Below are 144179 nucleotides of genomic sequence, written 5' to 3'. Positions count from 1 at the left end.
AAATATTTTGAATATCGGGGTCCCTGGGTGGCGCAGCGGTTTAGCGCCTGCCTTTGGCCCAGGGCGCGATGGTGGAGACCCAGGATCGAATCCCACGTTGGGCTCCCGGTGCATGGAGCCTGCTTCTCCTTCTGCCCATGTCTCTGCCTCTCTCTCTCTCTCTCTCTGTGTGACTATCATAAATAAATAAAAATTAAAAAAAATATTTTGAATATCATTCCTGAATATACCAAAGATTTCTGGACATTTAATGTCTTCTAAAAATATTTCAAATCAACAGGGAAAAATATGGCTTCTAGAAACACCCACTTCAGTATTTAGAAGAAAGTAAAGTTGGTTCCTTCTCTCACTTGTCCTAGGGTTCATTACTGATAATTTAAAGATTAAATGTTAGAGAGGACATAAGATTACTAGAAGAAAGTAAGAATGACTTATTTTTATAATCTTGCAATGAGAAAGGATTTTTTCCTTTTCCTTTTCCTTTCTTTCTTTCTTCTTTCTTTCTTTCTTTCTTTCTTTCTTTCTTTCTTTCTTTCTTTCTTTCTTTCTTCTTTTTTTTTTTTTAGAGAGAGAGAGGGTGGGGAGGGGCAGAGAGAGAGGGAGACAGAATCCTAAGCAGGTTTCACACCCAGCATGGAGCCCAATGCAGGACTCAATCTCATAACATAACCCTGAGATCATGACCTGAACCAAAGTCAAGAGTCGGTCACTTAACTAACTGACTGAGCCACCCAGGCACCCCAAGAAAGGATTTCTAAGTGTGATAAAAAGCATAAAATTTGATAAATTTGACCACTTAAAAAACTAAAACGTTTTACATGGAAAAAAAAAGAACATTTTCATAAAAACATAGGGGCACCTGGGTAGCTCAGTGGTTGAGCATCTGCCTTCAGCTCAGGGATGATCCTGGGGTCCTGGGATCGAGTCCCACATCAGGCTCCCCACAGGGAGCCTGCTTCTCTCTCTGCCTATGTCTCTGCCTCTGTCTATGTCTCTCATGAATAAATAAATAAGAATCTTAAAAAAAAAGTCAAAAACATTGAAACACAGCAAAAACTTATTTACAACACATTTGACAGGTAAGGGGATAATTTCCCTTATATAAAAATCAATGAGAGCTCTTACCAATTAAGGTCTAATAATGAAAAAAAAGTATACAAAAAAGGTAGCAGGCCAGACTTGGTCCATGGATGATGTTTTGCCAACTCCTGCTATAAAACTTACACAAACACAAATAGAACAATAATGAGATTGGTTTGTCCATTAGATAATAACCAATGTTGGCTAGGGTGTGGGAAAATGGACATGCTTACATAGTTGTTAATGTAACTTTTTAGGAGGCAAATTTGTCAAGTCTATTAAAACTTTAAATATTTATACCTATTGGCAGACTCATTCCTAGCAACATCATTTGTAGCTTCATGAAATTGAAAACAACTCAAATATCTATTTATATGGGATCAATGAACCAAATAAGAGTACATTTATTAATTCAACAACATGTTGGCTGTCTGCCGGCTGGTGAAGCCTGCATTCTTGTGGGAGGGACGGCAGATCAAATGAGGGAGCAGAGAGCTACCCAAGGTTCGTGATAGACGCTTTAAGGAAAACAAACATGATAATGTTTTATAGCAAGGGTGGGCAAAATATGGCCCCCGGACCAGATCTGGCTGGCCAAATTTTTTGTCTCATTAGGAATATAGCCATGCCTGTTTGTCTGCACAATGGCAGAGTTGGGTCGTTTTCATAGAGCAAAGCCTGGAATATTTGCTATCTGCCCCTTTGCTGGAAAAACATGCTAACCCTTGTATTAGAGGGGAGTAACAGAGGACTCAAGAGAAATGAAAACACGTCCGTACAAACACTTGCTCACAAATGCTCAGAACAGCATTGTTTGGAAAAGCCCCAAAGTGAGAATAACACAAACACCCATCAACTACCAATGTGGGTCAATAAAATGTGGAGCTGCCTACTTGGTGTCCATGCAATATTCTTTACTGACTTAACCCTGAGTAGCACTGTGTCTGCCCCTAAAAGACATTTCTTGGCATCCCCTCCCTCCACCCCCATGCTAAGGGGGGAACCCCCAACATAGAGCCTAGCTCTGAGACCTACGTGAAAGTGTGCTGGGAATTTCTAGGAAAACTTTTTGTTTCTTCATCTAGATGACTACCTTTCTTCCTTGTGGCTTCCTTCTTTTTTGTTCTGCCTGGACAGAGGACAGAGGAGGCAAGAGATTGGATAGTCATTTTGCAACCATGACTCACCAAGCGGATGAAAGCCACATGCTAAGGCTAGGGGTATAGAATGAGGCCACCTGGGAGACTAGGGACACTGGAGAGCCACTGCACAGTCCTGGACTTTTTGCTTCTGCATGACATATGATAGAAGAAAAATGATCTGCATTTTATTCAGTCCTTGTAGTAGGATTACTACTTTGTGAAGCTAAATGTAATTCCTAATCGATGCAGCAAGTTAGAGAAACCAGAGAGAGAAGGGAAGGTCAGATAGCTAAGAGGAGAACTAGAGAGGGTAGCATCCCAAGGGCCAATGGACTAGAGTCTGCACCAAAGAGTGCCACTTGCTGCCAGTCGCCGAGTGGGCCAATGGCGGAGGGGGCTGGCTAAGGCCCAGCTGTGCCCAGAGCAGAGCCGGGAATGAGAACATGCAGCTGGCGGGGTGGCTCCCAGGGACTGGAGGAGCAATCCATGGAGTTGAGTAGGCCAAAGTCAAAGCATTTGTCAGGTTGTTGACGTAAATGTTGAAAGTGACTGGGATGATGGCAGCTCAGAGAGAAAGAATGAGAGTCTGGTGCCAAAGAGTTAAGTGAGGACTTTAGGAAAGGGTCCCGAAGAGCAAGACTGGGCATTGCATTTAAGAAGAGGAAGAGCCAGCATCCAGTCAGGGTTTTGCCAGCCAGTCTGGTCTCAGTAGTTTCACAGCAACTCAGTTTGTTTCTACGTATCGATCTATTGGCTAGAGGCTCAGAAATAGGCTCTCACTCTTAATAAATAGGTGGACCTAGAAAGCCAGGTGCCTACTGACTAACTCAGGGGCAAGCACGCCTTGCCTTTGACCATCAAGTGCAGAGTTTGGTCTGTGGCTCTTGGCCCCCTCTACCTGTATCCAGGTAGCTGGGAAACGGAACCCAGATTCAGAAGATCGATGAGCCCAGAACCAGAATAAAAGCATTCCTGCTTGAGTTCATGTGCTTTCCGCAAGAGTGGCAGTGCCAACGACCCCCTTTGGCTTCCCTTCATCTGGGCTGTGTGCGTGTCTCTCAGCTCTGGTCCCCAAGCCTTTCTTGGGTCACACAGAGCCATCACTGCTGCCTGGACTATGGTTTTCCTCATCCTGTGATCCGAGCAGGACACCCCTTGGTCACCTGGGTAGGTCTGATGCAGGTGTGTCCCTTGTCTTTTTGGCAACTAATTTAGAAGCCACCTGTAACTCAGTGGAGAGACTTCTGTGGTTAGTTATTCTTTTTTTTTTTTTTTTTTTAAGATTTTATTTACTTATTTGAGAGAAAGAGAGAGAGAGAGAGAGAACACAAATGGGGGAGGGGAGGGTCAGAGGCAGAAAGGGAAGCAGACTCCCTGGGAGCAGAGAGCCCTGATGTTAGGCTCGATCCCAGGAACCCGGGATCATGACCTCAGCCGAAGGCAGATACTTAACCGACTGAGCCCCTCAGGCACCCCTGTGGTTGGTTATTCTCGTCTGTCATGCATTGATTAGTACCATTTTCACGTTCAGGGAGTGGTAGTTATCCAGCCTCTTCCTCAAAATCGGCAGTGCAATACTTAGACCCCTGGGAACCGATGACAACTGTGGGTAGTTGTCACTTCAATTCTTTCCAAGTCGACATCATAACTTCAAATCACAGAATCAATACAATGCCTCATGGTGGCCACCTGTCTTTTTCAGAGACAAGCTATGAACTTCTAAGAGCCGGGAACCCTTCAGCTGAAGAACCAGCCCACCTGTGCTTGTGCTTGCTCCTTTTCACCTGGTGGACAATGTGTGTACTTTTTTGGCTCAGAAAATATGGCCACTAATGCATGGGATGACGTTTGTTCTAGATGTTTTCAAAGTAAGTAGAGAAATATTTGGAAAAGATGAGCAAGGTCTCAAGCACTATCCTTCTGTCCTTAGGCATAACCCTGCCAACTGCTCTGAGCTGGCCAAGCCCCCTCTGTGTGGCCCTACCTGGTCTGAGCACCTCTTTTTCAGACAATATGGCAGCAAGGCACCTGCTCAGGACAGTGGGGGTGTGGATATCTGGGTGCTTCCAGAGAAGGGCGATCTGAAAACAAGACCTGGGTTGCCATGGTAGCAGTCATCAGATTCCTGAAAGGAAGGCAAGCTTTTCCTTGGTATAAGAAGACTGTAAACACCATGGAGTTAGGATGGCTTATTTTGGGAGGAAATGGGATGTGCATGGAGCTTACCTCAATAGAGATGATGTGACACTGTCAGGAAAAAATGTGTAAGGGATTCTTTTTCTGGGCAAAAAGTCAGACCAAATGACATTTAAAGTCCCTTCAAACACCGAAGTGTGACCTGATATGATGGCAGTTTATAGGACTTGTACAAGAAGCTTGGCCAACATTTATGTGTGCGGATGACTTTGTATCCTAACCGTTAATTGTTAAAAATACTCCCAAATCTCATCTTGAAAGGAATAGAAAGAAAGTACTCATATTTGGTATTGAAAATCCACAGCTGCCTTGTTTTGTGCGTGCTAATGCAGAACAATAATCAAGGTATAGCAAGTGAAAACAAAGCAAAGACAGCAGTGTAAATAGTATACTTCCCCCCATTTTCAAATGACATATTTGTATATAAATATGTACATTTGTATATTCATGGAAATATGAAACATGGAAAATATATATATATTCATGGAAAATCTGATAATAGCAGTTGTATCTGAGGATGGGAACTGAGTGTCTGAGCATGAGAAAGAGAATCACTTTCCACTAGATATTTCTTTGTTTTTATGGGTGTTTCTTGTTTCTACATCTGTGTAATGTGCTTATATCATCTATCAAAACAATAATAATAAATCTTAGCTGTCTTACTGAGAGACCCCCATTAATGGCAAGTACTGGGTGGGGGGCTCTGGAAAGAGCAGCCTTTGTGGGGTGGGGGGTTCCCAGGGGGAAGAATGCTTGTATTTTAATCCAATGCCAACAGTGCCCAAGGTTAGAAATGGTTTGTGGTATGTTCCTTGTGGGACTAGATTAGTTTGAACTTGAACTCCCCCCAAATGAATCATAAAAATGAAAAAGGGTTTCATGACTGTTGATAAGTAAACAAATAGTATTACCTCGGGTTGTGAGCATTTTCACCTTATTTCTTGTACTCCTGGACGTGCAGGTCAGACACCCGGGCAGGATCTTCATTCCACCACCAGCCAGCGGTGTGACCTTGGGCAAGACATGCGTTGCCTCTAGCCTCCTAGAGAAGTAACAAGCATACGAATTCATTATCTAATTCATTCTGTCTGAGCCAGGGTGTGTGTGTGGAAAAACCACGCAGAGCAATAAAAACCAAAGGCTGGTCTTGGGAAATCAGAGAGCATATCAAGGAAACCACAGCCGAGTTGGGCTAAGCCTCGAGAGAATTACCATATCCTGTTTTCTGTCAGACTCTCGCCAGACTCTTCACCAGGTTCCAGTGAATCACCAAGTCTCTGTCCCAGGCTGCTCGAGGCACAGCTCCCTGCACAGATGGCGCTGAGAGCCGAGCAAGCCTCGTTAGATGGTAAATCTCTCCTCCGGCTTTAATCCCAGTAAGCATATGCTTAATTAGGAAGGGTGGGTTGGCCTTCCACAATGCAGATGATTGGAAATCAGTGCAGGGGATGGCTCACTCTCATTTTAAACACTCACTCACACACACACACTGAAAGATACACACATGGATAAGGTGTAACTAAATCAAGGAGGCCAGCTTTGTTAACCTTTGCATTTTTGTTGCATACCTAACTTCACAGAAACTAATTTTCACTGAAACACCGCCCTAGATTCTCTTCTGATCTCGTCTAATGTACAAACTCTTTAAAAATATTTCTTCCACTTTTTAATTTCCGAGGTAATGCGTGCTTTTGTAGAAAGGTGATTGTATTTCCAAGGCAATACAAGCGTTTTATAGGAAAAACATCAGAAAATGCAGACATGGGTCATCGAAAAAAAAAAAAAAAACTTGTGATAGGAAAAGAAAGAAGATAGCGTGTGAGCAGGGTGGCGAATTACTCAAGCTACACTTAGTTGTGTTAAGAGACTGATGTTTCGTTGTGGCTTAAAAATACTCTGATTTTCCTCACAAGTGCTGGATGGTGGGAGCCCTGAGGTTTGCCAGTGAGCAGTATTCCTGTGTCCTCTGGTTAAACATGTACTTTGGATTTACAAATTCAGATTTCTCAGAGGTCAGTTCCCCGCAAGATGTCCGCTGCTTGGGGATTGGAGTGATCTGTTACCTGAGCCTGGTCCTGCTGATGCGCACCTGCCCCACCTGGCCTCTTGGGATTCTGTGCTAGCAACCATTGCTCAGCCCACGAGCCAAGCAATTTAGCCCCACTTTGCTTCTTTGGTCCGTCAGCCCTGTTCCCACTAAGGCATTTGGCTTCCTGTGGATCCTTGGCTTGCAGCAAGCAGGCCGTGGAGAACAAAGAGCTTACAGTTTGCTAACTGCCCATCTGCCTGTCCCACCTCAGCGCCTCTCTGTGCTTGAAGGGGCCACAGGTGGGGATTCCCATACACTTTGCATCTGTAGAAGTGAGCTGCTGGCTCCGATGGCCTTGGGCTTCTCGAAACTCATTTGGAGGTTTCAGTGCCTGCCTGGCATGAGCGGAGAGAAAAACCAGTCTTTCTCCTGTGTTCTTCCCACCCGAGCAGAACAGGTCTGCCTTTGGGCTCTCTGCTGTCCCTGTAGCATACCCTCCCTGTCCCTCAAGCAGCAGATCTCAGAGTTTAGCCATCACAGGCAGAGGTAGACAATCCTCCTACAGTGGAAGAAACTGTATGCTCTGACCCTTCTTGGATTAGTTCTCTAATCTGGTTAAACAGGCGCTACAGGAATTTAGAAATCCTGTTTTTCCTGACAAAGTGTCTTTCAAGACCTTTTACTGGTATATATCCCTATTTTCCATATCAAAAGCAAATTATTAACTCCTCCTTTTTCTTACACTGAGCACTCCCTGGGCCCCTCCTGCCTCCTAGACCCCCACCTCCTCTCCTTCTGCTCCACCCAACACAGATGGGTTTCACAGGCCAATCAAAGTCGAACTCACAGGACAATGAGGCAAACAAGCATGTTAGTATACTTGGAAATATGACTCCAGTTACACGATTTTTAAAGTGTAATTTTTTTGGTGGCTAGTAAGATTGAACATTTAAAAAAACTTTAATATAATATTTCCTATAAAATAACTTTGGTCCTATAAAATGTTTTATGTAGACAGGTATATCATTCTTGTATTTCTCTTGTAATTTTCTACTTAGAAAATCTGTTCCAAGACCATTTAAAATATTCACTCATGTTTTTCAATCACTGAATTTTTTATGATTTTAGTTTTTCCTTTTGATACTTTGTGAACATACTTTGTTAACGTACTTTAGAATGTAGTATAAGGTGAAGATCTAACTTGACTCTTCCTAAGTTCCCAATTTTTCCAGAATCATTTGGTGAATATTCTAGAAACATAAATATTTATATTGCCGTATTTGGTGCAGATGCATTAGTTTATGCTTTTCATCACTAAACTTCTTTCAAATGGTAAGCATATACAGCCTCTTATACCCAAACGGGTGGTTCCCCTTCTGAGTAATCTCTTTAGAAGACTACATAATTATTTCAAGGATGCTTCCATTTCTGAAAAGTTCTTTGCTGATTTCCTTTGGAAATTGTTTTCAAAAACAGCTTGTGAGCCACATAGAAAACCAGTCTTATAACTTAATAATACTTTTTTTGGACTCAAAGTAGCATACTGCAGCTCGATTACCCACCTTATTTGCCAGATAATGTGGTTCCAAATTGTTCCTTCCTATATCCAGAGAGAAAATGCACTTTTGAAGCATTCTGAAGATGGAGAAAGTTATGCTGTGTTTGTTTTAGAACTAGCCTTATAGCTTTATAGTCGCATTTGATCAAGTTTGTGCGTGCATGTACGCAAATAAGGTTTAAGCTTCCTGCCCTGCCTATTTGTCTGTAACTATAAATTAAGTCCACTCTGACAAAGAGAAGCCTAAAGAAGGGTCATGTGCACTTGGGAAAGAAGATGGCCCATTAAAGATACTGACCTTTAATCTTACCCATTGGTCTTCTTCTCACTCCAGGAAGAGACTCATCAGACCTTGATCCTCCTAGAGTTAGATTCACCAATGGGGATAATAAGCCATTCTTGGAACAGGATGAGCTCTGTATAAACAGGATGAGCTCAGTAGCAAAGCCCATGGTTCCATTTAATTTTTTTCTAGGGCCTTACACATTTCTAAAAACATTGACTAGAGGAGAGAAATGCCAAAATTGATATCCCTCTGGATTTTATACATTTCCCAATTTTCTAATTGCTACAGCTACTGCCAACAAAACGCACTGAAAGAATGCCCCATGAGGAGAGGTCTCAGAACACACCACAGGATAGGATTGCAAATTTCAGTGATTACAAACAATTAAAGTGGGCAGCCAACATGTAATTTTCTTTTTAGGCATGGACATAGAATGAGAAACTACTTACTGGGTTGGAAAAGATAGAAACAGAGCTGTTTCCCTTTGTGTAAAAATCATACTTGATCAAGTTGAGATTAAAGCTAATGTGCTCTCCCCCAATTTGCTTTTAAAATTGAGGGATGTGGAAATTAGTGAAATTAAATTCACAGCTGCATTAGTTGCAAGTCACACACACAAAAAATCTATTTGATCCTGCATAAGCGAAAAAGAGGAATGTTTGGCTTGTGGGGAAAAAAAAAGAGTTGAACATCCAAACAATGAGAGAGGCAGGGATACAGTGGAGCCTCCAGGAACAATTGGAATCATAGCCCCAAATATGACCAGAACCATCTCCCTCTGTTCTGCATTTTGGCGTCTTTCCACACACTGATGTCATCCTGTCTCACTGCACACCAGCCTTCTCCGTGTGTCAGAGCCCGTGTCTGTCCTAAACTCCTGAATGTTATTATCTTTGCTACTGGAGAGACTGCTATCTTACTGTTTTTGGTCTGAGGTTTAAAAATCCTGCCACAGGGAGCCACTGCACAAAGCCAGGGCACCGTTCATACCATGAACTTTGTAGGTTGCAAAAATTTTCTCACAGATGGGCATGAAGTGTGTTGAGGAAGGGAGGCCTTTTCTAATTTCCACAAAGTTGCCATATGGGCCGGTGCAGGGGGCTGCGGGTAGGGTTCTGATTGGCACGAGTCAGGTCGGTCAACTGTGGCTGTAGGATTGAGGTCATTGAAGAATATGGCAACCCCTATGGGATCTTTATACGTGAAAAGGGAACAGTTTGTAGAAAAGGGGGTACAGTTCCATAAAGAAACGGATGTACTGGGGAAGTGATGCATTAATTCTCCACCACACTGCTAAAGCAGTTTCATGAGCCTGTTGTACATTTCCTTCTCCTTTGAAAAACTCCTTGTTTCTACTCTCCTTTGCTAAATTTAAACTCTGGTAGGTTAATGATGGAGGCTCCATGTGTTCCCGGAGCCAGGGAAAACACTACTTGTTAAAAGGATACATCCACTCATTTATTAGGTGGTTAGTCTGAGTATGGAACATTCTCATTGAATTGATTGACCTACTTTCTTTGGCCTCTGTGCGTTCCAAGCAAGGTTTGCTGGCCCATGTTCTTTCTCTTGGGAAGAGAGGCAGTTTAATGGACTTGGGCAGGCAGTGGAGTTCTAGTCTTGGCTTTAACTTAGCATGATACCTACCTTAGGTAATTAGGTAGCTTCCTTAGGATGGGTACTTCAACTCTCCGTGTCTCTATCTACTCTTCTGAAAAATGGGGTGAATCCTACGTGCTCAGATGTACCCCAGAAAGGTGTTGTAAAACCCAAAGAGCAAAATTAACAGATGCGAAAGTGTTGGTAACATAAAAAAACGCAACAATCTGTGTTAGAAAATTAAGATTGATCTTCAGGTATTATTTGGTAACATGATTCCCTTCATCAGTACAAGTAAGATCCCTAATCATAGATTTTTATGCTTTCATCAGTGTGGCTCTTGTCAGACAATTGTGATGTGGCCATTGTTACTTGGGAATTAAAAATTGTGAGTGGTTGAATTTGATAATCCTATATCACATCAAAGATGTTCGCCTGAGGAAAGAGAAATACTTTCTACTACCAAATCATATTGTTCCTGCTGTTATTCTGGACTTGAGTATCTTGACACATTTTCCAACCAAATTTCCCTTTGTCTTTTCTTCACCTTCCTTTATCATAACTCTACATCATTTTCTATTACTTAATCACATTAATATTATTTATGGTACTAGTTGTCCTTTACTAAATTCTACAGGTAATATTAATAACCACTTACTGAATATTGTGGATGTGTCCAACACTATGTTTAATTTTTATTCCAATCATTTCTTCTAATAACCTCATTTGATAAGTACTATTATTATCTCAATTTAACAAAGTAGAAAAAAAAAGGCATATTAGACAGGAAATGGTAGAGCTGGGTGTGTCTGATACCAAAGCATGTACTTGTCTGGCTAAGTAATAAAGTAAATTGTTGCTGGACCATTGCTAGCATCTCGCTTATTTAATTTAATTAATTAAGTTATTTATTTATTTTTAAAAGATTTTATTTATTTATTCATGAGAGACACAGAGAGAGAGAGAGAGACAGGCATAGACACAGGCAGAGGGAGAAGCAGGCTCCACGCAGGGAGCTCAACGTGGGACTCAATCCCGGGTCTCCAGGATCAGGCCATGGGCTGAAGGCGCTGCTAAACCGCTGAGCCAGCTAGGCTGCCCCCAATCTTGTTTCTTTAAAGGTAGGTTCTATGTCACTGTCTTTGTAATTTTTACAACTACCATTATGTTTTGCACATAGCAGACACTCAATATGGGCCAAGCATTTTGTTAATGTCTTCATAGATATTAACCAACAACTTGATTTTCATAACAAAACCCAGAGATATATATCTTACTATTATCTCAATTTTGTAGAATAAGAGCCTGGAGTTTAAGAAGATCAAAGTGACTTGGCCAAAGTGGCTCAGTCAAGCCAGGGGCCGCTGTCTTGAGCATCTACCCCTTTACTAGGTCCTTGCCCCACAGTACACACCTCTGGGACTCTGTCCTGGAATTCAGAATTGGTGAGGCCTGGTGTGCTGCCTGAGGATGCACCCATACCCCAAAGCTCAGGCCTGTGAGTGTTCTTGTATTCTTCCACAGAGCCTGTAAACCAACCTCCCAATCGGCAGGGTTTCTCAATAATCTATTGAATCAGATTTCTTAATACTATTATTTCAGTCTCCTATATTCTTTCTATTATTTTGTCTGATCAGTCTAGCAGTTTCTAAAACAGGCAGGTAATATTTCACACTATGATTACAGATTTGTTAATTTCTCCTTGTGAATGTATAAGGTTTTACTTTGTATATTTAAAGGCTGTGTGGTTAGATGATCATGATTAATATATATTCTTGTTAGATTGTTACTTTTATCATTGTGTGGTGTATTCTTATATAGGCCTCATGCCTTAAATTTTATTTTGTTTCATATCATTACTGCTGTCCTTATATTCTTTTGGATAGTATTCACATGGTATATTTTTTCCATACTTCTATTAACTTTTATTTCTTTTTTTTTTTTTTTTTTTAGATTTTATATATTTATTCATGAGAGACACACACACACACACACACAGAGAGAGAGAGAGAGAGAGAGAGAGAGGCAGAGACATAGGCAGAGGGAGAAGCAGGCTCCATGTAGGGAGCCCAACATGGGACTCGATCCCAGGACTCCAGGTTCATGCCCTGGGCTGAAGGCAGGCGCTAAACTGCTGAGCCACCCAGGGATCCCCATTATTAACTTTTCTATATGTATTTGTTTAGGTGTATCTTATAAATAGCAACATGTGGATAGATTTTTTTAATCCAATCTGATAATCTCTGCCTTTTAATTTGTAAATATAATCCTTTTCTATATAATAAAATTGTTGATATATTTGACCTTGCTTCCACCATCTTCTTTTGTGCCTTCTGTTTACTTTCTTCTTTGCTATTCTTCTTTGCTTTCTGTTTGCATTCCTTAGTTCTGTATATAGATAAAATTTTCTATTTTTAAGTCTATATTTTAGGAAGCTCTAGGTATTATTTTTATTCTTTAAAGCAGTTATTCTAATTATTTAATTTGGGGCAGCTGGGTGGCTTAATGGTTTGGCCCAGGGTGTGATCCTGGAGACCCAGGATTGAGTCCCACGTAGGCTCCCTGCATGGAATGGAGCCTGCTTCTCCCTCTGCCTGTGTCTCTGCTCCTCTCTCTCTCTCTGTGTGTCTCTCATGAATAAATAAACAAAATCTTAAAAAAAATGTTTAATTTGTACATATTTAACTAATTAGCCAATATTTCTATCCCTCTTTAAAGATGGTACAAACATGAATACACTTTACCTATTGAAAAATGTGTTCCCAATCTTCCTATTATTGTCTAGAATATCAATTTACTCTCCCTTTGTAAATATATATCATCATTTATTTTTATTTTTATTACAGCCAGATTTTTATTAAATTTATAAAAACATATCTTCTTGTTCTGTGCTCACAACTTTTTTCTGGTATTCTAAGCTTTGCTTCTCTTTCTTTCATTTTTTTCTTCCTTTTATTCATTTCTTCCTTAAATTAAAAAGTACACTTATTCTCTTTTAATGAGGATTTGTGGGTGGTAAATGCTTGGATTATGTGTGTGTGTCTATATTTTGCAGCTCTTGAATTGCAGTTTAGCTGGGTATAAAATTTGAGCTTGCCAAATATATTTTCTTGCATTTTGAAGCTATTATTCCATTGGTTTTTGGTGCATATTGTTGACAATAAGAAGCCTATTCTTAATCTAATTGTCATTTATTTTTAGGTGACCTTTTTTTCTAATAAGATTTTCTCTAAGACATGCCTGGATGGCTCAGTGGTTGAGCATCTACCTTCAGCTCAGGGCATGATCCTGGGGTCCTGGGATTGAGTCCTGCATTGGGCTCCACAGGGAGCCTGCTTCTCCCTCTGCCTGGGTCTCTGCCTCTCTCTCCGTGTCTCTCATGAATAAATAAATAAAATCTTTTTAAAAAATAAGATTTTCTCTAAAGTCTTTTTCTCTAAAAATACTTTTCCTTTATTTTTGATGTTCTGGAGTTCTTACTTGGTACTTGGTACTTTCAAATCAAGGACATGTAACAACCCTTAGTTCTGGTAAATTTTCAGCTACCACCTCTTCAATGATTGTCCTTCATTTCCTGTTTTCATCTGGAACTCTTTTTGACTCTATTGTTTTGCTTCTTAATGTATTCTCCATGTCTCTTCACTATTCTTTAAAATTTTGTGTTCTGGGTGAATTTTGTGATAACGTTATCTAACCCCCTAAGTTGCTCTTTAAAAGTACCCAGTGACCTATGAAGTTTTTATTTTTTATTTTATTTTTTTAAAGATTTTTAAAAAGATTTTTTATTTTTTATTTTATTTTTTTTTAAAGATTTATTTATTTATGATAGACATAGAGAGAGACAGAGGCAGAGACACAGGAGGAGGGAGAAGCAGGCCCACGCCGGGATCCTGCGTGGGACTCGATCCCGGGACCCAGGATTGGGCCCTGGGCCAAAGGCAGATGCTAAACCGCTGAGCCACCCAGGGATCCCCGCCTATGAAGTTTTTAATTACAAAATCTATTTTTCCTTCAAAATTTCTGATCAATTTCATTGTGTAAAGCTGTTCTTATTTCTACCTGTTCGTTTTTTTGTCTTTATTTTTATGAACCTGGTTTTAGCATACTAAACATACTTACATTTAAGTCTTTCCTTAGAATACCTCTACAATTTATTTCTAATGAAACAAATTTGCATTTTAAATTTGTGGTCATGATTACGGTCTTCTTAACCCTGGATTTCTTCAATGCAGTAATTTTAGTTTGTGAATTCATTTGAAGAGGGAAATTTGTTTCTACCTCTCTTCTCTATTTAGTTCATTTGTGAGTGCTTCCTATTAGTTTTCCCCACCTTCGCCCAGGTATTAGAGTTTAAAACCAGATCTTGTTTATGGATGGAATTTCTTGCTGTATGATGATATTGAGGATTTTCAGATTCTGTCGCTAGACCAGCGGACAGATTGTTCTAGTTTCTGCGTATGGGACTGCGTTTCTGTCTCCTACCTCCCCAGAATTCCTTTCTGCCTTTATAAAGGCTGAAAGCTCATACATTAGCCAAGAACAGTTTTCTTTTCCAGCTTCTCTTGGTGGTCAGGTAGGTATTTCTGGTTTCAATACTTCATCTCATGTGGAGCACACTTTGTCCCCATTATTCTACAGGAACTGACCTCCTAGTCATGGCTGTGCCTCTAGACCAGAAGCCCAGGAAGCCATGGCTTGAGCCCTGTTTACTTTTTGATGTTTTTATTTTGTTTCTGGGTCATGGAAATTTTTATTTTGTTTTTGAACCCAGTTGTGTTATTTTAGTTTTGTTTAGTCATCTATTACTGCCATATTTTAAAGAGGATGTTTCAGATTTGCCATCTCTGCCAGAAATTTTAACTCCATCATTCGACAGTGAAGAGGCAAAGGGATACTTCTCAGGTTGAATACTAGTATGTGTGCTTATTTATTTATGCTTTGCTTTATTCCCCAAACAATTTGAGGAGTTTTTATATAACACTTGTAGAACTGAAGGGTTTATTTTATTTTTATTTTATTTTATTTTATTTTATTTGAGAGAGAGAGAGAGAGAGAGAGAACAAGCACAAGGAGGAGGAGCAGCAAAGGGAGAGGGAGAAGCAGACTCCCCACTGAGCAGGGAGCCCAATGTGGGGCTCGACCCCAGGACCCTGGGATCATGCCCTGAGCTGAAGGCAGACACTTAACCAACTGAGCCATCCAGGTGCCCCTTTATATAACACTTGTAATTAAATAGTAAGGTATAAGTAAGTCATAAGGAAAATACAAATTAGAATAGAAATTAAGATTAGTAGGAAAACATATTCACAAATTCACATATGCAGATTATATGACACATCATGATTACAATCTTTCTGTACTCTCAGCTCTGAGCTTCCAGGTGACCAAAGTCACTTGGTCACCAAATAAACACAATTGATTACTTAGTTATTTCTTTTGACAAAGAAAACCTTGCCAGTTCTTTGAGAAAAGTGAAGATTTTTGGCCACAAACTCTAAAGTAAGTTTTCCCTGTGTGCATCATAGAGAAGTCACTGAGAGGTGAGTAGATATATCTTCAACAACTTTGCTACAACATAAATTAGCTAGGCTGACTTTTACAGAATCTCCCAATGAAATGCTAAGGCATAATGCCCACTCAACAAGCAAATGGCTGAGTTGAGACAAACTCAGGTACATGTTTTCCTCAGATATTCTTTAAACTGCACAAAACTTCCTTCCCTCTAGGCTTGAAAAGATCTCCATGTATGAACTTTGTATTAGATCCCTTTGGCCAGCATGAGGCAAGAGGTTAATTCCCTTAATTCCCTTCAATTATTTTATTGTTTTTACTGTCATAGAAAGTGATAGGAACTCGACTCAAACTAGCTTAATCAAAGTGAAATTAAAGATTTTACAAAAGTCTAATTGAAACCAACTGAATAATTGTAGAGAAGGCAGGGTAAATCTGACTATGGAGACAACTGTCTTTAGAGAATCACACACTGCCAGGATGTCTCTTTATTCTTCTCTCTCCTCTGCCTTTATGATGCCTTAAGTCCTTCGTTCTCTCTGTGGGGCAGTATAGGTGGCCATAGGCAGCTGTGGCCTTTCCATCTTGCACTCAAAGAGGAAAGAGAGTGTGCGTCTTTCATGGATTGAGTTATAACAATCTTCGGGAGGGATTGCTGGTGCGGTTTGAGTCATATGCCCACCGAGGACCTCTACTATTTGTTAAGCACTTACCATGTGCCAAGTTCTCTACTAGCATCTTTACGGAGATTACATCATTTAATATTCAGAATAATGCTATCAGAGAGGTAGAAGGCATATAAAAAATAATCATTTATGTAGGTCATTTTGCCCTCTTGGGTCCTTGATCACCTGCAGTGACTTACCCTCCACTGCACCAGTCATGTACACTAAAGTTTATCTTTACCTATAACTGCATAATCCTAATTTCAAGTGTCCCACTCTCCAATCACTACTTCAGGTACCCTTACTCCAACGTTCTTGGACTTCATTGGATCTTCCAATCCACTGATCATATCAACTTTCACTATCTTATCAACACTTCCTTTTCTTACTCTGCCGTCATATTCTTAAATCTCTCCTCAGCTTAAAAACTATGGTTCATCATCATCCTAATTTGGTTCTCTCAGAAACTGACCCTGACACAAGGATTTTAGTGTGAGTAGTTCATTTGGGAGGTGATCCCAGGAAGCATTGCTAAGAGTTTAAGAAAGTCATACAGGGAATAAAAGGAAGAGAATAAAGAGAATTTATTGAGCAGATATGCAGAATACTCCTCAGGGTTGTTGTCCCCTCAGGGGCAGAGAGATGAGGATATTCTATCCATCATTGGCTGAAGGTCATTCCTGGGGACACTGAGTTACTAGTACTTCTGGCATGCCTACAACACAGATCAACAGGAAGTCCTCAGAGGGAGAGTTGCAGGTGTTTGGTATAAAGGGCCAACATATTTATTATTATGGGGAGCACGGAGAGTGGGTAAGGCATTGGTGACCATTCTAGGCATCCTTTTGGATACACCTCTGCCCATATCTCCATCCACTGTATTCCCCTAGTAAAATCTCAATCCTGATGAAACCCAATCTCTTCCTGATATTAGCAGCTGTATGCGGTTGGACAAAAGCACACAAATGTGCTGAACCATCGCAGATTGAAAGGTCCACCAATATCAAGTTAATTCTTTTTTTTTATAATTTTAAAAAAATTTTTATTTATGATAGTCACAGAGAAAGAGAGAGAGAGAGAGAGAGAGAGAGAGAGGCAGAGACACAGAGGGAGAAGCAGGCTCCATGCACCGGGAGCCCGACGTGGGATTCGATCCCGGGTCTCCAGGATCGCGCCCTGGGCCAAAGGCAGGTGCCAAACCGCTGCGCCACCCAGGGATCCCATCAAGTTAATTCTTAATTAATTCCCTCTACTACCCTCCAAAACATTGATTTCAAACTTTCTCATCTCTGGTCAAACCCAAAACACTCCCTTTCTCCTCCTCACATTGGATTCTTCTTGTTTCTTATTTCACAAACAAAAGAGATGTTATCAGAAGACAGTTTCCATATGTTCCCTTCCATAGGAACTCACAGGTGGTTAGAGAAATACCTGCTGGTATCTACTCATACACTCTACCTTCTCTTCAGTTATAATAGGCCAGTATTTCCCAACTGTTTTTTCCCTTACCAACCCCCTTAAGAGGTCTTTTTGGATATATTTTTTACTAATTGCAATGAAATTTTATCCCCAGAGATATACTGCATATCTGTTCATATACTATAGGTATATGAGCTTTATACCTTAAAAGAATAAGAAACAATTTTCGTCCCCGTTGAGAGGTATGTATGTGCCACACATGAGCCATCCATGCTGCCACCTTAGGCTAAACCTTGCCTTGTGCACCGGGGCCCAGCCCCTCTCACCAGCTAAAAGGCATCATTCCCACCATTATGCTCTCTTTCCTCTGCCATTATTTCCCTTCTTCTACTAGATCATTTCCTTCAGCCTACAAAAATGTTATATGTTCTTATTATAATCTTCCCTTAGGGGTGCCTGGGTGGCTCAGTCAGTGAAGCATCTGCCTTTAGCCTGGGTCATGCTCCCAGGGTCCTGGGATCTAGCACTGCATTGGGCTCCCCACTTCACAGGGAGGTTGCTTTTCTTTCACTCTGTTCCTCCCCCTGCTGTGCTCTCTCTGTTTCTCTCTCTCTCTCTCTCTTTCTCTCTCTGTCAAATGAATAAATAAAATCTTAAAAAAAAATCCCCCTTAAATCTGTGTCTCTCTTCACCGGTGTGTCCCATTTCTCTGTTACCCCTTATAAAAACCTCAAAAGATGTGCCTATCTTTGAGGCTTTACTTCTCTCCCTTGTTCTCACTTCAACTCATTGTTATCAGGCTTTCATGGCCATGGCTTTACCAAACCCGTCATTGTCATTATATCAATGTTCTCTACCTTGCCATATCCAAAAGTCATTTCTCAGCCTGCTTGTCCTGACCTCTCAGCAGCAGTAGGCAGAGTGGATCATCCCCTCTTTCTTGAGACAATTGTCACCTTCTCCTGGCTTTCCTCCTACCATCTTATTCTGAGTGGCTAGATTCTCTTCCTCTTCCCTCCTTCTAAATAATGGAGTTGTCTTCCAGGTATGTTCCTATGGCTTTTTCTTTCCCCTTGGATGAGTTCAATTAGTTTTGTGTTTTAAACATCATTCTTCTTTGATGCTTGTCCCATCAAGGCATGGAGGTCTATTCTTTCCCCTTGAATCTTGGGCTCTGCAATTGCTTGACCAGTAGCACATAATGGAAATGGCATTGTGTCAATTTCCAGATGCAGGCCTTAGGACACCACTAGCTTCCACTTTCTCTCACTTAGGACACTCACCTTGAGAACGTTGAGTGGCCATGTATGCTGTCTGAGGCCTCTGGGTGTCTGGGCTGTGGGGAAGCAGGACTGCACGAACAGACCATGTGTAGGTGTGCTGGCCGACAGCCAGCATCACCCGCCAGAGTGAAGATGTCTCCAGACGATGCCAGCACGAGCTGAGTCAGCCCACTCTCCGACATTCAAGTTTCCTAGCAGAGACCCCAGACATCGCAGAGTAGAGACAACCCATCCCCACGGTGTCTTGCCCCAATTCCTGACACATAGAATCTGTAATTATTGTATGCCCTTGTGTTTTGACGTGGCTGGTTACACAACGGCGGTAACTGGAATAAGGCAGCATTGTAATTACTCCTTGACTGCTCTGCCCCTCTTCCAATTCCTTATTTTCACGTGACAACCCCCCCACCCTTGGGACAGTTGGATTAGTTGGCTAATCCAACTCTCCCCTTATTCTACCCCTGCAACATCACAGTCACATGTTGGAAATCTCACTTTACTCAGATAGGGCGGCACAATCCCCAATACATGCCCATGCCCCCCTCTCCCCACACTTTCCTTGCCCACTCTGCCCCTCTTTGCTATGCCTGAACTGTCTTGCCTGGCATGCTCCTGCCTCAGGACCTTTATTATATTCACTGTTTCCACCTCCTGAGAGCCTCCTTCCCCAGCAGGACATGGTGGGCTCCTTCACCGCCTGCAAGTCTTAGTTTTGATGTTACCATCTCAGTACGGACTTTTCTAACCAGCCTGCTAAAACCTGCAGTGGCCCTCCACCCCTGTTCTCCTCTCCTGTTTTATTTCTCTCCACCAAACGTAACACCCCATGATATTTGCTGCTCACTTTCCATATTTTCTATCCCCCCACCCTCCACCCCAGCTAAAATGCAAGCCCCGAGAGGATAGAGATTTTTTTTTTGAGCTTCATGTGCTATTTGCTGTTTTCCAGTATGTAGAACAGTGCTTGACACCTAGTGCATGCTTAGTAGATATTTTGGAATGACTCCCATTGGACCTGTCGAAACAGTACAATACCAACTCCCTGGCATTAGTAAGCCTGTCTCAGGCTTCCGTAACTTCTTGCTGGGAACAATTCCGCTCCCAGCCCCTCTGAGATGCGGTCCCTTGGCCACCCGGCACTCTTTCTGGACCCTCTGAGCAGCATTGCTTCTATATGTAGGCAAAAGCGCTCTGCTTCCGGCTGCAACTCTTGGCCTTCCCTCCATCCTCACCATGCTCCAGTTCCCTGTGCCCCACGATACAGCCCATCTTGGGAACTCACAGGGGCTTAGTTGGTGGGGGTGGAACCCTGGCCTGCACAGCAGTATGCCTGCCCTTGTGCTCCTCCCAGGTGCAGCAGTAGAACCAAGGCCTTACAGAAACACCCTCATTTCCCTGGTGGTCCACTAGCCCAGCCTCAGGTTCTTTCATAACCTTCCCCAGAGCTAAGGAGTGGAGATGCAAATGAGATTCTTGCCCCACTGAACTAGGAGGTTGCCTGAATATCTGCACTTGGTGGGTATTTCCTGGGTTATTATCTCAATTGGAAATGTCTACTGTAGCTTATTGATTTTAGGCAGGTTATTTCCCCTTCCTGGAGACTTTGTTGTTTATATGAAAGATTCCTTCTTTTGGGGGTCATTTGAAGATGAAGTGAGATATGAACTGTAGGAGCCTTGCATGGTGATGGCACTAATAATAAAGGTTCACTCCTTTCCCTCCCCTCTCACACCACCTCCCATATTCTCAGGTGAGCGGAAGTTCATGGAGAGAAGGAACCACACCTGCCACTTTATGTTCTCCACAGCCCACGGAACAGTACTTCGGACATAACGTTTAATAAATGCTTAGTTATTATACCCCCAGTGTTCCATCCTGAATTGGAGTAGAGGATACAAAGATTTCCAAAGAAAAAATATTTCAGAGACTCAGTTGAAGGTCTCTTGGTAGAGAACTCTTCAAAAAAAATTGTATGAATTATAATTGTGCTAATGGGAGAGGTTAGTGCTGATACCGTTTGAATTATTGTGTAATGCTTATTCCTCTAAAGAAATTGTTCCTTAATTATATAATATATATATATTATATATTTTCTTATATATCACTTGACTGGCCACTTCATGCCTGGAAGAAGCCAGCATTATGAGCCATTTTATAGCCTCAGATATCAGTGTGATCTCCTGTACACAGGAGGGCCTAAACACATTTATTAAAGAATAAAATAAAATAATTTTAGACATCACTGTTATGACAGATCAGTACCAAATCCGAAAAGTTTTGTTAAAAGAGAAACCTATTTGCTTCTAACAAGAAAATTAAAAAGTAGCAATCCATGAGTCCTTTTTCACACTGCACATTTTTCAATAAACTCTTGTGTCTGTTTTTTTTAGAGGGTCAAACACTCAGTGAATGTTTAATTTTGGTGAATTTTGAACCCTTCCCCTTCAGGCTATGGATCTTTTTTTTTTACCTGGCATTCAATGCCTTGAATGGTATGGCTTTTCTGCCTGGCTCAGTTTCATCTCCTTCGTCTCCCCCCTCCCCACACCCTCCCTTCCCTCTCTCCCATCCACACCTCCTCTTTTCATATCCGAGCCTTTGCAATTGCGTTTTCCTTTGCTTTCTGTATTTTCCAGATGGCTAACTCCTAGCTGTACCATCTTAGCTACAGTTGCTTCTTCTTCTGGAAAGTCTGCCCTGACCACAAGGACCAGGTGAGTGCCTCCCCAAAAGCTCTCTCTTCTAACACAGTAGAAGATTTTGCAGGGCAAAGAATTCTCTTCCTGCACAGTGCACATTCCCTAATACACAGTAGAGAGATTCCTCAGAACATATAACTATTTCGAATGAATGGAAAACCCGACTCCCTGGCACCTTTGAACAGAAGTCAGAAAATGTCACTGGAGAGATAATCATTTTATTATTTCATTAAAATATTTTATATATTGGCAGCCAATTCCAACAGCAGCAAAGTCTTACGTTTGCCAGCCCTTCAATATTCATTAATAACCCTTTGTCAAAAAAAAGAAAAAAAAGTCTGGCAGGATCTTGTAAACTGATAGGCAGCGTACTTAGAGCATCAGAATAGGGGAGGGCATTTTAGAACAGTTATTGTGACCTAGAAAGTGGCAGAGACACTTCCACATGAATGGTCATGACAGCATTATTCATAAGAGCCAAAAAGTGAAAACAACTCAAATGCCCATCAACAATGTGTGGATAAACAAAGTGGGGCATATGGACACAGGGAATATTATTTGGCTGTGAAAAGGAATGGAATCCTGAGACATACTACTGTGTGGATGAACTTTGAAAACAAGCAAAGTGAAAGAAGAGAATCACGAAAGGCCACGTACTATACAAGTCCATTTACATGAGATGTCCAGAATAGGCAAGTCTATAAAGGCAAGAAGGTAGATTGGTGGTTGCCTAGGGCTGAAGTAAGGGGAAGGATGAGGATTGAGTGCTAATGGTATGCTAGGATATGAGTATTCTAAAGCTAGATTGTAAAAAATAAATAAATAAATAAATAAATAAATAAATAAATAAATAAAGCTAGATTGTGATGGTGGTTATGTAGCTCTGTGAATAAACTAAAAACCACTGCATCATGTAGCTTAAATGGGTGAGTTACATGGCGTATGAATTATATCCCAATAACACTGTTTTTACACATTAGTAGAGAATATTTGTTGCAAAGTTATATCTCAGTAGGCTATGACTAATTTTTTTCTGTATTTATACTATTATAAATAGTATAATTTCTACTTGAGGCTTCTTGGTAAGTGAAAAACCAAATCTCTACAACTGAGGCCTTTGAAACCCTATGCTCATAAGCCAGGAATCCCGCTCATTGTTGACCAGGCAATGGGTCAGAAGTCACAATCACAAGATGCTGAAGATGCCAGTGAAGCAGGTGCTGTATAATGAGCTCAAGGGACACAGCTGCACAGGAAATAAGTGAAAAGATTATTCAAGGGGCGTCAGTTAACCGTCCAACTCTGGTTTTGGCTCAGGTCATGATCTAACGGTGGGGAGACTGAGCCCTGCGTGGGGCTCCATGGTGATGTGGAGTCTGCTTGAGACTCTTTCTCCTTCCCTCTCCCTCTGCCCCACTTCCTCACCTTATGTTTTCTTTCTTTCTCTCTCTCTCTGTCTCTCAAAAAAAAAAAAAAGATTATTCAAAGGACACAGCATAATTAAGAAGGAAATAGCAAAATTGTGTGTATAATGCAAAGCATAAACACATACCTGGAAACTGACAGCTGTAGAAATTATGATTGCTTTCATGTGGACTTCTTCCTGGCTAGCTGTCACCTCTGAGGAGTCTTCATTTCAGACACTGATGTGCTTGGTTTAATTGGAAGGAGTGCTAATCTGGGACTTAGGACACCCTATTCTGGTTTTGGCTTTGTCATTTATTCACCATTCAACAAACAGCTATTATAAGCCTTCTTCTGTATGCCAGGCATTGTAATTTAGCTTCATTGACCCGAAGTTCAAAGACACAGGCTCTACCTCAAGCATCTCATTTTTCAGAGAAAGACAATTCAAAAGTATAATAAGTGTTGTAACAGGAAGGAAAGGACCTATTCCCTCTCGAGTAAAGAAGAAGAGATGGGATGAGGAATAGGCTTGTCATTAATTGAAGTTGTTTCTTAGTTAATTGTTTGCTGTTGGACGAGCACGTCAGCATCTCGAGGAAAGGGGAGACTTTTTTGTCTTGTTTTTGAAGCCAGCTTTATTGAGACATAATTAACACACTGCACAAGGCATCCATTAGAGTACACAATTCAATAGTTTTTAGTATATTTAGATTTATACATTCATCATCCAATCTAATTTGAGAACATTTTTGCTCTCCCAGAAAGAAACCCCATACCCATTAGCAATCACTCCCCATCCTGCCCTCCTCCAATCCCAGACCTAGATAGCCCCTCTAGTCTACATTTTATAGGTTTGCCTATTCTGGGTGTTTCACATAAAAGGAATCATGCAGTATGGGCTCTCTGTGACAGACTCTTTTCGCTTTGCACAATGTTTTCAGGAGCCATCTATGTGGTAGCCTGAGAACTTCATTCCTTTCTTTTTAAAAAGGAACTTTTATTTATTTATTTATTTATTTATTTATTTATTTATTTATTTATTTATTTTGAAAAAGGAACTTTTTAAACTTAACTTTTTATCTCTACACCCAACATAGGGCTCAAACTCACAACCCCAAGATCAAGAGTCCCATGCTCTACCAACTGAGCCAGCCAGGCGCCCCTAGAACTTCATTCCTTTTCATGGCTGAATAATATCCCATTGTATGGACGTGCCACCGTTTGTCCATTCATCAGTTGAGGGGCATTTGAGTGGTTTCCACTTTTTTGGCTCTGATGAAAAATGCCACTGTAAACACTTGTGCACAAGTTTTTGAGGGGACATATGTTGCCATTCCTCACATATGTTGTATATCTAGGAGTGGAATTGCTGGGTCATATGCTTACAGTTTAATCTTTTGAAAACCTACTAGATTGTTCTCCACAGTGACTGCCCCATTTTATATTCTTCCCATCAATTTCTCTACATCTTGGTCAATGCTTGGTGGGTTTTTTTTTTTTTTCTTTTGGACCACTGGCATCCTTGTGGGTATGAAGTGGTCACCTTATTCATTTTTGTATCCCTAGTGCCTTGGAGAGAACCTGGCATAGGCAGATGCATAATTTATCTGTTGAGTGAATTTGAGAACATGGTGAATATATGCCATTTGGGGGCTCCCTAGCATCTGACCCACTTTTCTTTGGGGTAATCTAATGATTATTGGAGAGAAACAGATCCCAATTACAATATAGAAGTTAGGAAAAAAAAAAAAAAACTCAGCTCCTTGCTTCCCCAGCCCTGCCTGCAACTAGAACAAGAAACATATGCTAAGCTTAATAAGCCTAATAGATTTGACCCAGGCTTCAAAGAGGGAGCTGTAGTAATGCAAAGCAGGGTTGGTGCAGAATCCATTCTGATGGCAATAAATGGCACTGCAGTGACATCTGGTTCCAGGAGTCACAGAGCTGGTAATGCCAGTGGGAGGTGGTACCAGAGTCCATTGCCATTGAGCTGGAAGCGTGAGCTGAGGGATCCTGTGCTGAATGGTGGTGGCAGCAATGCCCCTTGACATGTTGTGCCATAATCTTGGCTGTGACCCTAGCTGCCATGACTTCCTTGTTCTTGCTTATCATCTGGTCTGCTTCTGCAGCCTTCTCAACTACTGTGTCAGCCCGCCAATATCCTTTCACAAGTGCCCTTTCTCTTAAGTTTGGTACAATGAATACCGGTGGGGGGGGGAGGGGGTGTCGGTGGATGGACAGAAGCTGCAACAGCTGAATGGTGCTTCATGGAAATAGTGCTGAAGTATATGAGTAGAGGCTCATCAGGTACAGTTGTACTCCAGGCAGAACCCAGAGCAAGCACAGTATAGGCACAGAGGAGGGAGCCAGCCTGGTGTCCTGCTGGGAGTTCAGTATGGCTGAGGTATGAGGAGCAAGGTGGGGGAGGGGTGAGGTGTAAAGCTAAAGAGACTAGCCTGGCACAGATCATGAAGGACCTTTCAGGCTATGCTAAGGAGTCTTGATTCTATCCTGAAAAAAAAAAAAAAAAAAAAAAAAAAAGAAAGAAAAGAAGAAAAGAAAACTACCAATTTAATCAAGATAGTGACATTATCAGATTTGCATTTGGAAAATATGCTATAAAGAAAGCAAATTTTGGCAGCAGGGAGGAGAATGAATTGGAAGGGAATGAGGCTAGAGACAGGAAGACCAGTTAAGGAGCTATAACAATAATTCCAAAGAAAGATGATGAAGTCAGAATCAAGGCAGTAAGCGTGGAATGGAGGCACTGATCTGAGATATATTAAGGAAGTAGAGCCAAGAGGAATTTTGCCCCCATTTCGATATATAAGAATTAAGCAAGAAGGATGATCACAGTGGCACCAAGTCTTCAGTTTTAAATAAGTCAGCAGATGGTGATGTCATTTATACATATATCCACTTATTCAACTAAAATTTGATTAGCAGTAATCATAGGGTACAATGCAGTGAATAAAACAGTCCTGGTCCTACCTTTACTGTAGTCCTCCCTTTGCTTTTTATCAGGTTCTGCTTATGTGTCTTCACAGATTTTCTAGGCCTCTTCTCTGTCTCAGCTGCCATGAGTGACTAAGTTAAGTCTCTTGTGATTTGACTGAGGCCAACCAGCCACATACCCACAGACTCTTCACCCCACTCTTGGACTCTAGGGCAGGGCACCTGGGTTTCCGAGTGGCTATCAAGGAATATGGACAACACAGTGGGAAGTATGGGAAAAAGTGAGCTCGCTATGGGTTAAACTTTGACCAATAGGAGACAGGAGACATGAAGATAAAATTCTTTCCTTTCTCAGATTGCTCCAAGACATGACTTTTCCTTTATTGTCTGTCTGGAGCTGTCCTGTGTGGTCAAGTGGTTGCACCTGTCAGGAGACTGGCTGTATCTTTTTGAGGCTTAGCATGAAGCAGTGTTTAGCAGAGGAATGCATGGAGGAATCCATCGTGCCTTGCTTTTTCTCTCCTGGTCACTGCCCTGGAATAATATCTCCTAAATAAAACATCAGCATCTTTGCATCAAACTCTATTTTCCAGGAAACTGGGCTAAAACACACTGCGAGAGGAAAACAGAAGATGATGGCTTCTGTTTTCATGTGCTGAGTTTGAGTGAACTTGAGTGAAAATTATCCATCTATTCAAAAATATTTATTGAGTGCCTCCATGTATGCTTACATTAGGGATAAGATGGTGAACAAAACAGACATGCCTGAATAGGGATACTGTGGTGAACAAAACAGACGTGTCCTGCTCTTATAGACCTTGCATTTAGTGGGAAGAAGTGACAAAATGATAAATCAGTACAGAAATAAATGGATGTAATTCCACATATTGAGAAGAGTTTTGAAGAGAAATTTAACACAGTGATATGATGGTGTGGCAGGTGTGCGTGTTTGAGGTGGGGGGTGTGTGCTAACCTAGAGTAGGTAGTCAAGGGAACAGAGAATAGGTGGAAGGGAAAGCCTTTTCCAGAATGAAGGGCAGGAAGTTGTAGGAAGGATAAATCGGGAGACAGACCCCCTCTTGTCCTAGGGGTTTGGTGTGGACAGGAAATTTGCCCTGATTTTCACTGTGAAATAGTTGGTCAGTGCACAGAGGGTGATGGGAATGAAAGAGTAGCAAAAGCCTGGGTGAGAGTGCAGATCAGGGACAGGGAAGAGAATTAGTGGGCAGTGTCAGAGCAGGAAAGGTAGATGCCATGTATAATTTCTGGCACTAAGTGGCCATAGGACTTTGGAGAAGCCTGGGACTTGGTTACTCGATCCAAGAATAAGGCACTGATTAGGCTCCATGATTGTATGAAGGCAAGGAAGAGCTGATAGGAAACTTCAATGTAGCTATATAATTGATTCCTTGAAATCCGCCATTGACGCCTTTAGGAACCAATAGCAGTTGGCTCTTTCCCACCATTAAAGATATTCTAGCCACTCATCAGCAAACTCAATTGTCAGACTCCTTCAGCAAAATGTCTTTTTCATAGCTGAGGACTGTTTACAGTAAGGAAAAACAACTGGGGCTCATTAATTCAATCATTAGGACACTGATTATGCATCTATTGTCTACTCTAGTCAGTTATGTTAAGTAAGCTCTTCATTCTTCATCAGAGTAATTATGCTAACATGCTTGAAATTTTCCAAGAGCATTATACCTTTATACACTAATCCTGCCTAGCAGCAGTCTGGCTTAGTCAATATTGTCACAGAGGCAATTATAATCAAGGCATAAGGCCCTGTTGTTGACATATGACTACCAGATTGTCCCTCTTTACAATAGAACTTTAAATAATTTGTACATTGTTCTTTCAGCGTTTAAACATGGGCCTTTGTCTATTTTTCCCCAAATACGTAGATCTCAAAATAATATTTAAGTGCCTTTATGGGTGTGCTCATTGCATTAAAATTATATTGTAATTTACCAAGCAATATTTGAGCAATCATTGCATTAGCTCTCCTGATAATCAGTTGATCCAATGAGTATTTATGCTATTAAATGTATAGATACATATAATACTAATTATCAGATGCCTGGACAATAGTAACACTATAACTTTAGTTTTCACTAAATATGTTTTTCTCAACCAACTTCTCAATTCCTTTCTCTCTTTAAATCTAAAAAACCCTAGTGCATATCTTCTTTTCTTGAGAGGTTTTGGCCATAAAATGAGAATTTCCCACCCTGCTTTTATGGTAGACCTATCACAGATACCAGCTAAATCCCAAATTTAATTCTTTGTTCTTATACATACTTTATTCTTGTCTCCAGCATTTCCCATCTGATGTTAAACATATTGTAATTTTTTTAAAAAGATTTTTTATTCATTTATTCATAGAGACACACACACACACACACACACAGGCAGAGACACAGGCAGAGACACAGGCAGAGGGAGAAGCAGGCTCCATGCAGAGAGCCTGACAGGAGATTCAATCCTGGGTCTCCAGGATCACGCCCTGGGCTGCAGGCAGCGCTAAACCGCTGCACCACTGGCGCTGCCCCATACTGTAATTTTTAATAAAAACTATGGGTGAATACAGACTGTGTGCCCAGAGGCAGGTGTACAGATCTTCAACATAAGTTTAAAACATGAAATTTCATTATATTGAGATAAAAATCCAGCTATTGGATTTCTTCATTATCATTTGCAACAAAAATAACCCCACACATTTATCCTTTACGATTTTTACTTAGGTTTTCTCATTGAATCAGTGTCCTTTTAGTTGCAAATAACTGGGTCTTTCTTTAAGATGCAGTAATGCTCATTGCAATTTGGTTCCATTGGGATGAGCAAATATAGAGACTGGATGCTGACAAACAAGATACCTGACACTTGTATGGAGGGCAACTGAATGGGTGGGGCAAACCTGTGTAGAACACCTGCAGACCCGAAACACATAGAGCTCGTTTCTGCTGTACAAATGCTGTATATCCCCTTTCTTTGATTACTTAGTATTTTTTATCTTAGAGTGTGGGAAGACAACTGAGAACAAGATGCTGTCCTCGTCCTTCAGGACTTTACAATCTAAATGGGGAGACAAAACATACACATAAGAAGTTAAACTGCTCAAGACTAAACTAACAGTTCAAGACATTAAAGTGAAGTCATGGTATGTAAATCATTGTGACCATGAGAGAAAATTCATAGGTGAGTGGTATACCCTTTGGGCTCGGGTAACCAGGAAGGGCTTTATAGATTTTTCGGAGAAGAGATAGGAGTTAAATCTTTAGAAAAATCGGTACAAGAATATATTTTCTACAGATTCAAACTGCAGAAGAATTAATGATGAAATTTAAGTTTTCTACTCATAGCTCCAAAACTTCCTAGAACAACCAGCATTACTATCTTTCCTATATATCTCTCCCATAAATTGATTCTGAATTAATTTTGCTTTATTTATTTATTCATGAAAGACACAGAGAGAGAGAGAGAGAGAGAGAGAGAGGGGGGGGGGGCAGAGACACAGGCAGAGGGAGAAGCAGGCTCCATGCAGGGAGCCCGACGTGGGACTCGATCCTGGGTTTCCAGGATCACACCCTGGGCCAACGGTGGTGCTAAACCGCTGAGCCACCCAGGCTGCCCCCTGAATTAATTTTGTTTTAAATGATTTGGAAACGTCAAGAGTTAAACCTGTTGTCTATCCACATAAAAATAAGACCCGCTTGATAGGATTTATGCAATAGGGACCTGTCTGTCTAGGTCTATCTTGAGGTACCCTAGTGGACTTCCAAGTTGATTGTCCCCACAGCAATCTCTGCTCCACCTGTCTTTAGTTTCTGTCTTGACCCACTTTGGTTTAGATGCATTTCTAGCAGAGGGACGCAGTAGGCATGCTCCCATTTCTAAGCCCGTTGGGGACATCGTTGAGGAGCAGGTTGTCCCTCTTCCCCTTTCCTCAATCCTAGAGATCCTGGAAAGCTTCCTAAATGGAAGAGTTAGGAAACCAAATTCTGACACCTTGGAGAGATGCTCTAATGTAGACGGGAAACATATTATCTACTGAATTAACCCAAAGCACCTAACACCCATATTGGGAGCAAATTCTTCTGGAATTCCAGCTAGTCCTGCTTTTGTTTCTATTCCTACTCACCCACCCAACATGGACACCCAAATGCACATCGTGGTCACAAAGGAGGAAATATTTGCGGGATCCACGGTAGCTTTTTATAAGCTATTTCATATTAAATCTGTTGGCTTATGTCAGCAGGAAGAAGGGCTAAAAACCAAAAACAGCCTTGCTATTTCTAAATTGAACCACCTTTGCCCTAGACTATTCTCCCTGGTGTCTCTGGGAAGCAGAAACAGAAATCTTAGGAGGTGGAACAGCTCCACCAATTGGCTTCCTGGTTCTCCTCCAGAAGTTTTTTTTTTTTTTTTTTAAGATTTATTTATTTATTTATTCATGAGAGACACACAGAGAGAGGCAGAGACATAGGCAGAGGAAGAAGCGGGTGTAGGACTTGATCCCAGATCCTGGGATCATGCCCTGCACTGAAGGCAGATGCTCAACCGCTGAGCCACCCAGGCGTCCCTAGAAGGTATTTTTTTTCAAAGGGGGTGAATATAGCGGGCTGTAAACTGACACTGGAAGAAAGCGCCCTGGACCAGGTGAACTTCTGAAGGATTTTTGCCGAGTAGGTTCATCTTGGCACAAACCCATGAAAGCAACAGAAGGGAAGAGATGATAATGATTATTGACTTTCACTTGAAAGCCCTATGCTGTTGGTGTTCATGTATTATTATTTAATCACCACAGGACTACATTTAAACAGCGTTATTGCAGGCGAGTTCCACTGGTCAAAGCTCACAGATGTGGAACGGAGCGGCATTCAAAACTACAATCTGCCTAACCCCAGGGCTTCCATATTTGAGGAGAGAGATGGCAGAAATGAAGGCGATTTTTGAGAGTAAGTCTGGAAAAGCTGTAAGACACCGAGAATGCCCAAGTATCTACCCAGGTCCATCTGAAGGTGCTGTCTTCCGGGAGGCTTTCGTTTCTGAAAAGAGAGAGTAAGCTTCAAGGCCTCTTGCTGTTTGAAACGGTCATCCGGTATTACCTGTTCCTAAGGACTGATGACGATGCGTGCTGGCCAGGGAGCCAAGAAAATGGTGTTTGTAGTGCTGGCTCTGGCACCGACAGCCTGCCCTAAGACCTAGGTCTCTCTTCATCTGTAGTCCTACGGTGCTCGCCGCCGAACATAGTAGATGCTTAGTAAGTAAATACTTGAACGTGATTAGTCGGGGTCCATGCTTCCGGCCGAGGCTTGGTGTCTGCAGGGTCAAAGCGACAAGGTTACGGCAGTGCGGATGCCCAGCCGCCCCCCCGGCTTTGGGCGGCTGGACGGCCTGGGCGGCCGGCAGCTTAGGGCCTCCGGGTCGGGGCCTGCGAACACCGCCTGGACGCCGGAGAAACGAGGAGGAAGGGAGGGCCAGAGAGCGGTGAGGAGCATCGTGTTAGGCTCCTAGCGTCTAGACCTGGCGAGGGCCTCTCGGAGCACGCGGCAGTCGCACCACCTTCCGCGAAGGCGGAACCACGTCCCGGCTCTTCAGAAACACCTGGCATCCCCCCGCCCGCCGCGGGGGCCCGGAGAAGAGCCCCGCCAGCGCCGGTTTGCGGCTCGGCCCCCGCCCCGTTCGGCTGCACGAGCGCCCCGCCCACTCACTCGGCGCGGTCGGCCCGTCCCCGGCTCGGCGCGTCCTCGAGGCGGCCCTCGGGCCTCCCCCGGGACGAGCACGTGTCCGCTCGCGGCGGGGTCCGGGCGGTGGGCTCGGCGGCGGCCCACGGGCCCCACCCAATGGCGCGGGCAGGACGGCGGGGCGGGGCCGGGGCCGGCAGCGCGGCAGGTCCCGCGCCTTCCCGCCGCGGAGCCGCCCGCGGCAGCGCGCCCCAGACGTCGCCAGCCGAGGCCGCGGGCGTGCCACCCCGCCTCGGCCCCGGCCGCCCGCCCGCCCGCCAGCCCGCCCGCCAGCCCGCCCGGCGGCCGCGCCTCGCCTCACGCTCTACGGGGGAGGCGGGACCAATCAGCGAGCGACGTCTCCCTTCCGATTCGAGGCCCCCGACGCGCGGCTCACACCCCGAGCACCGCGCGCGCTCATTGGCTGCGCGCGCCGCCGGTCCGGCCGGGAGGGCGGGGCGGCCGAAGGGAGCGGAGGTGGGGAGGTAGTGGCCCGCGAGTCTCCGAGCCCCGCTCGCGCCCCGGCCCTTCCCGGGCGCTCGGCCTCCCTCCTTCCCTCCTCCGCTCGCCCCGTCTTCCGTGCGCGCCGGGCGCTGCGCTCGGCCGGCGTGCCTCGCGCCCTAACGGGCGGCCGGGGGCGCCAATCAGCGGGCGGCAGGGTGCCAGCCCCGGGGCTGCGCCGGCGAATCGGCGGGGCTCGCGGCCCGGGGTGGGAGGCGGGTCTACCGCGCGGCCGCGGCGGCGGCGGAGCAGCTCCCAGCCAGCAGCCAGCGAGCGCCGAGCCAGCCGCCCGAAGGTGGGTGCGCCGCGCCGCGCCGCTGCGGCCGGCGGCGGAGGGCGCAGGGCGGAAGCGGAGGTGGGCCGGCGGGCGCGGCGGGGGAGGGCTCGGCCGTCCGGGCGGCCCGGGGCGGGGGGCGGGGGATGCGGGCGGGCTCGCGCCCGAGGGGAGGAGGGGCGGCGGCGCGGCGGCGGCGGGACGCGCGTCCCCACCCCCTCCCTCCCGCGGGCGGTGGCCGAGCCCGCGTCCCCTCCCCGCGCGCGGGGCCGCGGGCCGGGCACTGGCTGGGGGGCGGGGCGGGCCGGGCCGGGCCGGGCGGCCGCGGGAGTGTTTTCAGTTCCGCCTCCAGTCGCCCCTTCCCCTCTCCCCTCCCAGCCCCTCATCCCATTCGGAAGAGGAAGGAACAAAAGGTCCCGGACCCCCGGCTCTGACGGGGCGGGACCCGGAGCCCCGGTGCAGGTAAAGCGGCGGCGCCCGGCGGGCCCTCGGGGTAGGGGTGTGTTTGCGTCGGGCTCGGGTCTCGGCGAGGCTCGGCGCGTCGCACGGCCCTGGGGGCCGGGGTGTGGCGGGGTCGGGGCCGGGGGCGCGGGGGGCGCGGGGGGGCGCGGGGCCTGGGTCGGCGCCGGAGCTGCCCGGCCGTGGCCCGTCTCCCCTGCCGCGAACACGCTTCGTACTTTGTGGTTCTGATTTTCAAAGCCGGAGGGACCGAGCTCTTCTTGTTTCGGGAGTTGTTGGCAAGCCCTGGTAGGAGCGTGCGATACTTCGCTTCCACTTTTTTTTTTTTTTTTTGGTCCTGTAACCTTTGTTAACCATTCTAAACCCGGGGTTCGGAACTGCTCGCGTGTACTCTGCACCAGCAGGCACACGGCTGATCCTCCGTGGAGATCCTGCACTCACTTGTGAAAGTTGCCCTGGGAGTGGAGCCTGTTGGTTTTTATCACACGCCTTTTAGAAAGCACGCTAATTGATTTCACGTATTTCAAACTTGGTTTACACATTTGCAACCTTAATGGTTTTGTTCTCTCTTGGGGGATACTGTCCTTGGGGTTGGGTACTTTTGCCTTTTACTTACTTAACCTTTCTGTGGTTATGGTTTCCTTTTGATCCTAAACAAAAGAAAAAACAATACCTAGGTTGGTTTTGGTGTTCCTTCCTCTTGACCCCTTAAAAGCTAAATACCACCGGCTGGTTGTTCATTAAACCATTATTTTAAAAACCATCTCCGGGTGGAACGATTCTGGAAGTAGCATTTTCCGTGAAAACCGTGTCTTGTTTGTTACACTTTTAAGTGTCCTCAATTTTGCTGTCTTGAACTTCTAAAGTAACACATGTAAAGTAACTATTAATGAATAAATAAATGGTCACTGCAGACCTGCTTGGAGTTATTCCATTTTTCGAAAGTGCCCCCCCCCCCCCCAAATCTGAGTTAATTTACAGAATTTTTAATGATTCTGCAGTCTTATTAGTTCCTTTCCATTTTCCTTCTGAATTTTATGTGAATTGAACCTGTACCACTGATTGTAAGGAAGTTTTTCCTTGAGCAGAATAAGAAAACAAATTTGCTACCACTCTGAAAATACATTTGCTATTGTTCTACTTTTGATTTTGACTCCCTTTAAAAAGTTTTTCTTAGGTAGAAGTGTAAGTTAAATAGTTAAATGAAGTTTGAGGAGTTTTAATGTAAATAAAGAGATAAGGGAAGCAAATGTAACAGTTGGGAGAGATAACGTGAAACGGATTTCATAAATGTGTCCTAGTTTGAAGATTTTATTTTTTCATTTGCTTTGAAAAAAACCATACAGGATATTGGTGGAATTTTTCTGAATCAGACGGTCATTTACCAAACATTTACATTAAATTTAGAAAGTAACGCTGACTTTATTTTTAAGGTTCCTTAGTTTTTGCCATAAAACTAGTTACGGTAGTAAATAAGAATATTTTGAGTCCAGGTGCTCACTTAGTTCTCTTAAAGTTGAGTTTAAGGTAGTTCAGTGGCCAGTTTTTATAAATGTGATAGGAAACATCCATTTCTGGGCTTGTTTAGTAAGAAATCGCTCTTTGGGCTTCGCTTTTGTACTTTGTAGCTATGCCTTCTATAGTGCTTTCACATTGTAGGTGTTCAGCAAGAGTTAGGTTTTCGTGGCTGTAACTTCTTACCTGTGCCTAGGCATAAGTGATCAAATCTCTACACAGTCTGTAAGGTTCATGTAATAATAGTCTTGTAAGAAACCATGCAGGGTAATTTCCTGTTGTTTGTGGCTTGTCAGGCCCGGTATGTGTTTTAACTAAGTAGGGATTTGGGGATGGTTTTGTGTATTTCAGCAGTCCTTTCTCTTTAATAGGAACAAAGCTGGTTTCTACTTCAAGATGGCAAAAGGTCCCCTTTTCATTTTCCTACTGTAAATATTAGAATCATATTGCCATAATCTTGTTACTTCACGTTGGGGGGAGATATGTAAGTGAAAAACAGTTGAGCTGCATCATCCACTGATCAAAGACCCATTTTTATATTTAGCAAATATTTTCAGTTTGGGCTTTTATAAATGTCTGAAAGCTCCCCTTATTCTTGTTTGGTTTTTATTCTGTTGGTTTTGTGCTTTAGGGCTCCAAAGGCCTTGTTTTGTAGCAGCTTTTTATACAGGTGTTTTTGTAATGCATATAAAAGCTGTATTTAGTGCAGTCTGGCAGATGGGGGCTTATTCATGTTCTTGGGACAAGTCCCTTTTAAAGGATGGAGAGGGGCATGTCTTTTAGATCCCTTGTCTTCTGATGGGAGGAGAGGAACCATTTTTAAGCTTTTAGTTTTTGTAAGATGAAAGCTGTTTTCCACTAAGTATTGCAAGGGTATGTCAGAAATGAGAAGTCCAAAGATTTCAAAAGCAATTCAGGCGAGGTTCTACATTTATTCAACAAAATAACTTGTATATATTGAACAAGTAGCATTTATTCATTTATTCAACAAATAGTCTTTGCTCTGTGTCAGGCCCTGGACTCAGCAATAAAGGATCTAACAGGGAACAAGTATACCCCTGTTCCCGAATAGAATTGGAAAAGTGGAAACTCCTCCTATCTCCTGCCTGTCCTTCAGTCTTTGGAGTAAGAAAATCATGTTATTGTACAAATTGAGGGAGCTTGTGATGCATTACTGGCCAGTTCCTAAAGTATGCTTGCATTGCTTTCTGTCAAATGTGGAGGGCTTCAGGAGGGAAGATGTCAAGTGTTAATTTATAGCATCACTGGGAACAGTCTGTATTGGGGTGGGGGAGGGGAAGAGGGGAACTTGTCACTGTTTTTGTATAATCCATACAAACTGAGGACATGGCCAGTGTTTCAGAAACATACTTGTTGCTGAACAGATGAACACTTGTAGCTTGTAAGCTTAATCAGGCCTTAGTTTGATTATCCATTGCCCTTTAGTTGTAGAAACTGGCTGGAGAAAGAAAGCAAATCCGCATCAGACGGGTCCTACTGAAAGAATTGGAAATAAAATGCAAAGACACTCAACTGCATCGAGATTAAGGATTTGGCTTCAATCTCACGTAGTGGAGCAGCTGTGGGTTGTGGAGTCAGAGAAACCTAGGTAATGGTTAGTTTCCCAGTTACTATGTTTGGCAAATTGCTTAACTCATGAGCCTCGGTTTTCTGACTGAAAACAGAGGTAGTGACACCTGCCTCTTCCCCTTATTGCAAGGATTAAGTGTTGTGATTGAATACCTAGCACATTGCCTCAGATATCCAGGGTCCTCCTGGATGATCTCTTCCTGTCTTCTTGTGGCTTTCAGTTGTTTTCTTTCTAATCCCAGATGATTTCCCTACACTCTGATTCTTGACCTATTATAAAATGCATTTGAGAACTAGACACCAAGCAAAAAATGCCTGGGGCAGCCAGACTGTCTTAAGTCCACACCTAAAGTTACAGTCATTAGGAGAGCCATCGAGACCCTTCATCAAAACCTATTGGCATATATATATTTTAGATTTTTTTTTTTTTAATGCCCCAGATGTTTCTAACAAAGTTATCTAGCTTCTAAGCCACAGTAGATTAGAAAGAAGTAGGTTGTGGGTAATGTGGGAGGTTAAGGGGAATATAGTGGGGGGTTGGGTAGGAGGATGGGGAACTGTTAGCCTACTGTCTGTTGTAAGAAAAAACAGATAACAGCCTGGTGAGGATAATAGAGATAATCTACAAGACACAAACCAAATATTCAAAGCCTAACTAGCATGTCTGGGACCATTCAGTGCAGGACCAGACCTGAAAGCATAGTAATGAATGTTCATCAATTAGCTTAAACCATGTTTGGGAAAATCTTTTTAAGAGTGCAGTAATCTACATAATATACTTTAGATTGTCATTCGGGATGATTAACAAATGTTCCTAAAGGGGTAGAACATTGTGCTTTATCAGATGACTTATTTTATGAAAGATGCATAGTACCTGCTATGACCAAGATGGTATTCATTTGTTTTGCCATTTAGAGCAGCACCACGATTTCAGACTGAGAAGCCTATCATGTTAGGCCAGTAGTAAAGGTGATCTAAGTGGTGTAGAACCCCATGCCACCCCTTTTCTTCAGAGTAAGTCATTCTTTGTCAGTCTGCAGGGGTGTCATGTAAAACATTTCACTCCAGCTTTAAGACTGAGTGTGCTAGAGATTTCAAGGACCAAACAAGTGTGGATAGTTGGCTTGTCTGTTGAGGACTTCTTGCCTCTTATGTGTGACTTTGACCCGGTATTGGCCTTAATAATGTTTTTGGGTTATTCTCCCTCCTATCTCTGAGTTACTTTCTAAATCATCTACTCTATTAAATGCTTATTGGTGACATTGTAATTTTTTAAAGTTTTTTTTTTTTTTCCAACTAGTAGTACAAAAGTACTTCAGTCTTAAAAATGCAGTTTGAGGCTTATTGGTTGTCTCTGATCAATTTTGATTGTTACTCCAAATTGTTATAATTGTAATATATTCAATTAGGACATATTTCAGTGCTAATTCTAGATAGTCATATCAAGGATAGCTCTATTTCAGTTTCAATTTCAGTAATTTCATGTGGGGAGAATATAATTTTGCCAGGCTGGTTGGATTTAGACTGCTTCTGATTTGGCCAGATAGCCAGAAATATTAGGGTAATTCTGTGATTTACATACTTGCCCTTACATTCTACAGTGTAGAGGTTCCTCTTAGTGTCACTGAGCCACAGTAGTGGAACCAGTGCCTGGCCAGTAGACATATCTTTAGTTTGTGTTTGTAAGAAAACAGAAATCCTAAAGTCAGTGATTTTAATCCTGTTAAAAGTTGTGAGTTGATTGTGAAATGGCCACTAATTCTTCTAGGTTCAAAATCTGGAATTACTTTGGCCTCGAGACAAAAGCAGTAGAAAGTGAGTGTAGACGTTTGTTGCTAACTTTTCAGTTTGCATCTGAAAACCTTCATTTCCTCCAAACTAGTGTCCTACTAACTTTTTAGGGGAAGGGCATAGTTTCAGGCTTAATGTATTCAGTTAGTAAGGAAGAATAATCATCGGGGAAGCCACTGGAAGTCCATCAAGTTCATTACCTTGAGTCTTCCAATTCAAAAAAGACTAGATCTGAGGAAGTAACACGGGAAATCTGTGATCTTGTAATTCTCCTGTGCTTAAGGTAAAGTACATTTTCATACACTGCCTCGGCTCTTCCAAAAATTCTATAATAAGATAATGGTTAAGCTTTTTTAAATATTAAGGAAATGGCTCTATCTTAATCCCATCTTTCATTACAGAATATGGGGTGGTGGATCTGATTTGCAAAGTTCACAGACTAAACTCCTGATAAAGGCTACAATGGGAGCTGGGCCTATGAGCTTTCTCCCTTGATTTGAATGAACTATGGAAACTTTTTTGTTGACCAGAGATGTTCTATCTGTGGCAGTGAATGCAAATTTTCCATGTTTAGACCAACCTTTTACTTCCTAGACAGGTGGTTAGGGTGTAGTTCATGTAAACTGGCCAATTAAACTTTTATTTATAAAATGTTTTAAGTATCAGGAAGGTCCAGCTTTGGCCTGAGATTTGTACATTGATCATTTCTGCTCTAAACCCTTAGTTTTCAGACTGAAAGCACGGCACACACACCTGTGCACACAACGACAACCAGAAGGCTTTTGCAAAAAATAAAATAAATAAAAAATAAAACATGATGTAGAGTCTCAAAGCATAAGGGGAAAGGGCCGTTGCCTGCTTGCTTCTCCTCTTCCCCTGGAAACCTCTTGAAGCTCTGCTGAATATTAGATAGTGGAGAAAAACCTTGGTTGTAGACCCGAACTAACACGGTAGATACTAGCTAGCTACATGTGGTTTAGCACTTGAACTGTCACTACAGTAACTGAGGAAATAAATGTTAAATTTAATTTTAATAGAAAGTTCTATGGAACAACCACTACCCTGGACTTGGCTTTGATTGCACTTTCACGGCCTAAGGACTGTACCCACTTGACATGGCTGGAAGTGGCCGCCTGAGCAGAAGGTCAGCACAGCCTCTGGGATTTTGGATTGGAGGGCAGTTGGAATACTGAGTATTCATGCTGAGTTGAGGCAGGCCTGGGCCTGTGCGATCTCCTAATAATTAGATGCTTTTCTTCTTTTCTTTCTTTTTTTTTTTTTTTTTTTAATGATCTGGGAATGATAAACCAGCATGCAGTTTTATGTTTACAAGCTGATTATAGACACAGAGATTCCACACAACTCATTCAAGGTAAAGGGTACCAAAACCAGGTAGTCTCTTGACACAGCAGTCCCTATAAATGTGGACTTTCACTGAACTAATGACCTACTTTCAGGGTTAAATTCAAGCTCTCACATTAGGTTTTAACAGTCCATAAAATTGAACACACGAATGTTTTCTATTTGCTTTAGTTTTAAAGGCACCCATCATTCTCCATCCAGTGGGGCCACCTTAGGTTTCCAATGGCAGTGTCTTTGCTCTCTTGCTTAAAACTTTGGAAAAAAGCATAGTAACAATAGAATTGAGAAATCTGTTTTTCAATTAGTTTCCATGTATCTTTATTCTTTTTTAATGCTTTCTGTTATCCTCATTTTTTTGACTAAAACCATTGTGAAAATCCAGATCATTAGTGATTTGCTTTTTTCTATACCTGTGTAGTATATGTTTGAACATGTATTGCCAAAAATCCAATAGTGATTTTATTGCTATTTCTAGAAGGACCTGAGGTGTTCTTTGAGATAGTACCATCACACTTCAAGTGTTTTATGTTGAAGTATCTGACTTGATTTTCATTTGAAATAAAAAAAATCATATAGGTATTTGGGAAATATTTTGTATTTGCAGTTTGAAGATATTTGAAACCTACATTTGCTTTCTATATTTAATCACTTCCTTTGTTCTAGACTTGAACATCATGAAATGTTTTTTGCCACCCTTTCATATTCCATTTACTACCTCTGTTTCCGAAGTCACCAGTGAATTCTGAATAGCCCAGTTTAGCAGTCTTTTTTCAGTTATCATACTACTGTTTTCAGTGTTTGCCATTATTGACTATACTCTTCTTAACCTAGGTTTCTTAAAATCTCACAGACATGTTAAAATAGACATAGATTAGGCCCATTCCACCTGCTACACGTATTGAATAAAATGTAGGACTCTTTTTTTTTTTTTTCCCTCTTATGTATTTGGTTGATCCAGAGAGGGAAGGGGAAGAGGAAGGGAGAAGGAGAGGTAGAAAAATGTTCCTACATATGAAAAACTTGGAAATCAGTCTGTGTTAAGGAAAAACTGGCTTTGGGGAATTTAATAGATAACAGCCCAGTAGCTAGGGATGGAGTTGTAATGATAGGACTCTCGGAACTGTATGCTAAATGTGTGTGTGTTTGAATAAAAACTATTCCAATATCATTGAAACATCTGTGGCCTCTGGGAAAAACACGACTCAGACCTCCCTATGAAGGAACTAGAAAAACACTAGTCTTTATAGATGGACTTAATTTCACATGAAGGCCAAGCATGGTGAATAAAAGGAGACACCAGCTAGATGTAGAATGATGGGCTTTTAAAATAGGTAATCGATTATTGTCATTCAAAAGGCACAAAAGGATATATGGGGAAAAGTCTTTGCTGGCATGTTCCTTAGAACCCAGTTGCCTTTCCAAAGGCTAGTAGCATTACTAGGTTTTTGTGTAATGCTGCAGAAGTTCTGTGCATATATGAGCAACTTTGTGCATATGTTACCTTTTAGTACAGTCATATTTTACATAACAGTGCATTTGTAGATTATAGCATGTCAGTACATAGTAAGTATTCTTTTATTCTGGTTTTATAGTATTCTGTTGTATGGGCCTATAGTGTATTTTTTTTTTTTAAGATTTTATTCATTTATTCATAGAAAGAGAGGTGGAGACAGAGGCAGAGGGAGAAGCAGGCTCCCTGCAGGAAGCCCGATGCGGGACTCGATCCCAGACTCCAGGATCACGACCTGATTCAAAGGCAGGGCTCAGCCACTGAGCCACCCAGGTGTCCCCCTAGAATGTATTTGACCAGTCATTCATTGACGGACATGTGGGTTATTTCCAGTTTGTGATATTAAAAACAGTTGTCACAACAAGTAAGCTTTGTTTATTCATAATTCTGCACGTGCATGAGGTAGATTTCTAGAAGCAGGTTAAAGGATATCCACATTTGTATGTTTTGGGAATGTACTTTGTTCTTTTTTTTTTTTTTTTTTTTTTTTAAGTAGGTAGTACATACATGGTGCAAAATTCAAAAGGAACAAAATAGTATGAAATGTAATGAACGTAATGAAAAGTAAGTCTCTCTTAGATCTGCCTCCTGCTTCATAGTCCAGAAATGGAACCACTGTTAGTGAGCTGCTTTCCTGTGTATTCTTCTAGAGCTCGTCCAACATGTGGCCACTAGCCGCTTGTGGCCATTGAATACTTGAAATGTAGCTAGTCAGAACTGAGATGGCCTGCAAGTGTAAAATGCACAGGAGATTTATAACAGAACAAAAAATAGAATGTGTTTTGATTTTTAATGCTGATTGCACGTTGAAATAATATTTTGGATATAGTGGGGTAAATTAAATTATTTAAATGATTAACCTCACATTTTTACTTTAGTTTTTTAATATGGCTAGTAGAAAATGTACAGTTACATGTGTGGATAGCATCCTATTTCTGTTGGGCAGCACTGGCCTAACAAATTCCATGTGTATACAAACGTAGGAATATATGAGAATTTCTCTTCTCAGGCACTTTTTTTTTCCCCTTTTGCACTGTAGTCTGTGGGAGCAGAAATGTCTTGCTCAGATGATGGTTAAAAGAAATGTGTCAGGCGGTTCTTCACTGTCTTGTTTACTCCTAACCATTTGCCACAATAATTGTGGGTCTCATCAATGAAAGTCGTGTTTCCATTGACTTTTATGGTGTTTGTACACTTCGGAGAGAAGCCTGGCATTATTCTTGGCTCTGTGTTCTTGAACCTGCTCCAGTTTGCACTAATTGCCTCTACACCTAGGACACAGCAGTCATCCTGGCATTCCCCTTCATGGTCATCTTACCGAGTTCCTTCACTTTCTCCTTTGTTAGATCTCGTATTCTTTTGGCTCTCTCTCTCTTTTGGGTAAATATCTGGAGATGTTATATTCCTGAAAATACCTTTATTCTACCCTGGTTGGGTAATAGAATTATAGTTTGGAAGTAATTTTTTCCCCCTCCAGAATTATGAAGGCATTGATCTTTTGAACTTCACTTACAATGTTGCTCGTGAGAAAACCAAAGCTCTTCTGATTCTTCTCCAAGTGACCTGCTCTTTCTCCAAAGAGACTTAGGCTTTTCCTTTGTCTTCAGCATTCTGAAGTTTTACCCCCACCAGCCTGGATGTGGGTATGTTTTCTTCTGTTGTCCTGAGGTCTTGAGCCTTAATGGCCCTTTAGATCTGGAAACTTCCATCTTTCAGTTCAGGGGTTATTTTTTGAATTCTTTGACACTCTCCCTCCCTCACCCCAATCTCTGATGATTTTTTGAAGTCCTGTTTGGACATTGGACCTCCTGAATTGGTCCTCCAGTTTTCTTCACCTTTTTTTTTTTTTTTTTTTCTATTTTCCATCCTACTCTTTTTTTACCTTCTGGAAGATTTCCTCTACCTTACTTCCCAACCTTTCTGTTGGTTCTCCTCCCCCTTCTTCTGCTATCAAAAACTGCCCAGCTATCCAAGAACTCTTCTTTTATTCTTTGAATGTTTCTTTTGTAGAGCAAGCTGCTCTTGCTTCAGGGTTGCTCTCCCTTCTCCTGTTTTCTCTAGCTATGGTGATGATTCTTACGATGTTTTCTTTTCTCTGTAGGGTCTCAAACTTCTTGAGTTGCATTTTTGTTTTTGGCCATTTTTTCTCTCAGGTAATGAGAGTCATCCTTGATTACAAAAGTAAGGGTCCAGAAAGCTGCTTGGAAACTGAGTATGTGGGTGAGTCTTGTCTCCTTTCAGTTTCAGTGTAGAGTGATCTGTGATCTGTGTGGGCTGTTTGTTGGTAAACTCTCAGTATTAGTATCTGTGTGTCTTCCCTCCTGGGTTGGGTCAGGTACCCCTTAGAAGAGTCTTGATCTGACTAAATGGGTAAAGGTCTGGCTGCTAGTGTTTGGGAGCTAGAACTCAGTGGAGGAAGGGGTTGGGAGTCCGCATGTAGCATACCATTTACTCATTCTTTTACTCCGTCTCTTTTCCTAGTGGTTCCCAGACCATCTCCTAGTCTGGTGAGCCTGTTTTACTCTCTGCTGAGAATAAACATTTAGTCTTTTGGAGAGGGAGAGGAACAGGTACCCAGGGACATAGAGTTGGGAAGCAGATCTGAGGATGTTATTGCTTCTCAAATATCTTTCACTCAATCTTGCCTGTTTTCATCTCTTCCTCTCTCAGCCTTCAGTTTTTGCTGTAACTGGTGCTGTCTTTTACTTGACCCTTTGAGGATTTTGCTGTGAAATCAGGATGTTTCCCCACACCTCGCTTAGAGTTAGTGGTTCTCTAATCTGTTCACAGTGACTGCTCCATTCATTTCCCAGTTATCAAAATTTTGCTTGTTTTCTTTTTTATTCTTCTCTATCCTTATGAGATTGTCTTTTTTCTATTTCATTTATTATAGTTTTTAATAGGGTGTTGTTTTCACCTGCAGACTACTGACTAAAGTTTTCCATTAAAAATTTTTTTAAGGATCACCCTCTGAAAGAATTGGAATAGTGTGTATAACTTCAAAGTGGGATGAGGGAGTGGAAATGAAGAAATGTGATCATTCCAACAGAAGGCAGAAAAGAGACAAAAGAGCAGAGATGCTTAGGAATTAGAAAACACAGGGCAGCCCGGGTGGCTCAGCGGTTCAGCGCCTGCCTTCGGCTCAGGGCATGATCCTGGAGTCCCAGGATCAAGTCCCACGTCGGGCTCCCTGCATGGAGCCTGCTTCTCCCTCTGCCTGTGTCTCTGCCTCTCTCTCTCTCTCTCTCTCTCTCTTTCTCTCTCTCTCTGTGTCTCTCATGAATAAACAAATAAATCTTAAAAAAAAAAAAGCCCCAAAAACCACAAAATAAGATGATAGAAAATTAGCTAAAGTATTTTCATAAGCCCAATACATAATTTCAGGTAAAGCTTGCTGGTTAAAGGAGAATGAAACTTAAACAAAAACTCAATTAAATGCTTTTAGTAGTAGACACACCTAAAAGTATGATGACATAGTTTCAAAATAAAGAAATAAATACACAGTAGGCATAATCTGTGTCTTAATCCATCTTGGGCTGCCATAACAAAATTCCATAGACTTGGGGGACTTAAAAACAACAGAAATTTGTTTCACACAGTTCTAGAACCTGCGAAATCCAAGTTCAGGGCACCAGCAGATTTGGTGTCTGGTGAGGACCTGCTTCCTACTTCATAGATAGCTGTCTTTTTGCTGTCACCTCATGTGGAAGGGGGCAGGGGATTCCCTAGGGTCTCTTTTATAAGGGCACTAATCCCACTCATGAGGGAATGTTTATTAGTAAAGAGCTAAAAATTAATGAGCTAACTGTACAATGTAATGAGTTAGAAAAAGGAAGGAACTAAAGTTGAGAAACGGTAATGAAAAAGAGTGTTCTAATCGGATCAACTAAATGAAAAGTGCTAAGTTGAAAAGACTACGTTTGCCAAGATTGATAAAGGAAGAAAAAAGGACACAAATATATTAGAAATCACCAAAGGATATGACTACAGACAAATTGAGATATTAAAACAACTGAGAACAGTGTGAACATCATCTTTTTGCCTTATAAATTTGAAAACAGTGCACAAATTCTTGCAAAATAAATGACCAAAATTGGCTTAAGAATAAAGAAAACTGGGGATCCCTGGGTGGCTCAGCAGTTGAGCATCTGCCTTTGGCTTAGAGCATGATCCTGGGGTCCCGGGATCGAGTCCCACGTCGGGCTCCCAGCATGGAGCCTGATTCTCCCTCTGCCTATCTCTGCCTCTCTCTCTGTCTCTCTCATGAATAAATGAATAAAATCTAAAAAAAAAAAAAAGAATAAAGAAACCTGACAAGGTTATAATTTAAAGACTTAGGCACCTACCTCCTACAAAATAAAATTAAATAAAACCAAAAATCCAAATCCCAAGTGAAAACTCTAGGTGGGCAAGTTGTATAAAACATATGAAGAATAAAAAACAAAAAACCCCCAAAAACAAACATATGAAGAATCATTAATTCCAGTCTTATACAAAATGTTATAGGAAATAACAAAAAAATTGTTAGGCTACTGTAATCTAGATAGTCTGGGTGGAACAAGTGTAGTATGCAAAGGGAGATGAATAGGTCACAGCTCACTAATGAACGTGGCAATAGAAATTTTAGGTACAATGTTAGTATTTGCTTAAAAAATACCATGACTAATAAGGGTGTGTCTCAGGAATGTAAAGATGATTAAACATTAGAAAACCTGTAAATGAAATCAAAGGAGAAAAGCCGTATGATTATCTTGATGGTTGAAGGAGGAAAAAAGCATATGATTAAATTCTGTACTCATTCTTAGAAAACTAGGAGTATAAGAGAACTTGCTTAATTTGAGTAAAGGGTGCTGGTTAAAAAAACAAGACACAGAAGTGTACATATGGCATGATTCCAATTATATTAATTTCTAGAAATGGTAAAATTACTTTGCTAGAAATCCTATCAGTAACTGCCTGGGGTGTGGAAGGTAGATTGAAAAAGGACACAAAGAAACTTTCTGGGATGATGGTTATGTGGATGTATACATTTGTCAGAATTTATCAAGCTATACATTTAACAGCTGTGCGTTTTGTATGTAACCTATGCCTCAATAAAGTGGAGTTTTTTAAACAGTCACTATGTAAAAACCATGCATTTCTGTATGCCAGCAAGAAAATTTAAATTTAAAAAAGTTACCATTTAAAATGGCGACTCAAACTTTAAAATGCCTAGGCAAAAATAAAGTAGAAACATATGTGAGACCTTAATGGAGAAAATTTTAACACTTGTATAATTCAAATTATAAGAAGATACACATGTTTAGAAATGGAAGACACTATCATAAATATGTCAGTTTTCTTCCACTTATTTAAGTATCTGGTGTCATTCCAGTTAGAATCCCAGGAAGTGAAAGAGAATTCACTTGATCAGATATCAAGATCTACTCTTGTTTAGTAGTTAAGATGTGCTAGTATTTGCCTCAGATTCAGATTAATGGAAGAAAAAAAGAGCCTGGGGAAACATACAGCATTGTAATTATTAGGGAAGTTGTAATATATGGTACTGGTATATTTGTTTATCTTTGTTAGGGAGGGAAAGATCCCTGTCTCACACATTATATACAAAAATAAGTTACAAGGATGAAAAGTAAAACTTTAGACTTTATGACTTTTAAAAGATGACAGCATGGATTTTTTTTTTTTTAAAGATTTTATTTATTTATTCATGAGAGACAGAGAGAGAGAGGCAGACACACAGGCAGAGGGAGAAGCAGGCTCCATGCAGGGAACCTGACATGGGACTCGATCCTGGGTCTCCAGGATCACACCCTGGACTGAAGGTGGTGCCAAACCGCTGGGCCATCTGGGCTGCCTGACAACATGGATTTTTAAGATCTCAATGTACACATAATATTTAAAATATTGGTTAAGTATGACCTTATTAAAGTGAAATCTTAAGTATAAAAAGCCACCAAAAGTCACTTGACGGTGAAGATATGTGTAATTAACCAGACTTATCCAGGATATGTAAATGAACACTGTGAATTACGGAAAAGATGGTGAATATGAACAGATGATTCAAAGGAATAGAATCCTGAAAAGTCAATGAACATGAAAATATTCTCAAACTTAGTAGTCAGGGAAGTGCAAAACATCAGCAACCCTCTTTGTGTCACATCTATCCTTTTGGCAAAAGCTTGAGGGACCAAATAATGTCAAATATTGGCGATGTTGGACAAAGTAGGAACTCCTACTGCCCTAGTGGGAATGAATGACCATTGCTACAGCCAGGTTGACAGTATTTGGTAAAGTACCTGTGCCTGTTCTACTATGCAGCATTTCTCTTCCTGGGCAGATTTCCTCAGGCAGTGGCTTTCATATGTTTTTTATGACCCCGGTGGAAAAATACAGTTTACATGTGACAAACAAACACTGAATTAAAATTTTTAAAATAAATGCACTTTTGTTTTCTGCTGTATTCTGGCTTATTTTCTGTTCTTAATTTTTGTCTATTTTTTTCTTTTGCTCTTTGAAAGGTGTTTTTCAGAATCGACTAAGTTGGTTTCATGTTCACCAATGGTTCACAACCCTGAATTTAGAGAAATAGCAGAGAATAACCTACAGTACACGTCTGTTTTAATTGAGAATTAGGTTGCAGTGTACAATGTATTTCTTACTGCAGATACTCTTTTGATCAAGAAGTTTGAAAGTTTCTGCCCTTAAACAACTCTCATATACATATAAGAAGATACACTTCAGACTACTTATGGCAGCTTGTAAGAGTAGAGAATTGTAAACAATCTTTTTTTTAAAGATTTTATTGAGAGAGAGAGAGCACGAGTCAGGGGGAAGGGAGGTGGCAGAAGGGGAGGGAGTTGCAGATTCCCTGCTGAGCAGGGAGCCCAATGCAGGGTCAATCCCAGGACCCTAGGATCATGATATCATGACCTGAGCTAAAGGCAGACCTGAACTTAACTGACTGAACCACCCAGGCACCCCTGGAAACAATCTAAATAGGAATCAAAAGGAGAATGGGCAGTGAGCCGTAATAGTCACACAGTGGAATGCTGTATGGACAACAGAAATGCATGAACTAGAGTTCAAGATTCTATATTGTATCAGCGTGGATAGTTATGATAAAAAAGCAACATGAGCAGTATTAAAAGTTTCACAGAAATTTATAAAATGTGCTAAGATTTATGAATACAATATGTAGCAAACCCATTAAATGACGGGAGAATCAGTGATTATCTCTGAGAAGCAAGGAGAAGCAAGGAGGAAGTGAATGGGAGTGGAAAGGGTATATGTAGGGGACGTGAGCTAGATCCACTTATCATGTCTTATTTCTTATATCTGATCAAATACCATAGAATGCTAAGAATTGACAGAGCTGAGTGGGAGGCCCAAGGTTGCTTCCGTATTTCTTTGGTATGACTGAAATATTTAACTATGTAAGATGAGTAAGTAAACCCCCCAAGATACTTGGAAGAATAAGTTCAGCAAGGTGTGTGAGACCTTTCCAGAGAAAATGATACAACTTAAAGATGGATATTCAAAATAAGTAGAAACATCTCACTTTCGTAAATAGGGATGCTCAGTATTATAAATATGTTGGTTCTCCAGAAATTAATGTAAATTCATTGCACTTGTAATCAAAATCCTATGGAGTTTTGGTGGAACTTAATAAACTAAACTTAAGATCTAACATCAATTTGAGAAATAAGGAGAGGGAGACTCACCCTGCAGTTAATCAGCTTACTAGAAAGCAGGAGTAAGTAAAATCCTGTGATACTGGTATAGGTCTGAATAAGTACAATGAACAGAATACAAAGCCCACAATCTGACATTGGTTTATAGGGATTAGATATGTGACAGGAGCTGCATAAATTACTAGTGAGGAGATGAACTATATTTAGTACTTGGTGTGGACAAAGTAGGCCATCCTTCTAGGAGGTGTTTAGGACACTATTCCACCCCTTAACCAAAAACAAATCCTCATATTTTAGAAACCTAAATGTGAAAAGCAGAACTAAAACATCAACAAGAATACCTAGGGAGGAGTATCTATAACATCTGGATCCTCCTTCAAGCCTCAGATTACTCATGTGTACATACGGGAACCTACCCCCCAGTGGATGCTTGTGAGGATTGAGTTGATGTTTACCTGGACTCCGAGGCTAACCTGCTCTGTCACAGAGTAAGCACTCAAGCAGTGTTTTCTCCTGTGTTTGGGGGCAGACAGGGATTTCTTTAGAAAGAAGCGAAGTGCATCAGAAAAGATTATGTAAAGTATAAATCTGTGTACTCTAAAGGTATAAGAAAATGAGAAACTATTCTAAAGCTTTGGGAGATTTCTCAATACATATTCAGTGATAGGGTCTGTGTTAGAATAAGAACAAGAAACAAAGAACAGCAGGGCTGAAGACAACATGAATTGTAGGTTAAGAAAATATGTAGAGAATCCAATTTGTAGAACTATGTTATACAGTGATTAATAACTTGCAGGCTTTATTTGTGAGTTCAGGATAATCCGACCTCTTACTTAACTGAAACTTTCCAGTGAGTAATTTTTGAATCCCAATTTTACTGATCTGTCACTTGATAAGCTTTCTTATTGAGCTGTACAGATAAAGTCTTCCTATTCTAATGAATCCTACCTTGTATGTCTCACTTATTGCTGAAATTATGAACAGAATTAGTATTTGAACTTGTTTTTCAGTTCTTGCAGATGTTGAAAAAAAAATTCTAACTTCGGTACAGCCCTTACTGCCACACTGTGGAAGGAAATCTGTATATTCTGTAAATGACTCATTCATATTTCAATAACTTGATCATCAATCTAGTTTTCTTATTCCTTTTTTTTTTTTTTTTTTAGTTTTCTTATTCCATTTTATCTTTACTTTGGAGTATATTGACATGGATTCCTTGTAAAAGTCTAAATTCAGTCTATTAACATTTCAAGACTGTTGGTTAAATATGTCTTAGCTATTTAAAACGCTCAACTGGTTGAAATGTATTATCAGCATTACTGAAAAATATTTTACTGAATAATTTAGAAATTCTCCAGAAGATAATTAGCTAGGTGTCAGCCAGCCGTAGCTACAGAGACATGACAAGTTGAGACTGGTAACTTTCAGTGATTACATCGTTCCAGAGTGGTCATAAGTGCTGTTCTAAGACATGGGACACTGAGATCATGTGGTACGAGGCCATGAGGTCACTCAGATGACCCAAAGTAGGCTTAAAGTTTTCATGTGTTTATTTCCACGAAGAAAAAAAATTAAAGGTTTCATAGAAAACTTCCAGATCCCCAAGAATACCTCTGAACTCCTAAGAAACATTTCTCCTAACAGGTATCACAGAGAACCTAATAACTCAGATTGTTCCTACGACTGAAAATCCCTTTCAGTGTTGCTGATTATATGGAAGTTTAATTTTTACTCATTTTCTTAGGTCAAGTTCTCATACATGGATTAATTGAACCAAAGGGGTAGGCACTTTTGGAGAAATACTTGTTATATTTTGCTTGTTCTATCAGTTTTTCACAAGGAACAGGGATCCTGATGGGACCCACAGAGGGTTTTTGTTCTAAGGCTGAAATGGGTGTGGTGCTGGAACTGGACCTGGAGCGTCCTCAGAAACCAAGCCTGGAGACGGTCTGCCTCTGCTTTTCAGCAGGACTGGGTGCCTTGCTCGGGCACATTGTTACTTGTGTGCTGACTACCCTCACCCAAGCCTCTGTGGTCTTCTGCTCATGTGATGAACACGGTGACTTACATAAAGGCCTGTGTAATGCTGACACTGTAACAGCCTTCGGATTTGCTTCTCTTTCTCTTTTCCAGATAGTGATTGGTATACGACTACATGCTGTTCAGTCATGTTCCTTAGTGACAGTTGTGTTTGAATCCTCCTCTTCTCTAAAATGTCTATATCCAGTTGGTCAATAACAGGTGAATGGTCTCAAAAATAACTGAAGGAATACTATGGTCATTTGCTCTGACTTCTGTCTTTAGCTCTGTAATCTGAGCTTTGGCCCTACCACATTGCTTCCTTTTACCCCATATGGTAGCAATACCTAGGTTTTTTTTTTTTTTTTTTTTTTGTAACTCCTGAAATGTTACCTTCTAGAAGACATGCTGAGCTTTCCTCCCTCTCTCTTTTCAGGCTTCTGCTCTGGTGTCCCTTTTGTGACACCTCTCCCTTCTAAAGATTGAATTAATGTGCATGTTCTCTGTGCTCAGGTAAAACGGTGTCATGTGGTACTGAGGTTTCTACAGCTGGCTCCCCTTCAGCATGCTTTGTGGCAGAGTGGGATTGAGCAGAAGCCCAAGGTAGCCAGCTACACCTTTTGCTGCCTGGTAGTCCCAAACATCGACTTTGCTGGATTCTTACATGTGTGGGATGGAATTTTGTGTGTTTGCTTTATTTTTCAAGTTGTAGTTTATGTACTAGAGTGCTTATTTATTTGCATTATTACAGAGTCTGCGCTGTAGACAGCTTGACAGTGCTACTCCCAAGTTCCCCCTTGTTCTTTACTTACCCTGCACATCTCCAGCTCTGAGCGAACCTCACTTTCTCACCAGTTCTGCTGTATTGCTAAAGAAAGGCACATAATCCTGCTTATTGGCTCCTTTCAGATTTTTAGTGTCTAAAGCACAGCTGGGCTATCAAGAATGCCAGGGCAACATTGTGAGATAGAGCTCCAGGAGATGTCTCTTCAGAAGTGTATCTGTGGCCAAAATATATTGATGAAATTTGGCGTACTATATTGCCTCTTCTGGGAGACCCTTGGAACAGTCCTGAATTGAGGCTGGGGACTGTAACCTCATATCTGTTCTTCCCTTTTGACGGAATGGGTAAGATTATTTATTAGGTTGTGACTTCCCCCCCCCCTTTTTTTTTTCTAGCAAACTATACCAGGGCCTAAGTATCTTTAGTTGAGACCATTTTGAGAATGGTCTTTTGAGAATCCAAAGTTCTTTTTTTTTTTTTTTTTTTTTTTTGAGAATCCGAAGTTCTTTTTCGAGAATTATACTTCTGTTTCTTTTTCTCAGTAAATATAGCTTTATTACAACAACCTTACCACCATGCAGATTCCATGCAATTTTCCATGGAGACCATCATATCACCAGAGAATGTGCCTCTTTCTTTCCAGTCTTTATGCCTTTGTTTTTTCTCTTTCTTGCCTTCCTGTGCTGGTTAGAACATCCAATGCATTATTAAATAGAAGTGGCAACAGTGGACATCCTTGTCTTATTTCCAGTTATAAGGGAAGGGGATTTAATGTTTCATCATTACATATGTTTGCTAGCTCTAGGTTTTTCATAGATGTCCTTTTTCAGAGTAAAGAACTTCCTCTTTTCTATTTCCAGTTTGCTGAGACTTTTAAATCATAGATGGGTATTAAATTAACATTGTCAAATGCTTTCTTTTTTTCTGCTTTGGTTAAGAGAAATCATAAGGATTTTCTCCTTTATACTGTAAATGAGGTGCTTGATTTTTTTAAATGTCATATTAGTTTTGCTCCCAGGGATAAGCCCCACTTGGCCATGATATATTACCTTTTATATATATGTTACTGATTGTGACTTGCTGATACTTGTTACAGATTTTTCCACCTAGGAGGAGCAGATCTTTGCTTTGTGTTAGTGCAGGATCTTGGGTCCAAGCCACTTTTTTGCTCCTGTTCCAGGATCAGATAGCTTTTTCTTCTACTCATTCCTCAGCATCAGTGCATCCTTGCCTGAGACTGGTGGTGGCAGTGTCTCCTGCCTTCCTCCAGCAGAGTAAACTGTGGTTACACTTATGTGGTGAAAGGCTTATTTGTGTGTGGGTAGGTGGGCAAGTAGGTTCTGCCCTGCCCAACAGTACCATAGCTTTTGCCCTACTCTTTTCCTTGGGCCCTGGGTGTGGGAGGCTCTGCTGATCCTCCCCTCCTAGTTAAAGGCTCTTGTTTCATAGAACATGCCCTTAAGGGGGAAGAGCTGTCTCCCATCTCTTACCCCATGCCAGTCTTTTTCAAGAGATCTCCGTTGGGGCCTTGGAGAAGAGCTTATGAATGAGTGTAGGTTCCTCCTGTCTGGATCTTCCACAAATTCTTTACTATCATCCTAGCCGATACTCTACCTTTATCTTTACTTCTGTCTTCAACATTGAGCCCATTGACTAAGACTCTGTTCCCTTTGTATTTGTGGGTTGATATCTGTCATCATTTCTGATAAGTTTTTGCCCAGTATCTCTTCATATATTTTTTTTCTGCTGTGGTCTCTCTTTCCTCCTCTTCTGGGACTCCAGTTAAACCCAGTAGACATTTGATCTTGGATATTCAGGGTGAATTTTTTTCCCCCATGCTTTTTTTTCCTCTTTGTGTTTCAATTTGTGTTTTAATTTGACCTGTTTTCAAGTTCACTGTTCATTACTGTCTGTTATTAAATCTATCAAAAGAAATCTTTAATTTCTGATGTCGTATTTTTCATTTCTAACATTTCCCTGTGATCGTTTTTTCTAGCTTCGGTGTCTATAATGAAATTCTCCATTTCTTCATGCTTGTTGTCTCTGTCTTCCGTCAGGTCCTTTAAATGTTTCTGTCCCAGCCATTTTAGTCAGTTTAATAATTTTGACATCTGAGCCCTCTCTAATCTGATTATATTCGTAATTTCATCTTTTGCCCATGTCTTGCTATTCCCTGTATCTTGTAATTTTTGATTGAATGCTGAATATTTGTATAAGAACTGTACAGATTGAAGCAAATAGTATTTACTTCCAAGAAAACTGCCCATCATTTCCTGTGTTAGCTTAGTAGATGGTGGGGTTAAATCAATAAGCTGTGTTGTTGGGCTAGTTCATGGTTTTTGTTGCACTTTAGATTGATTTAGTTCAAGTGTTTTGAGAGCAAAATTGAGACTCTGCTTTCAGAAGATTTGTTGTCTGAGTGTAATTCCCATTACCTCTTTGTGCTGTACATCTGAGCCTTCAGCTTTCTTGACCTGATGTGATTTCTCTGCTTGACAGCCCAGTTGTCATTCCCTTGGTCATTCTGGAGTTCTTTTGGCTCTGGACCTGCCCCTGGCTTCTGTGCAGAGTGAGATCTCCCTCTGCAGTAACACCTTCCAGGGGTTTCTTGCAGCAACCCTTCCTTAATCCAGCCTTGGTAGTTCAGTGTCAGAGTATCTGGGTGGAAGTTTCTCTCTCGGCTCTCCTGTTCCACCTCAGCCTTTGGCAGTTGAATGTCTGAGATCTCTTGGGTTGATATCTCACACTTGTCCTGCCCATTCTTTCTCCTCCTTGTCAGAGGACAGATTACTTGAATTTGAGGGAGACCATAGGCTTCTTAAGGCATTTCTCAGCTTTCCAGGCTGGTCTCCCTACATTAGGCAAGCATGCAGCGGAGCCCTGTGGGAATGAGTGGCTGGATGGTACAGGTTTGTTCTGTGAAACCCTTGGAATTTTTGTCTTGTTAGTGTACATGTTGCTGTTAAAATTTATTAAAGAGTAGATTGGTTTCTCCTTAGCCATTCCACCAGGAAAGAAACCATTCTTGGGCCTCTCTTCCTTCATAGCTTGGCACTTTCTGGAATTTAGTTCCACTTAGGTTACTTGGCATCCTCCTGAACTCTGATGGGTTCAGAAAAACCCATGGTTTTGTAGCTTTCTCTGGCTTGTTTTGATTGTTATAGTGAAAATGAGGATCTGTCGTCATTTCTACATTCCTGATTAGAAGTGGGGCTCCTCCCGTGTAGCCTGGAAATACATGATCATGTTTGCTGCTTCATTCTAGCTATTTTCTGTAGATCTTAGAGCTACATTTCTAAATCTTCATTCTTCTCAAGTCTCCACTCTCCAGTTCCGTCCTCAAGTGGTAACTGATTTTGTCTCTTATTTTGAGATTAAAGTCATCCACGTTAAAATTTAGTTATGGGGCTTGTGAAGAGTGTGTGAAAAATTTATGGTAGATGCACAGAAAACTAAGCACATGACAAACTGAGATCATTAACTGGGGGAAAAGAAAGAGTTGTACAAAAAGGGGAACATTATATAGTAGTTTACTACTGACCTCATCAGACACAGAACTACTTCTGGGAGATAATTATGAATGTTGGAGGAAAGTGAGTGGTTGAGTGTAAATCCTCATTTTCTGAAATCAGTAGATAATATCTCAACTTAATATTTTAAGGGATACCATCATGAGCCTCTTACTTAGAGGATAAATAGCAAGAATCACAGTTAAAAGATTTTGAGGAATTGTACCTCAGTGTGCGAAGAGGAAATAGTTATGACTTTAGTTATGACACATATTGTTTGTTATGTTACTTAGAGAAAAATGAAAAAATATTCTTGAAAAGAGGCCCAATAAAGTCTTCTCAAGGGATTGGAAAAGTGAACCAAACCTTTTCTTCACAGACTCTATTTGCCTTTGTTTTTTAAAATTCTTGCTGTTTATTTCACATGTGATGCCTCTTCCCTTTTTACGAGTTTAGATTTTACTTTATGATTCTTATTTACGAAAATTTAAAACTTCAGGGAGAATGGACTTAATGCATTTTAAAAATATTTTTGCTAGGTGTTTGGAGACTAGACTGAAGTCCTAAAAAGCGAGAAGAACTTTCTAGTGAAAGTTTTAATTATTGGCAAATTGGTTTTCATTATTTGGTGAAAATGTTTTAATTGTTGACACTAGTAAAAGTTAGAAATGAAATTGTGTTGGTGGTGATAAGTTTGCCCAGTGCCAGTAAAGATTTTATTTGCAAAATTATTACCTTTTTCCACTCATGCCACAGTTTTCTGTTTTTTAGAATTTTTTTCCACAATTCCTTTAAAGTAGTAAAGGCATAGTCGGGGGAGGAGATGACCTCTGGAAGTCTGCTGGGATGATGTGAATTTCTGTCTGATCTTCACATGTACGTTGAAGGTATGCCTGGGTCTGCGAGTGAGCCTCACGTCCCTCCTGTCTTTTCCAGGTCAGGTAGCAGCGCGGCCTCTCATTGCGGGTCGTGGCCCCTGGCAAGAGCATGTCATCTATCCTGCCGTTCACTCCGCCTGTTGTGAAGAGGCTGCTGGGATGGAAGAAATCAGCCGGTGGGTCCGGAGGAGCAGGCGGCGGAGAGCAGAACGGACAAGAAGAAAAGTGGTGTGAGAAAGCGGTTAAAAGTTTGGTGAAGAAGCTAAAGAAAACAGGACGATTAGATGAGCTTGAGAAAGCCATCACCACTCAAAATTGTAATACTAAATGTGTCACCATACCAAGGTAAGTGTCACTAGAGCAGAACTCCTGATGGTCCTACTGTTGAAAATTGCTTAAAGGAAGCCAAAGGGAAAGTGACTGAAATTTTGTTATTGTCACGTTACCTGTACATAGTCATTATTAAAACAGAATAGCTCTCTTTAACCTGGCGTTTCAATTTCGCTTGCCTAGTTCAGGCTTGTTTGTTTTACAAGTCATTTTCTCTCAAACAATGAGGTTTAATCAAGCAAAATAAAATACTTAGTTGTATTATCTTCACCGCGTTCATTTACCTTCATTGCCGAAATGCTTCACTGTAGCTGATTCTGATTTCTGTGACTGAACAACATTTGAATAAAGAGTCAAAGCTTTTCCTCTGGTAAGTGCAGTGGTGGCTGACAGTTCTCTCCCACCTTGATCAAAAGTCTGGCCAATAAAGAGTTAACAGGCAGCTAACACAAATGAATTTTATTTATGTAATTTTTGTCTTGAGTTGCAACATGACTCCTTAGAAAGAACAGTCTGGGGGGCAGCTTATTTGCAGATAAATACCACTGTCAGAAATGCTGTTTCTTTAACAAAGTAGCAAGTGGTTTTTAAGTGTTTCACTACTATTTGTAGACCTTCTGGGGTTTGGGGGGAGCGGCAGCATATAGCATTTTCTGAAATGACCTCTGACTGTGTCAGATTCGTGTGTTAGCATATAGTACATGAAACCATGCTACTTGATTGATGAGTTTCCAGTGAGCTTTGGGGAATACAGTCTAGATGCTTGTTGATAATAGATCCCAGGAACACCAGCCTATCTACTTGCAAACACTCAGTAGAATGTTCCTGCCTTATTTGGTAGATTAATAATCTGTTTCTTTTACTTGATTCACTTAAGTCTTAAACAAGATTGACTTCTTTGGCTTATGCTTTTGTTTTCCAAAAGTTTATGAGGGCCTGCTGAATCCAGGGAACTCTTTCTAGGCTCTTGAGGATACAATCTGATCAAAACAAAGTTCCTCCTTTTCTGATGCATTGATTTACACAGTAAGCAAGTGAACAAATTGATATAATTTGATATAGTAATGAGTGCAAAGAAGACCATGCCTGAGAGATAAAAAAGCTGCTTTGGATTGGATTGTGGCACTTAAACTGAGCTTTGAGAAATAGCAGCTAGCTGAAGGAAGAGTCTTCTAGGAGAGGAAGGAGCCAGTGTAAAGACAGGTGAGAAATAGCTTCTTTTGGAGGATTTTAAAAGGCACTCAGTAGAGATGAAGGAATACAAAATGAATATAAAACTTGGAAGGAATCAGATAATACAGCATTGTGTAAGGCACAGTGGGGGTTTGAGTTTTAGTCTAAATATAATAGAAAACAAGAATTTTTATTTTTTTATTTTTTATTTTTTTTAACAAGAATTTTTAAACAGGTATTTTTATTTAAGTAGTGGGATGTGTGTGTGTGTGTGAGGGGGAGAGAGAGAGAGAGAGAGAGAGAGAGAGACTGGATCGTGTGTCTGGAAGGAGGGAGATTGGGAAGCTCGTAGGGTAGTCTAAATGAGAGATGCAGGAGGCTGGCCGGCACGGTGGCTGTGCTAATACACGAAGTGGACACACTTGGGTGGAGTGAGTGGAACTGAAAGGGCTTGGTAACGAATTGGATAAGAATAAGTCAAGCTACATTTGCTAAGTTTTCATTGTATAGTGCCTGGTATTTCAGTTCGGTAAACATTTATTAAACACCCACTACACGTATGATACACTCTTCCTCGCTGGAATTAAAATACAGTCTTTGTTCTGGAGTTGCTTTCTAGCAAGGGAGATAAACTTTACAAAATAAGATTTATGAAGTACCAGAGGTGTTAAGGGAGCTCAGGGAGTTATGTGCAAAGGAGAATCTTGCCTACCCTGCAACTTGTGAAAAGTTTCCTTCCAGAAAAGGATTGGTACCAGAGCTGAATCTTGATGAGTATAGAGGAGGGATTTAAGTGAGAAGAGGCCGGATCCTTCTGAGCAGCCCTGCAGTGTTGGGAGTGCTAGTGAAGGGTTCTGAGTCAACTAGTGTCCAGGGAGGCTGTAAAACGGAGGCTGGCTGAGGCTGGGCTGAGGCTGTGCAGATAGTAAGGAGCCACAACATGAGCTTGAACCTGAGCGTGGGTGAGGGTGGCGTCCCTGAACAGTCTCAGCACAGCGTCTGGCTGCAGTGAGAATGATTAGGAGACTGTCCAGAGTGGAGGCAAGAAGACCGGTTAGTAGGTGCTCTTCCTCCTCCCCGGAGCTTTGGGTGCCAGGGGACAGGGAGCCGCGGGGCTCACAGAGCTTCCTCTAAGGCTTATTACATTGCAGAGCAGAGCTGAAAGGGGAGCTGTGCGAGCCCTTTTTTTTTTAAGATTTTATTTTTATTTATTTACTCATGAGAGACACAGAGAGAGGCAGAACACAGGCAGAGGGAGAAGCAGGCTCCCTGCGGGGAGCCCGATGTGGGACTCGATCCCAGGATCCTGGGGTCATGCCCTGAGCCGAAGGCAGACGCTTCACCACTGAGCCAGCCAGGCGTCCCATCGCTTCCTTTAGAGAGACAATACTACAGTAGGTAGCAACCTGATGATTAAAATGTGTGCAGGTCACTTTGGCCAACATTTTTTTCCTATCCTTTTTATGGCCTATTTAAAAATTTTTTTTCCATATACTAGGGCTTTTTGATCATTAAATTTTTTTTTTTTTTTTAAACCTCTTCCTGCTGTGAAAGTGTGGTGGTGATAGACCATTATATTTTTTTTAACTGTTAGAAGTTCTTTGAAGCTTAGAAACTTGGCTTGTCTAATTTGGTGAGGTTTTTTAGCTAAGAAATGTAGATTTGTTAATATTGGTTGTTGTCTGTCAAGGAGTTTAAGCTTCTTTTTCCACTATAGTTTGGCCCCATATATTTTCTAGAGTTTGCTTTGTTTTTAGTAGTAGAAGAGTTAATGTGTCGATTATTAGTTATTTCTTAACTATTAAATGTTCTTAAACATTCAATCAACTAATTATGTCTGCTATAATGGTTTAGGAATGGGGGCAGGAAAGGTCCATTATGGATAAATTCAAATGGTAGTTTAGGCAAAATTATTTAATGTATGATACAAAATGGATTTATTGTATAAGTTTATGTACTTAAAATTGCAAGGAATTTGTTAATAAAAAGTCTTAGGTTTTACAAACCTAAAAATACAAATAAGTTCATCCAATGAAGAACATGACACGTAAATTACTTAATTTTTAGAAATGGCAAATATTTTCTGTTAAAACATCTGTTGTATTATTAACAGTTTCTGCCTCCTTGACCCTCTTTCTTTTATTCTTAGAGTGGGACTAAATTGGGGGCAGAAAGAGTCCCGGCTCCATGTCCCTTCCACCCTTCATATAATTACTCAGCCTTCATAGCTTTGTCTGTGAAGAGATAGAAGCTCTAGGTACACATGTCACTACTTTTTCTCCGTTGTTGAATGTGGTGACATGAAGTGATTCATTGGTAGAATTTAACCTGTCAAGCTGCAATGAGCTGAATAGTATTAATAAAGTTTCATGAGGCTTTTATATCTCAACCATTTTTGATACTAAGGAATGGAAGATAGCTCAGTCGTAAAATGAGAATGCAATTTGGTATTTGGATAATGAATTGATCAGAAGAAGATAAAAGGCTTTCAATGCATATTAGCTACTATAAAGCAAAATCTAAACTGCTGTAGGGTTGGAGACTCCAAAGTTAAAAGTAAGGGGCTGTGAGGTCTAATATGGCAATTTTATAGTGCCCATTATATATAAATGTGTAGAAATGAAGAATTCATTTTCATAAACATAAATTATAAGGCCTTTCCTCTGGTAAAGCTTTCACCTTAAAATCACATTTTTGATGTTTCATCCTAAGGAAACTGTTAGGAATATGGTCAAAGATTGCTGGTCTTTATTTCAGTTTTGTTTGTAATAGCAAAGAAATAGAAAACTCCCAGTCCTGACTCTTAGTTTTCTTAACTCTAGTAATAGAGGAAAGTAACCAACTCCTCTTAAACCAGAACTGAACATGAATAGTAAAAGTTTATACTAGTGTTACTTATAACACCAGTTGCAAAAATTATAAGTAAATATCAGTAACTTGAGTTATTAAAGTGACAAAATCATGATTAGGAAAGGTTTATTGCAGGAATGCAAGTATGATTTAATTACAGAAAAAATATTAATATGAGATACCCCATAGTCCTATTTAAGAACAACTCTGATCATCTTGATGGATCTAGAAAGAATTGTTTTTTTAAAGGTTTATTTATTTATTCATGAGAGACACAGAGACAGGCAGAGACACAGGGAGAAGCAGGCACCCTGTGGGGAGCCCGATGCGGGACTTGATCCCAGGACCCCAGGATCACACCCTGAGCTGAAGGCAGACGCTCAACTGCTGAGCTACGCAGGCGTCCCAAGCATTTTTTTTTTTTTAAGATTATATTTGTTTATTTGAGAGAGATGGAAAGCTTGTACATGGGCGATGTGGGGGAGGAACAGAGGCAGCCGGAGAGAATCTCCAGCAGACTGCAGTGAACACAGAGCCCAATGCTGGGCTCGAATCTCAGGACCCTGAGATCTTGACCTGAGCTGAAACCAAGTGTTGGATGCTTAACCAGCTAAGCCACCCACGTGCCCTCTAGAAAGAGATATTTATAAAATTCCATATTTTTTCATGTTAACAAATTAGAGATAGGGATTTTCTTAACTTGATAAAGCATACTTCTAAAGATATTAACACTTAACCATAAATCTTTAGACAGAATACACCGAATTGTTAATAGTTGTTCTTTACGGGTAATCTGAAAAGGGGAATGTCTTATAATTTTTTCCTAATATGTGTATATATATAAAAGTGTGTTTTACTTATACAGCCAGCACAATTAAATGTTTAAATAGAACTTTTGGGCAATACTTAAAACTTTTTTTCCCCCCCAGTACTTAAACTGTTCTTGTCTGTACTTTTTTTTTTTGCCCTTTGAAATCAATTTTTCTGTTAAAGGGGACAATTATATTTTCATTTTGTTAACATTCTTTTAGAAATATATACATTTATAGCTGTATTTTCCTTTGAAAAGTATGTTCCTTAAAAACAAAAAATAGTATATATGCATGATCTAGAATTCACCTCCATATGATACAGTGGGAATGTTTTGCCTACTCTAGTGTTCCCCCATCTCCTCGCCCACTTTCCCTCTTTAGAAATCATTGTACTACAAGCTTCTTATGTATCCTTCCAGGATAATATGTTTCTTTTTGAATGCTGTTACTGATTTATGGTTTTGTTTTCCATCTTCTGAAGTTTTAAACATCAGAATACTTAAAGTAAATATGGATTTTCAACTTTTATTTCTAACTTCATATTCCTATCCTTTTACTTCTCTGTATAATCCAGGAAAAATGAAAGAGAAATCTTTTTAAACCCAAGCAATGGTATCCTTCTATTCTTCTTAAACTAGTTCCTTTTAATTTGTCAAAAGAAAGTAAGAATCCTTTCTCCCTCATTCATAGATACATACAACTTGTTGGTATCTCTGTGTGTATGTGTGTGTATGTGAGAGAGACAATACATGTGAGAGAATTCTGAGTTTGAAGTTTGGTAACCTGTTTTGAATCCGCTTCAGTACTGGATGAATGTGGAACCTGAGGCACATGACTATATTTTTCACTATTTCTTTTTTTTTAATTTTTTATTTTTTTTTATTTTTTTTCCCACTATTTCTATAACTATGAAAAGGGGTGGTAGGTACTACCCTAAGTCTGTCCTCTACTACTGTTGGGTCTTTTGCAATAATGTAAGTTTAGTTTGTGACTTGTGAAGGACTCTACTCATGAATGTGATATATTTGAGATATTCACAGATATTCCATGCCTTCATTTTCCTTCCAGTTTCTCCAAGAGTACTTAAATTTAGACATTAAATTGTATTGTCTCTGCTTAGAAAAAATTTCTGCCAGGTGACATTGCATTATGTATAATTTAGTTTATTTAAATATATAACATTTATTCATAAAATCAGAACAGTGAAACTTACTATAGATGCAAATTGTGGGTTATGGATACCTTCTCTCAGCCCCAGCCTCCCATTTGTCATTTTCTCTGTGTTCTGTGCAGAAGTTTTGAGAGCGCTTCTAATGAGGTGTAGGGCCACGTGAAACAAGTTTGCAAGATGCTTTGCCAGACCCTTAACCTTTATCTGGTATCTACACTTAGAGTTAGGTGTTTTGAGGGTGGTCTTGCTGTAGGATACTGGTGTTCAGAGGTCTTTTGTGTAGGGGACATATTCTTACAGAGGACATTTTTATCATTTATCTTATCAGGGAAAACATCCTGCTCTTGGACTTCTGTCTCTTCATAAAATTACTGAATTGTACCCAGATTAATTAACGTCTGTAAATGTAACATTTAACACCTAATAGTGAAAATAGGTGTATAAGTGCACCTGATGCACTAAGCATCCTCTCCACTTTTTTTTTGTCCCATTAGCATAATGTCTTGGCTTTAAAGAACACATTCATCAACCTAGCTAAAATAATAGGCATTTAAGAAATTACAACCATCTTTTGTTTTGCCAGCATCCTTGGTCTGTTTCCAGTTATATCTGGAGCTGTTCCAGCTTGCCCAGACCGTTTCTGTGTTGCTAACAACATTCTGGGAAGATTAGAATTATTGGGGACAACATTTAACCATACTGTTTACTCCTCTTTCCTGTCTTGTGTTTCCAGGCCTATGGGGTCCCCACTAGTGATACACGAGTAAATGTACCACTATCTAAAGAACCTGAAATAGAACACACCAGAGACCATGGAGATGGAAAATAATAGTAAAACATCAGTTTAGGATAACCTGCAATCTTGTTTCAAAACCTGTCTGATACTTGGGCTAAAATGACTGGATATCACATGTTTCTTTTCATTTTTTTCCCCCGCCCTTTTTCAATTTGGATATTTTCTGCCTAACTTTGCGTTCACTGATCCTGTTTTATGCTATGTTTAGTCTGTTGTTAAACACATTCAGTAAGTTCTTAATTTAAGATAATGTAGTTTTTTTTGTTCTACTATGTTCTTTTGATATTGTAGGTTTCAACTTTCATTTGAAATTCATCAAACATTTCTATTTTCTTGAATTTTCTTTAATATATTTATAATATTTTAAAGTCCTCTGCTGACTCTAAAGCTGGATCATCTGTCAGCCTGCTTCCGTCATGGTCTGTTCATTCTTTTGATTATCACATTTTGATGCTATGCCAGATATTTTGTATAAGGAAATTACAGTTGCTGCAAATCTTTTCCCAAAATGTATTTGACCTTTCATGTGTCAGATGGATAGAGGGGCTGATTGCCTTAATCTAAGTGGGGATTGAGCAGGGTTGAGGCTTGGTTGCCATTTATTGCAATTCAGTCTACCACTGGCTCATACCTTTTCCTTGAATAGGGCTCTCCTGGGATTGTGATTTAAAGCCTTAGCAGGCAGGCCTCTGTCTCCTACTCCCCAAACACCATGGGAGTTTCATTTTTATCGTTATTTCCATGGTTTGAGCTTGGCTCTTGAGCCTCCTATGGATGGCAGCTTTAGTCTGGCAAAAATCTTTTTTTTTTTTTTTTTTTTTTTTTTTTTATGATAGTCACACAGAGAGAGCGAGAGAGGCAGAGACACAGGCAGAGGGAGAAGCAGGCTCCATGCACCGGGAGCCCGATGTGGGACTCGATCCCGGGTCTCCAGGATCGCGCCCTGGGCCAAAGGCAGGCGCTAAACCGCTGCGCCACCCAGGGATCCCTAGTCTGGCAAAAATCTTTGAGGGAGGAGAATCCTGTGATTGTCTAGGGTTCTGTTATTTTCTTCAGTAGAGATTCTCTTCCCAGACCAAGCCTGACCCTCACGATATTCCTAGAATCTGCATACGAGCCCTGGGAAAGGAATGACAGGCAGTCTTCAGTTCACCTAGAATGTTTTCCTTACAACTTCAGCCTGTCCTGGCCTTGTTACCTCAGCAGCTCTCCTGTCTCCGCACTTTTTTTTTTTTTTTTTTTTGTTATCTTTCTTCCTCTAGTTGTTGCAGCAGTCACATTAGCCTGCTATGACCTGCTTGTATCTTACCTGGAAGTAGAATTGTAACAGATTGCTCAAGTGAGAGCTCTTCTGGTATTTATTCAGAGACCCCCCAAATCTGAGATCAGTAGATTGCAGGTAACTCACATTCAAAACTGAGGTGCAGCCGACCATTCAGATGCAGGACTTGCAGACAGGATTCCACGAGACGGTATGGCTGTGGTTAACCTGTCACTCACTTCTAGGCTATATAAAAAAATGCAGGAGCTTGTAAGAGGGATCCTGTATGAGAACAACTTTGCAGAGAATAGTATATCCTGTGGCATTTCCACTTTCCTTCATCCATGTTGAGGGGCTTTTGGGGGAACTTATCCATTTGACTTGCTGAGGTTTGGGAAGTAAATAGGTACCTGCCCTCCACCTGAAAATGGCTAACAAGTGAGACGCCAGGTGGAGCTGCCCCTACATTGGTAGAGTGGAGAGCAGGCATGGTGAGAACGGTTTAGAGTTTGGTGGATCAAAGATGCACGAGTTTTCTCATGGTCCAGACTTCACTAAGGTAGGTGAAGTTGTCTTGAAATGATCGAGAGGCCCAACCTGGAGTGTCACAGTGACCCAGGCAGACTAGGCAGGGAAGTCCCTGCAGCAGGAGCTAACTGTAGGCAGGAAAGAAAGGCAGCACTGGCCTTCTGAGCCTCACTGGACCTCACCACCACATTACTGTCACATCAAATCTCTACCTGCTCGGCCCCATAAGGCTGCTTCCCTTGCCTCTAAAACCTCCCTTTCCAGTTGCTCCAGAACCTCAGGGGCCCTTAAAAGTAACAGCTGCATAGTCTTGGGGATGGGGGAGCTAGCCAAATTGAGAGATGACAGTTTCCACTGAGAGCCAGCTAACCTGTTAATTCCTGCAGCGAGATCTATCGTTCATCCGCAGGTCTGGGTAGGACTAGAGCAGCCCCGGGAGCCTTTGGAAATGTGACGCAGGAGGGAGGAGAGCAGTTGGAAGAGCACTTGTTGGAGGGTGGAAGGCCGTGAGTGAGGGTGGGGCTCATCAAATCCACCAGGCTGCCCCATGTTTGTTCTTGTTCTGAAGGCTTGAGAGTCTGAGGTTAGTGGTGCTGGCAAGGGGTAGAATATATGAGGATGGAGGGATGGTGCGTACCATTTTCACAACACATGAAACTTCTCTTCTAAACACAGTATTGACCATGATACCTGTCAGATGATTCAATGAGGCTTTATTTCCCAAGAGACTATTTTATTGGAGTTGTCTTTTACCGTCTTCCCCCCGCCCCTTGAACAGTTAGTGTTTCAGAATCCACCTGTAGCTCTGCTTTTGATTAATTGTGGGAAAAACTGCGGAATGGTGGTCTTCAGGCTCTTAGGAACTGTGATCATGAATAATGCTTACATTAGAACTGAAATATGTAAGATTTTTAGCCCTCTCCTCTTATGCTTTTTTCTTTCATGAACTTTGCTTATTTGTATGATTTTATATGTTTGTAAGAGGATATCATTTCTCCTTACTTGGTTTACTTCCAAGTTTCCTAAGCCATTGTGGGAGACTGGGTAAAGGGAGGCTATATTTATGTTAAGGACAATGTGAAAGTTCAGAGTTCGATACTGAACAAAATTTTATAATGAAAAATAAGAACTCTAGAGAACTTTTTCCTCAGTTTTTATGTGATGGCTTGTATAGTTTGCATTAACAGTTATAACTAATACGTTCATCTATGTATGTTACCTGCACGTTATAACTTCTACATGTAAAAGCGCATTGTCAACTTTAAAGTTTTGTACAAATGTGAGTTCATTTTTATTTTCTGGGATGCTAATTAACATTGTCAGATTAAAAACCTTTCTATACAGCCAGATACAAGCACCACAAAAATCTATGACTTAGAAAGTTGAGATTTTATAGAGTTCTATTCTGTATTGCAATCCTTGTTTTAAGCATTTAATTTATTTTCTTAAATTTTTTTGAAAAGACTTTATTTGACGGAGAAAGAATGCAAGCAGATGGAGTGGCAGGCAGAGGGAGAGGGTGAAGCAGGCTCTCCACTGAGCAGGAAGCCCTATATGGGGCTCTATCCAGGATCCTGGGATCATGACCTGAGCCAAAGGCAGATGCTTAACCAACCGAGCCACCCAGGTGCCCCTAGGCATTTAATTTAAAAGATTAGAATGATATGTACTTATATTTCCCATTAGGATTTTTTTTTGTCATTTAGGATAAATGTTTAAATTGTTAAAAGCAAGTTATATATTAAATTAGAAAATCCATTAGCTACATTATTAAAATAAATATTCCTGAGCTCATCTTCTTGTTAGCTTTTTTTTTTTTTTTAAAGTAAAACGTTTGTTTTTGGATGGACTTGAAATGTTTTGAACAACTATTTTTAGAATTTATATTTATTTAAAAACATTTTTTTTAAAAGATTTATTTATTTCAGAGAGATTACGAGTGTGAGCAGAGGGATGCCTGGGTGGCTCAGTGGTTGAGCACCTGCCTTGGCCCAGGGCATGATCCTGGAGTCTCGGGATCGAGTCCTACATTGGGCTCCCTGTGTGGAGCCTGCTTCTCTCTCTGCTTCTCTCTCTGCCTCTCTATCTCTGTGTCTCTCATGAATAAATAAATAAAATATTAAAAAAAAAAAAGATGTGAGCTGGGATGGCGGGGATGCAGAAGGAGAGAGAGAATCTCATGCAGACTCCCTGCCGAATACAGACCCAGACGCAGGACTCCGTGTCAACGTTGGGACTCAGTGTCACAACGCTGAGATCATAACCTGAGCCAAAATCAAGAATCCAACCCTTAACTGACTGAGCGCCTCAGGTGCCCCTAGAATTGATATTTAGTCAATTGTAGGGACTTCAGTGGTAGGTACTATTTTATTTGTGTGGGAGATATTTTTCAAAGATAGTTGAAACATCTAGCAGGGTCCCAAAGTAGTGCTTTCAATATAACATTTAGAGGTAAAGTTGAAATATTTTTTCAATCCTTACTTGATCCTTCTAAGAGGAGCTCTAACAAACCAAAGAAGAATAAGTATCAATTTTATTCTTATGGGACTCTGACCATAGGGATTCTGTTGTCTCCTATTTTGATTTGGAAGTGGCTATGCCAACTTAATTTGTCTAAAGAAGTTTTTTCCCTGGAAAAATAATTCTTATAGTGAAATCTCTAGTTTTTATAATTAAGCACATTCTGTGAAGATTTTACTTAGCTGGGATACTATACCCAACTTATTGTTTTAGTTTTGTCTTGCTTTGTTTTTATTGTTTTTAATAACTATGTAAGAGAATAGCATAGGTAATTAAGAATGCAACCTTTCCTGGTCACTTGCTGTATGATGAATATGTTACTTATCTCTGTGCTTCTACTACCTCATTTGTCCAGTGGAGATAACAGTGCCTGATTCATGGGTTGTTGGAGGGTTAAGTGATTTAATATGTGTAAGGGGTTAGTGCTGATACGTACATTGTAAAATGACATCTGAAGTACTGACATCGAGAAGCCATTAAATGTGAAATGTGTACCTGCCTAATAAAAAAGCTTCAAAATCCATGTAAAACTTGGTAGAATTAATGGGTCAAAATAACAAATCCATAGTTATAGTTGGAGAGTTCAGTTAGGCCAAAAAAAATCAGTAAAGACATAGAAGATCTAGATTATACTATTAACCACTGACTTGATATTTACAGACTGCTAAATCTAATATTAGTATAATACACAGTCTTTTCGAGTGCACATGGTAACTACACCAAGGAAGACTATTTGTAAGGCACAAATCTCAATAAATTTTAAAAGATTGAAATCAACAGTACATTCTCTCCCAACAACAGAATGAAATTAGAAATCAATACCAATAAAACATCTATTAAAAAGTGGAGATTAAACAACACAATTCTTCAATGGGTTATTTAGAAGAAAACCATGAGAGAAATTAGAATATAATTCAAACTAAGTGGTAATGAAATTACAGCATATTAGATATGTGGGATGCAGCTGAAACAGTGCTTAAAGGGAAATTTATAGCTTTAAATAACTATATTAGAAAACTTACCTAAGACTTCATGTAAGAAAGTAGGAAAAAAGGTCAAAGAAAATGGAAAGTAAGTAGAAGGGAAAAATAATAAATATAAGAAATCAATGACTAGAAGAGAGACTGTAGAGATAATTATCAATGCCAAAAACTGGTTATTTAGAAAGATAAAAAGTTGGTAAACCCCTCTTAGACTGATGATGAGAACATGATAGAGACCTTAAGCATAAATGGCTTCTGTTAGAAATGAAAGAGGGATCTTCCTGCTTAGATCCTCCAGACATTAAAAGTATAATATGCATTTATTTTAAATAACGTTATGCTATTAAGTTTGAAATGGTCAACTTTTCTTTAAAAATATGTTACCCTAGGTCATACAAGAAGAAATGGAAAATTTGGTAGCTTTAGATCAATAAAAGAAACTGAATTCATAATTAAAATCTTTACCACAAAGAAAACTCCTGGCTTTCCTGGTAATTTCAAATATTTAAGCAAGAAATAACATCAATTTTAACAGAAACTCAGAGAAAAAGTTATGAGGCCAACGTAACCCCAATGCCAAAACCTGGCAAAGATGGTGCCCAAAGAAGAAAATTGATAGATTAGTATTTGTCATGAACATAGATGAAAGAAATTGTTAATAAAATATACTGCAGTAGCAATATATAAAAGGATCCATCATAGGTGAGATTTATTCCAAAAATGCAAGGTTAAATGCCTGAAGAGCAAGGGGAGAATCCTAGCAGGGAAGGAGCTACAGAACAGAATAAGAGCCCCAGATTCTGTTTAAGAACTTCACCAAAATTGCTAGGCTGACCCCTAAACCCATACATTTGTGGGGTAGACTTAGTGCAGCCTAGGTAAAAGTAAAAATGTTTTTGAATTGTTCAAAGAATTTGCAGTTTGAGACAAATTAATTGCCTGCCAAGACAAAAACAGTTAACACTTATTGGAGAAATATAACAGAATCTAGCATCTCTATCAGATACCAGTTACAGTGTCTAGTATACAGTCCCAAATTACTCAACAAACGAAAAACAAAGAAAATGTGATCCTCTCTCAGTGAGAGATCAATGGAGACCAACCCTGAGATGACCTACATGTTGGAACTACCATGCAATAAATTGACAGATATATTTATGAGTTGGAACACTCAATAATAGTCAGTTTCTTCTAATTTAGTCTGATCCAAATCAGTCTCCTAAAAAAAAAAAAGTTTTTTTTTTAAATGGAAATACAGACTTACCCCAAAAATTTACATGGAAGTGCACAGGGCCTAGAGTATCCAGAGTAAACTTGAGAAAGAAAAGCAAAGTTAGAGGACTTAAATTATTTGACTTTAAGACTTTCCATGAAGCCATAGTAATCAGTACAGTGTGGTTCTGGCATAAAAACAAACAGATAAATGGGATAGAATAGATAACCCCAAAGAGATAGAGTTATTTGATTTTTGACAGAGATGCCTAAGTAATTCAGTAGGAACAGGAAAGTCTTTTCAACATACAATGTTGGAAGAATGAAATTTAACCCCACCTTATGCCATTCAAAGAAATCAATTCCAGATAGATCATAGTTCTCATCTAAAAAGCCTGTATAGGAGAATATATTTGTGAGTTGAAGATCAGCCAAAGTTTCTTTTTCTTTTCTTGTTTAAGGATATAGAGAGCAATAAGAGGAATTAGGTAAGTTAGACTTCATTAATAATAAAAGGATCTTCTCAGAAAACATTGTTAAATGAATAAGCAAATCACAAAGTAGAAGAAAATATTTGCAAAACATTTCTGAGCAGAGTACTGTATCTAGAATTTATAAAGAATTTCTGGAACTCATTAGTAAAAAGAAGCTAATTTTAAAAATGTGGAAAAGACAGATACTTCACAAGAGAAGCTATACCAAGGGCCAGTAAACAAATGGAAAGTGTTCAGTATTGTTAGTCATCAGTAAAATGCAAATTGAAACCACTGTGAAATAACCACCCCACAACCACCAGAATGACTATAATCAAGTAAACTGACCACACCAAACATTGGGGTGGCTGTGGAACAACCAAAAACTCTCCTGTATTGAAGGAGGGAGTATAAAATGGTACTTCCCACTTGGGAGAAAAGGTCTGGCAGTTTCCTCTAAACCTAAACCTGTATTTACCCAATAACTTCTAAGAATTTCACTTCTAGTTACTTACCCAAGACAACATGTGTCCACAAAAAGGCATGCACTTACCTGAATGCTCTTGGCAGTTTTGTTCATGATGTCCCAGATCTGGCAACAGGTCAGGTGTCCCTGGGTAAAAAATGACTAAACAGATTGTGGTCTGTTGATGTAATGGAAAATACAGCACTAAAAAGAATGGACTACTGTCACATGAGTGACTCTTAAAATCATTATGCTGAGTCAAAGAAGCCAGATCCAAAGCAGAATATACTGTATGGTTAAACATATGGTGAGAAAGATCCATGATTGCCTCTGAGGGTGGAAGAAGGTATGACAGGGACTGACTCATAAAAGAGCACAAGGGGTTTTCTGGGTGGATATTCTTGACGGGATTGAGGATTAACACATTAATGTGATGGATAAAACAAGGTGGCACCATTGAGATTTGTTTCATGTTATGTAAATTTTACCTAAAACAAACAAACAAACCAACCAAAAGTGAGTAGTGAATTCTGGCTAATATATGCATGTTTGTCTAGATTTGAAGAATCTGCAACTTAAATTTTAATGTATCAAAAAATATGATGGGTTGATATGAGGGGTAAGGACCAAGCACAGCTGAGAACCTTTGTTGAAGTTTTGCAGGGAAGGAATGGGCAATGTCAGGTAGATCTGCTGAGTGGGATTAGGACTGGGTAGTTTGTAATTTCAGCAAGCTCTGGACTAGGAGTCCTTCCTGGTTGTCCATTACCTAGCTCTAGGGTGACTTACAGCAGGAAGAACATTGGCATGATGTGTGAGAATTTATTAGTTAGGGGTGTGGGCTGTGGAGTGGTTGGTTTTTATGTGAGAAAGATACAGTCTCCAGGGAGTCTCTTTCTAGCTCTAGGAATTAGCCGTGGGAGGGACAACCTCCCTATCAAGGCCCCAAAGCCAGAGTATTAAGAATACAGAACATAAGAAAATCTAGTCAGTGCATACCTCTATAAAAGTTTGAAACCAGGGATCCCTGGGTGGCGCAGCGGTTTAGCGCCTGCCTTTGGCCCAGGGCGCGATCCTGGAGACCCGGGATCGAATCCCACGTCGGGCTCCCGGTGCATGGAGCCTGCTTCTCCCTCTGCCTGTGTCTCTGCCTCTCTCTCTCTCTCTGTCTCTCTGTTACTATCATAAATAAATAAAAATTAAAAAAAAAAAAAAAGTTTGAAACCATTCATTTACACCATCATTCTGCAGAAGTGTGTATCTTGAAAAATTTAGGCCCTTAAGCCAGTCAGAAATGGATATAAGTCCTGGCTCTTACTTCAGTAGCTCTGTGACCTTTTTAAGTTAATTTAACTGCTCAATGTTTATTTCTTTATATGAAAATAATGGTAATGTTAATTCACTTTATAGAGTTGATACGAGTATAAATCAGTAGTATGTGTAAAGCAGTTTGAATATGCCAGGAACATAGCAAATGCTTAAAATAAGTATTGGCAAATTTTCTTTTTTAAAGATTTATTTATATGACAGAGAGCGTGCATTATCCATACGTGTGGTGGGAAAGGGCACAGGGAGAGAAAATATGTTTAAGCCGACTCCGAAATGAGCACAGACCCAGATGTGGGGCTCGGTCTTTCCACCCTGAGAACATGACCTGAGCTTAAATCAAGAGTCAGATTGTTTAATTAAGGTGCCCCTGAGTGTTGGCAATTTTTAAAGTTTTCTATAGCCAATGAAAATTTAATTCTTCAATTGTTCACTTAGACCCTTTGCTTGTTAAGGACAAGGTTGTTCCTAAAGAAGGAAGGCAAAACAAAAAACTAAACACACAGAAAACAACTCTCTGGAGATAAGTATTTTTTCTTTCTTTTTCTTCCCTTCTCTCTCTTCTCTTCTTCCCTCTCCTCTCCTCTCCTCTCCTCTCCTCTCCTCTCCTCTCCTCTCCTCTCCTCTCCCCTCCCCTCCCCTCCCCTCCCCTCCCCTCCCCTCCCCTCCCCTCCCCTCCCCTCCCCTCCCCTCTCCTCTCTCTTTTCCTTTCCCCTTTCCTCTTTCCTCTTTCGTCTTTCCTCTTTCTTTCCTCTTTCCTTTCCTTTTTCGTTTCGTTTCGTTTCGTTTCCCCCCCCTTAGCTGTAAAGTGGTGATGAAGTACACAGACAGATATACAGAATGTGTAATTATAGAGATATGATCTTTTTTTTTATTACAGTGATCAGTTCTTGATTCCTGGGCTATTTAAAATACGAACGTTAGTCCTTGTTAGTCATATATGAAATGAAAGGGGTGTTTTGTTGTAAGGAGAAATAATTACAGATGGGTAGTTACAGATTGTTCCATGGAAGTCTGTATTTCATGAGTACATCTGTAATCAAGAGCTGGAGTGAAGTTTCCTTTGTTGATACCATTCTGCTCATTTGTTTAACCCCTTTAATTTTACTCTGTGTTGAACATGCTTTATAATCTTTCTAACTGTGACAAGCTGGATTCTTACTCCTTTTGATTTGTAGAAGTAGACTCTTTAGGCAAGAAGGTAATGAAAAAACTAAATTTGTAAAACAATGTAAGGTGTATTACTTTTGACATGGGTAGTTGGACTGCTGCAGTAAATCATGCAAATATGGCAAGAACAGTAAAACTCATTTAATAGTTTTTAGCATTCTATGGTATGAGCCTTCAAAATCTTGAACTTAATTTTCATCCCTTTTGTCTGTTGATAACAAATATAAGCATAAATATACATGTCCTTAATGCAGACAGTATGTTAATTAACAAACTTAATAACTGCTTGAAAATGTAAAATGTATAAAATACCCTTGCATGTATATGTAATTGTTAATAAGGAGTGACAAGTTATAATTTCAAGTATGGACAGTTCCCAAAAAATATTAAAAGAAAGAAATGCAGGAAAAATGTTAAATAGCACTAATTGTGACTATAATCTTTTATACATCTCCAATGTCAATAGATCTAGAAAGCTACCTATTTAAAATCCGTTATTTTGTGTTACACGTAAAAGAATTTTTTTTTCAAGATGCATCCCAAAGTGGAAATAAGTTCATCTTAGAATCTGTGAAAATACATAGTAACAGTTATCTTTATGAGTTAGCTACTATATGTCAGGTACCCTGTAAGACTTTTCATAGGCCTTTATTTATATGTAAGACATCATAGACCTTTATAATAACCTGCAAATTGTGGATTACTATTTCATTTTAAATGTTTTTAAAAAGATTTTATTTATTTATTTGAGAGAAAGAAAGCAAGAGTGAGGTGAGGTGCAGAGGGAGAGGGAGAAGGAGACTCTTTGCTGAGCTGGGAGCCCGATGTGGGATCATGACCTGAGCCTAGGCAGACACATAACTGACTGAGCCATCCAGGCGCCCCTAGCCATTTAATTTAAAAGATTGGAATGGTAATGTACTCACATTTTCTGTTAGGATTTTTTTTTTTTTTGGTCATTTAGGATAAATGTTTAAATTGTTAAAAGCTAAAATTATATATTTAAATTTTTTTAAGGAACTGTCCATACTTGAAATTATAACTTGCCAATCCTTATTAACAAACTGAAAACCTGAGAGATCCATTTTTCTGCATTGTTATTTAAAATATATTTATTAGCGTGACTAGGAGTATTATGATCCAGTTTTTTGTTTTTTGTTTTTTGTTTTTTTATTTATGATAAGCACACAGTGAGAGAGAGAGAGAGGCAGAGACATAGGTAGAGGGAGAAGCAGGCTCCATGCACTGGGAGCCTGATGTGGGATTCGATCCCGGGTCTCCAGGATCGCGCCCTGGGCCAAAGGCAGGCGCCAAACCGCTGCGCCACCCAGGGATCCCTATGATCCAGTTTTTAATGCTGTAAAAATACTAATTTAGTCACCAGTACCTTGTTGCTGGTTGGTATGTGTATGTATATAGAAATCTTTGGGAACTCAGGGTCTTATGGGCAAAATAAAATGTGGTTATAGGAAATCAATGTTTAAGGAAGGAAGGGGTGATTAAAATTGCCTGGTTTAAATCCCCTGGACTGTTAGGTCTTAAAAATTGACCTGAATTGGTAGACCTATCTAAAGAATTAGTAGTTAAGTCAAAAGGTGGATAGGAAGGGGGCTGTTGACATAAATGCTCGTGGAAGAAAATGGGTCCCAAAGTCCTATGTTAAGAGAGAGAAGACATTGTGCCAGGGGAGAAGGAACAGGGCTCTGGCTGGCACTTTATTGTCTCCTACAGTAATGCCTGAAGTGAGCTGAAATGACGCAGAATAGGAAATAACAGTCTGTACTTCTTATGCTTAGTTATCTAAGGTTAGAAGCCTATCTTTTTATAGAAATGGCAAGATAACTTGACCTGCATTTAATTCTGTGGCAATATTTTCTTTTGTTTCATTTATTTGATTTTGGAAAAAGGCAATATAGTCACATGGCTTAAAAATCTGTATCTAGGGATACCTGGGTGGCTCAGCGGTTGGGCGCCTACCTTCGGCTCAGGTCATGATCCTGAGATCCAGGATTGAGTACCGCATTGGGGTCCCTGCGAGAAGCCTGCTTCTTCCTCTGCCTGTGTCTCTGCCTCTCTCATTCTGTGTCTCTCATAAAGAAATAAAGAAATCTTAAAAAAAAAAAAAAAACTGTATATGTATACATGCAGATGTGCATGCATACACACAAAGAGAACAAACGTTAGAAAATCTTCCTTCTCTTTACCTCAGATAACCTCTGCTCATGCTGTGTGTGTGTTTCCTGATGCATACACACGTATATAGATGTTTCTATTCTTTTTTCTAAGAGAGTTTACTATACATATTGTGATTGATTTTTTTTTTCACAATATATTTATTTTTTGAAGGTTTTATTTATTTGAGAGTGAGAGAGCACGAATGAGGCAAGGGGCAGAGGGAGAAGCAGACTCCTGCTGAGCGGGGAGTCCGATGTGGAGCTCGAACCCGGGACTCCAGGCTCATGACCTGAGCTGAAGGCTGACACTCAACTGACTGAGCCACCCAGGTGCCCCTTAATATGATAGTTCATAGGGAGCTTTATCATATACTAAATAAACTATATGGATTTTTTTTTTTAATTTTTAAAGATTTATTTATTCATGAGAGAGAGAGGGGGGCAGTGACACAGGCAGAGGGAGAAGCAGGCTTGATGCAGGGAGCCCGATGTGGGACTCCATCCTGAGACTCCAGGATCACACCCTGGGCCAAAGGGAGGTGCTCAACTACTGAGCCACTCAGGCGTTCCTTGTTGCTGATTTCCATTCTGAGTTTTGTTTCATTGGTTGAGTTCTTTTGTTTTTTTCTTGGGGGTTTTTGTTTTTGATGTTAATTTTTTTAGGTACAGTTTTCAAATGGTGAAGTACACGAATCATAAATGCCTAGTAAGATGATATTTGACAAATGCATATACAGTGTATCAAGACAGTAGAACTTTTTCATCATCTGGAAGTTTCTTTTCTATCTTTCCCAGTGGTTTTTGAGGCAAACACTGGTTGAATTTCTTTTGTTTAGTTTAGTTTTCAGTTTGTTTTTTTACCCCTTCTAGAACTTCATGTGAATGGAATCATTCAGTATCTAATCTTCTATATTCAGCTTCTTTCAGCCAACAAAATATTTTTGAGATAAATACATCTCATCTGTGTTGTGTCAGTAATTCTTCTTTTTCAGGATTGTTTTGCTATTCAAGATCCTGTGCATTTCTAATCAGCTTGTCAATTGTTATAAAAATTACCTTGCTGAAATCATGATTACTAAGGATTTGGATTAAAAAAGACCAGCTATTAGGTAACTAGGGAAGATGGAAATATTAAATATTGAGTCATTTAATTTTTAGATACAGTTCATATCTTTAAGTTTATTTAGTATCTTTCAGCAAAGTTTTTAGATGTTTGTGTATATAGGCCTTACACATCTTGGTTTAAACATTTTGCCTAAATATTTTGGGTTTTGGTACTATTGTAATGGAATTTAAAATTTTAATCTTCAAATTGTTTATTGCTATTATATAGAAATATAGTGGATTTTTATAGGTTGTCCCTGCATCCTGCCGCATTGCTAAATGTACTAATGAAGTTGTTTCAGAGAGTTTTTTATGTAAGCAATTATATCATTATCCAAAAAATGCAAGGTTTTTGTTTCAGCTTTCTTGAGGTTATTACCAATATAACATATAAGTTTTTTTTTAACATATAAGTTTAACGTGTATAGTGTGATGATTTGATATATATATACTGCAAAATGATTAACACAATAAAGTTAACATCTCCATCCCCTCACATACCCTTTTTTGTATGAGTAGTGATAACTTTTTAAGATCTATTATCTTAACAATTTTCCAGTATATAGTACAGTATTGTTAATTATAGTCACCATGTTGTACATCAGATCCCCAGAATTTATTCATCTTATAGCTGGAAGTTTGTATCCTTTGACCAGTATATTTGCCCATTTTTCCCCATTCTCTAGCCTCTGGTAAACAAAATTCTACTCTCTATTTCTTTGAGTTCGGCTTTTTTCAAAAAAAGTAATTACATTTCTTCCCTTTCCAATATTTTCTTTTTACTTTTTCTTGCCATATTGCAATGGCTAGGACCCCCATTACAACGTTATTAGAATGATACCATTGTTTATTAGGTCATTAAAGTATTTCTTCTAGCATAATTGTTAAGCAATAGATTTCCCTTTAAGCACTAGTTTATATTTAGCACACCCTCCCCAGTTTCTCCTATAGTAGATTCATTATCATGTATTTCCCTAATTTATTTTGTGATTTCTTCTTTGACTCATGGGTTATTTAGAAATGCGTTGTTAATTTCCAAATATTTAAGACATTTCTAAGAATCTTTCAGTTGTTTCTAATTTAATTCTCTTGTGACCAAAGAACTTCATCTATAAGAGTTCAATGTTTTAAAATTAATTGACCCTTATTTATGGTCCTAGTATGTGGTCTCTTTTTCTTAATGTTTCCTGTACACTGAAAAGGATTCTGATATGTCTGATCAAGTGGTTGATAGTATCGTGCAGCTCTTCTTTGATACATGGGATGGGGGGGGGGAGCAGTGTAACTATCCAGAGAGTTACTGGAGCTTCTGATTGTTGGTAAGTTCATTTCTTCCTTTAGATCTGTTAGTTTTTGTTTAATATCTTTTAAAACTATTTTTAAATGCATTCAGGATTGTTAGTGTTTGTTAATGTTACTTTTTCAGGAATGTTAATGTTTTTAGGAAATGTTTACTTTTATCCTTGGTAATATTTTTAGTCTTAAGGCCTTATTATTTCTGATTTTATGTTTTACTAAGTTTATTGCTTGCATGAACTGTGCATTTCCATTCTTAAATATTCATCTTATCAGTGTGTTATATTTGAAGTATTTGTTTTGTAGATATTTTACATGTTGTATTCATTCTGACAAGTCTCTGCCACTTACTGGAATATGTGGTATATTTAGTGTAAAGTTGTTATTGATATGGTTGGATTTACCCTTGCTTTACTCTTTACACTTTATTCTCTGTTTTCTAGTATCATCTGATATTTCTTCCTTTTCTATCCTTCCTTTGGGGTTATTTTTTAGTGTTTCATTTTAATTTTTTGTATGCTTTTTTGCTTTGTCTCTTCTCCTCTTTTTAGGCAGCGGTTGCTTTCCCAATGATAATATTAATCCTTAGCTTTGCAACAGTGTAGCTGTTTTTAACACAAATTGCATCCACATACTTTTAGAGTTACAGTTTTTGCTGTAACTGGTCATCTCCTTTTTGTAGAAAGAGAAAAATATTGTCTTTAACATTTACCTGCATACTTAATGCTTTCTAGTTCTCTTAATTTTTCTCAATGACTTAAGAATTTACATTTGTTGCCATTTCTCTTTACTTTCCTTTAGCTTAAAGTTCTTACTTTCCTTTAGCTTTTCTTTGAGCAAAGTCTGCTACAAATGAATTCTCAATTTTTGTTTACCTGAACATGTTTTTGTTTTGACTTCTTAGATGAAAGATATTTTTGTTGGATGTCGATTTTAGGTTGAGTTTGTTTTTTTTTCTGTCAGCTCTTTAAAGATGTTCTGTTGTCTTCTGGCTTCTATTGTTTATGATGAGAAATTGTTACTCATGTGTTCCCCATGCCTGTACATACATGGGTTGTTCTACTCTGGCTACTGTTAAAGTTAAAGCCAGACATTGTTTAAAGGTGGTAAAAACAGACTGTATTAAATAATCACGGGGGTAGAACCGAGCTCAATTTCGGTTTGCACAAAGTTGGGAGAATGTAGGAGTGGAGCTGGGAGAATGAGTAGAGGCTTGCAGAGAGTCAAGGAAGTGAAAATTGCCCAAAAAATGGGTAAGAGGGTTAGTCAGTATCAATATGTTTGAGCCATCTGTGGCTACTAAATGCTATTTCTTGAGGTTAGGCTTCTAGACCATTCCTCTGAGGGTAGTCTGGGAGATTCTGTCCTTTCTGATGACCAATTAGGAATTGGTCAAAGGAATGGATTTCAAGTCCTTGAGAAAGACTCCTGAGTTTCAAAGGAATAGATTTCAAGTCCTTGAGAAAGACTCCTGAGTTGTAGGAGGCACATGGTACATCTCAGACTGGGGAAGGATTTATAAGTGCAAGCTGACCTCCTCTAAGTAAAGGAGGTCAAGGGTCTACAGAAAAGTATTGGCAGGAACAAATGGAAAATTCTTTTGGCCGCCTTGATCTTTTCCAGACAGGAACTCAAAAGAGTCTGGGTCCTACCAGGACTCTTGGCCTTAGGCTCCTAGAAGCCATGCTAGAGCTTGATCATGTCTCTTAGTGCAGGGGTTTAGATGGAGTCCTTTGTGCCAAGAGTTTTTGTAGTTCTCACCACTTTGAAGATTTTCTTTTCATCTTTTGTTTTTCGTATTTTGTAAATGATGTGCCCAAGTGTGATTTTCTGTGTTTTTAAACTGCTTGGTATTAAATGAGTTTCTTAGAAGTATAAATTTAGTTTCAACTGAAGTTGAAAATGTTTCAGCCATTACTATTTCAAATATTTCTTCTGGTTGGTTCTTGCTGCTTGTCAGATTGCATATGTTATTGAGACTGTTCTTTTTCATTTTTCCTTCTTCTGCTTAGAAATTTCTCTTGACTCATATTCAAATGGACTCCTCTGTCTTCTCCAACCATCAGCTTAATTTTTTATTTCTGATTTTATAATTTTCAGTTCTAGAATTTCCATTTGATTGATTTTTATAGTTTAGATTAATCAGCTGAGATTCCATCTGTTCATTAAGTCCATCAACATATTCACAGTAGTTACTTTAAAATCCTTGTCAGTTCATTTTGGGGATCTGTTTCTACTGGCTATTCTTTCTGTTGACTAGGGGGTAACATATTCCTCTTTTTTTATAGGTTTAGTAATTTGTGCTTTTTTAAGAGTTTAAATTCTGTTACCTTCCTCTAAAGAGTTGATTTTTGTTCTAGCAGATACTTTTGGTCAGCCTCAAAGTCCAAATTGCTTGCCTCTGATATAAACAACAGCTGAGATTTCAGGACTTTGTTCTTTTGTTCTTTTAGACTTCCAAATGCTCATTTTCAGCAGGTTGTGTAGTCTCTCCCACATATATCATTGAGAGGTCATGATTTGAGCAGAGTTCTCACTCATATTTTGATATTTTTCCCCCTCGTGGCTCCTTCTTTACAAGATCTTCCCCTTTCTTTTTCCAGCCCCTCTGCCAGCCCCATATCCATTCTCTGATTGTTTGTGCCAGTCAGTAAAACTGCAATTTTCTGCTTCAGGTCTAGGTGTCCTGCCTAGCTTAGACTGTGGGCTGTCCTTAGATACAAAGCCACCTAACTGTGGCTCATCTAGTCTAGTTCCTCCCTTACAGTGGTTGTATTCCTTTTGATTTGTGTCCTGTTGGTCTCTCTCCATTGTTCTCAAATAATTGATTTTATATCTTGTTCAGAGGCTGTCATTTTTATCTGAAGGAATGTTTGCATAATTGAGGGTACTCTACAGGACTTCTGTTTGTGTCCTCTTGCTAATTGCAAACTGTTTCTATTGAGAATTTATAATGCATTTCAGAATTTGATAGAGCCGTTCTCTCCTCTTTGTTCAAGTTTTCCTGGTCGTTCTTATTTATTTTGGTATGTTATACTTGGAGTAATTTTGTCTGAAATTTTTATTGAGGTTGAATCAAAAGCATAACTTTGGCAGAATTCATGTCACTATGATGTCTTCCTGAATAGGAAGATAGATACTTTTCTCTGTGCTGACTTTGCTTTTATATTCTTTAGTAACAATTAAAATGTTTCTTTTTGTAGTTTTGACACATTTATCCTTACATTTATTCCAGGTGCTTTGTGTATTTTATTATAAATTGATTCCTTAAAATAAATATTTTTTCTAATATAAACAGGCAAAAATTTTACTAATTAGAAGCAAATTTAATATTTCTAAGTAAACCTTCTAATTTTGGAGAGCGATGTTACAGTAAACAGTAGGACTCCTGCTTAAACATAGCCTGTGATGGAAGTTGGAAAGTGGCTGAGTTAGCATGGGGATCTAGGTCCACTTGCCTAGATTGATTGCATGTTCTGAACAACAACTGTTTATTGTTTTCTGATTTATTTCAAGGCTTGATTCAAGCCGAACTTAAGCTCTTTGTGCTCTCTTTTAGATTCTGGTTCTGTGTCCATGTCAGAATTAATTGAGTGAAATCTTCATTAAGCTCTCATAATAGCAGAATAGCCTCTTGATCTAATATTTTGTTAATTATTTTTGCAAGATGAAGAGTAAGCTGTATACTTTTCTTTCTGAGGTTTCAATGCTGCGGATTCATCACATTCCAGAATGTAGTTGATTTTATCACAATTTAAACTACTTGGTGCTCTGTGTTTTTGGTAGATATTCGATAAATATCTTTAAAAGAACCATGTATGCCATGGGTGTTTTAGTATATCTTTGGAGAAAAGAGATTTAAATTATCCTCCAGTTTCCTGACTGTTTCTTTCTTGGGTTGTTTAGGAAATGAAAGATTTCTACAGCCTAAAAAGCAAGAGACTGTAAATACCTTAAAAGGGTACTGGATAGTGTCTGAAAATGCATTTGTAAAAACCACCAAGTATAGTTGCTGTAGCCCCCAGGGCATGGCATGGGGAGTTATGTCTGCAGCCAGGTGCCTCTGCAAGAGGCCCACTAGCCCCTTCTAGGTGTGTTGCCAGGCCACAGGAAGACAGCACTTGTCACCAGTATCCTTTGAGATGTTGATTAAGTTAGCTCATTAGTAATATATACATCTGGAGTTTAATCAGTTGCTTGATTTTATTTTAAAAAATTGTTTTGAAACGGTTCTTCCTCCTCTTTGAAATTTTGATGGTTTTGGAATATGTGAGAAATGGAGTTTGAATTTGTTTTCAGAATTACCTTTTGACTCTGATTGTAAAGGCACAGCTTGTGACCTGAGACGCGTTGACAGGCAAAAGTTTGCCCACCGATGAGAAGTTACTGTGAAATAAAGTCATGGCAAGGAAATTGGGAGAATTATCTTTAGGCTGCCCATGTTCTGGAAAGAAATGTAGAAGAAAAAGTTTGAGGTCTTCCTGGTCTGTTGCCTTCAGATGTATTGATTTTTGAAAACTAGATGTAGCAGATTTTTCATATTCATACTGTCTTTTAAGAATTTGGTGCTTTCACATATCTTTTGTCCTCCAGCAATTTCTTAAAGCTTTTAAGGTGATATGTTATGTTTGAATGACTTCAGAATGCACTTCCTTCTCCTATGTAGTAATAGGAGAGCAATAATAACTTTAATAAAACTGAATATGTAAGTTTCTCAGACAAATAGTGTGAAAATCTTAACTGTGGATATGTATCTAATTTAAGTGAAAATTTTCCTGTATTAAAAAGACCAGTTGACATCCATTTTTAGATAAGTTTTTTAAAAAAACTAGATTATAAAATGAAGCAGTCTTAGTAAGGCTAATGGCATAGGTGTTAGTCTTTTGTTACGAGTAGAGGAAACTGGAAGGGGCATTATAAATATGATTTCATGAAGCTAGAGAGCATTGGTGTTCACATTTTTAAAACATAATCATAACTTATCTGGAGTCACATGTTCCATTTTATTGGCTTCCTTCATGTGGAAAATATAGAAACCAGCACTAAAAGCCCGTGAAAAAGTGAAGCAATATATATATTTTCTGGGTGAAGGAAGTATTCTGTACATTTTCCATGTTTTACATCATGGTATTTTGAATAACCATGCTTCCATGTTCACATCAATTTTTTGTTTTTCAATTTATGCACAGCACTTGCTCTGAAATTTGGGGACTGAGTACACCAAATACGATAGATCAGTGGGATACAACAGGCCTTTACAGCTTCTCTGAACAAACCAGGTGAATATTCTGCCCTCTATGGAATCCTAGCCATCTTGGGGCGGGGGGCTGTTTTGGAAGACCTGTTAACGGGTTGCCTAGGATGTTTCCTTAATGTAAATAAGGCATGCATTTAAAATACCTGCCTGCCAGTATTAACGATATATGAAATGTGTCAGCTGATGTTTTGATCAATGAAATTCTAGCTTTGAATCTTCTTTAAATTATTGCATCCCCTGAAGAATAGGAACTTTGATAACTATATTCTCATTTGAGTTTGAGATTAGGTTATAATCTGTTGTTGGCCTAATTTTCAAGTAGAGCTATAACCAGTTTTTGCTAAATTTCTTGCTATCATCTAAATCTCATCTTCTTTATACTAATAAATGCATAGTTATTTACCAAACCCCTTTTATCACAGTTAAAGCTAGGCTAACTCATTTTATGTTCTCTTTTATTTTAAAAATCACCTTATTCTCTTTTGGAACATACTGGTATTGTCCATTTCATCTCATTGTATTCATCACCATCTGCATTACTGTGTGAGCTCTAGAACTACACCTTGGTACTCAAAACAATCACAACTGGGTAGTGAGCTACATTAGTTTGAGTAAGTTACTTTACATCATTGTTGGTACTCACCATTCTTCACACTAGTTCCTTTTTTTGATAATTCAGTCACCTAGAGTATTAATGCCCTTCAAAGCATCCCTAGATAAAGTTTGATTTACTCAAGAATAGAAATTGACAAAAAGTTTTTCAAGTATGCTATATGGTCCTTTTTTAAAAAATCAATTTCTTCCCAAGTGGTTAGCCATTCATTGACATTCGAGTCATTTATGTAGCATATTTATGAGAAACCTCTGCTAGTGCTGCTTACTTTGTAGCAGACCCATCAAATAGTACATTTTTCTTCCTTTGTACTCACTAAAACTAACTAAATGTCTGTCATTCCTTTCTTTATGCTCTTATTGTATTAATGTAGCCCAATCAACTGCATCTACTTTGTTTCTAAACCTCCCACCTTTCTTTCCCCTTGCTTCTCAACAGGTCTCTGGATGGCCGTCTGCAAGTGTCTCATCGGAAAGGACTACCACACGTGATATATTGCCGATTGTGGCGCTGGCCTGACCTTCACAGTCACCATGAACTCAAAGCAATTGAAAACTGCGAATATGCTTTTAATCTTAAAAAGGATGAAGTATGTGTAAACCCTTACCACTACCAGAGAGTTGAGACACCAGGTAGAAAAATTGGGGCTTTTTCCCTTTTTTTGAAAAGTGCGAATATGCTTTTAATCTTAAAAAGGATGAAGTATGTGTAAACCCTTACCACTACCAGAGAGTTGAGACACCAGGTAGAAAAATTGGGGCTTTTCCCTTGTTTTAAATTAAATGCTTAAACTTAAGTATATTAGATGCTCATATGTAATTGCCCCTGGGAAACTTTGGTGTAAAATTCTAATAAATTACCTGAAATTCAGTGTCTCATTCACTAGTAGTTTAAAGTACTTTTTAAATGTTTTAATTATGAAAAATGAACCTTAGGTTCATTCAACCTTAGGTCAGGTATGTCCGTTTCTTGGGAGAACACACCACTTGACCTCAGAGTTACATATCTAGGAAGTTCTAATCCCTAGATTCACAGTCTGCTCGGAACTAAACCGATGGACTGCTTTACCTATGTGCTGCCCAAGCTGCATTCACTCGTTTTGTTCTTTGAGCCTCTTTTTGAAGTATTTTAATGTCATTGTTTGCATGAAAGCAAATGAGTGAAGCTCATGGCAAGACTTTTAGTTTAGTTAGCTGTGTACTTGAAACTTTTAAAGAGCACACAGCTATATTTTTAGAAATGTCCTAAATCTGACTTCCTGTGAAGGAGGGTCTGTCCACACCTCCCAGAATGACCTTGCTCCTCAAAGTACAGGATAAATGGGAACTTGGAAATTTAGATGCTGAACTACATGGCGAGTTAAATCAGATTTGTCAATTTCTCAGTAACTGGTATAATGCCAAGTTGGTAAACCCTAAATTTTAAAAAAATTAAACAGGCCACTTTCTTCTTTTTTTTAAATGTGTGTGAAATTTTTCAGTAAAGGTCTGGTGTGGCCCCCTCTCCCCTGGTGCCCATCCTTTGTTCTTTGCTGTTAACTTGGATCCCTTTTATTCTTTTAGTTTTGCCTCCGGTATTAGTGCCACGGCACACTGAGATCCTAACAGAACTGCCTCCTCTGGATGATTATACCCACTCCATTCCAGAAAACACTAATTTCCCAGCGGGAATCGAGCCACAGAGTAATTACATTCCAGGTATTTTTGCCTTACCGAGTCTCCTAAAAATTGGGATGGATACAAATTTTATTCATAAACTTTCAAGTATTCATAAATTGTGGTTTGACTTTTTAAAAAAATGTTTCTTGATTTTGAATAGAACAGTCTACTTTGAAAAAAAAAAAAAAAAGAACAGTCTACTTTGTTGGTTGATGATGATGTGACCTGTATAAGCCTCATATCTGAAACAGATAGGCCTGGAGAAGTTATACTTTATATTTCATTTTCTTTTGCAGTGGCTTTAATCAAAGTACTGTGAGAAGCAGAAAAGCAAAGATCTTAGTAAGTTCGTCTTAGTTGTTGAAGCTAAGAGAGATGCAGAATGTAAGCAAAATAAGTTGAACATGAAAGCCATGTTCCTGGAACAAGTATCACTAAAAATCGACCAAATAATCATTTTCATAGATAGTTTGATAATGGTCAAGAGAAATGGAACATTTCTGTAGGAGATGGAATATTTGATTTCTAAGATACAGCAGCACTGCTGTACTGAAAATCATAAATCCTCTAATTTAGTTCTTTTTCATCTGGGCTTCAGTAACCTCTGCTGAAAAATAGATGAATTTAACCACATGGTTCTCAAATCCCACTCTAATTACTATTTTATGTGATCTAGTAGTATGCCATGAGGCAGTTTTAGTTTTCACTATTTTTTTTTAGAAGAACAGCTAACATTTTCTTACTTTCTTTGTGTTTTCCTTTTCTGTTTTTTTTTTGTTGTTTTTTGTTTTTCCTAGCAGAAACTAAATGAATAATAGTAGGATGAGGATTAAGTTATACATTGGATAGTTTATAGTGTCTCAGTTTTTTTATTCTATTGTAATATTTCTCCATTCTACTCTTACTTGCTGTAAGGAACTTAGTTTCAGATACATTTAAAAAAGATCAATGTGTCTCATGGAAATAGTGCTTGTTCATTGAAGACCATTTTAAAAACATAACCAAAAAAAAGGATTTTTAAAAATAGCTCATTTTAAAGGTAGAAAGCATTTCCTGATTGTTTTAATGTGCATTTTTTTCCAACTATTATTTTACTCCAAAAGAGAGTTTAAGACTTCCTTTTAAGTTGACAGGAAGCAAACTTTTTGAGAAGTCAGGAGAGAAAGGCATAGAGTGGAGTGGAGTGTGGACTAGCAGGGGAGGACAGGACTGGACCAGGCCACTTGCTTGGGAGAAGACTTGGGTGGAGGTAGCTATGTGTGTGTGGTGTAGGTGGTGCAAATTAAGTCTTTGGTGTGGGAATTTGTATTATTCAACAATACTCAGAAACCATGGTGTATGCATATAGTCTTTCTTGTAAGACACCTCCCCAGTAATTATTTGGAAGGATGTTAAAGTGATTAATGGCTTTTACTTGTGGTGGAGATGTTTGGATTTATTTTCCTTTCTTTCTTTATTTAGATTTGGTTTATTTTACAAAGTTGGAAATCAAAAGTGGGTCACAACTATTTGCTTTTCTGGACAATGGGGCTTTACTTGGTGCCGAATGACAGTAAAAGCTAAAAAACGGACACTTTTTGTTCCACTTTCAAAGAAATTTTAGTATTTTCTCCAAAATGCTTAATAGCTTTATTATTTATTATTTTGTAGATAATAATGGAGAAAAGTAAAACAGGATAAAGCATTTAAAAATTCAGTATTTCTTCCTGTTTAGATCTTTGAGATATGGGTGGTTAAACTGACAAAACCTAGCCCTGTTTAATTTTGTTAGCTCTAACCTTTAAGATCATTCATATTGATATGTATTCATCTTGTTTTTGTGTTCTTTATTGTTTGAGCATATGAAGGTATTTTATCTTATTCTTAGAATTTCATAAGGATTTAGGGTACTGACACTAAATGAAGACTTCTCTACTTAAAGTTCAGATTTGCACTCAGTGTATTGAAGGGAGAATGTGAAGGCTTTGGGGAAGGAGCCCTCTCACCCACATTTCTCCCTCTCTGTTTTGATAATTACTTATCTTGAATTTTCTTACAACTGCCCAGCCATGTAAATGTTAAACTGTTGATAATCACTTAAACTTATTTTTCTTCCTTAAAATTATAATTGGTAAAATTATATACGCATGTATTTATTTTACATGAAGTTCATTCAGCTATTCAGACGCCTCCTGAATATAAACATTTTATTCATTAAGCATGTTGGAAGTGGCACACTGGAATCTTCTTTTCAGGGAGTATTTTGCCTCAGGTTTGTGCAGTAGTTTGTGTTTGAATTTAAATTTCTGTTTCAAACACTCAGGATTTACTGGTTAGAAATCCCTGGAGAAATATACTTTTTAGGAGGAATTCAAGCTAGACTTGTCCTGAAATATATTACTGTATTTTGCTCTGAGAACCCAATGTAAGCCCATATTACTTTGTGACCCGAAATCTCATGAATGTTGTGTGTCCTTCAGTCATCTCCTAGGTGTATGCATCCATGATGGCCATTATTTAAAAAAAAAAAAAAAAAAAAAATGTAGGTACTAATTCCTTTGAAGCATACTGATTCAGAACTGAGGCATCTTGGAAGTTCTATTTTTGGCTCTTGCCCCAGAAAATATACATATGGGAATGAGCCAGATATGTAAATACTAGCTAAGAAAATATGCCTAGAGAGCTTGATTATATTACAAGTAGGCTTTATGGATTCACCTGTAAGATTTGGATCAGAACCTGAATCCTAAGCCCTCAGAACCAAATAATTGCATTTTATAATAATGCTATATAATATTCATATTTATTATTCATATTGATTCTTTGGTTATCTTTGATAGCTAGGAAAAAGGTGGTGCTATTGATTCATTTGCAACTCTGCTTGATTTGTTCTAAACTTTTGTAGAAACGCCCCCTCCTGGATATATCAGTGAGGATGGAGAAACAAGTGATCAACAGTTGAACCAAAGTATGGATACAGGTAAAACCTATCTTTCCAAATTCCACCATAATGAGATACACATTTATGCCCAGTTTGAGACCCCCAAGAATTACCTGTGACTCTTTAATGTAGAAAAGTTGGGACATATATTACAAAAAGAACCTTCTATATTGATGTAATTATATTTGAACCATCTAAGGGAGGGACCTGTTGTCAATGAAAAAGTAACACATGCTACTCTGCAGAATAATTGTTACAGTTTTCTCTCATTAGATTATATGAAAATTTGAGAGCACTCCAGTACTTTTCTGTTTAAGTATTCTGTGCTTCTGTTCAAAGTTTTAGTTACCCAATGAATAAATGTCTTTGTGATGAAAAACCATAATGAGCCCAGTAACAGATTTTCTGAGAAATACGGAGGTGGGAGATAGGGATCAGATTTTCAGTGCTCTTTTAACTTAAGAGTGAGTTCTCAAGGGTAGGAAATTGTTTACACAAAATACCTTGTACCTGACCTAATTCAATTAATTTCTAATTTTTAGCTATGGGCTCCAGACACAGTGGAGAAAAAGTTTTTAGCAGCATGTCAAAGCTTTCAAACAGTTATTATGTAATAAAATGTATAATCTGCCAGAACTAATTAGGTTACCAGGGAAGTAGCTGTGGTGTCATTGTAATTGTCTGGTTTGCTCTGTACCACCTGTCTGTAATCTTAAGGATTGGATATTTTAATATCACAGCCTGTCATTACACCATCAGCTTTCCTACACAGTTTATACTAGAACATTCTATAATTATGATAATCTAAGTTATTCTTAAATGAATTAACATTGACAGGAGTGGGGGGGCTGGGCACCAACTTTTACAATAATTCTGTTGTTTAAATCTTTCTGCTATTAGACTTCCAGATAAACTTCTGCTGTAGCTTATCATACTTGTAACTGTTCAGAGTAGTAGATAACCAAGAAATGCAAATAATCTAATGATCATTAGAAATAACATGTACATATTAATGCAGATGTCCTAACTGCAGATGATATTTGACTTTCCAAATATATCTTCCTAACACACCTGTATCGCATAGATCAGTATTCCTGAACCATCCATGTTCCTTTTTGGACCACTGCCATTGTGACATTCAAAAGTGAATGCCAGAAAAAGATGCTCAACATCATTAGCCATCAGGGAAATGCAAATCAAAACCACAGTGCCATACCACTTCATACCCACAACAATGGCTATGATCAGAAAAGGACAGTGGCAGGTGTTGGTGAGGATGTGGACAACTTGGAGTTTCATTTGTTGCTGTTGGGAATGCAAAATGGTTGGGTTGCTTTGGAAAAGTTTGTTGTTCTTTAAAAAGATAAATCTAGAATAACTGTGTGACCTAGCAGTTTCACTCCTAGCTATATACCATGAAAATTGAAAATATGTTCACACTGAACTTGTACACAAATGTTCACTGAAGTTTTACCCTTCTAGTCCAAAAGTAAAAGGAACCCAGTTGTGCATCAAATGATGAATGGAAAATGAAGTATATTTCTATGTCAAAATATTATTTAACCAGATAAAAGAACGATGTACTGATACATGGTACAACATAGATGAACCCTGAAAGCATTATATTAAGTGAAAGAAGCGAGTCACAGAAGGCCACAAGGATTCCAGTTAGTGCATAAATCCCTGTTTGATCATAGAACTGTGATGCAGGGGAGGAGCAATAAGGTTGAGATAATCAGTGGTTATGCTAAAGGGTCAAATTTGAGAAGGGGAAACTAAATGGAATCAACTAAAATGGATTCAGTGTTCTGGGGCTTGCTTTGAACCTAACATATTTCTTATTCTGTTTCAGTGGGGAAATGTTACTTTTTTGAAAGAATACATGTAAATTATTTCCTGTAATGACAGTGTGCATATTTGATTCATGAGAGGCTAAAAGTTGGTTTAACTACCAGTCTTCTACCTGCTATCCATTCCTCTCTCAGTGCCATGGCAAAGTTCTGATGTAGGACCACAATTTAGAATTAAATTTTAAACTTTAAACTCTGGTTTTTTAGAATTGTAGGGATTTTCTAGATACTTTATTGATTTCTAACTGAATTCTATTATGCTCCAAAATATACTATGCATGATTTCAGTCTGGCGATTTACTAAAACTCTAAAAATCATTTTATGCCATAGCATGGCTTATTTGTGTTGAGAAGAGTCCCATGTAAGATCTAAAAGAATGTTCTGTGTTTACAGGGTTCTCTATGTCATTTAGGGCATGTTGAACAGAGGTTTTAGATCTTCTAATCTCATTTTTTTCTACTTTCCCCGTCTGTAGTGGAGAGCAATGTTAATGTCTCCAGCTCTGGTGTTGGCCCTATCAGCTTTGGCTTCACGTATTTTGAGTCTGTCATTAGCTGGCACACACTCAGAATACTTATGTCCTTCTGATGGTATAAAGTGTGTCTCCTGTTCACATCACCATATCTTACTTATTTCAATGGTTGTGTGGTAGAGTTCTCATCCTTTTACTTTTGCTGTCTGTAGCTTTATATGGAAAGTGTGTCCCTTGTAGACAGCATTGCATGTCTTTATCATGCATGTCTTTATCAATCTCTGTCTTTTAATTGGAATATTTTGTCTATTTTTATGTAATGTCATTATTGATATCATTGGGTTTGGGTTACTATTTTACTGTTTCTCTTCTGTTTGTCCCATCTAATTTTTGTTCCTCTGTTCCTAATTTTCTGGAATTCCTTCAGATTAATCAAATATATTTATATTTGAATCCATTCTGTTCACTCTCTTGACTTTTCAACAGTACCACTTAGTAGTTTTCTCTCGGTGGGTGATCTCGTTATTACAAGGTATGTTCCAGGTTTGTTGCCTGCTGCTTACATTATTAAGTTGTAATATTTTACAACTTCATGCACAGCTAACACCAGCTTCATCCCCTGCCTGTTGTCTGTGCTGCCCTTGTCATTTGTCTTACCTACACGTGTCTGTAAACCACACAGTATCTTATTTTTGCCTTAGACTCTGAGAGGTGTTTTTGTTTTGTTTTGTTTTGTTTTTAATTTTTAATGGATTAACAAGTAACTTTTTGTATTGACCTGCATATTTACTTTTCTGCTGTTCCTTCCATTCCTCTAGACATTTGTCCAGTTGTCTTGGGACCACTTGTTGAAGAGCCCTTTCTTTCTCCATTGACTTACCTTGGCTCCTTTGTTGAAAAATCAAGTGATATAAGTGGGTCTAACTTTTGGTCCCTTTTAAACCAGTTCAGTGAATTCATTTCAGATTATCTATTTTTCAGTTTTACAATTTCCATTTTAAAGTCTTTATCTGTTAATTGCAGTATTAGCTTCATATGTAGTTTGCTTCTGTTCACTTATTTTTCCATTAAGGGTCAGTTTTTCCTACTACTTTGCATGTTTCATATCGTTTTTTGTTTTTGTTTTTGTTTGAATTGGATGCTGGGTATTGTGTCTAATATAATACTAGAGAGTAATATAGATAATATTCTCCCGTGGAAAGCCTTCCCCTTTTCTCTTTCTAGTTGCTAAGTTGAAGAGCTGATCTGTTCCACATGATTAGGAGTTGAGTTGGTTAGGGGTGATGATTTGATGTTTTAATTAATGTCAGATCACTACAGGCTTGAAGATAGGGGCAACCTCCTACCTCAGCAGGTTTTCGGATACAAGTATGGCAAGACTGCAGGATCTCCTAAAACTTTCTGTGTCACCTTGTACTCAGCTAAAAACATGTGGGTTGGAATTAGCTGATGAAGAGCAGGACTGCCTCCATGCTTGGGCTTCTCAGATTCCATTTACCTGCACTTGGCCATTAAAATGTTAGTTGATTTTTTTCTTTGGCAAGCCCAGTCCTGTGTGTATCTGTGTCCTAATTTGGCAGGTGCTCACAGGGATGAAGATGGTCCCCACTTTCTGCTTCTATAGGAAGACTTCACCCTCTTCTGCAAACTAGTTCACTTAGACTTAAATAGATCTATAGCTTTTCGGTAACTCTAAAGAAAAACAAAATTGTTTTAGTGTTTCTGATATTTTCTTATGATTATTTTAGGAGCCAGGGTTTTTCTGTCTTCTACATTCTAGTTACAAGGGAACTCTGTAGAAATTGTTAATAAAAAGAGAAGAAAAGCACCTTTATTCTCATTATAAACAGAATTCATGCTCATTGCAAATTTGAAAATGCAGGGGACATAGTAAGAAACACAAGAAAAAAATATTTTTTGAGCTGGAATTGACAAATTACATATAATTTGTCTTTTATTTTTTTTTTTTTGCTTTATCTAGTATTTCTACCATTCTGTGTCAAAAGGGATTTTTTGCAGATGAAATTATGCTGAAACATTTTGAATTCTACTCTAAGTGAATATTCATTATAAAAAATAAGGTAAAACAAGAAAATATAAGATTCCATTAATTTCCATTATCTAGCAGTAATTATACTCTTAATTTTAAAAGACTCAGTGTTTACAAAAAATAAAAATAAAACACAACACTGAAATAGACATCATAGAAAAAGAGCTAAAAAGTGACAAATTTGGACTTAGGATGTCAGATTCTGTACATCCTTTTTTTTTAAGATTTTATTTATTTATTCATGAGAGACACACACAGAGGCAGAGACACAGGCAGAGGGAGAAGCAGACTCTGTGCAGGGAGCCCGATGTGGGACTCAATCCTGGGACCCCAGGATCATGCCCTGGGCCGAAGGGAGGTGTTCAACTGCTGAGCTACCCAGGTGTCCCTATACATTCTTTTCGTGACTACTGCAGTAGACTTCCTCTGGCTGATTTCAGAACATAGGGAGAAATGCATGCTTTTAAGATACATTGCTGAGGTAGGACTTGCTTGGTGATTAGGTAGGGCCAAAGCTGAAGGAGTACCCCAGCATGATTCCAAGTTTTTTCTGAAAGGTTTGTAAAAGCACTTGGTCTGTATTCAGTAAATTAGATTTTTTAAAGCTTGCTTTTTAAAGCTTTTTTTTTGGTCTAAAAACGAAATAGTAGATGATTTCAGTTCTTCAGGATTTTCTCTAATACGAAAGCAAAGGTATACATTTAAGACCTGGAACTGTCCTTTTGTATATACCTTACAAAAGAATAATTCTCTTTTTATTGCTTTCATTTGCATGCTATTAATCTATGGTTGGCTGATTTACTCAAACTTATTAATATATTTTTAGCCATTAATTTTGCTCAAGAAATTCAAACTAATTTTAATACTCCTTGAAAAAGTCCTAACATTAAATACTAAACATGTAATTCATCTCATACTAAATGAATTCCACTTGGAGCAAACATTTAAATATAAAAAATGAAACCCTGTAATTTTTAGTCTTTGACAATGAGGAGTTTTTAAAATAACCCGAGCAAGAAATAAGTAAAATATAAAACCATCAGAGAAAATATTGACAAATTTGAATAAATAAGATTTGAAATGTTACCACCACACCTATTAAAATGGCCACAGTCCAAACACTGGCAAGGCCTAATGCTTGTGAGGATGTGGAATGACAGGAACTCTCATTCACTGCTGGTGTACAGCTCCTCTGGAAGACACATTGGCAACTTCTTACAAAACTAAACATTCTCTCACTATATGATCCAACAGTCATACTCCATAGTGTTTACCCAAAAGAGCTGAAAATTTATGGACACACAGAAGCATGAAATGGTTGTGTATATATAGCAGCTTTTTCATAAATGCCAAAACTTGGAAGCACCCAGGTGAGTGGAGAGATAAACAGTACATCCAGAGAATGGACTACTACTCAGCACTAAAAAGAGATGAGCTACCACGTCATGAAAAGACATGGAGGAACCTTAAATACATATTGCAAGTGAAAGAAGCCAGTCTTTGTAAAGGCTACATACTGTATGATTCCAACTGTATGACATTTTGGAAAGGGGGAGACTATAGACATAATTAAAATATCTGTGATTTCCAGGGGCCAAAGGGGAGGAAGAAATAAAGAGAGCACAGGGGATTTTTAGAGTAGTGAAGCTATTTTGTATGATACTACATTGTGAATATATGTTATTATGTGTTTGTCAAAATCCATAGAATGTACAACACCAAGAATGAACTCTGATGTAAACTATGGGCTCTGAATGATAATAATGTGTCCACGTCAGTTTCTTGATAGCAACAAATGAAACATTGTGGTGTTAAATACTCATTGCTGGGGACATTGTACATGTATAAATACATGGGTATATGGCATTTCTTGGTACTTTCTGCTAACTTTTTGCTGTGGACCTAGAACTGCTAAAAGTATTGTCTCATTTAAAAAATTAATGTTGGGAAAAAAAAAATAAAATAAAAAATTAATGTTGGGGCATCCAGGTGGCTCAGTGGTTGAGCATCTGCCTTTGGCTCAGGTCTTGTTCCGGGGTCCTGGGATCAAGTCCTGCATCGGGCTCCCCACAGGGAGCCTGCCTCTCCTCTGCTATGTCTTTACCTCTGCTGTGTCTCTGCCTCTCCCTGTGTGTCTCTTATGAATAAATAAATAAAATAAAAACATCTTTAAAACTAAAAAAAAATTAATGTCACCTTGAAGGCTATATCAAAAGAAACAAAAACTCAGAGAAATATTTGCAAAGGAATGACCAGTCTAATTGATTTCAAAATTTAAAACCAATTATAAATCAGGAAGAAAAAGATAATAGATAATAGAAAAATAGACAAAACGTGTATGAATGCACTATAACAAAAATTAAAATTAAAAAATAGAGTAAGCAAATGTCAAAAGGTAGAGGTAGTGCACAGTGTGAAGAAACAGGAGCTCATCAGTTGTTGGTGGGACTAAACATTTTGGGAGGTGGGAAGTACTTTGGCACTTATAAAAAATTTAATACACATTCCTTTTGATCTAAAGCTTCCTTGTTGAAAAATGAATCCTCCAACTAAATGCAAATTTGTATGCTATGATATACGAGGATTCCTCTAGATGTTTTAGCTGCCAGTACTACTAGTAACCACTGCCTAAATACTGAGGATATTTATTACTTCTCATTACCAGAAGTTTCAGACTTCAGTAGTAGCATGAATATATGAGTAACTAATAGTTTAATTATCAATTAACCTGCCTCTCTACAAAAAAGTTTCAAATAAATTGTTAGCTTTATTTAACTTTGTAAAATTTTATGTATGATTATAATGAAACATTCTTCTAAATCTGTAATTCTAACTGATCATTTCTATTAAGTGATAAGTATTTAATAGAGGGATCAGTAGTTAAGAGATGTGAATAATTGGGCAGTTTCCTCCATTTCTCACAGTAGCTTTGTTTATTCTATATCAGCTTCAGGAAATGGTGAGTTTTATTTCATTGTTCTAAATATATTTTGACCTTTCTTAGTTGGATCTGTTATGACTTGCCAACAGATTTTTCAAACTGAGGAACAAAAAAAGAACTTAAGAACTTAATTTTATTATGGAAGATTGTTCTGTCTTCTAAAAAATAATTATCACCTGTTCTGTATTTTTGGGTCATCTGTGTACTGAGGGTTGCCATTCCATGTGTGACACCTGGTATTTTATGTCATGGTTATGATGTGGGGAGGCTGGGGTCTGATCTGTCATGCTACATCTACACTATTGCTATCATGTTTTTTTTTACATAACTTTCCTAAAACATGTAAAAAAGATCAGAAAACGAAATGTATTCTGTAATTACAGCATTAATTAACAACATTTGCAACAAATGTGTTTTGAAAATTATGGAATTCAGTGGAATAGTCTCTGAGTAATTGTTTTTTCTCTGTGTGTTTTTTTTTTCTTATTTTTATATATTTCTGTCCCCTCTCTTTATTTTCTTGACTAGGTTTGACCTGTTTACCTAAAACTGGAACAAATGGATAATTTTCTAAGAAAATAGAATTCACCAAAACTGACTTTAGAAAATAGAGCTATCTTAACAATAAACGTTCATTGAAGAAACAGAGAAATGTCTTAGGGTAAACCCTAGAAAATTACTAACTGCAAACAATTTTGCACAGGAATTCTACCAAACTATTAAGAAATATTTTATTACAGAGCTATTTATACTTTTTATAGAATATAAAAAAGATAAAGCTTTTAGATTGTCTTCTTGGGGCGGTGTAACATTGCACTTACAATGTAAGTCTACAGACCAGCATCGTTTGAGATTATTGATGCAAAAATGCTACATAGGGAATTTTATCTCTCATCCCCAAATCCACATCATATTTAATGGGTAAATACTAGAAATATCCCCTTAATTTAAGACTAAGTCAAGAATATCCAACTGTCATGATCGTTTTATCAAAGTGTGACACACCCCAAAAATGGATAAAACACATGAAAGATTTTAAAAATTCTGCTTAATCAAAATTATGAGGAGTCGTAAGACAGATGACCAAATATTTACAACCAATAACATAAAAGGACTAATAGCTCCAGTACATAAAGAGCCTCCTGTAAATCGGTGAGAAGAGTGACCTGCATCACTGTAGAAACGAGCAAAAAGACTATTCACAGAAAGGAAATAAAATATCAAGAGGTATAAAGCTGCTTGCTCCATGTCATTTATAAGTGAAAAACGAATTAAAACTGCTTGTTAAAACCATGTTTTTACCTGTTAATGATAAAACATAAGCATCCCCTCACATTTATGTTGCCACAGGGAATGTAAACTGGTACAACCTCTATAGGTGACAGTTTAGGCAAAATCTTTCAAAATCATGGATGTTTATAGCTTTTTGACTTGGCAGTTTCTCTTTTAAATGGTCAATACTATGATTGAAAAAGTATGTAAAATGTACAAGATTAGTCACTGCAGTCTTGGTTCATAAAGCAGAAGATTGAAAATAGTCTGAGTATCCATCAGTATAGGATCATAATACGCCATAATGTGAGGTTACGTGGCTAATGTGTGAAGAGAGAGAAATAGGGACACATCAACATTCTTGATAGAGTAAGGAACATAAAATTATGCTAAGTTAGAACTGTTACATTTGTATATAAAAAGCAAGGTGGGGAGCACAGAAAACATATTTGTTTATGTGGTTCGAATATTTCTGGAAGGATATACAAGAAACTGGTAACATAGGCAGCCTTTGGGAAGGGGAAGCTAGGACCGTTTATACTCTTGTACCTTTTATATATCAAAGTCTTTATATTTCAAAATTAAATTCTCATATAGCAGTTGCATATTTAGAATTCTTAGGATGTAAACTTATCTGTATTATTTGTTTTAGTTAATTACAACCAGATGTAACTCCTCCCCCCCAATTATATTATTTGGTCAGAAGTTCTGGAAATTCTTGCACATCTATTACAAGATTGAATCCTTTTGTTTCAGGATCTCCAGCAGAACTATCTCCTACTACTCTTTCCCCGGTTAATCATAGTTTGGGTAAGTTGCAAATACTCCTCCCACTCCCCACCGTTTTACTCTGTTACTCTGAGGTTATATTTCATGTATATGATAAACAGATTCCAGTGAATAGTCAAATGATTGTTTAAATTCGTGCTTCTTAAAAATAATAATTTGTCTTGATACTACTAAAACTGTTTTCAACTGGCATATATGAGCATAAAAACCTAATCTTTCTATTCATGGAAATCATTCTTTCTGGAAAGTTTTATGACCTATTATGGCTAGATTTATATGGACATGTTTATTTTAGGATATATTTTGTAATCACAATTATTTTAAGAGGTATATATCCATACATATACACACATGTATGAGGTATGGGAGAGGGGTGTGTGTGTGTGTGTGTGTGTGTGTACATTGTGTAGTCCATTCCTGGACTTCATTTTACCTCAGTATTTCAGAATGTCACTTCAGTTTCTGCACATTAGGAATTTATTCTAAAAATTATCATTTTTTTCATGATATTCCTTGTGTCTTTAATTTTATTTGAGAGCACACACAGAGAGAGAGAATACAAGCAGTGGGAGGGGCAGAGGGAGAAACAGACTCCCCACTTTGCAGAGAGCAGGACATCATAGGGCTTGATCCCAAGTCTCCAGGATCATGACCTGAGCTGAAGGCAGACTCTTAACCAACTAAGCCACCTAGGCAACCCCCCTTGTGTCTTTTAATCAATGATAGAAGTTAAATTTATGTGGTCCTAGTTTTCCCATGAAATATGTAGATTCTTTTGATTCCATATTCTGTCTCCACTTGCATGCTTTTTGTGTTTTATTACTTTCTGTTCTTTGTGTATGCGTGGGTTTTCTATTTTTGTAACTAGGGTAACTCACGGAAAATCTCCTGTTAAAATAGACAATGTCAAAAATATGTCGTATTTTGTATCCTATTATATAGAATTTTGCTTCTTGTGGCTTTTGACTCAATCCTTGCTCTAGCTTTATTCCACTCCCATCCTATCCCAAAATTAGTTTTATTATGCAAGTTGATTGACTTTGCCTACCATGGTTTTATATTTGAACAGGAACTTGGATAAAACTACTAGTAGAACATGACCCACCATAAAGTAAAAAAGATGGCTTGAAGATTAGATGACTTAATGAGATGGGGGATATTTGAAACATTGAAAATCTGGTATGATCTAATGGAAACTGGCGTTTGTGCTGTAGTCAGCTTCCTGAGCAGTAGCCAGTGTAGGCTGGCATAGAACATGTACAGATATATGATGATATTCAATCTCTTTTTGGCTTGAACTGTTCACACAACATTTCTTGCTTTTATGGGTTTGGTTTTTTTCCCCAGATTTGCAGCCAGTTACTTACTCAGAACCTGCATTTTGGTGTTCAATAGCATATTATGAATTAAACCAGAGGGTTGGCGAGACCTTCCACGCATCACAGCCCTCACTCACTGTAGACGGTTTCACAGATCCATCCAACTCAGAGAGGTTCTGCCTAGGGTTGCTCTCCAACGTCAACCGAAATGCGACTGTAGAAATGACAAGAAGACATATAGGTATGTTTTTCCCTTTGTGAAGAACCAGTGCCATATATACTCATAATGTGAGCGCTGTGTGGTTTACCACATCAAGAGAGGGTGTGCAATGTCCCCTGCCTCATCTTTGGCAGGTGAAGTGCATGGCTTCGCTGCTTTAATAGATCTGCAGGATCTTCAGCCTCTCTTTATTTGGCACCCTTGATACTGGGAAGTCCTTCAGTAAATGTGTTAAAATTACTTTGCTGAGTCTCTACCAGTCATAAGATTATCATGTTCAGATTTCAGAATTATAATTTTAGCAAATCATGACTTTTTTTCAGTTTGTTGGCATCTCCTAGTTTTTCCCCTTTCAATGAGTTCATATATTAAAGAGTTAAATCTACTCACCATTAATCTGAAGCAAGAGATTTTAAACAAGAACAGCTATTTAGCACATAGCTCAAAAAATAATTCAGAGGATCTCCAGACATCGTAGTCTCAGTACCCTTTTAGCAATTTTGTGAGGTCAAACGATTTTCATAATGTTACTAAGATCCTGTTTTCCTTTTTCACTCTGGTTCACTCATGAATGTACAGTGAAATATTCCAGAAGCTACAAGGCATGTGATTTTACAAGCAACTACATGTAGAGTCTGACAAGAATCCAACTCTCTTCTGTTAAAGCCAGACATTAGAGAGAGTTATAAAATATGAAGCATTGCTGTTCCCACTAATTTGAGGGGGAAGGGAAATAGTTATTTTTCATAACCTTGTTATTTTTGTTAATATGTAATAGGTCTATTATTTAGATTTCTAAATGAATTAATGCATTTTTAAATCTCAGTTTTAGTATCAAATGTGGTAAGTTTCCATAGATGTAATCCACACAAACAACGACTCTTTGGGGTCTCCTGTATTTTTGTTGGCAGTGGGGTAAAAAAAAGTTTGAGTGCCACTAATATAATTGGACATAGTTCTCATTACCTTAAAGTAACCCTTTGTAACAATAGTTTGCTTCTGTTTCTGATGAATTAAACCATCACTTCTCGTGAGAAGTAAAACTGGTCACTAAAGAGTGAGTGCAATTCTGCACAATGCTGTGACTTTGCTCTGGGTGGAATTTCTGAAGTCTTGCTTGATGTGTAAAGTTTGGATAATCTTAGGTGTCTTGTGGGTCAGGAAGGCTTCTGAATACCCACCCGACCCTTAACTAAAATACTTCTCTTTTTGCCTGTGTTTTAATTGGGGTGCTACATGCAGGTTTAATGGAGGATTTCCTCTACCATATATACTTCTCTGCACAATTTTAGATTGCTGTAATTATTGGATTGTCTTTTTCCTTTGATTTCTAACTTATTGGGTGGTTTCAATTAGAGCCTGGAAAATCTCTACTTTCTGGATTTAATCTTTTCCTGATGGTCAGGTACATATTTGATGGTCTTACAGTATCCTAGGGTCATGAGATCAGGGTGTCAGGTTCTGTGTTGATGTATTAAATCTGGCCTGTAGGTGATTCTGTTAGTTTTCTTGTGCTGGATAACACGTTAATACACACCTACCAGCCTGAAACAACAAAAATTTGTGATGTCACAGTTACTGCAGGTCAGGAGTCTAGGCATGGGTTAGAAATCTCCTCTGGGTCTCATGAGGGGAGACCATGGTGTTGACTGAGCTGTGTTCTTGTCTGGAGCTTTAAGTCCTCTCCAAGCTCACATGATTGTTGCAGAGTCCGCTTCTCTGAAGTTGTAGCCCCAAGGTCCTCATTTCTTGCACTGTTCATTGAAAGCTTCTCTGAGTAGCTAGAGGCCATTGGCATTCCTTGCCACAAGCCGCAGAGAATCTCTGCTGTTGAACCCTCCCTCTCACATTTTGAATCCACTTTCACCAGGGACAATCCACTCTGTTCTAAGATACATCACCTGATTAAGTCAGGCCCTTTTCTTGAGGTCAGCTGATTTGAGACCTTAATTACATCTGGAAAACTCCTTATTAACAGCAGATTCATGCTTGACTGAATAATAGAGATGCATATACACCAAGGGTGAGAATCTTAGGTGCTGTCTCAGATCTCTGCCTTTCACAGTTGGCTTTTTAAAATTCTTATGTCTCTAATTAATTTTGTGTGTGTTTGATTTGTTAGATTCTGAAAGAAGTCTATTAAAATCTCCCAGCATAATTTTTTCTCACCTAATTCTGCTTATCTATATAGGGATTTGGTCATCACCTTAACATGTAATTTTATTTTATTTTTTATTTTATTTATTTTATAACATTTTAAAAAGGGCAAATGACTCTAACCTCTTGATTTATATTTGCTTTTTTCTTAACGTTGGTGGGATTGTTAAGGAAATACAGTTTATTACAGTGAATGCATGTTTATCCAAAGAGTTTTAATTCCTTCAAACATAATTTCTTTTACTTATTTTAGAATATATAATTTGTATGAAATTCTTTGTTTTACTAGCCATGTGTTTTTCTGCATTTTCTCAATACTTTGGGCAAGCATTTATTATTTTTTGAAATCAATAAAATCATTGTTAAAAAATACTTAGAACGATATAGAGTGGTATATTTCAAAGTTAGACTTCAGAAAACCATTACTGTGGAAAAGGTTATCAGAATACCTTCTATCACTTTAAGACTCGTCCAAGAGAGACTCTTCCAAAGCGATGCTGAAACAGGAAATGTTATAAAACTGATCCCATATGTATTTTGTTTTAGGAAGAGGAGTACGCTTATATTACATAGGTGGAGAGGTTTTTGCTGAGTGCCTAAGTGATAGTGCAATCTTTGTGCAGAGCCCCAACTGTAACCAGAGATACGGCTGGCACCCTGCGACAGTGTGTAAAATTCCACCAGGTATGGATCCACCAGTGTTAATAAACCCTCAATGTGCCGAATTTTTCTGGTTGCTGTTAATTTTAGGAATCAGGAGATGATTTGCATACTTGTATTTTAAGACAAGTAGCCCTTTAAAAATTCTTGTCTTATAATGATACTCTTTTTTTACACAGTTTTTACTTTTTTCAATCCTAGGCTGTAATCTGAAGATCTTCAACAATCAGGAATTTGCTGCTCTCCTGGCTCAGTCTGTTAATCAGGGTTTTGAAGCCGTGTATCAGCTAACTAGAATGTGCACCATAAGAATGAGTTTTGTGAAAGGATGGGGAGCAGAATACCGGTATGAAAAACATACTCAGTTCTTCAATTTCCACAATGTAATTCTTTTTTCTTCTATCCTTTGGTTCTCGTGGAGTTTCCACGTATCCCTAAGCTTATGGAGTCAGAAGAGCATATGCAAAGTAACATGAGGAACTTGGAGGTCTCTGCCTTTGAAACCCCTGCAAATGCCTGTGCTGGCATTGTAGAGGACAGAATTAAACCCTGTTCAGACATGCACTGTAATGTAGTGCAGAGTATTAAATACCATAAAAGAGGTATATTTGAAGGCTAATGTCAGTTTGTAGAAGGAGAGACATTTTCCCGGGGGCTCAGGGAAGGCTTCCAGTAGAGATGGCACATGATCTAGGTTGTGAAAGATGCCTAGGATTTCAGGTTGGTATGAGGGGTTGCGAAACTATGATGCTGACACTAGCATACAGTTCAGTTCAGCTGGAGTACAGAAAGTAAGAATATATCTGGACAGATCATTAGAGACCAGTGGAATGTAAGGTTAAGAGGTAGAGCTTCATTCAGTAATAGAAGGGCATACTTGGCAGATGTCAGGTGCTGTGCCGTGTTTTCAGTGCAGGACATCACACATTGCGGCCTGGCTAAGAATCACTATTTCTATTGTCTCTTTTTATATGGTTGCAAAAAGTAGTTCAGACTAATACTTAGTTGGAAATAGGCGTAGAAAAGATTTGAGAATTTGCCCAGGGGCACTCTCTACATGGTGGAGAGGAGTCCATGGAGATGGACTTGAGGAGAGCTTTCCTTGCCTCTTAACGCCCTCTCCAAGGGTGGTAGTAACATTACAAAACTGAGTTCTACAGAAGTTAGGTTGTCAGCGGAGAATAAAGCAAGTTAGGTTATTACCAAATTAAAGCATGGACTGGATTCCACATGAGAGGAACAGAAGACTCCCTTAGCATATTTAAGGCTGGAACCATGAGTAAAGTACTTAGTCCTCCTCCAGCTAGTTTTGCTCACTGTGAGCACTCGCATGCAAAGGTATTCATGTACAGTAGTCATCATATTCCTGTTTCTTACCTGGCAGTTTGAGCCTCTTCTTCAGAATGTGTTTCATTTCATTTGGACTTGATTCTCTACCTTCAACAAATTTGGGGAGGTGTGTGTCTCTTGAGATGGTGAAACCTGAGGTCTGCTGGGTGAATACTTTTATAAAAATCAATACTGTTTCGTATATTTGTATCCTAGAATAAAGACTTGTCTTTATTTTGGCCAGGTTATAATTGTAGAAAAATTCATTTAATCATTTCCCTTTTAAGGTGTGATGCTTTAAAAGAGCACAGAGCTCCTTTTTGCTTTGGGCTTGAATTGGCCTGAGTTGATATTAAAAATTAGATTGAGGTGGCACCATCTGATACCAGGCTTTTAGGTCACAGGTTTTTTTTCTTCAAAAGATGAGAATTACAGAACACGATAGTAGAAATTTAGTGCCATTAAACATGAACTGCCGAGAGCGGGGAGACTTACACGTGTGTTTATAGCTCTCCTGCCAAGGGCAGTTTTACTTGGTGGAAGAGAGGTGCTGCCCTGGGTGCACTGTGCACTCTGCCATTCTTAAACCTGGGGAGAATTTAAAAACTGTAATGATGAGAAGTGGTAACATACAGTATGTTTTTATTGGTATATAGTCAGATAGATCTACTTTGGGTAGTAAACTAGTTTCCTTTAACATCTATAGATCAGAATAATGTCAGGTACCTGCTCTCTGTGAACTGTTGGTGGTTACCAGGAACCTTTTATCCTTAATGATGCTGGAGCTGTGGGGGTAGATCTCAGGGCAAGATTTCTCAAACTGTTTTTCAGTTTCTTTATTACCAGCATATTTGCCAGCATAAAAATCAGGAAATGTAGTAAGCAATATAGATGTGCAAAGAGTTTATATATTTAACTGAAGAAATATGTCTGAGTTAAGTGAATTGTTACTGAAGTGAATAAATAGGTAGGGGATAAATAATGTTTTGGGTGCATTTCTGTGCCCAAACAAGACCACTGACAGTATTCTGAAACCTACTCCCCATTCAGTGACTGGATTAGGAATGATTCCCAAAGGTTCATCTGATGAACCTTCTGACTGAAATGATCTGACCGAAAACAAACTGAGAAGTACCCAGAATTCAGCAAATGACAGAATCAAAATTCAAAGAGATCTTGGCAAAAGCCTGCAGAAGGCCTGATCTGAGGGAGAGCTAGAAAGCAGGAGAAACTTCTTTGAGAAACAACAGGAAGAACAGAGGGTGGCAGATGGAGAAGGGTCAGTCTGGCCTCTGCCTCCTGGATTACATGAGCTAACTTGTAAAGTGTGCCAGTGCAATGCTAAGCTGCATAAGCCAAAATGTACTGTCCGAATCAAAATACGACCATGGGTTTGTACAGGTCAGATTTGAGACTGTTCCTCAAATCTGTCATGTTTTAGGAATGATCCCATATCAACATCTTAGTGTATGTCTCAGACCCCGAGACAAGGATTCAAATGCTAGGAGTTGGTTCAGGAAATGGAGGACGCACTGGTAAGGAAGGAGGAAATAGAGAAGTGAGGTAGGGGAGGGAAGGCAGCCAAAACCATTATTAAGCCTGCTGCTGTGTTGGGTGGGTCATTAGAGCTTATTCCCCTAGGAAAACATGGGAAACTGTAATGAACGTACAGAATTATCCCACCCAGAAGGAAAGGAAACCGGGTGTTTAAATGCCAGTTCCCATGTCATTGGGTAAGAGCTGCTCCTGGGGAGGTAATTTCCTAGCATTTGTGGTCTGCACATGTGGCCCGAGCAGAGAAGTTGTTAGGCACAGGAATTCAGAGATACGCGATTGTTAGTCGGCAAGAGAATGCTGAAAACTCCAGAGGGTACAGTGCGGCACTGACACCGTCTGCTATAGAAAACCACAACCTTTGAGATGCAGTTTTAAGTTATAGTGAGCATGTGTCACTTGGAGCTGAAGGTTTGATAATGGCCTTTTCTTGTGTTTGTAGGGCGGTCACAGTGAAGCAGCAAGCAGACTCGCTGACTTACTGTAGATAATAAATAAGACAGAACTCAGATCAGTATGTGAGCAAGTGACGGGACGTCACTAAACAGTTTGTAGTTCCCAGAGTCCCATTATGTCGAAATGCTGGAGGTGTTTCTATTAAAAGCTTGCACCCATGTTTCTAACAGAGATGTTGTTTCATTGGCCTTGTCAGGGAAGGCCGACCTCTAGCTCTGAACATTCTGTGATAAGCTTCGGTCAGAATTCTGTTTTGTTTTGGTACACTTGAAATTTGAACCCTGTTCTATTTAGACTTGACTTGGTATTTGAGGATCCTCTGCTCTGCAATTGATTAATCAGTAGGGTGACTGTGTTTTTTGGTTTGCTTGGGACAGTCCTGGTTTGAGTCCCTTGTTCCTGGCCTGATTATTAATAGTGACTATTCATTCACTCTGAAAGGTGTCTCGTTTTAGTTGGTAAGTAGTCAGGTCACCTTCCTAATTTTAATTTGAAGAGAAATGAATGTTTTTGTTAATTTCTTTAAAAGCAAAAAAAAAAAAAAAATAAAAGTCACTAGAAGTATTTTGTTAGACTTGGAGGATTAAATAATTTTCAGAGTAATAGCTATTCAGACTTCATACTTGTCCTAAAGAATGTAGGCTTTAGTATATACAGCCTTTTAATTTAACTAAATTCTTAATGCATGTTGTTGAACATCGCCATATTCTTTTAATTTCATAATTATTTTCTTGTATTCTTTTAAATAGAAGGCAGACGGTAACGAGCACTCCTTGCTGGATTGAACTTCATCTGAATGGACCTCTACAGTGGTTGGACAAAGTATTAACTCAGATGGGATCCCCTTCAGTGCGTTGCTCAAGCATGTCATAAAGCTTCGTCACCACTCAGATCCCATCAAAAGACTTAATGTAACAACTCTTCTGTCATAGTATTTGTGTGTGGTCCCCATGGACTGGTTACTGTCCAAAAATTCAAGAAAGAAAAACAGCACTTGAGGTCTCATCAATTGAAGCACCTTGTGGAATCGGTTTCCTATATTCAAATATTAGATGGGGAAATTAGTGTCTAGAAATACCCTCCCATACAGGAGAAAAAGAAGATTTTAAAGACTTAACTGATGTCTTGGTGGGCATAAAACTGAATGTCCCAAAGGTCTATTAATAACAGTAGTAGTTATGTGTACAGGTAACGTATCATGATCCAGTATCACAGTATTGTGCTGTTTATATACATTTTTAGTTTGCATAAATTAGGTGTGTGTGTGTGTGCTGCTTCTTGATTTAGGCAAGCCTTTATAAAGTTACAGTACCTAATCTGTTATTCCCACCTCTCCGTTATTTTTGTGTGTCTTTTTTAATATATAATATATATCAAGATTTTCAAATTATCATTTAGAAGCAGAGTTCCCTTGTAGAAAAACTAATTTTTTTGCCTTTTACCAAAAATAAACCCTTGGGGGAAGAAAAGTGGATTAACTTTTGAAATCCTTGACCTTAATGTGTTCAATGGGTCTTATAAACATTCATCTTGTGTTATTTACTGCTACATCTCACTGTATGGAAACTTTGCAGAAAATCTTTCCAGACCTCTTCTCCTTCCACTTTTGCCCTGATACCAAAACTGTGTAGCATGATATCCATCACTAGTAATGGTGGCACTGATACTGCCAGCACCAGTTAATTCTGGGGCACAGTGCAAGTTCCTATGGAGTAAGTCCCGTTGTCTTAACAACAGATTTCAATGGATAGTAATAGACTTGTGTAACCAAGCAGTCTGTTGATTTATCCTTACACCTCATAAAAACACAAATGGCAGTATAATTATTTTCAGGGATATGCTACAATTGCTTCAGTATATTTATCCTTTTTTTAAAGCCAATCTATAGATATAAACACTCTTTTTTAAAAGCTATTTTAAAATATTTCAATAGCAGACCTAGTGCTCTCTGAGTTTCATTTGATTTAATTACCAGATTGTATTATGAAATGGACCTTTTGTAATTGTAATTGTGTCTGCAAAATACCTACAAGAGTGATGCTGAGGTATGATCAGCAGATAAGGGTCATCTGTTTTTAAAGTATGTTGTATTAAATTTATAAAAAAATCTATGTTATTTTACCTAATTATGAATTCAGAATTTTAAAAATTGGGGAGAAGCAGTTTAGCAAGTTTTTTAGCTTCTAATTACCTACAGTCTGAGCTGTTCTTAACTAATCCTGAATGTGTGGTTGACTATTATAACCAATGACATTTTATGCTCTGTGGTGAGAGAAGATTCCAGAAGCTCTGTTGGTAGTCCATTTGGTGGCAGACAATCCTTGTTTGATGTTGACTCTGCAGTTTAAATGCTTCTTGTTTGCATCTCTTTAGAAATGGGGATAGCCACTCCCAACCCCCTTCTAGTAAATTTTCAGGTTTTTGGAGATAGACACTTTTGGTACTTACTTTTTGAAACCATGTTCAGCTGTCTCTACAGGTATCATTTTCAATATTCACAGCATTTGAATGTTTTCTACTAGATACTGCCCCGTTTTCCTATATTTGTGAGTACATGTTAGTGTTCATGCAGACTTGGTAGTCATTTTTAATTCTTTCAGCAAATATTTACTGTTCACCTGTTATGTGCACCAGGAACTTTCTTGACGTTGGGTAAAAGTGAACAAGACAGATCCAGTCCCAGCCCTGGCCAAGACTTCAGTTACTGTTGTAACCCTTAGTTAGTTCATTTGTCTATGAGGGAGATAAGCAGGTAGAGCTTATGGTAGAGCACAGCAAGAAAGGCTTCTCTAAAGAAGCGATGCTTGAGCGGACATCTGATGTGAGAAGGGAGCAAGCCACGGGGAGACCCCCAGGAGATTGGTGTTCCTGGCATGGAGAAAGGCACCAAATGCCAAGGCTCATTGTGAAAGAAACTCATTATTAGTTATTAATGCTTACCCCGAAGTCTCTACAGAGATCCAAACTCGAGGACCAAAAGCATTCTATAATTTCTAATAGTTGAGGGTGGCCTTACTTTGTCGGTTCATATGTCCTAGGTATGACTGTCAGACCAGCAGCCTCTGCCCTTTGGAAGGCTTGAACTTCTGTGAGAACTGGTGGTGATGCTGGGAACGGTTGTGGGTGCAGAAAACAACTTTGAAAGTGGCAGAAGGGCCTGGCAGTCACTCACTCTTGGATTGAGGTGGTAGGTGAAGCAGTGCCAACGACAGCATTCCAGTAGTGATTACATCTCCATAACTGTGTTGAGGTTCTTCCCTACAGTATTGAACTGGGACTCAACTCTTTAGAAATACCTGTTGTACTGAGCACTTAGACCTGTCGAGCAGTTGCCCTGGTGTTTAACGATCTTACGTGTTTTTTTGGAGATGCTATTTCTTACATTCTGTCCTGTCTTACTGTGGCCTACATTTTGTTGATTTTCCCCCCTCTTTATTGGGGCTTTCATTCTTCTAAATGATGAGTTCTCTTTGATGTTGAATTTTGCTTCTATTTAAATTAGCAACATTATTTAGAATTCCCCTCCCACAGTGGTCACTTTCTTTGTTTCACATGAGAACTGATAAACATGTTTCAGTCCCATTTCTAAACTGGATGGTGGTCTGCACAGTCAAATCTATAGATGCCGTGGGGAATCGGGAGGCTGGTGGTGTTCCCATGTTCCCATTGACTTTGGTTTAACTAGTGGCAGCTTCGTTTTTACCCTGTAATGGAGTTATATAGAGATTTCTTTCTTCCTTTTTTTTTTTTTTTTAAGAGTTTTACTGCTTTTTTAGAAAAAAAAAGTTTGAAAAGTCTGTGTAAGTACTGTTTAGGATTAGAACATATGAGTGGACTTCGGCCCCCCCTTTGGAACAACCCTGCTTGTGTTCTTTCCTTCTATTTCAGAGAAACTTCCTGATTATATTTGAACTACACCAGTTATACTAATTACACATTATGTCATCCATTCACTCAGTAAACATTTATTGATGTATCCCTTTATCCGGCCACGGTGGTAGGTGCTGAGTAATGAAGAGATGGCTAGGATTTAGTCTGGCCCTCAAGCTGTGGGGTTATTCCTCACTCAGGACCTGCCACTTTGCCAGAAGGAATCTTCCCTAATTTTTCTTGAAAGCTAAATATTCTTATTCAGTACCCTAGTCTGTATTCCAAGTACATAATTGCGAATTGTTTAATATCTAGGGTTTTTTTTTTTAATCTTAAACTGTATCGGTTTTGCTTGATTCATCTGCCTTTACACTTGTCATATTTTCTCCTTTGTCAAAATTATTTTAATTCCAGTTTATTTGTGCCTTTTAGGTCGGTTTCAATCAAGACCAAGACTTTGAAGGTGAAAAACAATCAGTCTGGTCTCTCGCTAATTGAAATCAAGTAAAAGACTATATGTGCCCAGATGGTTTCTCTACCTCTTCCAAAAGCTGTCCAAATACACCTTTAAGATCTTTTTGTGTTTTGTTGTTTCTCTTCTCTCTTCTCTCCTGTCTCCTCTCTCCTCTCTCCTCTTCTCTTCTCCCTTTCTTTCTACATTTGGAGCATTTATTCAGTACTCACTACTCTCCTGGTCTGGTTGATGGTGAGTTATAAAGTAAGAGAATGTTCACCTTATTTGAAATTTGTCTTTGTGTTCATCTTTTGTAGCTGCTCATGATGATTTCATAGACTGCCTCCTTCCACACCATTGATAACTAGATAGTCTGTGGACATAAGCAGCACAGGATCTTTTCTCTTACTCTGATCCAACTCATCGATGTTCAGACATGACAAATTATTGCCCAGTTTCTTTGCTTCATGAGCGTTTCTCTGCTAAATTCTTAATATTTATCAACTGAATTGTATTTTTCCTCTCCTCATCACAGAATGTATCCCTTGTGGTCTTACTGGTTGCCCTCCTCCGTGCCAGCCATGTTTTATCTGCAGACATCAGAATGTTTTCTCTCCATTGAACTCTACTAAAGATGAAAAAGATGGTGCTTTTCATACCCAGGGTCCTAATTTCTTCACCATGAAGGTTGATTTTGTTCCTATTGGTCAGTCACCTAAATCTTAAAAATGGCTCTTCAGTTAAATGTCTTTGTGACTAGCAAATAGCAAGAATTACAGATTCTATTTTAAATTACGTTTAGGATTAGGAACTTTTCCAGCAGTTGCAGCCAATGGTTTCCTGTAATACTAGCCCATTTCCACCTTGGAGCATATTGGATTGTTGTATTTAGTACAGGCAAGAGTAACGATGGTAGTGAGTGGTCTCTAGGTAGTCAGAATCCTACTAATGAGTTCCTTTTATTTCTTCCTTTTCAAGTTTTCATGAATATTCTATCTGTTCAGACTACCTTTTATGTATGGAGATTGAGGGGCAGATCATCTCTTGGAGTGGAATTCCTGTGTTTGGAGCCTCAACCAGGAAATGTCAGCTATACTAGATATAGACAGCTTCATAATAACCTTTGTAATAAGAACTTGTCTAATGTGTTCATATAATTTCTTGAGAAGAACCGTTTTATCTTGGATATTATAGGTAACTTTATATATAGCAAAACTGCCTTAAATCTTTTTAGTAGGAAATAAATTATATAAAGTGTGTGTATGCATTATGTATACCTACGCACTCCTAGAAAAACCTGAACACAGCGTAGGGGTCATTTATCTGCTTACGTTTTAACACCGTTGAATGATTCTGTTGTTTAAAATCTCTAACCTCAGTAAAAGTTCCCTAATTTGCTTGTGGACATTTTCCTTTCAGATCTTCAGAGTTATTTATTTATTCTGCCAGAGTTGTGATTTGGTGGTTCAGTTAGTATGCCATTTTTAAGGCAGCTTGATAATTAAGAATGATAACTGGAATTCATTAACATCAAAAAGAGCTGCAGTAGACACTCATTCATTAAATTATTATATATCCAGTGGTCTCTGAAAGGTACTAGTTGAGGGTTAACTTTTTTGTTGTTATTAGATTGCCCCCCCCCCCCCACTTTTCCCTCTTGCTTTAAGATTGCTAAGCTGCTTAAGATACTGTGGCAAGTAGCACCACTGAGTCAAGTTCTCCTGTAGTCATGGGCAGCCTAAGGTGGCTGAGACCTAATTTTTTTTTTTAGCTGTGCTCAACAGAAATGGATTTTCCCAAGTTCTTTGGGTCATCTCCGGTTCATAGAGGATCTGTCCAGAGTGTGTTAGCCTTACTTAGTTAACTTCAGTGTTGATTGGTTTGCTGCCATGAGATCCATAACAGATCCCAAATTTCAGCCACTGGTTGCGATGTAAGGGCCCTTGGAAGAAAAATGCTGCTGCTGATGGGAATGAGGATTCATGAATACCACACAAAGGACTTTTAGATTTTTCTTCAAAACAATTCCTGGAAGATGATGTTCTCTCCTACCCTCCAGAAAGAAGAAAAAAGCTCTTAGTCTTCTTCAGAATTTTCACTTTGCTCTTTTGGGTGGGTGGGGGGCGATTAGGGATTTACTTCCTATTTCTACTTAAAGATGGTGATTTATTGAGCCAGGAAATTCATAATATGTTGATAAAAAGATGAAAGTGAAGTTTTAGAATTCTAAAAATACTTCATTATGTACTTCCCATTTCACACTCCACTTTTCTTCTTTCTGTGGCTTTAAAGCTTTTGGCTATTTTACACTTAGTCACTAGATAACTTGCCATATTTCTGGTTCTATATTAAGTTCTACCCTTTACAATGCCATAGCAGAAAGTTGATTCTCAGCATCTGTCTGTAGGGATAGAAATCTTACTAAAGTCTCTTCTCCCAAAGAGATTTTACCTTTTTCAATAAGTCCCTTAAGAACTACATTTGTCCATCTTATTTACAGTTTTGGATTGTTCAAACAAAAAACATACATTAGTGAGAAAGGATGGGGTGCTTTTCTGGTGAATGTATGTACCTGCTTTAAGAATGTAGTCATTTGTTGGTTTATGTAACTATACATACAGATTAATTAAAATTGGGGAAAATAATCACATATGTAGCAAGTAGGTAAACCTGCATGGATTTAGGTTTTTTTTTTTTTTTTTTTAATCCTATTTGTTGGCAAAATGCAGAACCCAAATTGGTCACTTTTTAGACCAACTTTACCTCAGGTTTCCTTTTTGCTTTTCTGACCCTGACCTTTAAGGCATAAATATTTGTATCTTTTTATTAGTGATAGTGAAGCTGTGACACTAACCATTTTTATACAAGAGGGCAAAACAAGGAAAACTAGAGTAAGATGAAAGCAGTTCTTCAGTTGTTGAACTAGATCCCAGCATTGTAGGCAAAATAAAAATGTGCACATCTGAGAATACTCCTTGCCGTCTCTTCCCAAGGCCATTTCTTCTGGCAGAAGGCTGTTATAAGTAACAATTCAGGGCCTTTGTAATCTGAGGAGAATATCTCCAGTTGGCAATCTTTTCAATAGATGAAGCAAGAATGTGGGAAATAGTTGGCAATGAGTGTTTTCACCTAAAAAAAGAAAATGAAAAGACATATAAAATTGAATTATTCATTTGGCTCTGAAAATCTCATAAAGATTCAGTGAAATACTATATAACTGGACAAAACCAGGAGAACCTTTAGAGCATTTGTCTGAAAACAGGTTTCAAGAATGAACTTTTATATACACCAATCACTCATTTGCTTAGGTACCACTGACTGTTCTTAGAATTGACACCGTTAAATAAGGTGTGTGTGGACTTCCCAGGAGCTAGCCATTAGCAAGTGTCCTCAAAAAATTTTTTGAGCTGATGCCCTCGTAGGTAGCTTTACGCTCTTGAAAATTTTTACCATTTTCTTAGTGATCCGAAGGGAAGAGTGAGTGCTGTGCTCAGGGTGACCGACGGCCCCAGGGTGCTTGGGTCTGGGCCATTTCCTGGACGCAGGACTTTGACTTTCAGACCCGGGGAAGTCCTGGGCACAGCAGGAACGGTCACCCTAGGTGTTCTTGTGATTGACCCTCACTCCCTTAAACGTTGTGATGTTGCAGTTAACGTTCAGCTGTCTTAGGGCTGTCAACATTGCTGATACCTGGATGTGTGTCCTCCAATTATTTACTGTGGGTGAATTGTGAGATTCACAACCAACAACTGCTAAGGCACCAGCATGATAGTGAGACTAACCCTTATTAATTCAGGGAAGGTAAGCGGGGGCTTAATGAAACACAGAAGAGGCAAGAGAGTGAAGTTCCTCAGAACCTGTGTGTGTATGTAAGTACAAATCATTTGTTGATGGGGTTAAGTCTAATAGGAAGTTGACCTTTTTCACATCGCAGTAAGAGAAAACCAAGTGGGATTGTGGATTCCTTCTTGCTTGAGGGAGAATCTGGCCTTTGATGCTCTACCCTCCTCTACACTCCCCAGACTGTCCTGCTCAGGAAGCTGAACGCAGTGTCCATTCTCAGTGATTGTTGTATTGAGATTACTGCATGTATCAGCCAACGGCAGGTGAAGGAATTAGATGTCCTGATCCAGACTGAGCAGTGGCCTCAGTACCCGTAGCCCCCTGCCCTTCAGGTGCTTACCAGCCAGAACAGCAACCCCAGGAGCTGAGATTTTTCTAGTATAGCATTAATTTTGTAATGCAATATGCTGGATGCAGAGTCTGTTGTTGTTTGCCTGTGGTCCTCAGAGACTGCATCCTCCGTGCACTGTGATGTAGATGGTAGATGTGTTCTTTGTAAGCTTTAATCCTATGGTTGTCAAGAGTACCATGTGGTTCCACTGTTTTGTTTTGTTTTTTTAAACGATGAGCTGAGGCTTTATTGCAGCTGGTTTTCAAGTTAAAATTGTGAAATACTGGTTTCCTTCCCCACCTCCCTCCCCGCCCACACCAAATATTTTAGTCTATTTAAAGTACAAAAAAAAAAAAATAGTTCTACTTAAGAAAACATTGCTTAAATGTCCTGTGATTTCTGGTCAATTTTTATATATATTTGTGTGTGTCTGTATGTGCTTTCACTTTTTACCTTGTTTGCTCTCTACCTGTGTTAACAGTACTTTCACCATTGAAAGGTGAACATTTTTCCTAGCATTAAAAAAAAAAAAAGCCATTTGAGTTGTTTACCATGTTATTATGGGACTAATTTTTAATTGTTTTAATTGATTTTCTTTTAAACTGGTCTTTTTTAGAGGGGGTTTATATTTTGCTGTCCATGCCCTAAGTTATATGGAAACAGAAATTTGTATGTATTTCACATACTGGTGCAGTATGATATTAAGAGCTCATCTTTTTTTTAAGTTTTGTGCTATATAAAAAGTTTACTGCCCCCCGACCCCCACCCCGCAGACAGCACTGCTTAATACTACCACATCCTCCAACACACATAAGGCCTACCCCACAGTGCTGGGAAGTTACACATTATAGTTTATTCTGGAGCCTGCTTGTGTCAAATTAATGGTCTCTGATACACATCTGTGCTACAGACAAAAATAGACTAGAAAGTGAAATTCACATTTACTCTCTAATGCACTCTTAGCAAAACAAACTTTTGTAAGATTCCATTGAAAAAATCTTAGGTAAGAGGCAGCTTACTCATAAGTAGTTACATTGTCATGAAGTCATTGAAAACACTAAAAAAACTATTAGACCAGCTAGTTCCCTTGTGCCTTGCAGGAGAGGAATCAGTACTTCTCTGGTTAGCCGACTGCTCTCTTCTAATCACTGAAAACAGACACACTTTAGGATGTAACACAAGGGGCCTCAGAAGCCGAAGTCTGCTCCTCTTGCTTGGCATTGAAGGGCCCAGGCACTGGCAAGGCTTCATCAGCGATGGTGCATTGGTAGAAACCTATGTGAGCAAATCCTACTCCAATTACTCTAAAAAGTATATAACTCTATAAACAATCCATAGGGAGCCTTCCTCTGACCAGCACCTCACTGCGCTTGGCTCTAGAGGAGCTGGTGCACCCTTTAGACGGCTAGAGGAGATGCTTTTCCACTGTCACCTCACCCTGGGAACATTCCTGCTCATTAACCTGTTAGTGATACTGGTTATCAGCATGGGGAGATTCTCATTAGAACCAATGTCCGTAATTGCACATACTCATCAAGAGGCTAAAGAGTAGGGGAGTCATATGTGGTATGTTTGGGTTTTATCCCCATTGGCAAATCCTTTTTTCCCCCTCACTTCAAAATAGATTGAAAGCCCCTTAATTTGGGAAGCAGGCGTATTACCATCAAACTGGTCTGTTCTAGTGGGGATATTTTAAGTGCCTAGTGTGTCCAAGGTGAAGACCATGTTCATTTGCTACTCAGGAACATACCTGCACCATGCAATTGTCCTGCTTCCTTCCTAACAGACTCACCCTTTTCATCAAAATGTAAAGATGAGCCCAGCGTGAAAATTAAAAGTTGACAAATGTAGGAATCCAAAAGAAGTCAAAGACATACATAAAAGCTACTTTCTGCCACGATGACTAGGTTTGGGAATGTTTGGTAGAATTGGTTTAAGTGATGGTTATTTTCTAAAAAAAAAAAAGCAAATGCCATGCCGGTTTGCACATAGGAAGACAATTTACATTTTTCAAGTTGGTCACATTATTAGAAGGCAAGAATACTGAATCCCACCTGTGTGGGTAACAAGGTCAATGATAAGCCACAACAGACTAAGCCTGCCTTTGGGAAGCTGCAAGTCCCAGAATGAGTGCCTGTGCTCACCAGGGCAAGCCACATGACTTTGTGCTTGGTTATGGGATAAGTGGAGCTTGAAGTAGGGGTTGGTCACTGCTCTTACATTCTGGCTTCAGTAGTTTTGTTAGCTTGCCTCTGCACCTACCTTAATCCCAAGAGGCAATAAGATAGCTCGGGAAGTGTCGAATGTAGTTTAGGAAGAATGATCACAGAGGAAGGGGAAGGTGCTTCTGAATAATGTGCAGTAAGAGGGTGGACAAAATCCCATCAAAGCATGGTATCCAAAAACGCATGGAATGTGGATGGATGGAGAGGACTTGAGAAGCTGCTCAAAATGAGATCTTGGAGCCAGACTCTCTCGTGGCTTTGAATGTGTGTGAAAGCTGGGCGACATCACTGGGCTACTGCTATGTATGGTGAGCAGAAAACTGACTGCCACCAGCTAGGTGGATGCTAGCCCACATCCCATGGGAGAGCCTGGGTCTCCAGGGGTTAGAAGCCAGGGATAGCTGTGTAACACCTGGAGTTTCTTCATGGACAATGAGCTCGTGTGCTACCCTGCAGGCAGTCTGGGAGAATTCTGAGCCCTAGCCGAGGCTTGTTTGGGTGTGGGAAGTTGAAACACATTGGTGTGTGTATTAACTGAAACAACTTTCTGCTCCCTTACAGCTGGAAATGATTAACATGGAATTTTATGCAGAATTCTGTGTATATGTAGAATTCTGTGTATATGTAGATTTTTCTGATGAAAAATAGCCATCATCAGAGGCCTTAACCACTGCCCAACAGCGATTCTCCGTTGAGACTACCTATGTTGAACCTTAGCTAGAATTTACTCTGATTTTAAATCTTGTTCAGGTTTTACTCCTGAGATACCTTATCTCTAAACTATACTTGATCCCACTTTTAAATAAAAATGCCATGTAAATAAGATTTTAATGCAAATGGTGACCCACTTCAAAATGTTTGAAGTTTTTCAGTGTGTTTGCTGCAGTGGCAGAAATGAAGAATTAAACAACTCTCACTTAACATCTGGGATAAAAGTATTCTAGGTCCTTTTTATGTTGAAAATATTTCTCTCGAAAAACCAACAACCAGATTTGTTGTCTTTATTTTACCCAAGAACCACAAACTACATCGTTCCAACTTTTAAATCAAGATCTTGAATAATAGCATGTGGTAGCACCACATTTTAGAAACATACTTAGTCCATCACAAACACATTTTCTAAGGAATTGAATTTTATAGAGATAATTGAATGCTTTCATCTGTAACAGAATTAGTGGCCTGCAAACCGCTGTGGTTTCTTCCTAGGCTCTGAAGTTGTCAAAGGGGATTTTCCACTGCAAGTTACTTGTATAAAGGAAGTACCAGGCAGTTTTTAAACTCAGTTTAAAAACTTAAATTCAGTTTTTAAACTCTCAAATGACGGCCGCTGACAAACAGTTATACTCTAAAAACTGAACTATTTTATGAACTAAAGCATTATTTTCTTATCTTCTTTCAGTATCCAATAGGTGCTTATGTTTTACATAAATATAAAATCAAATATGTTAATAAAATCGAGTGAGATTTGGCAAACTAAATTTGGAGTTTCTAGCAATGTCTTTTTATAACCTCTCTCATGGTGCGATTGTTCATCTGCCAGACGTCAGCTTCCTTCTCTCTGTGTCCTGTTTGCTGTTTTTCTGCTCTACCCCTAGAAACCCTTAGAAAACTGCCGTTATCTTAGAATATCTCACCGATTTATTTCTTAATTTTTAAAGAACTGAAATCACAAACAGGAGAAATCACAAACACCCTAAGAACCTGGGTGGTTACTACGTGTTTTAAAGTATCACCTTTGAAAATTGGCACATGTTTTGTGTGTCCACAATTCCCTGATTTATGTTTGCGTTGGGTGCACTTTGCCCCCTGATCCATACAACTGCCAAGGGATGACGGATCTGCAGATTCACAATTTGCTGATTTGGCAATGGGCAGAGGACGGGTGTTGAATGTTAAGTCCTTTAAGATAACCGTGGAAAACGGAAGGTCTATATGCTTCAGGTTAGCTAGGTGCTTCTCAGCTGAAGTAGCAGTATGCAAGGGCCACTCGAGCCTCAAGAGTGCTAAGGAACAGCCCTGTCACGGTCAAATACTTGAGTTATCTCAGATGGTGGAATAAAAACTCAGTTGCGTTCTTTAAACAATCTTTTTGTCTTTAACTAGACTTCGGACAGAATAACATTCTGCTGCTTTGAAGCCTCGGTTTTTTCTGATGTAACGAAAAATGCAACTAGACTCAGGATCTGAGATCCAGGGCTTGGGCCCTGATTGTGCCAGTGGATGGTGGCTTCGGATAAGCCGAGCCTTCGGGCCGCCTCCAGTTCCTCATTTCCCCAGATCCCCCGAAATGAGGAAGTGACTTTTCAGGCCGCCTGGGAGGATTAGATGGGAGCCCTTGGCCCAAAGCAGGCGCCCGGAGCAGACGACTGAATCTTTGTGGCCCACCAGACAGAGGAGCGAGTTACGGGGAGGTCTTTACCACTGTCGCAGGCCAGGCGCCACAGAGGTCACTGTTTGAGGTGTCAAATGAATGAGGACCTATTGTCACGTTGATCTGTTGCCCCCAAAGCAGTGGGTAACAACCACAACAGTAAACATGATTGGTGCCCTAGGCTGGACGTCTCTGGGCGGACCTTCTAGTCCTTGCCTTGCCTGCGGTGACCCAGCCCCCTTCCACACCCCTCTCCCCGCCATCCACTAGCCCACGCCAGTTTTGGTGGGGGTGGCAGCAGCGGGGGCCCAGAACCCAAGCCCAGGGCCCCTTCCGAGGCCATGTGCTTCCTGCTGACAGTGTCCCCCAGGAGCAAGCCACAGGCTAAGCACAGAGTGGAGAGCGCCTGGGAGTGAGATGGCCAAGGGGCAGGTGACAAGGGGCCATGGAGCATGGGGGCTGAGGGCGCTGTGTCCGCCACCCCCATGCTCTGCGCTGCCCGACAGTCGACAGTCATGCTCATCTGCCAGTGCAAAGTGGGAGATGTAGACAAGCTGACGCGATCCCAAGCTGGGTCTGTTTGTTCCTTTTTTTTTTTTTTTTTTTTAAATTCCTGGAGTGTTCAGTAGAAGCCCTTTTTTAATGTACCCCAGGAAGTCAGGTTAAACCCAAATGAGTGTGATTTCTTTCTGCTCTTCAGGCTCCTCATTGGGCTTGCTCGTGCCACTGTCACGTGACTGGAATTAACACCCACTAGACTCTGAGCCTTGGACAGGCCTAGAGGAGGCCCCGTCATAGAGGGTGTGAAAGGAAGCATTCAGAGGAGACTAGTGATGAGCATTTACGTGCATTAGTACCACCTCCAAAACACACCTGGGACCTCTTAAATGCAAAGATGGGTCTGTACACCTGCTGTACTCCATGGTGGCCATTCTTAGAAGCATGGAATGGTAGGGGAAGCTTCGCCAGTACGGATGTTTTAGCAATGATCACGGTGTGTGGTGACCCTGACACAAATTTTTAAGAAAAACTCGGCAATTATCTGTGTCATGTTTCTATATTACACATCAAAAATTGTCTGAGTAAAGAGTCTGAGTCTGCTCTGGAGGAAGTCTTTGGTGGCACAGCTATCCCTGGTCGCCCTAGAAGGTGGAGTTGACCTCAGCCTTCAGCATTGGTTTGCCCCACAATTATTTACCACATTTTTCAGAGCACTGAATATTTGCTTAAATGAGTTCCCCTCCCCCACACCTCCCTTTTAAGGTCACACAACTCTTTTTGATTATCACATTTGTGTAAATAAAAGTATTTCATAGTCTTACTGGCAACCCAGGGAATGGGGCTTTTTGCAATCTTTTTTTTTTTAATATACCCATTATTTTTGTGAAATACAAAAACACTCCCTCCCAAAATCCCAATGATAACAATCAGAGAAAAACACTGGTGTATATTTTTCCCACTTTTTACTTTGTGTGTATGTACATTTAATAGGAAATGTTTGAACCTTCTCTAACAGCACATTCAGTTAGAGAAAGCTCTTAGAAATCATTTAAAAAGTCTCTAAAATGCATTAATCCACTCAGCAAGCCATAATGGACATGTAATATAATTTATTTTTACTGCTTTTGAGGAACACAAAAGATCTGTGATGTTCTACTTAAAATTTGGAGTTTGTGGCGCTCCTGGGTGGCTCAGTCGATTAAGCATCTGACTCTTGGTTTTGGCTCAGGTTGTGATCTCATGGGTTGTGAGATCAAGCCCTTCATTGGGCTCTGTGCTCAGTGAGGAGTCCCCTTGAAGATTCTCTCCACTTTCCCCATAAATACACACTTTCTCTCTCTCTCTCAAATGAATAAAGCTTTTTTTTTTTTTTTTAATTTGGAGGGTATTTTTTTTTAAAGATTTATTTATCCATTTGAGAGGAAGATCATGCAGAGAGGGGCAGAAGGAGAGGGAGAGAGAATCTTAAGCAGATTCCCCACTCCTCGACTTGGGGCTGGATCCCACGACCCTGAGATCGTGACCTGAGCCAAAATCAAGAGTCAGAGGCCTAACCAATTGAGCCATCCAGGTGCCCTGAGAAAAAATTAGGAGTTTGAATTAAATAAAAAGTTTTAGGCATCCTTTTCATGCATGATTTCTTTTATGAACCTAAATTGAGTATATACTTTGATTAGTGTATTTGGAAGCAAACATTCCTTCGCCTTGTCTTTCTAAGGATCCTAAAATAGAAGTGTGCAGTGGATCCAAAGAATTTTATTGATCAGCTAGCATTAAGTGTTCAGATATAATGAGTATAGAGAAAGTCTGATGGACATTTGGAGTATTAAAGATGCCAAGTTGATCAGTTAGTAATATTACATTAAAACATTTGTGATTACTTCCTTGTTAATGTTGATAAATTGTTAGGCACCTATTGAGTCAAGATCTGTCTTTTCTTTTTTCCAACTTATAAAATGTCTTACACATTAAGTATTACACATTTCACATATAATTGAATAATCCAAAATGTGATGAGATCCTTAGATTTTTTTTTTTTAAACTACATGGTTATACAGGGACATTTTTTTTTTTTTTTAAATGGAAACTTCTGAACTGTCCATAGGTACAGGTTAAAGAAGAAATTAAATTTCCTTCCATTCCAGCCCATCTCTACTGGCCCATCTCTACTGCCCTCCCAGAAGAATGACTTTTCAGTATTTTTGTCTTAGTGCTAAATGTAGAATGGGAGCTAAATGTTTCAAAGGAAGCTGAACTGGCCTCCAGGTTCCGAGAAGCCCTAATGGGAGCTGTGTCTTTGCCATCCCCTAGGTGACCCTCCTGCTGTTCCCACGGTGACGCTCCAAACCCATTCTCCTCACCAGCACTTCCTGCTCACCTGTCAGCCTGACAGCAGAGCAAAAAGTGTCTTATGTCAGGGCTAAACCATGTGCTCTAAGCCATGGTTCTGCAAGACTTCTCTAGAACCCTGCCAGGCAGACGTCCCTTCTCAGATCTTCATTCTCTGTGCCACTTGCCTGTCCCTGCAGCTATACAGCCTCCTTAACTCTCACTTTAAAAGGCAATAGGAACATGAAGACAGTTCCCTTGCAAACTGCATGACTACTTCCTGTCTCATCTGTGTGTAGTCCAGTGGCCTGAGACCATTTGACCCCAGCTGCCTCTCTTTCCTGTCCTCCCTCCTTACTGCACTCAACCTCTGCTTGCTGTAGTCGCCCTTGGGCCCTGCCCTCGTCTTTTTCCCTGGAAGAAATGTTCTGTCCCAGGCTGATATTTGCACCAGTTGCTTCCCTGTGCTTTCCATGAGGGAGTCACAAGGAGAGCCGTTCAAATGCAGTTTCCTGGGCCTCCCCTCCAGGATTCTGTGGCAGGCTGGAGTTGAAACACTGGGGTCTGCATTTTTAGAAAGCCCGAAGTGATTGTCACCCAGCAAACCACTGCATGAGGCCATGTTCCCAGTGGGCTTTCAGACCTTGCTCCTTTTCCCACCTCCCACACCATACGACTTTGATGGTGCAAAGTGGCAGTTTCTCCATTTCACACCACTGATTGAAAATCCCTCCTGAGGGCCATCAAGCTATGCGGAGGGTGTGAGAAGGGGGAGATGACCTTAAACTTGCAAATCAAAGATAACTCATTCTCTTTGTCTTGGGCTTCAGACAGCCTCTTTATTTTTTTATTTTTTAAAGATTTTATTTATTTATTCATGAGACACACACACAGAGGCAGAGACACAGGCAGAGGGAGAAGCAGGTTCCCTGCGTGGAGCCGGATGCGGGACTCTATCCCTGGGATCACGACCTGAGTGGAAGGCAGATGTTCAACCACTGAGCCACCCTGGAGTCCCCAGACAGCCTCTTTAGAATAAATGCCCAGCTTCTTGGAGCCTCTTCCTCTTTTCCTCTGGGGACGACATCTAACAGAAGGCAGGAAGAGTAGAGGTTATGGGAAGTGGGTTCTCCAACCCTGGGGCTCAGGTCTTCGGAGGGTCTTGTTGCGTTCCCTGCCCTTGGGCTCTGGCTGTGCTGAATCTGCTGCTTGATGTCAGGGGCTCCGTGGCCCTTGCTCACAGCACGTTGGCGTGTCCTGCCACTGACACAGCTCTGCCACCACCTCTGGTCTCAAGGTCTCCGCCTTTGACAGTCTTCATTTTCCAACGTTAGGCCCCGTGGTGGGGGTGGGGTGGGGGGGAAAGAGCTCGGAAGGGTGCGATGTCCTGAACATCTTGCTCCAGCTTTGGGAAAAGCCAGTAGTGTTTTCTCAGAGCAGGTGGACAGTTCCCTCCAGCGGAGCTGAGCTGGGGCCTCCGTGCCGCACGACGTGTGCCTCTGAGACTCGGGGAGCACTTCTCCAGCGGCTCCCAGCCGCCCAGGACCCCACCCTGCACTTTCTGCCTCACTCTCCACCCCTCCCGTGCGTGCCCCTACCGCCCCCACCCCCCACCGCCTGCATGAGATTTGGCCTCGGGATGGAGTTCTTACTTCATTACAACCCACCCTTCCTTTCTGAGTCTCTCCCCACGTCCTGGGAGCCATTCCCCTTTCTCCCTAGGAGAGGAGGAGCTCTGCTTTGCTGCAGGCCGGTTCCTCTGGCTACAGCTTCAAGTCAGTGTGCTCCTTTCAGGCCGCCAAGCTTTGCTTTTAGTACGTGAATGGGGCTCTTAAAATGTAAGCCTCCCTTCTCATTCTCAATGCAACCCGACTTCCAGGCCTCCCTATCATCTTCCTAGAGATGCTGAAGAATAATAAAACAATAAAGGGCTCTGAGGGGCACAGCTGAATAGTGGCTCCTTGCCCTAGGGTACCTCCTTTCCTTTGCATATGAACCTGCTCATGTCTTCATGGCCCAGCTATAGGGGGCAGACTGCGGGGGTCCGAGGGACATCTACTAGGAACCTGAGGTCTGTAATATTGTCAATGTATTGGCCCCACGTAGACACCCTTGCCCTGGACTTGCTCTTTCTGGCCTCTGCATTAGCCCGTTCTGGTCTCAGGGCCTTGATGTCCTTCCCCTGATGGCTTGCTGTAACACTGGCTGCTCTCAAAGCCCAGCTCCCGTGTCACCCCCAGCATGGACCTTTGCCCATCTTCCCTTACTTTGAGGCCGCTTCGCAGCACTCCTCTCAGAATCTGTTGATCCAGGGACGCCTGGATGGCTCAGTCAGGTAAGCGTCTGCCTTCGGCTCAGGTCATGATGTCAGGGCTCTGGGATGGAGCCCCGAGTCAGGCTCCCTGCTCAGCAGGGTCTGCTCCTCCCTCCCCCTCCCCACTAACCACCGCTATTGAAGGTGTCCTGCCCAAAGAGCAGTCAAGGGCAGCACACTTGGGTGCTCCCGTGGGAGCACTGAAAGACTGGGGGCTCTGGGAAACAGAGGTGCCGGTGTCTAAGGGACCCCAGACAGCGAGTGTGTGATAGGGGACCTTTGGGAAGAGCAGTTTAGATTTGATCACACCACTTATATTAATGCTCCTTCAGGGCAGAAGCCAAAATCCGTTTTCCCCAAACGTTTTTATACATATGCTCCATCATCACGTGCATGTCAGCATCTCCAGCAGCACCTTATGCATCAGCAGGCAGCCGGTGAATGTTTTTGATCGACTGACAGGGGCTCAGAAAACCTAGCCTGATTGATTTTCTTGTGATGCCTTCCTTTCCCGGGTACCCATTAATTTTTAAGTTGTTTTCCTTGAAATGTTCGGTAGGCTTCCCCCCACACCACTTTTCCTTTTCCCCTTCCACAGGATTCCATCTTTATCAGTTGCTCTCATCCTCTCTTTTGTGATCACAGGTTTTGGCAAGCCTTAAAAATGCATGCTTGGGGTGGGAGCAGTGGGGAGAGGCAGGATTGGGGACCAACCCAATTTAGCTCATAGAAGTGAAGTGGCGCCTTCAGGCTGCAGGAGCGCTCCTGTGGATTTCAGAGCAGGGCAGGCTTCCCGCCACAGGAGGCTACAAGGTCTGTGGTTCTCAGCCTGCCCTGGAAGCCAAACAGACAGCAAGGAGTTCTTACCTTCTCTATTGTACATTTGGGTCTAGGGACTAGAGAGGTTAGACCTGCCTCAGCTGAAGCTCTCAATACTGCAGAGGGGACCAAACACACACCGCTTGGCGCTCTAATCCTTGGGGGATGGTACTGCTCATTCTGAAAGGAACACCTCTAAGTCAACCAGACTGTCTTTAGAGAACAAGGCAGGCACAGAAGTCATCTTGGCATGAGAAAAACCAAGATTTACATCCCCCAAATCTTGTGCAGGGACGGAGATTCTGAACACGGATGATGGCGTGAAAGTCGCAAGGTTCAGCCACGGCTGCTCTTGCTGATGCATGGAGTTCTGTTATTTTCATTTTTTTTTAAAAGATTTTATTTATTTACTTGAGAGAGAGACAGAGAGGGACAGAGAGAGAGAGAGAGAGAGACAGAGAGAGAGAGCATGTGCATGTGAGCAAGAGGAGGGGCAAAGGAGAGGCAGAGAATCTCAAGCAGACTCCATGCTGAGCACGGAGCCTGCTGCTGGGCTTGATCTCATGACCCTGAGGTCATGACCCAAGCCAAAACCAAGAGCCAGACACTCAACTGACAGTACCACCTAGGTGCCTTTATTATTTGCATTTCTAAATCAAATATATTGGAGCATCAACCAGTCTTTATTAACCACTGATTTTGTGCTCGCCCTCTGGTACTGGGAGAAGGGCCTACGTGCCAGGGAGGACCTTGATCCGCTCTCCTGGATGTACCCATGAGATTGTAGAGCAGCGTGGGATCAGATCACAGCCCCAGCAGGAACAATTACAGCAGGCCAGGGTGGGCAGAGAGGTGTCACATTTGACTCTGAGAACACAGCCTGAGCAGAGGCATGGTGGCAGTGTGAGCCTGGAGGAGGCTGGGTGCAGGGGTGAGTGGTGGAGAATGGGAAGAAGTGGAGAAGGAGAAAGCCCAAGAGGTTCCAAAATGAATGGGGACAGGCCTTGAAGGGTGCCCACTTCGTTTCTTGTCCTGTGTATACAGCTTGGATCCCAGTGTTCCTGGGTCAGGTAACTTGTTTCTAGGACGAGAAGGCAGCCCATAGGCCCTGTTGACCTGGCCGTGGTATCCTCCGGGGGCTCCCCTGTGACTTTGCTGGGAGGAACTGTCTAGGAGGCCAGGATGGCAGGAGCCCTGTGGCTTCATGTCTGCAAGGGGACGTGTTTCCACTCTATAATTAGCGTTTAACAGACTATATCATCCCTTTTAGGATGGCTTTGGGCAAATGGGATAGAAATCTATTATGCATTTAAATTATACCCAGTCTTCTCTTTAAAAGGTTTTCGGCAGCAAGTCTATTCCACTCCACGTCCAAGTATAGCTCAGACCTTGAGTCAAAAGGAAGTAGGTAGCTTGTCCTCTTGGCGTGAAGAATTAAGAAATCTCCACCCAAATAACAGGTATGTGGTGGGAAGAAAAATAACATCTTCCATGCTTAATCATCAGGCAAGAAGAGGGTCAGGGAAGTGCTCAGTAATGGGGAACCCTCAGAAGATTTAAAGAGAATTAACAGCCAGACAAGGCTAAATATTGGATGCCATCCAACAAAGCTCTTAAAAGATTGAAGTCACTGCCCTGTTCTTGAGCTCTGACCTGGAGGAAAGAGGAGTCTGGGAGGCCTGGCATGGATGCAAGAGTGCTTAATTATCTTTCTGGTTCTGAGTCCTCTTTAGCTCCCTGGGAAGGGGGGCGGGTGTGGGCCGTTCTTCCTGAGTGCACGTATCTGGACCTGCTAGGCTCATTTACAATCCCCCGTGGGTTTCCTCAACCTCTGCCTGGTTCAGTTTCCAAACTGGAGGGGTAATACAGTGGCACCCCCTATCCCCAATCCTGCCGGCCTCTGGCCTGGAAAACTGTGACATCTCTTTTTACCACCAACTGACATCTGCCACACACTTTAGGTGGGGTGGGGGTGGGATGAGGTATGACCAGGGAAACGAGGCTGCATAAGTTGTGAGCCCACAGGATAGAGACTGCCTATTTCCATAATCGTGCAGAGCTCCTCCACCCCCCTGAGCACCATCTTCCGCAGAGGTGCCAGAGGAAAGTGCTTTTTCCCAAGACGCGATGCCAGTGTTGAGAGCATTACGGAGAACTCTTGAGTCCAGCCTTTGACATCTTTAGTCCTTCTTTACACGGGCTGGGTCGGTGGCAGACTGTTGGAAGCAGCCACAAATTCCTGGGTTGATTACCACATAAGATTTTATGTGGTGTTAGCAGTCAAGGTGGAACCAAAGCAATGAAGCTGTTTTTCCTTGTGGTTTGTAAATTGATTCCAATATCAATTCTTAAAAGAGAAGTCCAGAAAGCAAGGCTCACTGAGATGTGTAGATAGTCTTGGGTGTAGCAAGTGTGCCAGGCATTATACCAAGGGCTTTATACACATTATTTCCCTTCATTCTTACAATGCACCTAGTAATAGCCCCATTTCTCAGAAGGGGAAACTGAGTCACATGTAGATCGAGCATCTTGCCCAGGGCCACTCAGCTGGTAAGTGGTGGAGTGAGGATTTGAATCCAGGGCTTTTCGATGTTGGAGCTTGAGCTCTCAATCCTGACACTGCATTGCCTTTCTTTACTTTGAAAGGCATCTCTCATTGGAAAATAATAGAGCCATTGATTTTAAGAACTTTTACTCAAGTCACACTTCCTGTACTCCATGAGGGCAGAGATTGCCTTCTAATTAGTATCTCTATGGAAGCAGATGCTCAGCCAGGTTGAATAACTCTCCCAAAGTCACCTGGTTTTAAGTGACAGACCTGGGATTTGAACTAGAAGCTTTCTGGCTCTGCTCAGCCCCTTCACTACCCTTCACTACTATCTGGGGTATTTGGTTCCTGTTTGCACGGGAAGGAAGGAGGATCAAAAGGCGGGTTTTCCCAGCTGTCCCCCGGTACAACCCCTTGCCCACCTCCTTCATCTTGCCCATCGCTCCACTGGCCTTCCCTGCTCTATAGTTTCATCTCCCTTGGAGAGATGAGGTTAGTTGGTGATCAGAATAGCCTCAAGTTTAGGATGGAGGATGGACATGGCTTCACAGAGGAGACGGAAGCAAGATCAGTATGGTTTTTTTTACTCTTTTCCAACAGAACAGCTCTTTGGACTGTTGTATTTGGGGCACTTTCTATGGTGAGTTGGGATCTCTTCTCTTGGGCTATAGCTGTTGGGAGGGAAACACCAGGAATAACAGGTAATGATTGCAAAGTGCTCTACAGACTAGAAAAGGGCCATCAAGTTTGACAATGTTGATGATGTTATTTATTCACTTTTTCACTCATTCATCTATTTTTCCAGATTGAGCCCTCTGGAGATGATATCTTTGGTATATACTATAGACAAAGATTCAGTCCGGGGAAATCAGAGATACAAATGATCTGAGGCAATATATCACGAACACATTGGGAAGGATGGATGGAAATGTTGCATTAGAGCACTATGTTGGTTGTGACTTTGCACAGCACTTTGAACTCTTCATTTCTAATGAAGGACAACACATTGGTTGAGTCATGTGTTGAATTACCAATAAATCCTTTAGTTATGCATATTTGCCTATGTTACTTTGTGGCCACCCTGTATAACACACTGAACAAAGGAAGATGGCTGTGGAGCCCAGAGCCCGAGTCCCTGTGAGCACACAGCAAGTCATTTCCACCTTGAGGTCTGTGGCTTCTTATTTGGCCTAAGATCTGTCCGTTCTACTTTTCTTCATGGTGTCATGAGGTCAAAGTACATGGTGTCATGGAATCAAAGAGTTGTCCATGCATGAGCAAGACAGAGTCTATATAAGAAGGTTGTTGGAGTACAAAATCTTACCTAAACCCCAAGACATCTTCTAGCAAGCAAGATTCCAGGAAAAGAGTGGAGAGACGGATTTGATATCCCTGGAATTAGGTGAAAGCCTGTCCCGGAAAAAACACTCCTGTCTGCTTGCAAAGTGATTGTCATTCCCATAATTAGTCATTCTTGTTAGTAGCTCCCAAGGTTTCTGGTTCACATGCAGATATTTATGGGCCAGGGTAGGATTAATCCCCTGACTTCTTAGTTTAATATTAGAGTAAGAATGAGTAGAATAGAAAGCATCAGACTAGCATAGGGTCTAGAGACCTGGGTCCCATTCCGAGAGTCTTAGAGGGCAGTGGTGATGTAGTAGGAAGTGCCCTAGCATGTATGCTCAGTGGATCTGAAAGGAATGGCTTGAAAAGCTTGCCCCTTATGCTTCTCACCCAGGGCAGTGATGAAACAAACACCCCATTACCAATGCAAGGTGCAGTTGTTATTAATTAGATCATTTAGCAAAAAGAACTAAAAGTAATAGAGACATAGAATGGTCAACTCTTGAGCCTGGTGGGTAGAAAAGAATGTAGGTGGGTGTATGACAGAGAGAGAGAGAGGCTAGGGATCTAATGGGTCACCCTGGGAGGTCACATGGATGGAGACGCTGTGGGGGTGGTCCTTGAGAGAGCTTAGTGTTGTGTGTGAATGTGTGGGGGTGTGCATGTGCATGTGTGTTTGCATATGTGTAGGGGGATCTCAGAGAAGGAGGGGTGGGATAATTGAATTTCACAGCAGGGGTGAGAAGCAGGCAAGAGGGAAAGCTAATGAGACAAAAGACACAGGCAAGACCCTTCTCCTCTCTGGGCCTGACAAAAGCATTTTTACTGGGATGGTTTCTTCTTTAGACACGTTCTTGAGAGAAAGTAGCACACAGAGGTTCTGGAGCAAAACGGGTTCAAATGGCCATGGAGGACGCACTACTTTTCACGTTGCCACCCAGGCTCAGCTACCACCATCTCTCTGTCAAAATATATAACCCAAATCTAATCATGATAAACAGTTGAAAAGCTCAAATTTGGAGACATTCTACAAACTCATTATCAGCAAGAAGGTAGAAGAGTAAGTAAGATAAACACAGAGATAACAATGAGCCTTGGAGACTATTCTAACGTCCTTGTGGGTTTTTTTTTTTTTTAAGGTAAATATGCCTGAAAGCCAGTGGCATATCTGTATGGAGGCAAGGACAGAAGCCATGTGAAATAATCGAGACAGGAGATAGTGAGGACTTGGACCAGGGTGGTAATGATAGAGGTGGTGAGAAGTGGTTATATGTATATATATATATATATATATATATATATATATATATATACACACACACATATATATATATTATATTATGTATATATAATATTTTGAAGATTTATAAAATAGAATAGAATACCAAGTAACCATATACCCATCACCCAGCAGCAACAAATACGATCTTATGGCTGATTTTGTTTCATTTAGACTCCTACCCACCTTCCCTTTCCATTTTATTTTTATACAAATCTCATATGTTTTATTTCATTCTGGATATGCATTTAAGAATTTGCTGATGGATTGGCTCTGGAATGTGAGGAAAAAATAGGAGCATGGACATCTCCAAAGTTTGCTATGAAGGATAGAGGTACCATTTGCTGAGATGGGGAAGACTATAGATGGAGTAATTTTGTGAGGGAAATGATTGAGGGATTATTCATGTTCATGTATAGTTTGAAATTCTTATTTGACATTATAGAAGCTGTTGGATACACAAGTCTGGATATCAAGGAGAGATTGGGATATAGATATAAATTTGAGAGTTGTCAGATGATAACTAGTATCTAAAGCCAAAAGATTGTACCTCCAGCCTCTGGTAATCACAGAGTATCTTGTAGCAAACTATCTCTTGTGCCGATGATAATGATACCTCTGGAGGCATGGGAGAGTGACCTAAAGCAAACAGCTACTGGAAGAGATTCAACTCTTGAGAGAAGGGAAACACAATGAATGAGATCCACGTTTATACAAGTGTTTTCCTGAGGGTACTCACTGGTCCATGCAATGCACAGTGAAAGAACTCAAGTCGAGTACTTACTGGGTTGAAGCTTCTAGACAAGCTGGGAATAGAGAGGGAAAGGGGGAGTCATAGGGCAGGGAACCTTAGAATCCGTATATAAACTCTTCTCAAATTCTTGTCTGACTCCTTAACTGCGCATGTGCGGCTCAAAACTTCAAGGTACCTCAAGGAAAGCACTAACGGGAAGGCTGAAAACTGAGCAGAAATTTCAGCTTCCCATTGCACTCAAGTTAGTGGGTACTTGGTTTCAGACTTTCCATGGAAACTCCAGAAAGCCCACAATTTAGGAAGAAAGATATATCCCAGGACTAAGGGATTCACTTTACAACTAAGGACAAAACTGAAATAAACCCATAATAATAGATCATAAAATTAAGCCATCTCAGGATTAAGATGATCTGCCAGTAATTTGACAGTTTGTTAGAATTACACACTACACTCTTCAGAGGAAGATAACAGAATCTAGAGCCTTACAATAAATCACTCATAATGTCTAACCTACAATCCTGAATTACAAGGAATTTTTAAAAATAGAAAGATATAACCCATAGTCAAAGAAAAAACAGTCAACAGATGCAGACACAGATATAACACAGATGTTGGAATCAGCAGACAAGGACTCTAAAATAAATGTGATAAGTCTTTTGAAGAACTAATAGGAATAATGGATTAATTGGTAATGAGATAGAAAATTTCAGGAGAAATATGAAAATGCCAAAAAAGAACAAAATGGAAGCCCTGGACCTGGATTATACAACATATACAATAAAAAAATTTAGAAGATTGTATTTAACCATGTACTTGAAGACCAGTCAATATTCAAATGAAGCACTCAGGGAAAAAGATATTGAAAAAAAAAATGAATAGAGCTTCAACGATCTGTATCAAAAAGTGTGCCTTTCAAGTAGCTAGAATTCCAGGAGAGGAGAGAATAGGACAGAAAAATATTTGAAAAAATAGTAGCCAACATTTTCCAAGTTTCCTCAGAAACAACAACCCACAAATCCATGAATATCAATGAATCCTAAGCAAGATAAATATTTTTTAAAAGTACTAGATATACATAGTTAATGTTGAGCAAACAGCTACTGGAGAAGATTCAACCCTTGAGAGAAGGGAAACTGAGGTATGTTGCTGCTGAGCCAACATACCAAAGATGAGGGGGGGAGAAATCTTAAAAATAGCAAGAGAAAAAAAAGGCACACGACAGGAGGAATGATAACTGACTCCTCATCAGAAAAATAAGTTACTAGACAATGAATGAATCTTCAAAGTCCTGAAAGAAAAAAGCCTGTCAACCTAGAATTCTATATCCTGCAAAAAATATCTCAAAATAAATATGAATATTGGTATTTTCTGATAAACCAAAACTGAAAATTTGTTAACAGCAGACACACACAAGGAAAGATATATTCAGGCAAGTTCTTCAGGCTGAGAGGAAATGATACCAGAATGGAAATGATATCATGTAGAAAGGGATGAAGAACATTGGATGGGTAAGTATGAGGCTGCCTTAACAAAATACCATAGTTTGGGTGGCTCAAACAATGGAAATTTATTTCTCCCAGTTCTGGAAGCTGAGAAGTCCAAAATCAAGGTGCCACCAGGGTTAGGTTCTGGTGAGAGCTCTCTTCTTGGCTTGTGGATGGCCACCTTTTGTCATATCCTCACATGGTAGAGAGAGAGAGGGCCATGGTCTCTTCCGCTTTTTATAAGGACACTAGAAGCCCCCATACTCATTATCTGATCACTTCCCAGATAGCACCACACAGGGGATTAGAGCTTCAACATATGAGTGTGGCTTGTGGGGAAGGGACATATCCATTCAGTCTATAGCAGTAGATAAAGATAAAGTCATGGGATGGATGAGATCTCCAAGGAAGTGGTATGAATATATACAGAGAAGACACAAAGACTGAGCTTCTGGATACTCTTCTCTCAAGTGGTTGGGAATATGAGGAGGAGCCTGCAAAGGAGACTGGTGGGGAGCAGCCTGACAGAAAACGGGAAGAACAGGTGAATGTGGCATCAAGGGAAGTGCATGGTCAACTTGTCAAATACTGCTGGGACTATGAGATCAAGTTAGATGAGGACCGAGAAGGCATCGCTGGGTTTAGCACCCTGGAGGCCATCGATGAATGCATCAGGAGTTTATTTGATGGAGCAATGGGGGTGAAGGCCTGATCTGAGTGAGTTTAAGAGAATTTTGACAATGGAAAAAAGAAGGCTAGTGTCAGGAGAGATGAGGATCAAATAGTTGAAGGGGGAGAGTACCAGAACTCTCTGGTGACTTTTTCACTCTCCAAGCTCTTTACCCAGGGTTCCAGGGTGATTGTGGGTTTTTGTGGTGCACTGCTAGCATGGTGCTGGAATCTGAGGCACTGTCCCACCGTATTGGATATGAACCTGGGTGTGAGGGCCATAAAGCCACATCCAAAGTGGCAGCTCCCTGACCCCCTGCTGCCATGGATGGACTTCTACTCGGCTTGGCTGCTGGCAGGGTTCTCCCACCTGGGTCCTTGAACTCTTGCTCCCTGTCCAGTGGCCTGTATGGCAGTGATTCAGTTAGGATGCTGTTGGCTGAAAAGAACAGAAACCTCATTCAAAATAGACCAAATTGGGACATCTGGGTGGCTCAGTGGTTGAGTGCCACACCCTTCAGCCCAGGGTGTGATCCTGGAGTCCCAACCAAGATCGAGTCCCACATTGGGCTCCCTGCATGGAGCCTGCTTCTCCCTCTGCCTATGTCTCTATGTTTTTCACGAATAAATAAATAAATAAAATCTTTAAACAAACAAACAAACAAACAAACAAAACCCCAAATAGCCCAAGTACTAAAGAAGCTTAAAGTCTCACAAAATAGAAGTCTCAAAATAGCCCCGGCCCCGAGTGGCAAGGAAGTGAGTTACTTCCTGTCTCTGTGCTCTACACATGGATTCATTCACACATTCTTCCCCATGGACTCATTCACACATGCATATATTCAACAAATATTTATTGGGGGCCCACTCCATGCCAAGCACCACTCTAGGGGTTAGAATTACATCAATGTACAGAACAAATAAAATTGCTTCTCTTGGCATTTACATTCTACTTTGGGGAGAGAGATGAGAGACCTCCCATCCAAAAAAAAGGGCACATGTGATAAATGATATGAAAATAGATCCAGCTGGGCAGGGGATCTAAAGCAACAGAGGTTACGTGGAGCCTATTTTATATAGAATGGTCGGAGATGACCTCTCTGGTACAGAAGCATTTGAGCACAGACTTGGAAGGCCAGCCATGTGGATATTTGGGGGAAGGACATTCTAGGCTAAGGGAAAAGCAAGTGTAGAGGCCTCATGGGGGAGTTGCTTGGTGAGTTTGGGGACCTCAGGATGGCTGAAGTGTATGCCTGGAGGGACACAGAGATAAGTAGCAATGGACCAGATCACACAGGCCTTTGGCAGGTGCACTTCATTTTACTCTGAGCTGGAAGCCTTAGGGGATTTTGAGAAGAGGATGCCTTGCTTTAACTTGGACTTAAAGAAACAGTCCCTCCTAGAGGAGGACAAGGACAGAAGTGGGGAGCCCAGTTACGGGATGCAGAGTCAGGGAATACTTAATGTTTTTGACCTGAATAACTTGAGGAATGGAGCTGCCAATGACAGAGACTGCAGTTAAGTCAACAACAGGGGTGGGAACAGTGGGTTTGGAGTTAAAATCAAGAGTTTGGTTTTGAACAGGTTTAAGTTGTGTCCAAATGGAGCTGTTGATTAGACAGCTGCATAGGTGAATCTGAAGTTCAGGGGTGAGGACTGGGCCAGAGATGTCGGCACAGAGATCATCCGGAGGTGGGTGGTGCTCCAAGCCGTGGGTCTGGAGCCCACCGAGGAGGCAGGTGTGGATGGGAAGGAGGTGTGAGGACTAAGCCCTGGGTTCTCTGAAGCTAAAAGGTAAAAAAGATGAATTGAAACTACTGAGGAGGTCAAGAGGAAGTGACCCGTGGAACAGGACAACAAAAGGACAGTGTTGTCCCTCAGACCAATGTTCAGGGAGGCACCTCTCTGTGTCAAACGCTGCCAGTGGCTGAGGAAGGTGAGGACAGATTGACCTCAGATTAAGCCTGCAGGGTGGACTCGGTGCTCAGGAAGACCAGTTTCTGTGGGTGGTGGAGTGGGCCACGAGAGAAGGGCCACTGAGGAATTGGAGACAGAGCAGAGCCACATTTTGGAGGAATTTTGCCCTAAAAAGGAGCCGATGTGAGGTGGGTTGCTGGGGACCAGGGTGGGATCCAGGGAGTGATTTTGGATGGAGAGGAAGCAGCATGCTGGAGTCTAAGGAGAATGATCCAGCAGGGAAGGGAAGACCAAGGGCGTCAGGGGGACAGAGTGGTGCTCAGAAGCAGGTGAAGGGGGTGAGGACTAGGGCACAAGTGGATGAGTCTCTGGATGGGAACCTGAGGAGCTCAGGCCTAGGGGCCGGAGAAGGCGGGAGTGCACTTGGGCCTTGAAGCGGGTGCATTCGGTGCCGAAAGCCTCGCCGGGCTTCTTCTGGGTGCCTCTGCCTCTTCTGTGATTTAGGGATGGGCATTAGCTAGTGCAGAATTGTGGGTGGGGGGGTGGGGGGGCATTTGAGGAGGGTGGGAAAGGCGTCAGGTAGAGAGCAGGGCTGTGGGGGAGAGGTGGGCAGGGCAGGCAGAGGCGTGCAGGGGCCAAGGAGCCCACTGGAGGTGAGCCGCGGGCCTGGCAAGCGACACTGGGCTCCCGTTGTCCAGCTCCCGCTATCGGGTGGACTGTGTTATTTTGCCAAAATACTGACGAGTGCTCTCTGGGGTTGGGAGGAGAACTCTGTTCTGCCCTGATGACATCAGGCTCGGCTGGAAGACTTGCTCTCGTGGGTGAACCCTAAGGGGACGTGCTGTGTGGTCTTTGGAAGCAGAAGCTCTGTGACAGCAGGTGTGTCCAGCATGTTCCCCTTTCTGTCCGCCCCACGCCCGAGGGCCTCTATCCCGGACAGAGGCCGCTGCATCGGCCCGGATGCTGGCCCCCCGGGCGGTGGGGAAGAGCCGCCTGCCCTGCACCTGTTCTCTCGGAGTGAAAGATGAGCCTCTGCGATGACATGGTGTCCGGAGCATGAGCGGAGCTGACGGGCGCACCTGGCTGTGTGCTTCTCCCGCTCGGGTCCCTGCCTGGAGCAGGAGCGGAGAGGGCGCACTGCGCTTTACCCCGCGCTGGGGGCTCTGCTGGAGAGGCCTGTGACAGAGGGCAGGCGGCGGGACGGCCCACGCCTGGTGTGCTAATGAGGCTGGGGCTGGGTGAGAAGGGAAGGAAGGGAGATGCTGCATTCATCCTGAGGTTCCTTACTATACTTATCACTGCAGGAGGGCTGCCAGAGACAATCGCGAGGAAATCTTTCCTTCTCGTGTCCCTGAGGAGAATTGTCCCCGTGCCCAGCTGGATCTTCTGGCAACACTGAGAGTCACCAAGCTTTCTCTTTACAAGGGCTCACTTTAGTTTTTCTTTCCAGCACAGCCTCTGCTACAAGCATTCCTGCTCCTCACTTGTGTTTTGTCCTTTTCCGCTTGAAGACTGAAGACAGAGAGAGAGAGAAAGAGGGCACATGCTCCTTCCCCTTTCCCCCCAGTGTTTGCTACCTGCCCCTGAGCCCTAGGGTGTTCTGCTTGGGTGAGGATGGCCCTGTGTGGTCTGCTCACCCCCCTCCAGGTCCTGATCACTGGCTATCTAATCACACAGCTTTGGAAGCTGGACCCCCAGGTCCTTGCTCTGGCCGACTCCAAGCCCGCGCTTCCCCTTGTGCCTAGTAGCAGTAAGGGGCTAGAGGGCTCCCCCTTCTCATGACCCCCTTCCCCTAATTAGAGAAGCCAGTCGAGCCTGCAGGCTTGGGCTCTGCCTGCAGACACGATCTGCAAGTGCTGGCACCAGCCTGCAGGCCCCGTGCCCAGACAGCCCTGGGGAACAGCGGCCGTCCTGCCACCCACCCTTCTGGCCAAAGACCCTGGATGAGAGCCACATGCTCCATGTTCCTTCTCGGCCTCCACCTGGGCTCTAGCACTTAAGAGAGGCTACAGGACCAAAGGGAGGAATGTCCAGACAGGTCCCACTTCCCAGGATCGCAGGTGCGTGCCTCAGCTCGGCGGAACCACCCCCTTGGCTGGGCGTTTCTCCCATAGGAATCTGCTCTCCCTCTGGACTCTGCGAGCCTGCCCGGCACCCTTAGTCGTCCTTGGCCAAGCTCCCACTGGAGGCGGGGGCCTGGCAGGGATGACCCCACAGCCAGCCGGTGGGGAAGGACACGTGCTCCGGGGGAGAGCCGGCCCTCAGCGAGGGAGCACAAGCCCAAGGTCGCATGACTGGTTGGCGGCAGAGCACCCCATGGCCTTGTGACACCAGGTCTACCAGTGCTCCCCTCACTATCTGTCTGTCCCAGGGAGAGGGTCACCGTGCACCCAGCTTGGGGCTGGCCAGCCGCCTTGGCCCTGTATCCTCAGGCCCTCCCCAGTGCCACCTGCCTCCCCGGGCTGGGGCGTGCATGCGTCCCAGGCTCCAGGCTCTTGTAAGGGGAGAGGGAGCCTCCTTTTGTGTTTTGTCAAAGACGAGTGTGCTAATTCTCAATGACCCCAAATTTCACCTTGGGTCCCTTTGAACAACTCTGTACTCATGGGCCAATCGCTTCCCGTGGTCTCAGTTTCCTCATGGGTTTGGCACTCAGGGGGTCAGCCATGGCGATTCTGGGAAAACAGGACCCCCAAGTTCATAGGGGCCCCATTGCCACTGCGGGGGGGGGAGCAGTACAAGCCGGGCATCTGGAGGGTGTTGGGGGTTGGAACTGACAGCAGTGCCTGCGGAAGGGGCACTGGCTCAAAGCCCTGGGGCTCCGGGCCAGCCAGCCTCAGTTTTCCCAGGTGTAAAATGGGTGTCAGGCCATTTTGCTTCTGTGGGAGGGCCCGCAGGGCTGTAATTACGGCAGGGTGTGTGAAGCCCTGGGAGCCCAGGACGGGCGTCCCAAGGAAGCTGGTGGGATGGCCCCGGGTTTTAACTGGCTGGGAGAGTTGAGAAATCCCTTTAGAAGAAAGGCCTCTGGGTGGGTGGGGGAAGGAGGGCGAATGGCAACCCAGGGAGAAGTGTCTGGTGCCCTTGGGAAGCCATCTCAGCGCACCAAAACCCTCTCTCAGAATGCAATCAAGTTGTTGCTTCTGTTCATACCAAAAGGGCCTTTTTAAAATACAATTAGGCTCTGTTTTATTATGTGTGACAGACGAGGCCATTAACCATTCCGACTATTAAATCAGACTTCATTAAAAAAAATGGAAGTAACTGTAAATTGCCTTGGGTCACGATCGTTTAGAGCCGAGACATTGCAAAGAAAAACATTAGGGAGCTCTCTACCATCGAGAAGTTAATCAATCTGACACCCCTCGGTGGGGCGTGTGCACCCGAGGAAGAGCTGCTCGCTCGCCTCCCCCCAGGGCTGGGCTCCTGGGGCTGGGAGCAGCGGGGGGTGTCCCCCATCCTGACCCCTCGCCGTCCCCTCCACTCCCCCCAGAGGAGAGCCAGGGCGGCACCGAAAATAACCTGAAAATTTGGGGGAAAGGGAATTTCTTTTTCCCAGAGAGGTTTTGTTGGTTTTCTTTTCTGAAAAATTATCTAAATATATCAAATGTGATATCAAGTCATACATAATACATTTTTTTTATGTTTTTTTTTTGCACCAAAAAGTGACTTTAGAGCTATAAGGAGCAGAGCTATATATAAGATAATGTGTCTTCCCGACTCCCAAAAGTTGGGCGGGGTGACGTCTGTGCATTTGCTAATTGTCAGAGTTTCTGCTGCTCCCGCAAGGCCTCCAGAGCCTGATGTCAGCTGTGGGTGGGTCCTGAGGGGGAGGCGCCTGCGCTGGGCACATCTTGCCCCCCTCTCCTGTGTGGGGGTGGGAAGGAGAGGATGGAGAAGGCCACTCGGCCAAGAGGGCTGCGGAAGGTGAGAGGAGAGCCGGCCCCCATGCCTCCTCCTCTGCTCTGGGCCCTGCTTTATCTGCAGAGACCCCCAGCCCACACGGCGGGAGGTGGGGGGGGAGCAGGGTCGGGCCTGGGACAGAGCCAAATGAGGTCTCTGGGGGAGGCTGGGTGGCTGAGTTGTGTCTGGGGCAAGTGTCCAGCCTTGAGATGGCACCAGGAAGGGGGTGGGCAGAGGGTATTCAAGGCCAGCCCAGGCAGAGGGGAGAGGGGGTGTTGGGGGTGTGGGGTGAGCGTGCCCATCTGGGAGGCTGTCAGTGGCTGAGAGCTTGTCCGGTGCCTTCCTTCCAGCTCTTTCGTCCTTTCTCTCACCCTGCCGAGCAAGCAGCTCCAGGATGCACCCTAAGCCACAGCTTGCCTTCCTTCTGGTGTGCTCTGGGGGCCTTTTGAGGCCTGCACACAGTGTGTCCCCTGCACAGAGCCTCCCCACTTGCCTAGGCCACCTCTCTGTGCTTGGGACCTCGGCCCCCTGTAGCCCCCATGCTGCTGGCACCGTCTGACACCTGCTAAGTCAAGTGGTTCTACGCCGACAGGCCCCCCTCCTGGGCTTCATCGCTCTGTTCGAGCACAGAGGCCTTCCTTGTCTTCTACGTAATAGCTCTAGACAGTCCCCTACCAAGCCAGGACCTGCTGACCCTCAGGACCCTTCGGGAGCTGTTCCGTCTACCTCTCCTGCCTCCTCTCCTGCAATGCTGCTCCAAGCTCTTAGAACTAGTGCTGTGGCCCCTTCCCATCTTCTTAACTCTGTAGATGCCATTCCCTTTGCCCAACGGCCTGTCCTCCCTTCTCCACCCAGGGAAGTCCTACTGATGCTGTAAGGCTCAGCCCTGGGCCGCCTCCTCCTGGAAGCCCTTCTCAGATCTGCCAGGGTTGATGAGTCATGGTGCCTCCCCACCCTTCTTCCCTCCTTCCTTCTTTCTTCCCAACAAATAGCTCCTGCACCAAGCCCTGTAACAGGAACTGAGAATCCCAAGGTGAGCAGGGCATGGTCTCTTCCTTCATGGAACTGGCTTTCTGGGCAAGATAATCAAGCAGTGTGAGCTCAGGAGGGGGTACTAAGTGCCTTGAAGAAACATAAAGCAGGGTCTGGGGACAGGACGGGGAGCGGTAGGGTGTGGCCAGGGAAGGCCTCCAACACCAAGGGGTTTGAGCAGTGCCTGAAGGAAGAGCATGGGAGATACCAGGTGTCCCCACAGCACAGCCCAGGGACTGGAACAGCTCTGGGGCCTGCTTTGCGTCATCTTGCCAGAGCTGCAGTTACTCAAGCTTCCGCTTCCTCTGGCTTTGGAGCCGCTCTGGACCCACCCTGGAGCCCGGCCCTGCATTGGGCCCAAGAAGGCACATGCCCACAGGGTGAGGAATGAATGGCTGTCGAACGTAGGTAACGACGAGTGAACTTTGGGACTTGTGCTGGCCACTGCGGAGTCTGTCTGCAGGCAGCCACTTGTGTGCCCGTGCCTCAGGAAAGGTGACAGAGTGCTCCCTCCCAGAGTGCTCCCTCCCAGGAGCTCTGCTCCTTTCCTGTCTTGTATGCGAAGCGAACCTCCCAGAACATACCTGGAGCCTACCCGGCTGGCCTTGCACTCTTCTTGCCGGCCCTGCCAACACTGAGAGTGACACAGGTGGGCTTCTGGGTAAAACTCTGAGAGTCTGGGACTCAGGTTCCATGGGCTCTGGCCATAAAGGAGCATGACTTTGAACATCTGTGTTGTTTTCCTTGTTTGTATTATTACTTCATGCATCATTTTCTGCTAAGATGGGGCTTGATGCATTGGAGAACCAGGCCTCAGACTTGTCACCTTTTTGGTAAGAAGTCCGAAATGACCGTCCTTAGAAATGTCAGCCTGGGGCAAGTGAAATCTAAATGATTAGGCTCACAGGTAGTGACATGTATGTGATCAGCTAACCACTCCTGACCAGGGGGTCACACGATCTTGCACCTGTAGAAGCAGGCAGACCCCTTTGGGTCTGCCCTCGTCCCTGCCACTGAGCCGGAGGAGGAAGGCTGGCTCCCAGGGCAGCTGAGCCCCTCACGGTCCTTCCCCGTGCCGCTCACCAGCACACCTTCGAGGGAGCGAGCACCGTTGCCAACTATGGTGATTTCAATCTTTCTGTGTTTCCTTCCTGGAGACCAGGACCTCCTGAGGTCTGTCCATACAGAGCTCCTCCCAGGCACTCCTCGGTCAGTTTCCTTCACAGGCTGCTCCCCTCAGGGGAGGAGTGAGTCACTAGATCCATCCTTGGACTTCTGTGGAGGGGCTGGGGGCAGGGGCCCGGCTTCCCAGGGCTGGGGGGTCCCACTAGTGTTTTCTTTGGCTTTCTGCTCATGGCTCAGTAAAAGCAGACTTCTGTTCTAACTTGGAGCACGTCTAAGTGATGGGCCAAGCCTGGCAGGCCTTGGGTTTTGTCTGGCAGGGAAGGAGATTTTCACAGCTCCCTGCCCTGGGAGGGCCACAGTCTTGGGAGGATCAGACTTCTTGCTCAAACCTGCTGTGGCTGGTTAACCCTGCGACACCAGGAGAGGGCGCCCGAGGACCGGCCAGAGCTGCCATCCTAGGGTCTCTTCCCACTACCCAGTCCACCCACCCCGTACCAGTCCCCCAGCCTTTCTGTTCCTCTGACCTTAACCCTTGACTCCCAGAGCCCTGACTGGGGAGCCTGATGATGCAATGATGGGCTCCGGTGGAAACTGTCTTTAACAAGCCAGGTAGTCCTTGCAAATCCTGGCTCTTCCCCGGCCCCCCACAGTCTTTACCTGGCAAGTGGGGATTAAAAAGAAAAATGGGGATCCCTGGGTGGCGCAGCGGTTTGGCGCCTGCCTTTGTCCCAGGGCACGATCCTGGAGACCAGGGATCGAATCCCACATCGGGCTCCCGGTGCATGGAGCCTGCTTCTCCCTCTGCCTGTGTCTCTGCGCTTCTCTCTCTCTCTCTCTCTCTCTCTCTGTGACTATCATAAATAAATAAAAATTAAAAAAAAAAAGAAAAAAGAAAAATGAAAAGAACCACCACTCGGTCTTTCCAGCCTTGTGGCGCATGAACTTGTTTGAAGCTCCAACCAGCTGAGGCTGAAGACATGGCTTAAAAAGTGCAGGGCACCATGCACATAGAGGCTCGTGGCTCCTTTTACGGTTAAATAAATGCACGGCCATCTGTAGGCAGATAGCCCGTGGCGGGATGCATCAGCTTTCAAAAAGGGGGTAATGAAAAATATTTAAGTCAAGATTAATTTTCTGAAGCAATAATGAAAAACAAAGAGGTTAAGCACTAGTAGTTAACCAGAAACAGTCCCTCGTCTCTTTTTCTTTGGCCATGTTATATAAATAAATACTCAGTTTACAGAAAAAGAGGAAAGGTAAAGTGTTTATTTGTGAAATAAGCAGAAGGCAAGTTGTTGAAATATTGACTTAAGCCTGTCCTTGTGGCTATATCGCTCTGGGAATTCTCCAGTCTGAAGTGGTGTCTTCATGCAACATTGCCATGCTCAGGGACGTCCGTCACTCCTGGGGCCTTGTCTTTTGTTCAGAGGTGGCCTCTGGCTCTGGGGACCTGGGTCCCTCTCTTCAGTATCATTGTGACTCCCAACTCGAGTGCAGGGACACGTTAATTCACGGCTCCCTTGTCCTGGTCGTCCTGCAGCATTGGCGAGTGGTCGTGGCTTCAGAGTTTGAAACAAGAATTAAAATCTGTATTCGCCAAGTGGTGACCTGGGAGGGGACGGTCTTACAGGGTTTCTTCAATGGGCTCAGTGCTCATTCTCCACTACCCTTTCAATCAGACCTTACTGTCCTCAACTGTCCTATGTGCCCTTCCATTCTGGGCATCCGAGGACCAAGTGTCCTGCTCCCAGAAGAGGGAAGATGGGCCACCAGCTGGGCTCTGGCCTGCAGGCCTCTCAGCCTGGCTCCTCCACACCAGCTCCTGCTCTTCCTTCCCCCATAACAAGAGGCAGCGGGTCCCTTGGAGGCTCACTCCACTGGTTTGCAGACCCCATCCTGCATCTTGATTTCTCTGCTCCTAGACCAAAATGCTTGGTCTCTCCAGTTGCAAAAGAAAACCTTATTGCCAGCAGCCTGCCTTCTGCTCTCCTTCCCCATCAGGTTTGTTGGAGGAGGTTTCTACATATCTTCCTGCCCTTTCTCACCCCTCCTGATCCTCCGTTCACTGCAGGTGGATTCTTGCCATCGAACCTGACCTGTTTTCTTGGCATGGCCTTTGCTGGGGTCACTGGTGGCCTAAGAGGCTGGAGTCCCCAATAGGCCGGTTGCCACCTTGTTCCTTCTTCGGTCCCCTCCCTCTCATGGACTTCGGGGACTTTGTACTACTGGCTGAATTTCTTCCTCTGTTTCCTTTGTAGGCTTTTCCTGTTCCCCCGTCAGACTGCTAGATGCTGGAGCTCTTTGAGGCGTTCCGTTGCATCTGTGTTTTTCTTTAAATCTTCTCAGTATAGAAAATTTCGGACGGAGATAAAAAGAGAAAGAATAATATAATGAACCCTTAAGTGGCCACCACTCATCTTCATCAACTTAAGGCCCAAATATTCATAATTTTCATTCTTCCCTCCGTTTACTTTGAGGTGAATCCCATGCTACCCATTATGTTATGTGTAAATGTTTGATATGTTCATCTAAAAAAAGACAAGTACTCCTAAAACAAATAGCCTTAATATCAGTAACACACCTCAAAGCTATTTAACAATAACTGGTTAGGTCCTTGGGTTCTCTCTCCTTGGGAATCTCACTGACATCCCTGATCTTAAGCAGCCTTCATCAACCAATGACTTGCAGGCTTAACTCTTCAATCTGGATCTTTCTTTCAGGTCCAAAACCCTATTTCTAATTCTCTATTTAGAAATTTCCTTGTGCTGGGCTTGGAGGTACCTCAGATATAATGTGTCCCAGACAATGCTGGTGATTTTTATCCTCACTCTGCTCCTCCTCTGGGCAACCCTGTCCTGGCAAATGTACCAGAATCCCAGGCATTGTCCTTCAGCCCTCCTCCATTAAACTTCACCCCACCTCCAATCCAGCACGAGGTCCTGTGAATTCTTCCATCAAAGTACATACAGACTGTGTAGTTTTGCAGGGGTCCGCCCTCCCACAACCATGGGTCTTCACCAGGAGCGCTGTGCTGGGGTCCCTGCCTCTGTGAATGGGTGGGGCCTTCCTTACAGGCCTCTTCTCTCTCATTCTTCCCCTCCCCACTGGACTCTGCAAAATCCACAACCCAGACTCTGTCTTCTGGCAACGGGGAACATCTTCCCTAGGAGCCAGGAGAGATTCTGGAGTTACTGAGAACCAGGACAAAGATATAAGGTCAGACTCCTCTGTACTTCCTCTTGGACCTCTTGGGGGGAGCTACCTAAAGATTTAGTCCCTTCAAGTAAAACCATGATAAGACACTTCATGTCACTGCTACTAAGGGGACATGCAAATTAAAATCCTGGTGAGTCACCATTTCATGCCCACAAGCTTGGTAAAAACTGAAACATTGGATAACACTAAGTGTAGACAAGGAGGTGGTGAGTTCAAACGCTTACAAGAGGGGAGTGTAAATCGGAGAAACACTTTTAAGAACAGTTTGGCAATCGCTGGAAGAGCTAGAGCTGCCCCTGCTTCAGGGACCCAGGCGTCCTCACTTCTAGGCGAGGACCCAGGGAAACACAGGAGCCTTTGCCAGTATGAGAAGCTTCTAAGATCGTTTGTAACAAAAAAGTCGGAGGTGGGGGAGGGGACAACCAGAAAATAACATTTTGACATTGTGGCCTATTTATATAACAGTCACAAGAATGAACCACAGTCACATGTTTCAACGTGAATACAAACGAAGACCTGAGGCTGAGTGGAAGAAACAAGTCCCACAAGGAATGCCCACCAGGCTCCCATGGGAACAAACCTTGAGGACATGCAGATCATGCTACAAACATGTCCGGATGCATACATGTGCATCAAAAGTATGAATGGTTGCCACTGTAGGGTAGAGGTTTCTTCTGGGAGGACAAGGATGGCAGGAGAATACACAGGGAGCCTGAAGTCAGCTATTGTCCCAGGTCTTAGAGGCGAACATCTTTTTTTTTTTTTTTTTTTAGATTTAATTTATTTATTCATGAGAGACACACAGAGAGGCAGAGACACAGGCAGAGGGAGAAGCAGGCTCTCCACTGAGCAAGGAGCCTGAGGCAGGACTTGATCCGAGGACCCTGGAATCATACCCTGAGCCGAAGGCAGGTGCTCAACTGCTGAGCCACCCAGGAGTCCCTAGAAGAGAAATCTGAAGTAAATACGGTTTTATGGTAAAATTGGTAAAGCCAGGTAGTGGGAGGATTGTTATTGTCTATCCCTGTCTGTATGTTTGATGTTGCCGATAAGATCAATCAGGTAATGGACACGGCTCCTTAGACATGTGCAAGAGCAGAGGAGGCATGGGGGATGGTTGCGCTCCAAATGGCTCACCTGTCCCAAGTTAGGTGTTTGCTCCCCAGGGACGTGCTCCCTCTTCCTTGAGGAGCATAGTTGGGAAAATCTGAAGTGCAAAGCGGGAACAGCCACACTTCTCCCAGGCTAAGCCTCTCCATG

At 41.0% G+C, this 144179-nt stretch overlaps 1 protein-coding gene and 1 long non-coding RNA gene across 5 annotated transcripts; one reads left to right on the top strand and one right to left on the bottom strand.

Annotated features, from left to right (window-relative positions):
• Window positions 1-30238: 30238 nt before the first annotated feature.
• Window positions 30239-31793, bottom strand: LOC144315727 (uncharacterized). The gene is made up of 2 exons (XR_013381529.1): window positions 31541-31793; window positions 30239-31148 (listed from the first exon to the last, which is right to left on the bottom strand). It is a non-coding gene; the product is annotated as an uncharacterized LOC144315727 (long non-coding RNA).
• A 407-nt stretch (window positions 31794-32200) lies between these two features.
• On the top strand, window positions 32201-110327 carry SMAD2 (SMAD family member 2). Of its 4 annotated transcripts, none has more exons than XM_077900697.1 (12): window positions 32201-32348; window positions 32706-32789; window positions 55494-55780; window positions 82270-82359; window positions 83389-83582; window positions 84513-84647; window positions 87493-87567; window positions 96871-96924; window positions 98251-98463; window positions 101146-101283; window positions 101461-101642; window positions 105348-110327. In XM_077900697.1, exons 3-12 carry the CDS (start codon window positions 55545-55547, stop codon window positions 105381-105383), a joined length of 1353 nt encoding a protein of 450 aa, XP_077756823.1. In that variant the 5' UTR covers window positions 32201-32348; window positions 32706-32789; window positions 55494-55544; the 3' UTR covers window positions 105384-110327. The 4 variants fall into 4 exon arrangements, with proteins under 4 accessions (XP_077756823.1, XP_077756824.1, XP_077756822.1 ...); XM_077900696.1 differs by having other exon boundaries at window positions 32205-32348; window positions 98299-98463; window positions 101461-101605; XM_077900695.1 differs by having other exon boundaries at window positions 32209-32348; window positions 101461-101605.
• The last annotated feature ends 33852 nt before the right edge of the window (window positions 110328-144179 follow it).

Source organism: Canis aureus, chromosome 6, assembly GCF_053574225.1.
Source record: "Canis aureus isolate CA01 chromosome 6, VMU_Caureus_v.1.0, whole genome shotgun sequence".
Taxonomy (NCBI): Eukaryota; Metazoa; Chordata; class Mammalia; order Carnivora; family Canidae; genus Canis; species Canis aureus.
This window is presented reverse-complemented; position numbering and strand designations above follow the sequence as displayed.

What these genes read in the sequence shown, in the direction of transcription:
- SMAD2 (XM_077900695.1), top strand. Translation starts at nt 55,545, where the DNA reads ATGTCATCTATCCTGCCGTTCACTCCGCCTGTTGTGAAGAGGCTGCTG. An exon ending in CCAGAGAGTTGAGACACCAG is followed by an intron (nt 83,583 to 84,512) that starts GTAGAAAAATTG and finishes TTATTCTTTTAG; the next exon opens with TTTTGCCTCCGGTATTAGTG. An exon ending in GAACCAAAGTATGGATACAG is followed by an intron (nt 87,568 to 96,870) that starts GTAAAACCTATC and finishes CTTTTGTTTCAG; the next exon opens with GATCTCCAGCAGAACTATCT.